A 144,179-nucleotide genomic window follows, 5' to 3' on the forward strand; every position below is an offset into this window, starting at 1 on the left:
GATAAATCATGGAATCAGTTAAACTGATAATAGTATTACTAACAAACTATCTAACAACTTTTTAAAGAAAAATTATATATTTCGTAGAAGAATATCATGAGAAAATGCTTTTAGCCAAAAGTAATCCCGAACACCCTTAACATTAAATATTTAAAATAATCTTTCGGATAATTTTTATCGAAATACACTTTGACACATTAGGATGCGCAGATAGTATTGTTGCTTTAACAGCTTAACGCCTTAGAATAAACGATCTCACACTAGACTGCGAAGCCAGCATTGTAACCCGATTTCTTTTGCAAACCGGATATGACGCTTAAAGCTATGAGCGCCACACATGGTACAAATTGGAGAGCAACAACGGTGGGGTGTCAGTAAAATGGCAACGTTGTATAAGGGGTTGATAGGTGATAGAAATTATTTTGTTTTACTATGTAGACTTGTTTTCGTGTTTTTATGTATGTTTGTGATAAAGAATTGCGCAATATTACTGAATGGTGAGTTATATTGTTTCATTGTCTTTTTGTTTGAATATTACTAGAAACATTTGGAGTTATTACTTTAGTTTTTAAACGTTTACTATATAACTCAGTACGAGAATGACCTGTTTATATATTCGGCTGGTACTAATGGTAGTGTTACTGTTTTAGTGGTAGACCGAATTATACTAAATTTACTTTGTCGAAACTTCATGTTATGTTGTACAATACAATAATGTTACGCTATAAGTTGTGACTTAAGTGGATAACTAGTGTTTAATAGTATTATATTTAATTAAAAAGAAACCTTTCTCAATTAATTCGTTGTATATAACAGTTATTTCCAGGAGTTGTGTAAGTTGTAGTTATTTTATTAACTAAACTTAAAATGTAACAAACGAGAAATGGCTATTAGCTTACCATAATTGTGAATAATCATTCAGGACATATTACATAATCCAAAACATCAATACAGCACATGTACACACACATTGTTATAATTACAGATAAGTTGCTAATGAATTAATATATTATTAATTACTATTTGTAAGTGCACCTCATTAAAACCATTTTTTGAAGGCAATTAACTAATATCTAAATCTTTCTGTGAATATTTGTTTTGGGATTAGTTAAAAAAAACAAAATTTCAAACAAGTTATGTTATTTTGTCTTTCACATTTGCCTAACCAAAGTTCATGATTTTCACACATTTCTAAATAATACAATGGAAGTTGGAAACTGCTTCAGCCATAATTCTGAAATGCAACCTAATTTATCATATGTCAATATGTCTATATAGTAGTAACAATAATAATAAAATGGTAAGTACAGAATGAGAAGTCAGCATTGTAATGTGCAAGTGGGTGAGAGCTGACATTAACCATGTAGCAGTGAAGTAAAATTATCTTAAAATTTAACCTAAAGTTGTAAGTAATTGTATACTGGCATTGAAAATAGTCTCTCTTTAATTATTCACCAACATGGATAAGAATCTGCAATTCAACAATAGGTTAACACATTTGGAATTTTTAAAAGGCCTGGTTCAGGTACTTGAACCTAACTACACGTTCATTGTGTGCAGTCAGCTGTGGAAAAGTTGTTACTTAGTAATAAAATAAGGTTAGAAAAAAATAACAAACATTACCCAACCATAGGTTAACTTGAGTAATTTCCCAACTATACATAATGAAAAGCATTCTATCCTACTCCCTTGAATTTGAAATCAAAATAAAGGCACCATGTAACTTATGGAAAGAAAATTTAGTAAAGCAGTATAAACTTAATGTTTAGTAAGTATGGGCAGGCTGAAGTAACCATCAGTCAACTAGAAGGTGGTCTTTTCTGTCATATTTTTCTTGTATTAAAAAGTAAAGAAAAACATAGAATAAGGCCATACAACTGAATAATGGATCCTAGAGTTAGTCATGCAGTAACATGTCAAAATCATCCTTGAATGTGGCCAGTGCCAGTTAATGTAAGTCAAGCTCAGAAACAACAATATTTTTATAGGTGAATGTTACATTCTTTAGAATGGAGTTGGATCCATGCTGATTTAGTGTAATATTATATTTACTTTAAAGTAATCTAAATTTTCAAAATATTGGAAATGCCATAACCACTAAATATGAGTTATTTTGTAAGAATGTATTATTTCTCTGCTATTAGTATTCAAAATTATTTGGGTTAACCTGTGATTGGGTTGTGTGTCATTTATTTGACTTTTTTTTACTGGGCAACTCCTAACTGCATTGGTGTTTTGATTGGATATATCAACTCTCCTCATTGCTTTTTGAATGTATCACTCTTGATTAAATATTTTTTTTGGTATGTTTTTTATTTATTAGCATTTTAATCATATTACAAATCTTACAAAACAAAAAAAAATTATAAATAATTTCTTTTTGTCTAATTTAACATTGATTTCATACAATCATGTTACAAAGTTGTTTATTTATTTCATATACTATCTTCTTATATTATGTGTATTACCATTTTACTTTTGAAATTTTTTGTACATACATCTAAAATTAATATCGTAAGATATGATGTTACTTCCAGACCCCAGGATTTTGAGAGTCATGCTTTCCAAAAAGAATTTATGTATTACCACCACTTGTAAAGAAAAAAGTTTCAAGGCAAATAAAAATAAACTTAAGTTTATCATATGTGAACTCAAGGGTTTTTTGTTTTTTACCTGTTTATTTGTGAATCTAGAAAAAGTAAAGCAATTGATTTGTTAGAGTAAAAAATTACATATAATTGAAACTGAAACATCTATGTGTGTATTTTTATGTACACTGTAATTATTTTGTTTGTAGTTTTTATTGTTCATTCATGAACTTGGGTAGTAACTGTAAAATAAAATTGCTTAATGTGTTGTTTTTTTTAAATTTGAAAACTGTAATATATTAATTTGGTTGACAGATTTTGAGAACCTTCTGTGAATTTTTTTAACATTTCACCTATGTTGGTAATTTTGGAGGCAGGGGGAGTTGATGATTTCTTTATTAAATGTCAGAATGGGATAAACAGCATTTTCTATAAACTTTTTTTGTAAGTTACACCAGGTCTGCAGTTCATTCAGACATCTCATTATTGTATCAGTGTTGTGGTACTTTTAATTTTACTTGGAAGTACATAATTGAGAGTAAAGTTAATTCTATGAACATTAATTGTATAAGAGGGTGTGTAAGAGCATATGTATAATAATTAAAATCGATACTCTTACTTCCTTATGTGTGGCAAGATTTTTAAGTGCTCACCTTTCCAAGTGATGCACAACAGTAGTGAAATATTTTTATTACTTTCCTTATCGGTTATTTCCGTGGTAACTGATTAATTTATCGCTTGCCACTAAATTCTACGTCTAATAAATATAAAACAAACTATGAAATTTTTTATACACAAGTAAAACCTATTAATTATTGAATATTTCTTTACTTATTTTAAAAATTTAGGAGTGATAGAAAAGCAAAATATTATATGTTAAACATGCTACATTTTCCATATCCAGTGTCAACAGAGCCTTTTGCCCATTATTAAGGCTGATCACGCTGAATGGAAATGACAGTTACAGTAGTAGTTGTAATTATATTCATACAATTATATGAATTATATTGTAATTATTATCAAGTTTAAGGCATTTATTGTTAAGATTTTTAGTTTAAGGTTTGTCTTTATTTTTACTTATAAGGAAAACCAATAAAGCTGGTGACAAAACAAAATGCTGAGATATCTCGAGTAATTTTGCAATAACCTGATATATAGTGTTATGAATAACTACTACTTATGTTTGCTTACAGAAATGCCATTATCTAATCTAGGAAAGAACCTAACACAACATAGGATTATTAGAATTGGTGTACATGCAATCAAAACATATGTGCTCTTCAAAAAATATACAGTAATTCTTTAGAACTTCCAGCAATTATAAATAACAAAAAATTAGTTGTTTTAAAGTTGTTCACAAGTTAATTTCTCAAAGAAATTCTGGTGTTTTTAACTTGAAGGCTTGTAATGTTAAACATTAGGTTTTAACCTATGATGTGCACAATGCAGATAGCTCACTATGCAATTTTATGCTTTAAACAAACAAACATTTGTAAAATTAAAGGCATATTTATTTGTGTTCTGTTAAAAATTTCCTGTCTGTATAGTTATGACAAACACTATAAATTCCAAGATTGAGATACTTACTCAGTGGTTCCCAACCTTTTTATGCCCCACACCCCTAAAAAATTTTAATGTTCTCTCACCCCTCACAGTAATTATTTATTTAAGAATAAAGGTGAAGGTGGCCAAAACAAATGTTATCTCGCACCTCCTGGTTGGGAACCACTGCAGTAGATAAATGATGGATATATCTATATGGTATGCAAAATTTTTAAGGATGTTGTATTTTCCTTTCACCTGAGTTTGATGTATGTTTTTTTTTGTGCTCATAAACTTGTAGATTTCACAAACAAATGCTATACATGTGCTGTATAGTTGCACATATTTTTATTATAATATGGACCTCAGTGTGATTTAATATATTTGCAATTGAATGACATACTAAAACATGAATGTTATTCTAAGAATTACTATCCATCTGTAAGTTTGTGGACAGTTGTCAAAAACAAGCACATTTTAATACTGTTTGTAAACATAAGTAGAAAAATTATTTTCATGGTGTTTGAAAAAAAAAAAAGCCATGGTTTATCTGTATCTTGGTCAAACAAAACTGTAAGGGTGAAAATCCTGGTCTTTCATTATTTGTGTTGTGACAAAAAAGCCCAGAGACAAATAGGATAAGTTTATTTCATTCTCTTGATAAACAGACCAAAGCCTTAGAGAAATGTATTCAGAGTAGAGTATGGTAACATCACAATAAAACTGTAGGTTGGAATGATTTTTTGTAGACACAAGTTAAACTTCTAGAAATTGTCTTATATTTCTCTTATAATAACATTGATTGTGATGGTGTTTTTAAAACTATTTTGTGAAAATATCGGGAAATCCACGTTACGGTAACAAATTGATCTGCTATTTCTTTAATTTACAGTTTGTTCTTTGTGCTCTGTCCTTTACGCACATTTGTAGTTCTAGTTCAAAAATAACGTTTTCATTTTCAACAGGATTTATTTCCTAATGTTACTACGACTAACGTACAAAGAAACGTGTTTAATTTTATGGCTAATTGATAGAGTAAGTAACTGAATATGTCTTCACCAACTGAAGACTGGTACTCAGTCATCAACTACTCGACACTCTTATGCTGTATACTTCACTTTAACAATTTTTAACCCTTCACTCTACTAATCTGTATTCATACGTTTCTATATATTCAGGGATACTATGCCTTTTTGAACGTCGTGCACTTCTAGCTAGCATCTAAGTTATATTTTAAACTTAGGGCATAGTATATACATTGTATGTGTACAATTTCTCATATGTCATTTTCTCTAATATTTGTTTCTTATCAGCTGATCTTTTGTGTGTGTGTGTATATAATTATAATAATATGCCTGTCAATTTATAGCTGAGATTTACCTTCAACTTTCCAAGATAAATGCGAAAACAATTGTAGGAAGTTTTACTTTTGGCATTGAGTCATACAAGTCGTAGTTTCAGATGTGTGTCTCGTTGACACTGGACTGTAAAATACTTTGTCCTTCAAAATTTGTAGTGCATACTGGAGGGATTTACACATTTTTGATAAAAGTTAAGAAAAAATACCTTTGCACTCCAGATAAATGTGAAATGATATATTTTTTTATTTAAACCAACGCTTCACCTTTGCGCCATCTTCAAGTCTAATAATATACGAGTTGTGTATTAGTTATTATTTCGATTCTGTTACATAACTCGTATGTATCAACACTGAAGAAGCTGCAAAGGTGAAACCTTGGTTTAAAAATATATTTTTTATATTTGTCTGGAGTATAAAGGTTATTTTTCTTAATTTATATCAGAATTGGACTGTAATTTTCGCCAGAGAAAAAGCTATATTTTATATTTGAGATAACGATATTGTTAAAAAGTTTAATTTCGAATGTGTAATCCCAACAACTACAATAACGGTTGAGCTACGGTTTTATGGGTCACGTGACCATTACGCACTTTAATTAATTATAAAGTAGATTATGCTATATGGAAACCTTTATAAGGTCACACAGTGAAAATCAGTTATTGCTTTTTATACATAATCCATATTATAAAAAACTTTGAAAGTAGTTAATAATGCCCTATGGGCTTCTGTTGTTTCGCGAGAGAAAAGTTCATGTATGTTTAAAAAATGTGTATATAGTCGTTATAGTAACAGAGCTACCAAAGAGTGATGCATCAACCTATATTACCGTACACTGAACTTGTTAAGAGTGACGTTTTCCCTGGAAAGACACGTCGTCATGCAGAGGTTTCTTTCCAAGCTTAAACCCGTTAGTTTCTGGCTAACGGTGACAAGGTCGTTTTATTAAATTGTTCTATTTTTGTTAGTTCTCTATGAAGAAAACGAAAGCAGGTTTAACAAACTTTGCCAGTGTAAATTAGGTTAGAGGTTAATTTCGAATAAGGGCCAATATTTAACGTACAATACTTGCAATGATATCGTAGTTACTTGGTTGTTTTACTGCCAGGTACAGGTTATCCTTTCTTGTGTTAGAATGATCTTGCTTCTGCGCATGCTCACACGTGTATGTAACATGTAGGAAGATCTATGATTAAACAGTTTGTTTATTTATTTGTTTTTTGAATTGCGCGCAAATCTACCCGAGGGTTATCTGCGCTAGCCGTTTTTAATTTAGGAGTGTAAGACTAGAGGGAAGGCAGCTAGTCATCACCACCCACCGCCAACTCTTGGGATACTCTTTTACCAACGAATAGTGGGATGGGCCGTAACATTATAACACTACCATGTCTAAAAGGACGAGCATGTTTGGTGCTACGGGGATCGAACCCGCGACCCTCAGATTACGAGTCGAGTGCCTTAACCATCTGCACATGCTAGGCCGTTTATTAAACAGTTAAAGGAAGTACTTTATCTGTATAAAGGATTAACGTGTTCACTGTCAGATAATCATAGTATTATTTGTGTACAAATGCATATTTCACCAGGTTAACTTGGCATCAAACCTGATTAAACGTCTAACCATACAAATACCACATTGTTTATTAACGAATAAGCAATAATAGTGATTATATACTTTATATGATGTCTAAATGGCGCCACCAAGAACAGTCGATGCAACATTGAGGAACACTTAATTTTGTCTTTCTGGATGTGTATTTTTAATATTTTTTACAGTATTTTAACTACAAACTTGTGTTTACATAATAAGCTATTATATTCAGGAAACACTTTGAATTCCTCCCAGATAATGTTATTAGTTGCAGTATATTTTTATTCACATGTAAAACATATTTCATGAATAAAATTACCTTGATTTTAAATAAATATGGTTAAGAAACAGTATACAAGTATAATACTATTTTTGAAAACTGCAAGATAACAGACCTCTGGGGCCTGCCATGGCCAGGTGGTTAAGGCATTCGACTCGTAATCCGAGAGTCGCGGGTTTGAACTCTCGTCGTATCAAACATGCTCACCCTTTTATCCGTGGGAGCATTATAATGTGACGGTCAATTCCACTATTTATTGGTAAACGAGTAGTCCGAGAGTTTCCCTCTAGTCTTGCATTGCTTAATTAGGGACGGCTCCCGCAGATAGATCTCGTGTAGTTTTGTGCGAAATTTAAAACAAACCAAACCGACCTCTGGGCTTTATTTTTCTAAAGTACATTATGTGCACATCTTGAGTAATGACGTTTTGGAAGTAACGTATATCTGAAGGAGTGACTTAATGTTTGTAATAAGATGACTTAAATTTTGACATATTGTGGTACATTAATCGTTGCTTTCACTTGCATTCTTAGAATTCAACTTTGGCGTTCACAACTTTTTAAACCTACTAAAGCCAGCTCTAATACATCTTTATTGAGAAACTTCTCCAATATTGAGAGATTTTAACATATTTAACACGTGTTATATTATTACTAAGTTTTAGTATGTTTACTCTAAACGTCTTCTGTTGTTGTTGAGGCACTAGTGGTTAGTTATGGTGTTTAATATGTGAAAATGTATATAATAAGCACACGTGTATACGTTTATGAATATTGAACTATGTTAGTTTAGATGTGTATGTATTGTGTAGATCAAAAGCACGAACAGATACAGATATATGATAACAAAAAAAAAACAAGTCCCGTCTAAAACTCTGTACGTTGGTAGGCTTTGTATGTAGGGTTACGATATACTTTTTATTCGTGGATCCTGGTGAATAACCTGCTCTGATTGTGAATCTGATGTTATATTAGTCCGTGATCCGTTGCCGTAGAGTCTTTCTACCCATTTTGTAAGAGTGATGGTCAAAAGTTGCTCTCCAATAATTACAAAAGTCGCCCAGAGATTGGCAGTGGATGCTGCTGGCCAACTGTATTATATGAATTCTTTCAATTCAAAATTGGAGGCGGCTATGAGCAGTTAGTTCTTGTGAATAGCTTTGAACGAGAATCTTGAAACAAGCTTCATCTTGTGTTTTAAATCAAGCTTAATTATTTTTTTTGTGTAACTACTTGACAGTGATACCATTGGAACACCAGTTATAACAAAGAATATTACAAGGAAATCTCTACACTGTGTGAATGTAACGTACCGAATTCAGTTTTTTATCAAACGGAAGAACTCGTTGGTTTCACCCGACAAGCCGTTTGACAAGATCCATATGTAGGGTCAGTGTATTTGCTCAAAGCGTTCCGCACCCAAGCTTCTCATTTTGTTGTCAACCTCAGGACACATGGTACGTGTGATCCTACTAAGTATATGCGTGATCTGGTATTCTAAGTTTTTTATAACGCGACTATATACTATTACATATGTTTCTGTGAACATACGTAAATAACAATACAGTAGAATATTTCAACTGTGTAACTGGATAATGAATTCACTGTTATATTAATATCTAAACAAAAATAAACAAATTACACAAGAAAACTTGAGGAGAGAAAGGTTCTATTCAGGCACATAAAAATCTGTGATCGATGAATACGCTATCAATAACTTTTAAGAGAAGGAACCTATCACATTTCTCCACCCCAAGAAATAACGATGGGATCCATATGGGCCCTCATTGGGTTCTTAAACTCCCATTTGTAAACAACTCGCCCTCTTTCATTTTACGTAACTCTCAGTTGCTTTTATTCAGATTTCTTGAATGAGAAGCCGATGTAATAAAAATAATTCGGATATTTTCATAAATGCATCCTTATATTTTGTATTCGACAGACTAATGAAATTTTGTGATAAACTATTTAGATACTCATAAAGGAACGTTTGTGTGTTGTACATTACCAGTAGTATTGTTTCCTTCTTTTGATAGCGGAGAATGCAAGTCACTTTTAAGAAGAGAATAGAGAGAAGCCCTCAGTAATGTATTTTAAATATTGTAAAACTAGTATCGAAGCTGAAATAACATACTGAAATAGGTTAAATTAGAGCAATTAAAAACAAAAAATTCAATGTATGATATAACACCAATAACACATTGTATGTATACATACATCCAATTGGTGACGGTATATACTTCCCCAAGAACAAGTTACATGCGTACAAGACACCATCTGAGATTTTGTAAAGTTAACCGCCATGGCCCCACCGAGTTCATAGTACTTATGTTACAGTGATAAGTGATCCAATTTCATAATAGATAAGGCCCTTAAGGCTAATCACTGGGTGTGTGTGTGTGTTTGAATATTTTTGTATGTGTGGTAGCTCATCTAAGTTGCTGTTACATTTGAAACTAATTTGCATATTTTCTATGGGAAATAATTTCTATTGTGTACACTTTGTGGTTTATTAATATTAACTGTATAGTTCCTTCAGTTGCCGAGGTGTGAATTTATTGTAAATTGGAAGTGCAGCAGATATAGTTTATCTCTGAGTTAACATACACGGAACAACTTGACTTTTACTGAGAAGCTTTAAAGGTTAAACGCAGTAAAATGTCGTTATTTGTATATTATTTTACAGTTTAGTTGGATCTAATGTTGCTAAACCTGACTTTACTGATATTTCTAAAATTCTATATCTCATTGTGTTGTATTAAGCCTCACTATTTTAACCATATAACTGCTGGTGGAGAAACTCCAGCAACCTTTAAAACTATATATATACACTGAATTTTTTGTGTTGGGAGTCCACGATTTAGCTATTTACAAAACAAAAGCAAAAAGGTTTACTTCTCAAAATGGCCAGGCTTGGCCAGGTGGTGATGACTAACTGCCTTCCCTCTGGTCTTACATTGCTAAAATAGGGACGGCTGGTGCAGATAGTCCTCGTGTAGGTTTGCGCGAAATTCAAAACAAACTTCTCAAAAAGTATTTCTGTGATCCTAGAGTTAGTAAATTTCAATGTAACTGTGTAAAAAGCAATAATTCTTGTTACAGAAACAATGTTTCTAAGTTATTTTTTGCAACATATTTAGCTAAGTCGAAACGCAACAGAAGTAAATTTTCAATAGCTATCCGTGCTTTGACCCGAATATAGCTAGATAATTTAGGCCACAGTAAACCACTACTACTTTTGATGAATTCCACGAAACCGGTATAAGTCAAATGATATATAGTGAATGAAATGGTAGAATGGGTTTGATATTTATTTTTATAGTTACTAATTGTTTCAAAATTTTCTTACAAAGTTGCACAAGTTATGGATGCGAACCGTTGTGACATTCTGTGTGATGCAGTGCATGAACTATATACTGGTGTGAGCGTTACAAAGAGAAGACGGTAACTTGCGATATTTTTTTTACCATTATGATCGAAAATAATAGTAACAGCAAGAAGATTGTAAAGTTAACGCTTAAATATAGGTCACCTTATGGGGACCTTTATAAATGTGAAATTAGACAGGTCAAGGTCTAGATTAATATAATTTTAAAGCTTGGATATAATAGGATTTTTCGCCGGGTGTATCTCTATAACTCAGGATTTGTAGTTTTTTATTTCTTAAGTTTGCTAAATACTACAGAGCAGGACATTAGTAACATCAGTGCTGCATATTCTACAAAATTTTTCACTTACTCGCCACAGTAAAGATAATATTTATTAGTTATATTTTTTAGATTTGACTTTGTTCAGGGCTACTGTAGTGTTTGGAATTCTCCGAAAATAGGTATAACACGGCTGGCATGTAGTCGAATCATAGATTAGGCTTCAAATTCATTTTTACGGTGGGAATTTGTTTCAAAATTTACGTGCAAAAGTACCAAGAGATATTTTCTCAGACATTTATGACAGAATAACAAATGGAATAAGTTTTATTCAAAATAAGTATGTAGTCTATATAAAAGTTGTGTACAAAACAATCCGTATGGTTGTACAAGGTATTAAATTTGTTTCTTTGCATTAGATATTTTACAATAAACATCATCACATGGAAACGTGTTAACAGCGAATGGGGAGGGGGAACACACGCACAGAAAAACAATAATATTAAAAGTTTGTATTCTGTGATCTTAAGATGAGTAAATTTCCGTGTAACTGTGTAAAAATATTAATTCTTGTTGGAAACAATATTTTCAATGGGGAATACCTGCGTATTTTTTACAACATGCGTAGGTAACTCAAAACACGTGAACATACCGGTCGAAATTTGCAATAATTATCCATGCTTTGATCCAAATGTAGCTAGATAATTTGAGTCATATTAAACAACTACTACTATTAATGAGAAGCATAAATTTATTCCTCTAAACCAGTGTTATTCAGCATTTTTACACAGTGCAGCACTATTGATTTATGGCTATATTTAGGACCATCAGGTATGTACGTGCTTTAAACTAGACGAGTACAACCATCTGCGCTTACCTTGCTCTTCCAAGAATATATTGTCTAGACTCTAAACATGTTTCAGTATGGGATATTTGACCATTTTAAAACTGCTTCTATTATGTGATATAGTTCTAGTAAGGCGAGTTTGAATCCTTGTGATATCACAAAATATCTTTAATCTGTGGATGCGTTTTAAGAGTGTCACTCACTTCCTTAGCGTGAGTGATAGGGTGTTTGTAGATGACCTTACTAAGTGGTATAACGGACGTTATACGTTTCTTTTAATACATACATTTGTATTAGCGTACTTTTTTTTATGCACGTGGCATACATTGTTGGATGTGTGTTGCGCAAGCCCCATATATTCTCTAAATTTGTAAAAGATTCTCGAGAGTAAGAATCAACATTATTTGTTTTACGAAAACGCCAGTGTGTTTTCACACATTTTTGAGTTTTCGATATTTTTTCATGATTGATATATAAAGCCAACGCGTTAAGAGACAGTTGTTATTTGTCAGCTACAGTCAGAATAATATAAGTATTGTGATTAACGCTTATTAATCAGAAAAATACAGAGTTTTACCGGCAATGTTTAGAGAATTCGAACAACTTTCAACTTCAGAGAATTATCAGTTTTATTATCAAATATCACAAGTTTGATACATATCGAAATTTAATTAACTTCTAAATTAAAATTTCTGGCTGTTTTAAATCGTACTACGTAACGTAAGTAACAGCAGTTTGTTTAATTCTCCGTCTTTAATTTTGAAGTAATAAAAGGAAAGGCAGCTAATCAACATTACTCAGACTGAATAATAGAAATTGGCTATTATTCCTATAACGCAGCCATAGCCTTGCTAAAGCTATAAGCGCGATTTTTATTTATTTTTCCTGTAATGGGCTGCCAACCATAGCACCCCGGATCCACAGTGCAGTACGCTACTCACTGGACTGTGTTCGGTCTCGTTTACGTCATTTTGCCATAAATACAAGGCATGCATGCGTACACCAATTCGTTTCACTAATGTAATTTTCATGACCTATATTTAGTATTACTTCTCCACTCCCTCACATGTGTTTAAGGTTTCAATACATTTGTTTGGTTATAATCTGTATGCAAGTCATTCATGTTAAAATATTAACGTCCACGTGCAAGTACATTATAACTCTGAAATAAATGGATAAAAGTTTGTAAATAATTCATCAGAAAAGAATAAGAAAGAATAGAAAACCTGTTGCAATTACAATTTGAAATGAAAACAAAACTTATCACCACTTTCGCATTATCGCATCAACAACGGGTTTGCAGGAATGCATGTAATACACGCTTTTTCTGATATGTTGAATGGATTCCACTGACTTTTTTTTTTAATTTACCCCTTCGGGTTAAAAGATTGGGGGTTCTATGTAAACTCACGTACTGAATCTACGGCGCAACTTACCTTTAAAATGAATTATTATTCAATGACAACTTATCTAAATTAATTCAACTTAAATCTATTTATCAGTATCATGTAAAAATAATTGAATTGACAAGTGGTTATCATCACTTCCACAGCAAATAAGTTACATGTAACAAAGTCGTATCTCATGTACTTCTCTATGAAGTGTCGCGGGTTCGAATTCCCGTCACACCAAACATGCTTGCTCATTCAGCCGTGGGAGCGTTATAATGTGACGATCAATCCTACTATTCGCTGGTAGAAGAGTAGCCCAAGAGTTGGCGGTGGGTGGTGACGACTAGTTGCCTTCCTTTAGTCTTACACTGCTAAATTAGGGACGGCTAGCGCAGATAGTCCTCGTGTAGTTTTGTGCGAAATTCAAACCAAACCAAATAGCTCTATGAAGTGCTTTTTTGTGTTTACAGAAGACATAAGGTGAAACTTTGGAAGACACTAAAAAGTAATGTTAAACGGTTTATTTAAAATTTACAGTGGCAAAAGTTTATATAAATGTGCCACTTAATATTACCACAGAGGTCGGATAAAGAGAGAGATTTTCTGAGCACCTTCACTTAACTCTCTTTCCAAGCAATGAGGATAGGGATATTTAAACCGAAATACTGGTCAGTCTTTTGTTTACTATGGCACAGCTTGCAAAGTTAAAAAAAAGACGTGTTCTTGAACTCTCAATCGTCGTGTTATTATTGTGGAATTTGAACAAATTTCTGTTTTGAGATTGACAGAAATACAGTTAAACTTGTACATAAACAAGATGATTTGCATTTTGCGTACTATCTGAATAAGACAATAAAAAAAAAAAACATTTAATCTCAATAAACGTTGTATACATATTGAATGTATTAGTACTGTAATGGACATTTCTTTTCTATGTGGATTCCTGAACATGAACAGCATACTGTTTATGGTGTCTAATTATCCATGCTTGGACGTTCATGATGATCCGTAGAAAATGGTGGTACTTGACTGATGCAATATATCTTTGGCTTTGAAATCCTGTAGATAGGAAGCCCAGGTGTATTTTTTGCAGGGTCAACTTGATGCCATTATGAGCGTAATACGTAGGTGTCGTGGAGTTTGTCTCATACTGATGTTTGGCGTATGATGCACAAAATCGTGTTGATGTTGCTTTCTTTGAACTTATTAAAAAGACATGTTTGCAATATATAGTCCTATTGTTTTGCGTCATGAAACTTTCTTATCTACTTATGAAATATTGACTGTTTAGCACAGACAGCTAAGTTACTTTTTGCTGAAAATTTTCCCAAACCAACCAATTAACCCGATTCCGGTTCAGGTGGAAACCCTACGTTGTAGATGATGCATGCTGTTTATCATCGGGAGCTTTGGCTTTACCAGGGGTCTTTCCATACTTTTCCAGTCTAGAATTTCTATACCGAATCCTATGAACCTCCATTTCCCCTCATAAATTTGTAACTTTCATTACGATATGTTAAGAAGCTCCAATTCTTATCACAGCTTCCCATCTGCTGTTGTGTCGATGTGTCAGTAGGCTCTGCATTTTTACGAATATACGGACTGCTATTTCTATGTTCAGCCTTCATATCCAGGCATGATTAACTGAATTAGGTCTGTTATTGAATGATGTTACTGACTCCGATGGTTAAGCCCTGCCACCATATCTTTTTATCATTCCCACTTGTCATATGCCTTTGAATCATCTTAAGAGGGTGGTTACTTCTAAACAGCTTTAGAACTATTCTTTTTTTTCTGTTTTTATAGATGTTTTGAACATTTGTAACTGTAGGTTTTGTTATGATTTTCTGTGGACCAGTGGTTACTCGCAGGAACCTCTCTACAGACTGTTCATTACCGAGTTGTATGCAGTTTCACTTGTCTTAGATTATGTTGAAAGTAAGCAGTACATTACCTGTACTAGCTTACTGGCTCTCTTAGTTCTTTAATGCTCCTGAAATCGCTTAATATAAGTTGTCATCTGGTTCTCTTGAGTATTCAGAAACAACTTGCTCAGTTTTCTTTATCGTTCATTTCTGTACAGTTTTCTTGATCCCTAACCCGAATGGTATTCGTGGGAACCAGTCTGCTTACATTGCAACCATACCCGTCACTTTGGGCTTTGCCATAACCTTGCCTTTCTTGTTTGTGGACTTTCGACCTGTAATCAAAAGAAAGATTCATGTCAGTTGGTTGTCAGTTTGGAGTAAGAAACATAACCAACTGTTACAGATCAGTCCTTCTATTGTTCAGTCGTTTAATTTTACGTGGTCATGGAAAAGAGGGATTTGGATTTGTCTTGTCCAGGCCTTGTATTAGCAACAGTTTAATAACTTGGTTTCTTTTGTAAGTGGTTGACTGATCCATCAATTTGTAGTGTTTGTGATATTCGTTTTACGTTTCACTTTCATTCACGTCGTCGTATGACTACAAGCAAGTGCCCCGTCGGTACAGTGTAAGTCTACGGATTTACAACACTAAAATCAGGGGTTCGATTCCCCTCTGTGGACTCAGCAGATAGCCCGATGTGACTTTGCTATAAGAAACACACACACACCCTGCAAGCAGCGGCTTGGCATGTGCAGTTAGTTAAGGCGCTCGACCAGTAATCTGAGGATCGTGGATTTGAATTCCTGTCGCACCAAACATGCTCACTCTTTCAACCGTGGGGGCGTTATAATGGGATGGTCAATCCCACTAGCCTTTGGTAAAAGAGTAGTCCAAGAGTTGAGGGTGAGTGCTGATGACTAGCTGCCTTCGCTCTAGTTTCGCACTGCTAAATTAGGGATGGCTGGCACAGATAGTCTTCGTGTAGCTTTTGGTGAAATACCAACACAAACAAAACAAAGACTGCAAGCGGCGGCTCCATTTTAGACATTTTTCATCTCGAGATTTACCCCTGACGATGGACAGTTTCATTGGCGATGGTGATACTGTCCAGGTCGTGTTTTTAGATTTATAATGTTCATTGGTCTTTTAAACTGTATTTCATTTTTAACGTGAGTTATATGCATTGTTTTGGTGTTAGCAACTTTTCTTTTACTTTTTTCGTATATTATTTATTTCTGACTTGGTAACGGTTGCTTAGCACAGATAGCCTTTTTGCCTTGCGCCATTAAACTCAATTGATGAAACCAATCATGTAAATATTAATACTTAATTCATAAAAAAAATTGTATATTGTGGCTTAAAGGGCTTTAATCGATGTTTATATGGTGATCAATCAATTTCTTTGTTATATCTTGCAAGACTGCTCCATAGATTCATAATTTTAGCACATTTTAACATTTGGCGGAATAGAATTCAAAATGTGTTTATTTGAAATAACACGATATTTAAATACAGCTGAACGTAATCGTGAAATAAGGGTTGTGCAACCTATATTAAAGTAATTACGATTTTTGACTATTACGAAGATGTATAACCTTATAAATGTATAGTGCTATTAAATTGCGCTGATACAACTTCCATCATTTTTTGAATTCCGTTTGTAAGTTAGCTCACGTATAGATGGACTATTGTTTAAATTATAACAAGTAATGGTAAACTTTATTGCTGAGAATAATCGCGTTTGTACTCGAGAGTAAAACATCTCGTATTATATTTTCATTTTGTAAAATCATTCGGATGTCTATAGATGAGTGCGTTGAATAGCACCAGCGGTCTGAAACTAATCCCATCTTCAACGGTCGCGCGCTGATAAAGATTTGTATATAAAGTTCTACTGAAATAAGTCAGTGTTTTACACAAAAAGCAATTGTTTAAAGTCGCGACAATTAATAATGTATTTTGTTTATATATGTAAGAATATGTTTTCGGGTAAGTGGATTAAACAATTCGCATACAGTGACTAGAGTAAACCACGTTTCTTCGTTTGGAGACCTTTTTTCTCTCCCTTTCTACAGTATACCCCCCAACGTATTTACGGTAAGGTTACAAATTTGAAACACTGAAATTCGGGGTTCGATTGCGCATGGTAGACATAACACAGATAGCATACAGTGTAGATTTACTCCGAAAGAAATAAAAGTTATTTCATATTAGAAATGAGTAACAATTTCTGTGAGTTTCAGGAAAACAAAATCCTTAAATAAAAATTAAAACCTTTTACAATGTCTTCATTGTTTTCCCTCTAGTTTAACCAACTGAAGAATAAATTGGAAAAAGTAACGCTATTAGCTCCCAAAGTTACTCCCGTTTTGTATTTCAAAAAATCCAAACGTATTTCTAGAAGTAACAATATTATTTAACTTATTTGAATAATTAAGAATACGAGAATATTTTTTGTCTCGGAGCTTTTAATTTATATATTATTATTCGATAAATTTTTAAACTTTAGTTTTTGTATATTTCTAAATATTTTTGCAAATATAGTGTTTCATATCTACTCAATGTAGCTGGAATGTAAAGTTAAAACTCTTTAGATTTAAATTAGACATAAAATAATAGTTATTAATATTTTGGGAATGTTCGTTATATAATTAGATCATCTCAGTGGTAAGTTGAAGCTCGTTTAAGGCTATTGTACTGATAACTTAGTAATAAAGGTACAATGTTTTCAAAACAGCTTTTTTTGATATTGTGAATTATACCATTCTTTTGTCGTAATGTAAATTTTTCTGAAGGTGTGAAAGCTGAGAAATAGTGGCATTCAAACAAGCAACTGCATTTGCGATAGAATTACTTCAAAGCAATCAAGCTATCGTATATTAAATGCTCGACGTTCAGGGTTACATGTTCGAATTTCAGTCATAAGTCACTATATAAAATATTGCATTGAAATGGGTTGCAACTCTTAACACTGAAAACTTAATCTCGAAACATTACACTGAAATGTTGTTATAAGATTGTGAGGATTAGAAGTTATTTAGATTTGATCAGCTTTGCAGTTTAGTTCACATGAAGGCTAATTTATTTGAATTGTGTGCAATACAGGTGAGATAATTATGGCATTTGGTTAGTAAATGAGAACGTTCACTTTCATCTAGGGGTCCCGGTACCATAACTTCCGTATATTTTTGCTAGTGTGTATATTTTAAAAGATATGCTGGTTAGAGTATTCGACTTACAATCTGAGAGTCGCAGGTTCGAACCCCGTCCACAAACATTTCAGCCTTGCTCAGTGACGGGATTCGGACTCGTTGCTTACAGATTGCGTGTCTAACCATAAGGCCCTAACTTCAGAAGTTATTGGTGTTATGCACAAAAGTATTGAGTAAGGGTGTCTGACTAATGACTTACAGCAGTTTAATCATTATGATTTATCGGTACTTTTGATAGCTTGTTTTGTAAATCGCATTTTAGTCAGATTTTATCTTTCTTTAGTTATGATGAATCTGACATAAACAATAACTTGGACTTGCTTTGACATTTGTTAGTTAATATTACACAGTTGGTTTGACTAGACATATAATATATAAATAGGTAAGTTTATTTTTTAATCTATACTATTTATAACTATTACTACTTATAGAAATTCATTTTTTTTCTTAACTCAGTTCACTAGTTATTTTGTATTTATTCGCATGTATTAATATATTGCAATATTTTTGCTTGGAGAGAGATTGTGTATTTTTAATTTTTCTAGGGTATTTATGAAAATATGTTTAGTCATAAGAGCTTCTTGCATGTTTTGTTTGGATTTGACATTTAGCTCTTCGTTGTTTTCTCGTATTTTTAGATAAAAATTAGTAATTTGAAATTAAAATGCGTTTAAAAATATTTATCTGAAAAAGTAAATCGAATTCGTGTGTTGAACTTTTCTAAATGAAACTCTTAGAAGTCATGTTAATCTGTTTTCCTATTATTTAAATACTACGTAATGAAGAGCTCTTTTGATTTGTTTCATACATTGGGCAATCTTTGGGGTTCGGTTACATCTATATAAGAAAACATATTGCACATCACGTGAGATTTCCAAAACGTACTATCAAATATTGGTACAGCCTTTGGTCTCATGGTATCAAGGGCCTTTGACCATGAACTAAGCACCCTACTTTGAAGGAGGGACCACGTGGTGCCGCGTTCATCACACTTTAACGACCGAAGCGTGACTGCTACGCAGACATAGGAACGAGAGCGGTGACCCACGTGGAAGCATATCTTTGCGCCTATAATAACTTTTGTTGTGCTACACTTTGGTAAAAGAGAAAACTGCTCTAATTTCTCACGCCAGGAAAGGCAGAACAGCTGTAGGTTACCAGTTTGCCTGTTAAATCTAAACAAGAAGTTAACAACAGGATGCTCGGGTCGTTAGGTTGCTTATCAACAGCAATATAGTGCTCTAATCTAAAGCAAAAATTTATCATTATTACACTATTGTATTCCGTATTCGAGCAAGCGCGCCACTTGGTGGTAACGACCCAGTTGAATGCTCCAACGAAATGATAAGTTTCTGCAATTTTACAAATTATGCTTAAAACAGAAAGAAAAAAACAGCCTTGTATACTGACAGTAAAAGATTATATTGTAAAGATTTCTATGATAAAACTTCTTTTTAACCCACCACAGTGATGATGTTACGTAACGTAAGAGACGGTGCACCTTATGAAATGCTTTCGTGACTCATTCTTGAAGGAAATTATAAAGTGTATTTTACATTTTCAATAAAACGTTATCGGTGAAACACAAGCATGCCAAATATATGTAAAGAAAAAATGCATAACTTGTATAACGTTGTGCGCGTGTGATTTTCTATAGCGATTTTTAATATTGTTATCAGTTTGATTAGGTGTAGCTATCAGTGCTAAACTTGTGTGCGTATGTATATACAATATTTTTAAACACAACTTTGTTTGAATATGACAGTATACGTACAAAGCGAATGTGAAAATATCGTATTTTAAAAGTATGTTGTATCATTAATTATGCCGAAGCGTAAAATTTTACAAAGAAAATTAATATATTGTTAGCTGAAATTGTTTTTTGTTATCTAAACGTTATCTGAGATACCATCGAGACGAGCGAGTAGTGTGTTCATGTGTAGTTTTCGATAACATAATTGTATCATAATAGACGCGTGTGTGTGGTACATGGGATTTATACGTACGAGTCCCTTAGGAAAACAAGTAAACAAGACTTGTGTTAACAAGCACACATAGGTATTTATTATGATACATGAGTCAAAGGTAAACCTTATCATAGATATGGTTATCTTTAATTTGTATTATGGTTAAAGAGCGGATAGGATGCTTTCATTTCACATGAAGTTGTTCTCTTTCCGTCATGCGCATGCGCGCGCACACAGAAACAATGTATTTCTACAGTGATGTCGCGAAACCCACTTGTTGAGAAATTTATATGCAAAAACGGCTCGTTTGGGTTGAGAAAATATTTTACATAGAAGAGCGAACAACGTTTCGACCTTCTTCGGTCATCGTCAGGTTCACGAAGAAAGAGGTAACTGACCGGAACTGACCACATGTTTGAAAGGGATTGTGTAACTGAGTGTCGGAATGTAGAGGGCGGTATTAGATGTTTGAATATATAATTTTATTTATTTTATTATATTAATATAGGTATAAAGGCGTTCCTTTATATTGGTTTATTTTGGGTTTAAGTTGTTGTATAAGTAAGGCTTCTTTAATTTTGCATTTGTTTATGTTTGTTTCTTTATTTAGTATTTGAGTGTTTTCTATGGTTATGTTGTATTTATTTGACTTGCAGTGTTCGAAAACGTGTGAAGGTGACTTTTTATGTTCTTTGAATCTGGTTTCCATTTTTCTACTTGTTTCTCTAATATAGAAGTCGTGGCAGTTATCACATTGTATTTTGTAAATAATGTTGGTGTGGTGTTTGTCAGTGTAGCTTTTACATAGTATAGACCTCAGTTTTGTGCCTTGTATTTCTACAGTTGAGGGAGCTTTTTAACTATGAGAGCTAGGGCATTGTTTTCAGGTTTCGGTTCTTCTTTAATGACCTCTGCAGACATTTTTCTATTAAAAGTCTGGGTTTGAGTTTGCTAACGTGAAGTAATGAAATATAATAGGCATAGTAATACTTCATGGATGATAATTGATGTGAGTCTTTCATAATTTAATCTTTGGTTAGGACGAGAATATTCAGAAAATGATTAATTAACCTTCACACGGAGTTCTGAATTTAAGCGTTAATAAGATATCTTTAAAAAATAAACAAAACAAAAATCTTTCGCTCAGGATATTCATATTTTGCTTACAAATTACTTTGTATCACCTCTTTGTATGATGAACAATGGGGAGCCACAAGGCTTAAATGTCACTTGCCAAAGTCTTGATTTTGTTACAGTTTTTACTGTTGATTGTAACCGGCTTTTCTCCTTAACAACTGCGCATAACTCGAGAGATCATTATTGTAGAAGCTTTGTAGTACAATATACTGACATTTATTCTTGGTACATTGATTAAGGCCTTAAATCTTTCGTCTGCAGATTTCTTTTTATATAAGTTGTAAATAATTTATTTAATACTAATGGCGTTTAATGAGCCGCGCTGGTCTTATTTGCTAATAGTAATACGTTATTTACTGTATTGTTACATTGTCGATATGTTGACACTGAGTTGAATCCTGAACGTACAATAAAAGATTACAATAAACTTTCAAGAAAATTTTCGGTAAAAATATAGCTAACGTGCACACAGTACATGAAAAAGACCGGAAATATGGCTTTACCAATAGAGTAAGTGCAAGAAAAAAAAATACACTGTACGAGTTGTTGTTTTTTTTGTTAGAGTGGAGTGCTACTTCGAATTGCATTGGAAACTCCTGTTCATTTCCATTCTCTTATGTTTCATTATCCGTGTCTTTAGTACAAAATTATGGTCTTGTGCGTAAACCATTTTTCGTATTCAGCAGAGAGCTGCTTCTTGACAAAATACGTATCTTACAGGATTTTCGTTTACCTTGCACGTGGTTTTCATCATCGTGATGACAGCGTGATCACGTGACAATCACCAAGTGTAGTTACACATTTCCCGTTATGTCGTCAAGTTGGGGAAAAACAGTGTTGTCTTTGTGTAGTTGAAAGCTAAGAAACATTTTTACTCGCGGAGGTATTGTCTACTTCTTATTAACATGGTTAAACTTTTATATCGCGTGTAAAAGTAATGTCAAACGAGATAAAGTAAAATTGGTAAAAAAAAGCAAAATTTTAAGGATTGTATTAAATTTTCTAAACGTCAAAAACTACGAGTACAAAATTAGTTATAATTGTAAATTGATGTAACATGTCAGTGAAGGATTTTGTATTACCAAATAATGATTTAACGTTTCATTCTTCAGTGTGTATTTAATTTGATTGCATTTCATGGCAAAATGATGAAGAAAGGTCAACCTTTCGATAGCCCTTGTTATAGTTTATTACTTTCGTCTCGGAATTTTGAGATCACGTTTTAAAATAATGCATATAACTAAAGAACCATTAACTAAAGGTTTAACATTTGTTTTAATCAGGAAAATGGATCACACATAATGTCACATTATTTTATCTTTCACGTTAGTACAAACATGTAACTGCGAGTAGTTTTTAATTATTCGTTATCCAAGTAGCAATAACATGCTACGTAATACTGACATATTGTACGTCACATATGCAAATAACGACCTTAGATAAAATTTGTGTGAACTGTAGTGAAAATAACGGGGAATATAACAAAGTCATCTACAATGCATCTACTATATTCAATGTCTAACGTAGTTTGCTTTATATCCCAGTGCTCTTCAGACCAGTTGGGATACGACGGCAGCAGTGATCGAGACGGTAATGAGCCCGGCATGGTCAGATAGTTAGGGGCCTCGACTCGCAATCTGAGTGTCGCTGGTTCGATTCCCTCTTACACCAAACATGCTTATCCTTTCAGCCATGGGGGCGTTATATGGTTATGACCAATTCTACTTTTCGTTGGTAAAAGAGAAGCCCAACAGTTGATGGCGGGTGGTGATTAATAGCTGCCTTCGCTCTAGTTTTTTACTGCTAAATTGGGGACAGCTAGCGCAGATAGCCCTTGTGTAGCTTTGAGCAAAATTCAAAACAAAAACAAGACAGTAAAGGTTTGGCCAAAAAAAGAATTGAAAGTATATTTTGTTTTATGCAACATCATGGTTCAAGTTGAACAAAAAATGTGGCCTGGCTAACTAATAAATGAGTAATTGCCATAAAATTCTTATCAGTATTATAGGCGTAGCTGCCAGTTTTGATTTCATTTCTTTAAGTTGACATGCTTAGTCCTTAACAATCATACAATTTTTAAACCAAATAGAAACCACATATAGAGATGATAGGTATAATTGAAAGAATACTATTCGGAAGACAATACGTGAATACAGTATTTCTACATATTAAAAACAAATTAATTTCCATTGAAATAAAAATTAAATAAGTAAAATTAAACAATTAAAACAAGGGATCTGGGATAGTTGCTGTTCAAAGCTAAATGAATATACTGACTCCAAGAAATTTTGTACACATTGTAAAAGATTCACAAACAGTCAAGACTTGCAAATATCTGACATTATATTACAATAAAAAGTAGATTACAGAAATAAAAAATAGGAACATTTAAAGACCAATTAAACAAATATTTTAAAACACATCAATAAACAGATACAAATAATCATCTCTACAATAAAGTAAATGCACAAAAATCAAGACTTGTACATACCAACATTTCTGGCTACTACAATAATTCAAAATAATAATTATGATCCAGAAAAAAAACAATTATAAACACAGTTGCAAATACCTGAGGTTTTACTATCCATAATGCAAACAAAACACCAAAGCACCAGGAAAACATAAAATACAAATAATACTGTTAAGAAAGATGCTCTGAGAATGTTTGATCACTTTACAATTTTATTTATTCTTTCCCAAAATTCAGGATCCATCACCTCTTTTAAGAAGCAATAAAATGTACTTATATTCTTGAAGGAAGGAAAACCAACAAATAAACAGAAAAAATTATAGGCCGATCCATTTAACTTGTTGTCTAGGTAGAATTTTATAGAAAATAATTAGCAATAGTATCTCAAATGATTTTAAAGATTATATCATAATTACCTGAAGTTCAAAATGGTTTAAGAGAATTTCAGCAAACAACTGATAATTTAGTTAGACTTACTGAAACTGTAATAGATAGCTTTAACCATAAGAAATGCACTGTCATTTACTTTCTCAATATCAAGAAAGCAGTTGACATTGTATGGTACAGTGGTTTAAGTTTCAAATTAAAAGAAATGGAATTATGAACAAGAGATATTTGCTGGTTATCCAAGTTTCTTGACAACAAAAATGTTAAGTAAACATTAAGGGCACCTACTTGGAATACTTTACTCTAGAGGCAGGTAGGTGTTCCTCAGGAAGGGGTACTTAGCACTATTCTGTACATCAAATGCCTTTAATCTCAATAACATAAAACTAAATTCAGTCCACTTTTACTCTTAGGTGAAGCTGTAGTGAAAAATGTCAGACAAATAGCTCACTTATGTTTTTTCCATAAGCTTGTACAAAAAAAATTGTCAAATCTGAGTGGTTTTTGTTTTGATAAGTGTGTACATATGATTTATACTGCAGCCAAATTTGACAATTATAAATTGTAAAGATGTGTCAGAGTTCCAAATTTAAACAAAAATTGTTTACTGCAAATTATAATATAGAGCTTGAAAAACACAAATGGATTATGTAATTGTGGCATATGCTTATTGTAGGTTTATTAACTTAAGTTTTTGTATTGGTAGCTACATGCACATGAAAACTACTGTAAATGATTGTATGCCAGGTGAGAGACTAAACAGTTATTACAATAACATTTTCTCTGTGTTTGTGAACAAAATAAAAGTTTTTTGTAAAGTTGGTTTGCTTCCAGTTGGTACTTCCTTATTCTTTGAGTCAGTTAAATTTGTATAATTAGATTCCATTTTGTTTTGAAACATGGCTTAGAGACAAGCATTTTGTGTGTGTGTGTGTGTGTAATATATTTGTTTATTATATATATATATAATACTGGGTGGGCCCGTAGAACGTAGTGTCGCATATTATGCAGCGAGAATGAGGGACAGCACACGGATACGGATACACTAGATAAATAAGATATGTGGATGGGTAGGGACTTACGGGCCACCCTATATATATATATAATAGAGACAGAGATAAATGTGTATATAGGTGGGAAGTAAGGTTGTGTTAAGTTAAAATGGGTTAATAGTCAGATAACTATATAAAACTTAAGCAAATGCCTAGATGGATGAAACATGGCATACTAATTTTATGTGCACTTTGTTTCAAAGTTAGTTTTATTATTTCAGTACAAAGAATATCTATTGGCACCTTTCTTACTACCCAAAAATAGCCCAGGAGGTGATGAACCTAACAAATATTTTGCTGCATGCCATTGTTTGTTTATATTGGCACCAGTTTCATTGTAATCACATGTATGATGTTGATTCTTTTGTAACAATGTTATTCAGCAGACAGATGGTGGGTGTAACCCTTACTCCCCCTACAAAAAGAGGGGGAGAGAAAGAAAAACTGCATAAATTTCAATTCAGCAGTTACTGAGTGTTTTTTTTTTGTTTAAAGCTTAGTAGTTTGTAGTATACTACAAATAAGCACTATACATGTATGCTTTGTCATACAGTGACTTGTGTAATGCCCATGAACTCAGATTTTTTTTTTTTTTTAAGTGGTGCTGTACAATGTTATCCTGTGTTTCTTGTGTGTGTAACTTAGTGTTGTGTCCAGACTTTCCATAATAATAATAATAGTGTCAATGCCTGTATATATTTGTTCTACATATAATGCTTCAACCCACTTGCATCTGCAGTAAATAACCCAAAATACTATATATATTCTAAGGATGTTTTTAAATTTTGCAAACAGATAAAATACCAGACTGTACCTGGTCTTGAATAGTCTGTAATTTTTTACTCCCAGCAATGGATCTAAATAGCTATCTTTAATATCAAGAGAAGACAGTAACTAACTGTTTCCATTGAAATTTAATAGAGTAATGCAATACTAGAACATACATGGTACCAAAGGCAAAAGTTACTATATGATTGTTACAGTTAGAACCAATGCTGTAACATGTAATACTAAATTAAAATATTTGTAAAACAAATGAAAGCAATTATTGTTTGTTAGTCTGTGTGTATATAGAAGCTATAATCCTATCAAACTATAAACACATTGGTATAACCTGCAAGTGGGCAAAATGTCAGCACCACGAACTAGTACTAGTAAAAATATATAATAAGAAAATAGTCACAACTGCATTCAAATTATGTAGAACAAAAAAAAAAAGGAATTTATGCACTTGTAGAATAGCTTCATTAAATAAGTTTTGAAGACAACCTAAGGCATTGAGAATATCCCGTTTCTTTAGTTAAATGTATATGCTTTACTCTGAAAATGTCTTGATTAGAGAAGAAACATACTGTATGAGATGATGTTAATGAATTAATGTTCTGTTACCTGTTTTAAACTTTTTTGTTATTTTAAAGGTTCTTTACACCAGCTAGATTAATAGACTGTACTAAGTTAATCTTACGAGTTTCAAGGAAATACCTATATACCAAAATGTTGGTTTTATTATGATTATTTTATTTGTTTGTGAACTTTTTTTATGGATGGATGACACTGAATTATCTTTGCATTAAAAATTGTAATAGGTGATAAAATAGAAGCCTAATAGTAAGACTAATATCATATAGTTTGTACAGAGGAATACATGCAGTTATACTTGTTTATATTTTATTTGCAATAGATCCAAAACTTGAATTCTATCATTATGAAATTGCTTATCCACGAGTCTTCTCTACAGATGGCAGGGAAAAGAGAGAGATCAGGAGCAAGGTAAATTTATCATTTCCTTTCCAAATAAAGAAGAAATAATTGAGGATAGAATGAGGAGAAAAGATTTTAAGAGCAATATTCACATTAATTGGTTTACACAAGAGTTTTCACTTATAAAATCAACAAAAAACAAAAATTTAAGACATGCTGATGTTTTAAATAAATCAAAAGTTTAGGTACATAAACTGCAGGTATCTCGGAGTGTCCACAATGTGTTAGCTGTTATATTATTATAAAATCCTACTTGTAATGTTACAGAACTTAATTATAATTCATTCTTGTTGCTGTACATGGCACATCAAAGATATTGAAAAGAGGTCTGAGACTGGAAAAGGTTTGGGAGCTGCTGATGTTGAGTACTTCTTAATTTTATTAAATTAAGAATTCTTAAATGAAAAAGGGTTATTAAGAGTATATAATATTGATGTTTTCACTTAGTTTTTGTTCTTAAATGAAAACATATTTAAAATTTATTTCCATATTCAAATGGTAATTTAAAACGTTTTAGAGGGTATATTCTGCTGCCTTTGTTAATAATTGTTTAAAAAGTATTTTAAAGGATGTATGCTTCTACTTGTATTTAAGATAATCATCTTTTAAGAAAATGCATCTAGGGATGTGCTTGCTTTAACACTGAGATTTGATATGATGTAGGAAGTTTATTGTAAGGTTTGTCTTTGTAAGGATTATAACGAATTTTAGAGGGGAATTAAAAAAAAAAAAGCTTCTAGTGCATGCATTTATGACAAATGTTTGAACTCATAAAGGCTAGGAAGTGTTGTTTTTTTTTTTAACTTATTGTGGCATTTCAAAGGACAGGCAACAATATCGATAATATTCACGTGTGCAAAGAGGTTTTGATATCTGCAATTTCTTCTGTGAAATAAAACAAGTCTCTACTTTCCTGAATGCTTGTGTTTGTGATCATTACTTAAGTGGTTTAGCACAGCTGCAAGACAGTATATACTCCAATACATAAATGCCTTCTCTCATACTACCAGCTGTTACTAGACTGCCAGGGTTTCTTCCTTTGCCTATCTGAGCATTGGTCTGTATTTTTTTCTCACTTGCTCCAGTCTTTTGTACCCCTCTTCATTGCCCTTGATGATATTTACCTCATTACACTACATTTACATCAATATGTTTTTTGTCCTGGTACTGTATATAAGGAGATCATTCAAATAATGTTATTTTTTCTTGACAAGGCATAACTTATCAGTTTCCAAATATTTTGATTGTTTGACTGTTATCTATGTTACGTAGTCAATTTTTGTTATAGTAATTTATAATAAATATATTTTTAAAAATGATGATAATAAAACAACAACAAAAAAAAGAAAACATTTTTATTCTGATTAGCAAACCAATTTATGGCAGGAAGTACATAGGCAAATCAGGTCTCTCCTATCCCTCTTGGTTGAGACTGTTGGCGATCTTATTTGTAGTGAGATGGAGACGTATATTCAGATCCGTAATAGTCTTTCAAGGGGCTCTGATGCTACAATTAAGGGTTATTCTTGACACATTGGAGAGAATTCTGATTTGATTTTTCCTGTGCCTTTTAGTCTGTTAGCTTTTTATAGCCCTCCTTCACTTTGCAAGTTTGTAGCACTGGGGTACAGGGTTTCATTTCTTTGGGTAAATGTGGCAGATGACCCAATTTTGCTTTGCTCTAATTAAACAACCTTATCTTACAAAAGGTTGTTGCAATCAACAGTAATCAATATACTCTTTAAAGAAAAATAAAAATTAAAAATTAGCTTTGTAATTAGCTGCTTTTGACTTGATTTCTTCTTTTGACTCTTCAAATTTATGTGATGCTTTGGGCTTTCTCTACCAGGTTGCTTTTAATCCTACTCCTTACCTAATGGTTGAAAGTAAATTAGTGGCTTTTCTCTCCATCTACAGATATTGTGGCTCATGCTGGAAAGTTTACTTTTTATTTACATGAATGGACAGTTATGCCTTATCTAAGGCATTATCAGAACTTCATGATTTTAGCCTACTACTGCCAGGTGGTAGCATTTTCTGACTCTGAAATAATACTTTTGCTTCTCGAACATTATATATCAAAGTGGTTTGCAGCCTTCAGGCTGCTTTCTCATTCTCTCTACATTCTCAGACCAGTTGTTCTTACCCAAGACACTGTCAGACAGAAAAGGTATTAAAGTATTTTTCACCTTTTCATCTGATCACTATTTCTGATTTGTATGTCCAATCAGCTTTTAATCATGGTCATGTTAAATTAGGGTCTTGATGGTTTTGTTGTCTGCTCTAATGCCTTTAGAGATGCTAGAGTACAACATTTCTTCTGGGCTCTCTTTGAAGGTGAAGATTCTTTGGAAAGTTATGCCTAATTAGATTTGTTACATACTTATGTCATTAATGGCCTGGTCATATTGCCCACTGAAGATCAGTGTGCTGACTAGTATGTTGACCTCCCCAGTACTTTTATCTGACACTGTTTGCCTGATCCAGCAGTCTGTTCATTTGAGTTTTTCCTACTACCTGTAGCTATTTTAAATATTTCAGCTAGATTATATAGAGGGGTGAATATTTTCTTTTATACCTTTCAGGGTTCCTTCTCTGTGGCAAGTGTTGCCCATACAGGTGTGCTTTTACCAAACCAATTTTGCACTTGCAACCACTAATTCAATATGCTTTATACAGATTGCAACAGGTTCATAATACTGGTTCAGATTTGATGCTCCACTATCTGGTTGGAGTGCGCGTGGCCCATTTGTTTGGCCAATATAGATTAAGAACATTGTCCAGGGAGGAGGGTTCATTATTGCCTGAATTTCAAATATGGAATGGTCCCATCCTGGGCCCAGTTATTCCATGTCCTCCCCATAATTCTGAGGGCCATATGAAATGTATCTTTCTCACACAGTTGGGGAGTCAAGATGCTTGCTTATAATTCCAGACCCGATGAGTTATGTTCCCTATGGTTGAGTAAGGCATACATGATCTTGTAATTTTGAGCCTGGGGTATTGCCTTTTAGGTGGAGAACTCTTGTCAACTTCAGTGTTGCTCACTTTCTTTTTCTGATCCCAATAGCTTGGAATGCATCACATTATGGCTACAGGTTGGGATTCACTCATAAGTAAATATAGGTATAATGTTTTTCCAACTACCTTAGCTACGACCCCTTAACCCTGAGTAGTGGTCACTTACATACAGTTTTAACTATGAAATTAAGGAATTAAGTTCAAGATGAAGAGCATACCTGTTCTGGACTTAGTGCAGTTTTTCCATTAGGATGCAAATCATTATTTGATACACCCATAATCTATACAGATGCTTTTTGTATGGATAATGCTCTCACTAGCCTCTTCATCTTCTCAATGTAGGATTCTATCTATAAGTGGAAGTGGAGGTATGAATGTATTGGAAGTTAACAATTTCCTAAATTAAACATATTTCCATTAATACTTACCTTTTGCCCATCCTCTCCACTGAGAGCTGGTGTTCAAGACTGGGATGGAATCAGTCTTTAAAATAACATTATCTGAATGAGGTACCTTTATGCAGTATCAGGATAGAGGGTGCACTTATGTAGGTGGAGAAGGTCATGAGACAAATATCACCAAATGCTATTAATTAATTAATTGGGGTATAAAAGACTGTAGCGAGTAAAACCAAACAAACCAATGTTTAGATGGATAAAGGAAGAAACCCTGGAAGTCTGGTAACAGCTGTAAGTTTGAAAAGAGGAAAGTACTATTAATGTAAAGGTGTAATGAAACCAGGTAGCCCATGAAGCTTTGGCTACATGTTATTACAAGAACAAAATATTTTTATAATTAAATTAAACCTACATAAATATGTTTGACTTTCTTTTTATGTTGGGTTTCTGATAGAAACCAGCACATCTTTTCTTAATGCAGCATTCATATGCTAGATTCCCTAATAATAAAAATAAAAAACTCAGACATGATAACCACATTAAAACTATTATAAACCATGTTTATACAATGTTTGAATATTCACCATGAGGAATTCTAATAATGCATTGAATGTTTATATATGTGATTTATCATAAACAGAAAAATATTCTATTTTGCTACATTCTATATGCTTATATTTTTCTATTACATGTTGAACATACAAGTCTTTTAGCTACTCCTAGATATCAAGTAAAGTTGTACTTAAGTAAAAAAAAACACCTAGGTATTTCTGTAGTGTAGGAAAAAGGGTTAATGAAAGCAAGCTGAAAAGTTACCTTGAGAAACTAGGATAAAATGTATATTTTGAATATGTATTATGAATACAAATTACTTGTTATAAGGTCCAGAAAATGAATATTTGAATTTAAGTCTGGTGTTTAAGTAAAACCCTCTACAAATTCTTGCAGTGCTGTTATTCCACTTATATTTTTACAAGTGCATCTACGTGAACATATATTACAAAATTCTACAAGCTTCATCCAAAATATACCTCTTTTTAGCTGTTGGGCTTGTTAAATTTTCACATATTGCTTTTGTTACTAATATGTTCTTCTTGCAAATTCATAGAATGCATCACACTGTAAATGGTGATGGCTCTTGAACGTTATATAGACTTTATGTAACTTGTATCTTGAGACTAAAATAAATCAAGAGACCTCATATTTGAAAAATGTAATATCTTGTTAACAGTTTTCTATGACTGTTTTCCATATCTTACCCTTTGTATTTTCCAAGTTAATCTCTTTGCATATAATTAGGACATACATTCCAGTCAATTTCTACTAAACCAATTTCACCATATGAAGGCAAACTGTGTCTCATAACAACTGGTTAACCTGAAAATGACTTAGAAAGGTTGAAACATTCTCTGCTTATCAATAAAAGTTAATATCCATACCAGCCATTCTGAGATGCATTTTTATTTCAAGTGGGTTTCTCATCATCAAGTATGAAGGTAAAGTGTCACTTTAATTTTGTTTTTTAAATGAGATTTAAGATACTTTGTAATTTTATGCACTACATATGGTAAAAAATGAAATGCATTTGAAAGAAAAAATACATAAAATTGTTACTTCGTATACAGAATTGGGTGGCTATAAAAGAGTTTGGAGGCCGTAATGTAAAAAAAGCACTTGCACTACTGTAATTCTTTTCTAGAATAAAAACTCGTTTTTATTTGGGGGTTAATATTTTGTACATAAGCTGAAAGAAAATATCAAACTCATATTTTTTTGTTCAAAACCAATACGACTTAGAAAGTAGAGTGTAAGCACATATAATAACTTTGTATACATTATCTATCATCTAGATAGCTTGTCTCTGGAATTGTGCATCACAATTACATTTTTAATGTTTTCTGTTTTATATTCAGTGTATACAAACTCTGTATAATATGGGTTTTCCTTCCAAAGCTGGTAATTTTTAATATACTGTAAAAAAACCTAATAGTAAACTATTAGGTTATTCTAATAATCATTTCTCAAACTATGATAAACAGATTGAAAATATAGTATATTATGATGTTTTCTTAGATCTTTCATCCACCATGCTTAAATAACAATCATCTGAGGTGAGCAAAATATATTAAACAAATCATGGTAATTTTATCTATTTTTAAATTGTATTTTAGTTAAGTAATTAGTAAAGTTTTTTCTTTAATATAGGAATTCTGATAGAAAAAAAACACTTCCTTAATTTTGTAGAAAAACTACATTTTTTTTTTATACAGGGTTTCTACAGTAGAAAATGGCACACCTCTCCTTAATACAGAATTTATAGTAGAAAATAACGTACTTTCTCTGTTACAGAGTTTGTTGTTTCTAACAGTAGTTCACTCATTTATATTTGTTGGGGTTAAGAAATTTTAAGCAAATTAGCTTTCAACCATTCTGGCCTTACACTCATAATTTGTTTAATGTTTATTCATTGGTTTCGTTTTATCGTTTCTTCAAAACATGTTTAATTCATTCCTTGATGAGTAATGTTATAAAGTGGTCTGTTGCTGTGAGGTTTAAAGAGTATAGTATATACACTATATTTTGATATATTTTCTATGATTTTAGTAATCTCATTATTGTTACAAATATGCCTCTTGGTTTTTTAATAGAGCATTATATTATTCATAATTTCTATTAAGTGTTGAAGTAAGTACTATTTGAAAGGGTTTTTGTGGTATTTAGGGTATCTAATTGACTGAGGCTAGTTATAGTGGTTTTATATTAAATGTAATTTAGTTCCGTTCCCTTAAGGTAACCTTTACTTTATATACAAGTCAGATAGGGTTGTCTTATTTCTTCTGTTGTTCTAGTTTGAATTTTATTAATCTTTTGGTTAATATAGTTTTACACTATACTGTCTCTTGAAGCAATACTATTTGTATGCACTTTGTCTATAGTAAATTGTGTATGCATAGTCTGTATCTACAGTTGAAAGCTACTATGACTCATTTTCATAGGCATGCTAGTGTAAGTACTCTGTTTTGACACTGAGCCAAATAAGGCTTGACTAATACTAGAGTAGCCGTCTTACTGTCACAGAAAATAAGGGCTGTATTCTCTATAAAACTTTAATTTGTTTTCTTTGGATTTTGTATTTGCCTGCAAATTTTGGTTATATGTACTAGTATCAAATGGTATTACTTTAAACCTGTTATATATCCTTTAACACTGCAGCATATGGAATGGCTTATAGAATGGCTCTGAATGTTGTTTTTTTATTACAAGCTGGTAGCTCCATCGTCTATTGGCTGATATATCTAATTACAGTTTTGAACTTGGAAAGTGAAACCTTTTCTATTGATGTATTTGACCAAGCCCAAGATCTCGTAGATTAATTTACTCTAATCCTGCCTAAAAGGATTTCAATATGAAGGTAGACTGGTAGAGATTCTGATGAATCGTAAAATTAAATAAGTGAACTCACCCACGTTTGGTATTGCTGGTGCACAATAATATAGTTAATAAAAATAGAAACAAATATTTGGTAGATTAATTTACTCCATTCCTGCCTAAAATAATTTAACGTGCGAAGCAGCACACGAGGTTTCCCTCGTGTGTTTCTTTTCTTGACTTATTCTTCCCTTCCTGGGAGTGCATTTGAGATTTTATACGTTTATAAATAAATTACTGTTGCTGTATTTTATCATATACGTATATTAAAACCATTCTTATAACAGAAAATGGAATTAAAGTAGTGTTGTATTTAAGGTTTTAATTTCATGGCATATTCAAAGATAAACTAATTTTGTTAAATGCTTATGAACTGCATTTTTTTTCTTTTGCTACTTTGTGTTATCGATTCGATTTCATACTTGTAAACTTATTAAAACGTTTATGGAAAATTTTCAGCGAGTTAATATTCAGACAAATGAAAATCTATTAATATTTAAATTTAAAAATGACGATTTTGGAAAATATTATTAATATATCTTACTCCATCATGTTTAAAGTTGAAATGTTACTAAGAGATATCGGTGTATTTTTAGCTTGTATAAATGGTATTTTGTTTCACTCTGCAACGTATCACCTACTTTAGTCTCAGCAATTAAAATGGTTTACTTACACTATTACAGTTACATTACTATTTTTATTATTCTTTGAATATATTAAATGATACTTTGTTAAAAGTTCATTAATATATAAATTAAATATCGATGAATAATACAGTGATGTAACTCCGTTGACCTGAATAACAAACATGGAGTTGACGTTCTGTCACCATTCTCAGTGTAGATTACTATTTAACTGTTTTCTCTTGTAGTGAATTGGCTTGTCAGTGTCGACCTTCGTAATTCACCGTGAATGCTACAAGTAGACGTGGGTGGTAAACGTATACGTGTTATAATATGAATCATCTTGACCACCAGATGTCACAATTATTTTTTACAGTTTTGTTAAGGGACCGTTTAATATACGTTTTGAGTGATTTTGAGATATACAATTTTTGTTGAACTGTACTAATAAACCTAAGTTATGAGATACTAGCAGAAATACTATTCCCTCTAGGCAGTTATAACTGCTAGTTCCTGCGGAAGGCTACTGAGCCTACGGCCTTTTCTGGAATTGTCTGACAGTTTCACAACAATGTACTGATACTTTACATTCAATAATGTTTACCACCCACGAGAAAAAGGATTTTATAGAAATTTTAGTTTAAAAATGAGCTATCACCACAGCAATACATCAGTAGATTTATTGAAGTATTTCTTTGTTATACAAAGTTATCAATGCAAGTGTCTTGCTTTTCTGTTGCAACACTCCATGTGATTTTCAATAACGAACAATAAATAATTTCTTTCAAGTTTTTAAATTTGTTTTATATTTGTAACTTAATCCTTTTTTATAGTTTTTTTATTGGGTAAATCTGAAACTTATTTCGAATTGTTTTATTTATTGCTCAGCTATAAAAATACTGCCTACTTACCCAGTTATGATTGGTAGTTGTCGAGTTTTGGACGTATACATTACGAACTCCGTTAAAATAAGATATAAGTTTTATCCGTTTGTGGCTTCGAAAGTTTTTATTCAGTTATGAGGTTATTTTCTAATATGCCATAAAAGACAAGCCATAAACTTTAACTAAATTTCTTGAGACATGAAGTATGAACAGCAAGTAAGAAACAATTTGATTCAAACCAAATTGATTTGTTCACATTTGTAAACATCTTCCATAGGAAAGTGTCATTAACACTATATGTTTTAATGTATGTCGCAGCGATAATACGGGAATTGCGGAAGACACTTGAACCACTTATTGTTTATATACTATATTTTAATACACTACAGAATATTTTAAATTTTCCCCCAGTGTGTCATTAGTTATGAGTATTAGTACATAAAGGACAATGAACAGAATTAACTGGAATTGAATATAAGGGGGAAGGGGTTGATAATCGCTCGAATTTTCTTGATGTTTCTCAAAATGTATTGCTACAAAAAATTAAGTGAAAAGTGTACGTTTCTGTGAAACTGACAATTTGAAAGTGTATATTCTATATCATGATAATGTTACCATTCGCTGCGCTATGTTATTATTATGCAGCTTAACTCTACTATTTTTCAAGAGATAAGGCTTTAGGAATATTATAGAAAATAAATGTGTTAAACGAATCCTTTGTTTTATATATTTTTCTTTGAAAGCACTTGTTTATCAACATTAGTTTTATAATTAAATTTTTCTAACTTTTTAAAGCAAAGTGTTTTTTTTAAATCTCATGATTTATAATTAATCCTTTGCTTACGTTTGCGAATTATATTTATCAATGTGGATTAGTTAAAACGTGCCCCCTTATTTGAAACAAGACCATGAATCCTAATTTATTTTAATGTATAAATTAGAAGTGTTTGTTGTTCATGACGTCCATTACAAGTAAGAGAATTTGCTAGTTGAAACCTTGTATTCAGCTCAGCCAAGGTCATCCAGACCCATTTTCAACTTCCCTTCATTTGATTCGAAGACTGTTTCAGTTTATTCTCCTACGTATCCGCTCTCACCATAATACTATAGCGGTTGTTAACATAGAACTTTTTTTTGGTTTGTTTTGAATTTCGCGCAAAACTACACGAGGGCTATCTGCGCTAGCCGTCCCTAGTTTAGCAGTGTAAGATTAGAAGAAAGGCAGCTAGTCATTACCACCAACTCTTGGGCTACTCTTTTACCAGCGAATAGGGGGATTGGCCGTAAATTATAATGTCCCTACGGCTGAAAGGGCGAGTATGTGTGATGTGACGGAGATTCGAACCCGCGACCCTCGGATTACGAGTCGAGTGCCTTAACCATCTGGCCGATAAACTACTTTTACTGATCGAATAAACACTAATTTTCGTATTTTCATAGTAAAATTACGCCATTGTCGCCGTTTAAATGAAGCTTCTATTAGTCTATTAATTTGTGCAAATTTTCAGAATGTTTTACATCAAATTATTATGTTATATTGAATATTAATATTTATCATTCTAAATAAAAAAAATCAACCTTTATTGATAATTTTATAAAATATTGTGAGCAGTATTAGAAAATATAATGACGATATTGCAGTTTCTTAAAAACTAAGAAATATATAATAATGTACACACACCTATTGGTGTTTGTTGTTTAAATGTGATTTAATGGTCTTTCATCGTCTAACTGCAATATTACGGTATGTAAAAATGTTTTCTCTGATAATTCAAAGTAACTAGATTGTGTCAAATACAATTTGTAAAGTGGTATTTAGTTAACCGGGACGTGTTGGCTAGATTCCGACGATGAAAATGCGAGGCCATTTTGATAGAAGAATTTTTTAAACTTAGAATTGCGAGAAAAAAAACATTCTTAGAAGGAAGTGAGTGGTTAGATTATTTTTTTTAAAGCATGTGTCCAGTATACAAGATGGTCTTTCTACTTGAAGTCTGAAGTGATAAATGGTTTAAGTATATAACACTGTGACTATCTGTGCAACTGGAATTTGAGATGCCATTGTATTGTTTTGCAGTTGTTGCTGAATTTATCGTTTTTGAAACCATTAGTTATGAGAGAAAGACTTAGTCACATGCATAACGGTTTGTTACATAGCTTTTGTTGAAACTACCAGGTTGAAGTCCTCGCTGCAAAGTTAAAATCATGGGTGATAATGTGACATAAACCATTGTTATGGGCCATCAACGGAGCTCTTTTCTGTTTTCATAATTAATTAGATAAACGTATTTATGTAGATAAGAGGGAAACTGAGCTGTAAAGACGGCGTTATGTACTTAGCACCTCCAGCGTTTTGTTTGCTACGTGTCCTAGAAATAGTTTAAGGTTACTTCAACTTATATAGGTCAAAGCACCCAGTTGTCATCGAAAGAGAGGTCCACAAATTACTAAACTGCTAGAGTTCGATCAAGTTCTCAAAAACTGTCATAACAAAATGAGCATACCCATGATTCGAATACTTGTATTACAGAAACGTTGTAAGTACTACTACGCTGCAATTATATTGCCATTCAAGGTTTTACAATTGTTATCAACAATTACGCATAAAATGAAGTTTTACCCTCTGAGGAAAAATCTGGGAGTTTTTGAATGAGTGAAAATCAAACACTTGCGGAATTAAATACTTTTATAATCTTCATAAAATTATAAACTTTCAATACTTTGGATTAAAGCTTCAAACAATCTTTTTGTTGTGGGGGTAGATGGTTGTAGGATTTTGCAATAACTTTTTGGCGTTGTTTCAAATATATGTGTATTTAATGCCAATTTAGGCATGGAAACTATCTTTAGGTGGTTAAGTCTTCTGTAGAAAAGAATTTCTTCGTAGAATGTGGACAAGCTCAGTGGCGTATTTAGGTAATGGTTAGAAGTGGGCTTCATTGAAAATTTTATTCAATGTAAAATTACAATGGAATGTAGGACCAATGAAAAAAAAAAAAATTAGCCCCTGAGCTCACACAAGCTTAAATCTGCCACTGTACAAACTTAACTATAAAAATATTCTAATCTACAATATAAGTTTATTTAATAGGTGAAAAATATGAGGAAACTTATTATCGTTTAGGAATTCATTTTGTTTAGGAAGTTTATTCATTTGTTCTTAATGTCATAGGTGTGTTTAGATAACGTTTAAATTCGTGAGTCAACCGTCTTAATGCGTAGGTCTTAATCCAAACATTTCCTGTGATCTTAAGATTTTACTGACTCATTAAGAGTTTTTAAGATCATTAAATTGCTACGAGCCTAAGAGTAAATACAAAACTGTGGTTCACATGAATTCCGTCTAAATTTGAAACAGACTGTGGTAGTGCTTTCACTTTTGGAGAATTTTTAATAAAGTTTCAATTATTTGTTACTAAACGACATCTGATGTGAAGTTATCTCTGATTTATTTGACATCATCTTGTCTGTAATTTTTTACATGTTTGAAAGACTTGATCATGTGTTAAACATTGCTCGTGCAACACCAAGGTTTCCTATCAATAAAAATATAAAGGTTATGTATAGAATTACCTATACACTGTCTTGGACACTGTTGATGTGTGGTATGTTTTTACCTCAAGAAAACAACGGAAAACCTCATGATGTGACACCCTTTTTAATTAAATGATAAACGAGCAAATCACAGTTTACCTATGAAGCCAGACAGGAAATAACAATTATATTGAAAATACTTGCTTACAAGATTTCAACACAGCAACATGGGATAATTCGGTTCCAAAAGAAATGCAAATCACGCATTTTAAATAAACTATATTAAATGCATGATGGTTACGTGCTTTAGTATAAGACATTTAAGGATATCTATATATTAAATCTTGAGACTATTAATAGACGGTTTCGCATTGTAGAAAATGTACTTTAATAATTTCCATAAGCTAGAATTATTTATTTAGAAGAAAAGGTCCAAACTTATTTCATTTACTTTTGGTTGGAATGACCTATCAGAATCATTGTTTTGAGCACCTGATCAAGACAAAAGCAAGTTTTCTGAAGCTGGATCTAATAAAGACAAACTCAACTTGAGAGGACTGAAGACAATCTTTATAAAGGCAAACAATGAACTAACAATTCCTCTGATAATCGTAAAAGGACAGAAATATTTCTTTAATTCTTTCTTTGATATATAAAATATAATTACACTGTTTTAGGCTACACTATTTTAGGTCTCGCGCACAAAGAGAAATTACGAGAAAGGAAATAATTTCACATCAGTGCCTGTGATGTTTGGTGTTTTAAAAACGGGGTTGATAAGAATATAATCATGTTGTTGATCGACACTAGCTTTTCAAGGTAGGCAACTTTTTAACACTTGTAAAGTATAATAACTGACTCTTCCTCCCTGAATAAATTAAAAAAAAAAGGAGAAACAGAGGATTCTGGTTTCTACTGATAGCATCTAGAACATTATTAAAGCAAAGTCACAACATGCAAAAAACTGAATGCTTCATTATATTATACCGTTTGTGAGATTAAAAGTTTTTCGTAGTCGTTTACATAACATAAACCAAATTTTTAAAAACTTAAAAACCATTTTCATTTTCAACAAACAAGTGTTTGTTTTTTTTGGCGTGCGAAATTTTCTAGTAAATTACTTTTTGAGGATATGACGAAATATAATTTAGACATAAATTTTTTCTTAATATTAACCTAAATAAATAAATGTATGTAGGTTGGAATTGTTTGTTAATAACACTGCACAACAAAGTTTTTACTTCTTGAACACTGTTGGGTGTTCCTTATAGATTTTTGGGTGCTGCTCACGAAATTTACATCCAAATTTGCTCATCACGTGTTATTTCATCGAAATCTTCAGTTTCACCAGGACATTGCTACAATGGAAAAAAGATATCAGGGCCATTGGAATCCGTCAATGCTTGCTGACTACTGTTGGACATTGAATACAAACGGAAATCAGGAGCAAAACACTTGTAATTATATTGAACTTAATAGCGTAATAGAAACATAACGCAATTAAATATGTTATTGCCGGTAAACAATTAACTGTCTATTTCTCAGAGTTCCTACGTGATGAAGCAAAACCAAAACTATATTTGTGCATACCCACCAGGTATCTGTCACAATCAGCAAAAACTTTTCAAAAACAAATGTTGTGCAGAGTAACTTAGTTTTATATACCATTATGATTCATTGGTGTTTAAATCGTATGTAACTTGCAACGGTAACTTTAGATCACAAGAAATTTTCTCCTTGCATTATACAATTATATCCACAATTGGATCTACAGTTTTCAAAAGATCGATAGACTTGTTACAGATTGTGACGAAATATGTGTTGTATAAGTTTATATTTTAAATATGAACAGATTTAAGTTTATCACATCACAAATTCCTATCGAAATGCCAAAAAATTACAAGTATTAATATAACATGCGGGGATTTTAACATTTACCAGAATCCATATTTATTTTTATAAACTCTCCTGCTTCACTCCTCCCATGTCGTGCTCTTTTCTTGTAACTTTCAGTCTCATGGCCAAACGGACATAAATAGGACAACTCGTGCTCAGGACATTGACTTAACCTAAAATTGAAGTTACAATGATGAGTGTAAGAACCTGAAATAATGTTAGTTTATTTTATAGAAACCCACATTGGTGTGTGACAGAATAGACTGTGGCAAATTTAGTGTAATGTGTAACGCGTTTCAGTAAAATGTGTGCGTATTATATGTTTCATATAATAGTAATCAGTTTGGTAGAAATTCTTTTAAAGTTAGCGATTAGCAAAATATTTATATGCAGAAGACCCATTCCGTCCATGATTTTCCGAACTGCAAAACATAAATGGATATTGCACATATCGCAATATGTCTTACGAAAACGTTTGGCAGGCGCTGCCATTATGGGAGTGTTATCGCGAAGTGAACAGTTACTTATTTGATATGAGTATGTTTTAAAGCTTCTGTTGTTGTTAAACTCAAAGTTGCACAAGGGGCTATCTATGTTGTGTATCTACCAGGATTATATACACTTGATTTTAGCGTTACGAAACCTTGTACTCACCGCTGAGTCACTAGGTTTCGATATACATAAAGACTGATATGAAACGTGTTTAAACTCGCATAAAGTGTGGTTTTCAGTTGTATAAAAACGATTTCTCGACACGTATAAAAAATTATCAGCAATAACAGCAGAGAGTCCGACGAGGAAAATTAACAGAACTTCTTATAATTAACTATTTGAGCAAAATATGAATTTTGCACGAAAGTAAACAGTTTGCCCATACCTTTGAAACAAACACATTTATTCACACAAAAAAGAAAATTCAAAATGCATAGCCACGTGTGATAACAGACCGTTAGGGTTGTCGTCGTCGTTTTCGTTTTTGCAATATAGATTATCTCAGTACTAAATGCTGAATGAAATCTAAAAGGTCTTTTCTTTGCAAAAACTGGGAGTGAACAGAAAAAAAAAAAAACAAACTTGGATATTAAACACGAAGTTGATCTTTTTATTTTCAGTGTATACTGTCAACTTTTGACCTCCGTTTCCTGACAATATTGGTCAACAATCAGATTACGTCATACTTTGGCCAACAAAGATACACCAGTTCTAACTTGAATCAAAATAACATAATGTTTGGAAACAACATAGGATCTTTTGGTGCATCTTGGCTGCTCTATCCTCTAAACTAAAACTATTACTAAATAAATAAAAATCTTAAAGCCAACCATTATCAGTTATGTACTAATTAAACTTTCTTTCAAAATTATGAAAATTATCTGCCTCTACAGTATCTGAAGGCAACTTATTTGAAAGGCTAACCACCCTGTTGGAAAACAAAGTAAAAACTGTCTTAACTGAAACCTGTCGAAGTGGACTCCTGTACGTGGTGAGAGGATCTTCCAGAGAAGGTTCTGTACTTTCAGTTTTCCTCCTCTGAGACCTGAACATCCACCCATGTGTTTGTGGTACGTGGTGATGTGGGAAGGGAAGGAGAGGACCTTGGTGTTTGAGTGGTCCAACCTCTATATGCTACTTTGGCCTTGAATTCCTGTAAACAGACAGCCTTGGGGTGGTTCATCTTGGGGCATTCGGCTGGTTCTATTGGGCCAGGGTCAACTGAGTTACCAATATTCTACATTCACAATGGGTGTTGTCAACATTGTCTGCTGGTGTTTGGGTATAGTGTTCACAAAATCGTGACATTGCTACAGTGTTCTTGTTTAGCATTGTAGTGCATCCCCTTATAGGACACCATGGTGGGTGGGATTAGAGGGCATTGACATTTATTCTATTTTTTATGAATATCCAAATTCTTAAGAAAAAACACAAATAACTGGAAAACGACCATGCATGGACAGCTCTTACACAATAACCATCATAGTCAGATTCTACACTTCAGTTTTTCATTATACATTCATTATCTGAGAAATCCTTAGGGCAGATGTCTCCCTTTGTCATTTAGAATGGATGAGAGGAGCTTGCTTGTTCTTATAAGTCAGTCAGAAAGTTGTATTCTGGAGACATTTTGGTAGAAACATCTATTCCACAACAAATCAAACTCCTGATATCAAAGGTATACCCAATGAGGTCACTCCCAATGTTACTTTGAATTCCTTAACAGGAGTTATTATTGAGAGGGATTTAAAGAACATTCCCAAGTCAGAGATATCTTCCCTGGTTTCTCCAGCCAAAGCATTTCTGCAGTGTGCCATGTCTCCATTTGTAAGGACAGAATAATGCTGCCTAGAAACATTCACATTTCCATCATCACATCCACCTACTACCATCAAGGCAGGTTACTTGAACTGTAAGGTATGGCTATATATTCAAAACTCTCTCTGATTTTACCAGTGCCAGTGGTTTGGTCATTCAAAGGCATCTTGTGGTGGTGGTAAAGATCACAATGCCTATGAGTGCAAACTGGAACTTCTCTGTGTTAACTGTAATGGTTACTACCCCCTCTTACTTTTGTTCTTGTCCTTAGTGGGTCTAGGAGAAAGAGATGCAACTTTTAACGACTGTGAACAATACCTCCTACCCAGGGGTTTGGAATTCCAATTACTGCCTTCCACTCCATTTTGGACATATGCTGCTGCAGTCCATTCCACTGCTAGGAGTGGTAGGGTAGAGAAATCTGAATGTGCCTCTGACAGTCATTCTCCAACCATGTCAAGAGTTTTTTACCCTCATTAAAAAAGTTGATGAGTCAACATTCATTCCTCTCTGTTTCTGTCATTCCTTTCAATGGCTCCTCAGATCCACTACCTTTGGCTATGGCTTCTGGTGCCTGTTTGGGTCTATCTTCTTCTTCAGCCCTGAGATGTAGAATGACTATTTGTTTATGCTCTGTAACTGAAATCTTTATCCACTGATAGAGAATTGCCCACTTGACACAGGGAAGGATCCACAGAGGTCAACAAACCACCTTCTACTAAAGAAAACAACATGGTCAAAAATGAAGGGTTTTCTGTCCAATTCTCCCCCACCTAAATAAAAAATGGCCACTGACACAGTGGAATTGTCAAGGTTTCTATTCTGATTTAGATGACATCAAGGTGCTGATTGATTTTTATCATATTGTGTGTCTTTCCTTACAATAAACATTTTTGAAACTTGCTAATACAGTCATTTTTCAACAGTTTTCTTTATACTAAAAGAACATGTTGTTTGATGGATAAGTGCATGGAGGGATGCTACTGCTGGTTGATTAGCATGTGTCCTCCTTGCTTTTGCCACTTGATACACATTTGGAAGCTATAGCTATCCGTGTTTCCTTGGGTTATACCATCACTATTTGTTTTCTTTACTTGTCTCCTGGATAGACCTATGATCATTCATACCTTGGTGCTCTCATTAAACAGTGCTGTCTCCTTTTTAATTCTACAAGACTTTAATCCTCTCTGGGGTGGTGCTGATATTGTTGGGATGGGTTGTTCCCTAGAGCATGTGCTCTAAGATTACAACCTTCCTGTCTTCAGTACTGGTTCTTATACTTATTTTCATGCACCTGGTCAGGTTGTTACTGCTATGGATCTCTCTATCTGCTCCCCTTCATTTTTTTCTCACTTCTCTTGGAGTGTTGACAGTGACCCACAGGGCAGTGATGACTTTCATATAATTTTAAGGGAGACTGACCATGGTTGATGCTACCTGACCTGCACATCTCGGTGGAAGCTGAACCAGTTCAACTAAACTTCTTTCACTGTTTTTTTTTAACTCGATCCTGCCATAGTCTGTAAGCCATCAGTAGACAACTGCATGGCAGCAGTGACTGATTGTATTGTCCAGGCAGCTCCTCACTCTATTTCTAAAACCTCAGCTGCTTACTTCATAACAAATAATTCTTCTAACATCCCTTTATGTTTTTTGAAAGCTGTAACCAAATTGGCATTATTCTTAATTTCCATGTGTATTAAAGCATTGAAACTAATATAGTAAATATCACTTGCACCCAGATGTTTCTCAATTTCCATCCTCTCGATCATTTCCATATTTGAAGTTAATAAATTTAAAAATGGCATTGTTTCCAGTCAGTTGCTTGACTGACTGGTGAACAGTTCCCAAAATAACCTTTCTTCCTCTTTATTTGACTCTAGCATTTCCAAATCTATATGCCTGAAATTACAATCACTCATAATTATGATTTCATTAACAGCTGAAATTTTGATCTCGTTGTAAAGTTACTCACCAATTTCAGCAGTATCATCTGGTGGTCTTAAGAAATTTCCACTAATAGAAACCCAAGGTGATTCAATCTTCTCGGTGTTATCCTTGATATCCTTAACTTTAATAGGATGTAACTCACATTTTACATATAAAGCCAATCCTTCTCCCTTTCTTCAGTACTCTGTCTATTAAATAACCTGTAACCCAGTATTTCAAATACATTTCTGTCATCAAAATTATCTGTTTAACGTTATCACTATTATATCAAAATTCTCCATTCCTACCAGTACTTTAAAGTTATCTATACTATTTCTTGTATAACTAATATTACAATAGTAACATTTAAACCTGTACTTAGAACTACTTGTATACCAATTTCCTATGCTAAATGTTTCTCTGCCCCTTACGCTTTTTTATATTTAGTTTATGTTGGACTTAGTCCTAGTTTGAAACTTCCCTTACAGTTGAGTTATTAGCCCTAGCAAACAAACTATTCTTTATCCTATTTAAATACAAACCATACATTCCAGAAAGCTCCCTTTTATCATTGACCCTATCCTACAAGTCTAACCAGTCAATCTGCTTATCCTTAAATACTAATCTAAGCCTAGTATATAGCCCTAATGACCTACTTATAATTTCACTCCCACAGTTAATTCTTGGCAGTATCCCTGACAAAATTAAGGCCTTTCCCTTTATATGTCATTATCAACCCTTTTGTACTTATTAATTGGCTTCTCTGATCTACCTTTTACGAACAATATTAGTCTCTACATGCATAACAAAACTTCATCTCTGTTAGTCTCCTTTATTATATCTCCTGCTTTGTCAGTTACATCCTTCATCTGTGTTCTTGGGTAGTATAACCTAATTCTTTTCACCCATGTTTACCCCACAGACTATCTTATCCACATGTTTTATCAAAGAATCAGATATAACTAATAACCTCAATAAATTTATCATCCATATCATTCTCTGGCACTTTTGTTTTTCTTCTTACAAATAGTTCCTCATCTTCTGAAGCTAAGGGCTGCAATCTGCTGCTCCATAGAATAAGTTCATTGCAGTTAAATCCACTATTTCTAGCCCTAATAGTATTCTTTCTAACTTCCCAAAAGTCACTGTTTTGCAGGTGAAATTCCTTATATTTAAAAGTTTGATCTACTCTTTCAGTCTTGCTGCCTTTCCTACAGTCTAAACTTTTCTTACTTCTACATTAATTTGGTTAGCCTCCAATTTCTACCTACCTACCTACAAACTCTGCATGCAAAGTGCACATCTTCACTACTAGCTTTCTTAAAAGTACATCCCACTCTTGAGTTTCCAAATAAAATCTACTTATTGCACCCATTATACTTAAAAACTGTGAATGCTTAATTCATATGCTAGTCTTAACAACTGTTTTATTCTTATTGCCTGGAAATAAATACTCAATACCAAATACCAGTAGCCTATTGTAAACACTGTACCATTAAACTTAATGTTTGGGCAGAAGACATCATCTAACAAAAGGAAAAAGGGCTAAGGTGGTTAAAACAAGATAATGTTAGATTCACTATAAAAGTGTGGAAAGTAAATAATCAATAATTAACAAAACAGTGAAAAATTGGTAAAAGTATTCCTCACCCCTAAGTGTTAATGCATTGTTTCACTGAGGAGTCCCTCATTGAATTTATCTATAAGGATATCCTTTCGTTTTTTTTAAGCCATTGCCAGGTATGCCTTCCCATACAACTAGCACAAGTCACCCACATAGTCACCTTTCAGTGGTGCCTCTCTGTTGAGTCTCAAGCTTTAGTTAATGAGATGTAAGTCATCCATGATGGTTTCTTTAACTGCACTTAATCCAGATGGTTAGTGGCATCAAGGGCTGGGCTGTTGAAGCTTAAGACCAGATATTGGATTGTCCTTCTCAAAGTAAATCTATTTCAGGCTCTTGCCTAATTGAAACAGCTTAAAAATCAGTCCAAATTTTTCTTTGAAAACCCTATGAAGATCAGAGATATAATTTGTTTCATTTCATATACAGGACCTTGTCATTTGAGAAAGATCCTTTCCTTTCAACTTAACCCTGTTAAAAACCAGGAGGATGTGTTGCTAATCTCCTCAGCTTAGTGTGGAAACTATTTACTACCACTCTACCATCCAAATGGGGGATTACTTGATAGTTCATGGTGCAAGATGGTGATCTGCCAGTGCTTACTTATTTTATAGCTCTACTTTGTTCCAGTTGTCAGTGGACTTCCTTTGAGTCAATGGGTATTTTATCCATCCCTGTTCATACCTTGTCCATGGGTCATGGCCTCCACCAATGCATGTCCATTGCCTCAAATATTGAAAAGTTTGACTGGTGGAATGGGTCTTGTCCTTAATGCTGTTGGATTAGGAGCTCAATATAAACATCCCCAGGTAATCCCGAGACATCTCCCTGTTCTGGTAGTTCTTGGTTGTTTATGCTTTTCTGTAACTCGGCTCAATTATCAGGGACATTGTCTGGGTGCACCAGATACTTGTCGGTCATTCTGAGTCTGTGGTTGAATAATGAGACTCTTCCTCAACTAAATGCCCTTCTCACTCAGCCAACTCTGTCCATGGATGAACTTGCTCTCTGGCCTTTGAATACTTGCATTCACAGAAAGTTATTCTTGTGGTGGAATCTTTAGTTTTAAATTTTTATGGCAAAAAGGGTAGTGTTAGGGTGTGTGTACATTCAATATTTTGTTTCAACAGAGAATCTCTCAATAAAACCTGGTCACAGCACCAACTTCTCTAGTTACTTGGGGTATTTTCTGTTAAAAACTAATTTTCCAACAGGTGTCAGACATCTGTAATAATAGCAGAATCTAACTCAAAAAATTACAAGACTTCTTGTGATTAAAGGTATCTCTGCTGAGTCTTCATTTTAAGTGAAAGTAGACAGCCAGACAATTTTTTTTAGTGAAACAAGCATATTTTATTCACAAGAAAAAGCTTACTCAAAATGCATGCTTACATACAATGACAGTCTTTACTTTGAATTATACAATACTTAGTTTGAAGTCTTTCTTCTTGCAAGATAGATTATCTTAATATGAAACAGTGATTGATATCTAAAAGATATTCTACCTGAAATAATACGTATTGTTTCTTCTTTTTAATTCTTATGTAAAAATTGTGAGAAAAATACATGTTCAATTATGAAAAGCATTAATTTTAAAAGAAGAAATAATTAAAGTTGTATTACTGAGAGACTTAGTAAATGGTGTTGATTAGCATATTTGTCTATATGTATATATAATTATCAGTAAAATTTGCAGAAGTTGTTAAAACCAATTATTAATATAGAGAGGAGGTAAATTGTTTTGATATTTGATATTACAAAGAAAGAATAGTTACTGATTGTAGATAGGTATTAATATCATAAAATAATGTATGGTGAAGTTGCATTTGGTACAAAAAAAATCAAAAATAAAAGTGCCATTTTTCACAGACAAAATTATAGGAAGATGTAGATTACAACAACAGTATAAAAGTGGCAATTATGTTAGGGCTCATTTAACAAAATTTCAATTAATGTTTATTTATGTATCAAAAAATGTATGTATGTATCAAAAGATATTTCTTTAGCAACAGCTAGATGGCACATCCAACATTTAACTTCAAATAATTTACTAACCAAGTTGAAAGGGTTATAAAATTGCCTTGAAGAATGTGAATTAGAAAATGGTAATACAGGATGCATATAAAGTATTTTTGTTTATACTATGAGAAATGATTTATATACAAAGATAAAGATAATTAAGAAAGTGAATTAGTGATGTTCCCACGACAACCATGTGACTGTAGTGAAATAACATGAAATGGCTAGCAATTTTCTTAATGATAGTCTTTTATTCACCTAAAAATTTTACCATTTCATTAATAAAAAAAAGAGCCATGAGAATATTTTATAAACATAATTTCAAATTAATTGCTCTGAAACAGGAAAATTCTGTCTTTAGAAAGCAAACTCTTATTGGAAGTACAAATTAAGATTTATTTATTAAACCTTGTTAATAAGATGTGTTAAAAACTAGTAATGGTATATTATTTGGATGTGTTGTGTTACAGAAAGTTTGTTTTTAAATAGATGTAAGATATCTTTGGCATTAGTAGTAATTTCATTAAGTTAGTTTAGAACTTGAAATGAGGTATTCTATATTTAGTTTGTTTGTTATTAAGTGCAAAGCTACACAATGGGCTGTATGTGCAGTGATCAACACAGCAACAGATACTGAATTTTTAGCATCATATGCTCATATGCCATTGGGGAACAGTATTGTATGTAGACATAATAAATCAATATTTTTAAGTAATGTAAAATTTGAATTTTATTTAGGATTCACACCTATGAAAATTTTAAACAAATATATTTTTTTTCCAAACAAAAGTGCTATTATTAGAAATACTTCTGAAACTAACTTGTATAGAAGTAATTAATTCTGCACATTTAGCCTTAAAAAAACCTATTAACTACAATAAAAACTACATTTTGGGACTATATTTTATCAATTTTGTTTCAAAACTTTCAGAAAATTTTTTCTTCAATAAACAAGCTTCCAAGATAGTAAGTTCTTGTCATTTGTAAAATAAGCAGTAGTCAAGGACCAATAATGGAAATTGTAACATCAGTATGGATTTTGCATGATTTTGGATCAAAACAGTTGAATAATTGCTCTTGATTAAGGCTGAGTTAAACTGGATTGTTTAAGTTGAATTTTGTATTGCCTCATTGATATATGAAATAAATTTCATATTAGGGGCAATGTGGTTGTGGAAGTCACACCTATATAATTTCAGTTATCTTAACTGTGTGAAATACATTATGCACTTAACAAAAAAGAATCAAACTTTTGTAACAAAACATTAGTGCAAAGACAGGGAACTAGATGACTCTTTCATGTATCAAAATTAGTTTGCTAGTCTGCACTGATATTTTGTTTCAAATGTTTTTGAATTTTATATTTTTAAAGTCTACTAATGTGAGTAGTATTTATTTAAAATTTTGCAAAATGCTAGATTGTTGATTCTAAAACACCTAAACAACTAAAAAGTTGTTTATATTTTGATAGGATGATCATGAAAAGGTCCTCATGGTCGATTTTCAAACAACAAAGAAACGATTTCTTCTTGAACTTCGAATGAATCAACTTTTACTCCCATCTCATTATTTTGAGAAACATCACAAAAATGGATTTTATGTATTAGAAAAACCAATGAAAGAGGTAAGAAAGCTGGATTTTTTTCATAATCTGATTTTTTAAGTTTAACAAACTTTTTCTTCATGTAAGCATATAAATTACTTTATTTACTATGTATGTATATATGTATGGGAAAACCACCATATTAGTGCAACCAACAGTGTATTAATGAATGTTATGTAATAAGGGTATGAAGGAGTATTGTATCCATCTTAAGAAATTTGATGACATTATATAATAAATACTTGCAGGTTTCAGAACTATTGGTTTGATTTACAACTGCTAAAATGATACTCTTCTGATGCTTCCATAAAAACATTTCAAGCATGCTCTGAAGACTAAAACATAATGTTAAGTTCTATGCATTATTCTTTAATTAGTTTGTTTCATACATAACATGAAAAGAATAGCTATATGACTTCAAGTCATTAAAGAAATGAGGTAATTGTTGTATTGTGTTCTGTAGCAGAAGTCATATTTGTAAATAACAAGAAAGAAATATAAATTAAGATAAATATCCTTATGATTTCATGTTCACCTTCTGTATTTGCATTGCAAATGTATTTTTTCCAGTATCAAGATCTACATTTTATTGATTTAGAATGCATGTAACATTTCAGTAACTGCTTGTATTATTAATGTTGAGTTTTAAGATTCAGTGAAAGTGCTAGTGTTTTTTTGTACAGCTTAAAAATAATGCTTTCATGGTTCTGTTAAAACTGTGCAAATTAAATGTAGAAAACGTGTAAGAAATAATTGAAAAAGTAGTTGTAATTGAGTTCAGGGGAAGTTTCCTTATTGATTTAATGTTAATTATGTTTTAATTAGTGAATTTATTTGTTTTTACACATTCAGCTAAGTTTAACTTTTATCTCTTTTATCTTAACTAGACAGTATGTTTTGTATATTTAATAAGTGAAACATGTTTACAGAAGCAAACACATTGCCATTATCATGGTAATTTAAAAGGAAATTACAAGTCGTGGGCTGCAGTTAGTACATGTCATGGAATAAGGTAAGATAATTCTTTTGTTAATGGGTTAATCAGTTAGTAAAGTCTAATCAGTGTTTATAAGTACATGTAGCAAATCTTAAATTATTTCTTGGTTAAACAGGAAATTAGGATATCAAAAAGGATATATGAGAAAAGATTGGCTGAAAATGTACAAGTTAACAGTAAGGATTTCTTTTAATACATTAAGAGTTAATATAATGTTGGAATAGGAGTAGGACTCATTGAGAGGTGATAAAGGAAGGCTAGTATCTGATGATTATGCAATGGCCGAGTTATTAAATTTTGCTCTTTTAGTTGGTTTTTACTAACATAGATTTAAGCAGCATACACATTTTGAACAGTTGATAAATGGAAATGAGATCAAACAAGATGAAAGCATTAATTCTGAGCTGGTTAAGGAGAAATTGTGAAGCGTAGAAAACAATGACTTCTGGGCCAGACAATATTTTCCCAAGGGTACAGAAGGAAGTTCAAAATTGGACATGTGAGCTACTTTTTAGTACTTTCTTTTTAGCAGTCCTTCAATAGTGGGCAGGTACTAGAGGATTGGAAGTTAGCTAACATAACTCCTCTTTACAAGGAAGGTGGTAAAAATTATCCCAATAATTATAGATCCATTGGTCTTAATATCATTTCAAAGAGTTTTGGAAAGTCTGTTAAATGGTACATTGCAAAGCCACTTAATAAAGTTTATAATTTTATTGGATAGTCAACATCAGGGTAACAGCTTAGAGTTGGTCTATCTGGATTTTCAAAAAGCATTTGACAAGGTGCCACATAAAGGGTTTGTAAAAACAAAATTGTCTGTATATGTGTGGGAAATAAATTGGTAAATTAAACAGAAGAGTGGGTGGATGGAAGAAAGCAGAGTCATTATAAATGGAACTCAGTCAAACTGGATTAATATTTCAAGTGATGTACCTCAGGACTTAAATGTAGGACCATTGTTCTTTTTGATTTATTAATAACATGGATAAAGGAATGGTCAATAAATTACTGAAATTTGCTGATATTAAGGTCTTAGGTGTTGCTGCCTATGAAGAGGATGCTGCTGGTTTACAAAAGGATTTAGATCATATAGTGAACTCATGAAATAAATAGCAGATGGGTTTTAATTATAATAAATGCAAAATAATGCATGTGGGTTATTCTAGTTTGAAATTATAAGTGTAATTTCAATGGATATAGCTCTAACAGTGTCATGAAAGAAAGGGATCTTGGTGTAATAGTTGATCAGTCTCTTAAGCCATCCAAGTAGTGTGCTGTTGCTAGTGGTAAGATGTATAGGATTTTTGGTTGTGTCTATAGAAATACTGAATACCAATCCAAAGAGGTTATTATTTTGTTGTGTAGGTTACTTGGGTTCCTTACTTCAGGAAGGGCATGGAATTGTTGGAAATTATACAGAGGAGGGTTATTGGAATAGTGCGTGGAATGGAGGAGTTGTCATATGAAGAAAAACTGAATCTATCAAATTGTTTTATTTTGAAAAAGAAGAGGCAGGGAGATCTCATTGAAGTGTTTAAGATTCTAAAGGGAATTGGTAGTGTTGATGCATCATCTTTTTTCATAGTTAACAGTGAGAATAATGGTAGAATGGGAACACAAGTATGTTTTGGCAGAGTGGGAGTCATCTTCAGCAAAGGCAGTTTTTGTTTTCTAACAGGGTGTTGGCCTTTTGAATGGGCTGCTTTCAAATGTAGAGGTAGTAAGTTTAAGTGAGCTTAAGAAAAAACTTGATTAGTTTTTGGAATGATAAGGGCTGGTTTCAAGTTTTTTTTGTTTTTTTTTCTAATTCAGTTTAGAGTGTAGAACAGTCAAGATGGACCAGTAGGTTCCAAAATGTTAAGACCATAGAAAAATACATTATTTGTCAAGTCATGAAAGTTGTACAAAATCAGCTGTAAGTGATTCAATAACATTTTTTGTTTGACTTAAGGTGGCATCATAAGAATATTAGCTGTTTCAATATTATTCTCTACTGAGTAATGACATCACAATTAATCTGAAAGAGATCTTGGAAAAAATCCACATTTGGCCATGAAAAGGCTATGAATTTTGTAGGTATCTGAATTGTATGAGCTTTGTGAAGATAATGTACGTTTATAAACAGTTTTATGTAGAAATGTTTGAGATTAAATGAACAGTCTTAAGACATAAAAGATTGATAGAGAAAAATTGAGGTCCTGCAAATATATCTGAAAATTTGTCTGTATTAACAGATGTGTTTATTGACTTCTTACTTCTTAATTACTTGTGCACTTACTCTAAACTTTGGGTTTGTTTCTTGTTTACAATTTGTAAGGAAGATGATACATTAAAATCAGAACTGTAGAAGTTTTTGAATAATTTATTTTGTAATGGGTTTTGTCTTTGCACATAAATATTCATTTGAAATAAGGGCTTAGTAAGGTCCAGGCTGTGGAGTTGAGGTTCTGTGCTTCTTTTTATTTTTGTTCTATTATCATGAAAAAAAGTTGCATTTTAAAAGTAATTGTTAAATTCTACTTATTTTATTTGATAAGATTACCTTTGAATAGCTTCTTGTGAAATTTAACAAACAATTGAAATTGGTGGCTTTCATTTGTGTGTGTGTGTGTGTGTGAAAATAATGGGAATTGGTAAAATATAAGATATACTAATTCAGTTTATATAACTTGTATTTGAAATTGTGTAACATAGTCTTAAAGAGGTTGGTGTTGCATTGAAGTTATTTCAGTGCTTTAGGATGATTTTTGTATTATTGTATTGCTTATAACATTTAGATGAACTGAAATATTATACACTTCAGTAATAGCAGATGAATAAGTATTTATTCTTATACAAATTAGAACTAGCCACTATAACAAAAAATATGAAAATATTTATCACTAGATGTTTGAAAGGTTACCAGCATGAGAAAAATAACAGCTTCTCTCATGGTAAAGTACTGTTTTGAACCTTGGAACAAAGGATTATAAGTATCCTACATTTGTACACATATTACTTATTTTAAAACACATTTCTTGGATATCTATCATCACTTTAATCATTGTTATATCAAAAACAAATTGCCAAGCTTAAAAACTTGAAAAATGTGACTGTATGAAAGATATATAAGGCACAAATATTTCCTTATTTAAAAAATAGAAAAGGCTACTTGTACAAAGCATTTTTTGTATCATTTATTTACTGAGGAAAAAGGTTTAACTGGTAAAACATTTTGATTAGTTTTGTTTCTTATTTATCTGTTTTCAGTGGTGTTGTTCATGATGGAAAAGATCTGTATTATTTACATCCAGAAAGCAATGCAGTCAACAGTAGTCATCTTATTTTAAATGATTCCCATAGAAAGTTTAACAACTTTAAATGTGGTAAGTGATTTCTAAGTTTATCTTTTTTGTGGTACATGTAAATTTTTTTTATTCAAACTGTATAAAAAGGTTGATGATAATTATGTTTAACAAACAATTCATTAGTTTTTTGTCCTTTGGTAAGTCAATTTTTGATTTTATCTTTTCTTGTAATTTTAAAGATGTTAAAGGTTTACCCAACTTTACCTTTAATATGAAGATTATTTAATATTTAATTTAAGCTTTTGTTTTTTATGTTTGTAATCCAGTTTTTTGATAAATTTATTAAGACACACTGGCAATATTTATGTAACAAAATCATAAGGTTCAGATATTGTTTGTTTAACTTTTTGGCTGTAAATATATGAAGGGTTTGCTGAGCATTATATGTTGAAATACATTATTTTTTCACTGTGATGTTTCATTACATTGTTAAGTCTCATTTCTTTGTTAGTTAAGTGTTTCATTGTTTAAAAGTTGAAGTTTTTGTCGATTGCATTATAGATTTTCACTCCTTGGCTTTTGTTACTGTATCAAAAGGTGCTTTGTTGTCGCAGTGTAAACGTAAAAAAGTAATGGTTGTTATTGACAGAAAATTCTGGTCCCATTGTATTCTCTCTCTCTCTGTCTATGACAACATGAAAAAAGAGTACTAAAGAAGGGAATTTATAAGTCTCACTATATTGTTTGTTATGCTGATAGCCTCAATTCTGGTTTTTGAGTAAAACTTTATTTTATTTGTGTAATTTTATTTCTTTTCATGTGTTTATCAAGCGAACCATATTTTGTAATTCGTGGTATTTTTTTATCGTTCATTTTTCTTTGGAAAAAAAAAAAATCATGGTCATTAATACCATATCAAACAATGACAAGTTGTTATATTCCAGAACAAAATTTTGTTTTTTAAGTTAGCTGTTGGAAAAATTGAGAAAAATACACATGAAATTACAGGTGCCAAAGTATGTACTGATTGCATTTATGAACAAGACTTAATATTGCATGAAGTAAATAGTCACATTATAGGTATGTTGTATTGGTGACAGTAAATAACCAATTAATACAATGTATTTTTTTTTTAGAATGTCAGCAAATGAATATGTATTTGAAAGTTGATTAACAAAATATTATATATATATATATATATATAATTTTAAGTTTATCAAAAGTGGAGTTGGTCAAATAATACAAATCTGTGGCATTAATATGGGGAACTTGGTAAGAAAGAGGTGGAATAATAAATGAATTATGTTCCACTTGACTTGTTCCCATCTTGAAACAGTAATATCAACACTTCTTATGTCAACAGACTTTACAGGTTTCTAACACTATTGACATAAACAGATAGCAGTATTTTGCTTTTTGTATATTTTGAATTTATGTTAAATAAATATTTTAGGAAATATGCTGTTGAGTGCCTGGATGTAAATTATTAACTTTGTTCATAAATGCACATTTTAAAGTAGATTCCATATGTATGAATTGCTCAACTAGCATGCTACATAATTGTTTTATAATACTAGTTATTATTTTCAAAGTTTATTTGGATGTTTATGTAATGGACTTAAGCACTACTAGTGTTTTCCATTATTCTCATGGTTTAACTTTGTACAGTTATTTTATATTGTTGATATGCCCTTTCTGTAGGATTCAATGATTCCAAACATCATGATGTCAAGGCAAGAGTTCTTCATAAACTCAATAGAGTATGTATTTGTTTATTTATATTTTACTAATAACTTGTCAGATAGATTCCATTACATAGAAACACGTTAAGTTTAAAAGAATGGTGAATTAAGAAAAGTAAATTTTATTACAGTTCATTTGAAACAAAATACAATTACCAAGTAACGTAAATAATCATACTGAATCGTGATATGGACAGCTTTCATATTGTTAGTGTTGTTCTGTGTTCCATTGTAAGATTTGAAAGTAGTTAAAATATGTTTGCTGTTGTGTGTTCTTAGGTACAATTTTCAAATGTGACAGAATTTTTTGAAGTAGATTTTTGGAATGTTGATGAGGTAGTATATGTAACAATAGTTTATTTTTTCTCCAGCATCGTAGATCAGCTGTACTACATGAGTCATACAAGAGCAACAGTCAGTCTCGATATGTTGAGCTAGTCATTGTGAATGATAACAGAGAAGTAAGAAAAGTTGTTTTTTGTTGCATATTATATATATAATACACACACATGCATGTGTGCTAATAATAATAGTTTAATGCTTCTTACTGGCATATGACTAATTTTTAGTAACTTGTCTAGAGTTATTGAATGTGTTTGGGAGCAAACATGATTTGATATAAACATTTATATCAAAACCCATGTAAAAGAAGTTAAAACATAAATAGTTGTTTTATTCCATTCAGAGGTAATATTTATTTTATCATAGAATTAAGAAATCTTTTAGGCAATGATTGTAATACAAAACTGTCTTAATTTTAACTTTTTTTTCTGGATGGTGTTTTGATAAATCTTGGCTTCTTCATGTCCTTTTATGAAGAATTACTGTTAGCCAGGTATCTATGGCCCAAACGCTATGCAGCTCTATGTCATGCACAACAGCCTTACTTTAAAATATTTTAAATAAATCTTCATATGCAGTCTTGCTCTTTTAGATGGTCTTGCATAATTCCCTGTTACAATATTTTCATGACTGGTTTCTTCTACAGGATTTGCACAGATTCTTGAATTCCTAGAAAGTCATGGGGAAAAGAGATGTAATATTTTGAGTACTGGAAATCCTGAAAAAACAACGAAAAACTTTTTAACCTTTTAGCAATAGGTCATGAGCCATGTCATGGTGTTTGCTGATTTACATTCACAATTTTATTGAACTACTTTTTTATGAATTTATCAGTAAGTTTAAAATTAAATTGTAGATTATAATTCAAACTTTAATATTATATGAGTTAATTTCTTAAGTTAAAAGTAAATATTAAAAGAAAACATCTAAATACAGATTTTTGTGAGTCACTTTTTATGTTGAATGCAGCATTGTTTGTTTCTAAATTTCATGCAACTGTACAAGGGCTATCTGCACTAGCTGTCCCTAATTTAGCAGACTAGAAGGAAGGCAGCTCATCATCACCACCTACTGCTAACTCTTGGGTTACTCTTTCACAAATGAAAAGTGGGAAGGACCGTCGCATTATAATGCCCTTGTGGTTTAAAGGGTGAGCATGTTTGGTGTGACAGGAATTCGAGCCTGTAACTTTTAGATTATCAGTCAAGTGTCCTAACCACCTGGCCATGCTGGGCCTCTTAGAGTTAAAATAAGTCATCAAGGAAAAACATTCTTAGGTCATCTTCAGGTTAACGACCTAAGAAGGTTGAAACGCTCATTGCTTTAATAGTAAAAGTGTGTTAATGCCCATACTAGCCTTTCTGAGATATAATGTATAACTTTGTTGTTAAATATATATATATATATATATATATAGCTGTCGTATAGTATTGTTTTATGGTGCTTCCCAACCTCAAGTGCTTCATTCTGTGCCAGCTTCATCAGTGTATACTAACAGATTAATCTCTGTTGTAGGAATTGAGAAAATATTACAGCTGACTATTCATTATGTTCTTGCCACTTATTGATAGAATGAAATGTTTTAAATGCAAGAAATATACATGTGTATGGGGAAGTAGTAATGATAGAATTTTAAATATCTGTTTGAATTAGAAGTTGTATACTTACAGTGCCAAATGTAGCAGGAAAATTAATCCTTATATACCAACAAATCTAACAAGTGTACTTGTACAACTGGAAATTAAATTACACATTAAGCCTGTTGCAATGGGTCATGGGTCAAAGGCCATGTCATTGCTTGTTCATTTACATTTAAAATTTTAGTAAACTACTATTTTATGAATTAATGCCAATAACTTTGATTTAAATCACAGTCAAATTGTGATTTATAATTCAAATTTTTGTATTATATATTACTAATTCCTTAATTTAAAAGTAAATATTAAAAGAACACTTAAATATCAATTTTATGTGTTGTGGTATATTGAATGCAGCACCGGTTCAGATTAGGTGTTTGTGATGTCAGAATGTTAAATTTATAGTTTTGAATGAATTAGAAACTCAAATTATAAATATTAGCAAACTGGAATATAAAATAAGAACCTCTTATTTTCTGTTTATTGAGATATAGCTTATGCACTGAATCAAACATAGTAGTCTCATTTGCCTATTTCCATTTTGGAAATGGTCCTTGTATACTCTTACTTCCATATATGACATGTGAATAATCAATCAGATGTTTAGAATGTCACACTAGTGGCTTTTTCAGCCACTGTAGAGTGCTTAGAAGTCATTTTATTCTTTTTCACCAAGATTTCAGGCAAATAAGTTGTCTTAATCTTGTTGAAAGTAGATATATTGTTTTATACAAAAAACAGCTTAGTAACTAAACTCAATAAATTATAGTGGAAATTTATAGTATAGGTCTAGTTATATACGACTTTTTTGGTTATTTCAGATGTATAAATGAAACCTAAAAAATTTCTTCACATCATCCATGTGTAGAATTTGAAAAGGCTTAGCAACATATGGCAAGCAGGAAAACGAGTGCAAAGGTTGTTGTAACTAGAAGATATAGTTGTTTGCTATGCTTATTTATTTACTGTTCTGTGTTTTAAGAAAAATAAGTTTAAGAACTTGTTTGTAAATATTAATAATATATATACATATACAGTGTATAATTGAAATGTGACTGTATTTTGCCAAATACTAGTCCAGTAAAGTACAGCCAAGACAGGTCATTTTGTAAAGGCTAAAGGTCAGTTTTGTATTATTGGATACAGTAACATGAATACACATGTTCTGCATCAATGGAATTTCTGTAATGTTAACCAGGTATGAGTGGAAGGTCAATATAATAAAAATGAATATAAATGTATAATGTTTTAAAATTTATTCTGTTTACACTTAACCCCTTTCCAAATTTTTGTTGTAATTTATAATCATACTAGAATTTAAAAAGCATAATTTGTATTTATTTCTTAACTTTTTTATGGTGGTTATGAGGCCAATCAAATTGACAGACCCCATATTGTTAGGGAAGAAAAAATAACAGATAGAATATAAAGTTCTACTGAAAACAAATGTTTGAAATGTATTAAGGAGGTTTTAGAAGTTAAGGAAATAATGTTTGAGAGTTTTGGGACAGAAAACGGTTTTGTTTAATCAAGACGTGAAAAATTATTTCATACTTGAAGTAGTAACAAAAGAGGCTTAATATTTCACAAACAAATGTTTAGTAAAAAAATAATTTATTGAAATATCTGATTTTTAGTTTACAAAAACACTTCCAATCTTTGCTAAAAGTCTATCAGATTTTTTGAAGGTATGCATAATGCGCTATAGTATAAATGTTTAACTAATGTATTATACTGAGCCTGTCATAAAAGGGTTAACAAATAAAAACACATGTATAAATTATATTACTAACTCACACTCATTATAATAATTAATACTGTATTATGAGAATTCAATATGAGTTTTATGTGTACATTTTTCAAACTTGTTATGTTATGCTGGCTGTGAATTTTTGATATTATCATATATATTGTCATACTGACAACATTTATTTCATGTAAAATAAGAATATTAGACTGAGAGAACAAAGAATACTGTATAATATTAAATCAGTGTCCCTGGATAAAAGGCACTGAACAGGTAGTTTGAATATATGCTTTCTATTAACTATGAGCTGGGTTTGAGTTGTGTTCCAAAAAATTAGAATAGTAAAGATTCTGTGAATTATACATTTTTTTAGAAAAACAAATAACTTACAAATTCAAAGCTACTTTGAAATTGTACTGAACGTTTGATTTTTTCTACGTAGTTTAATGAAATGAAAAAAGACAAGGACTTGGTGTTTGAAAGGAGTAAGGAAATTGCAAACATTGTTAGTGGTGTAAGTATGGAAGTTAGTTTTAAGTTAATGTTTTTCAAAAGACATTTTTATAAAATATGCACAAAATTGAGTATGAGACCCATACAGTTGTTTGTGGATAATAACATTTTCGTAATGTCCAAGAGGGAAAAGATATAATCAGTAATGTGATTAATTCTATCAATTACTTATGGGATATTCCATGTATTTTTAAATAACACATGAGTGATTTAATCCAATATTTTGGTAAGGTTTTTACACTGATTGTTATAATGAAACAAAAACATAATGACTTAATATCATGCAATAAGTAGAGCTTGCCAGAGGTGAAAAGTATTAAAAACAAAAAAGTCTGTAGTCAACTTATATTAAACTTTTTTAGTTCTATTGAATATCACATATTTACATCTTGTAACAAGGTATACATTTCTTCAGTTTTTTATTGACTGTTTCTGTTTTAAATAAGTAAAATTAAATGGTTCTCTTTACCTTTTCAGCTTTATTTACCTTTAAATATTTACATTGCTTTGGTTGGAGTTATTGTTTGGTCAGAACATGATGAGATAGCCTTGTCATCTGATGGAGACACCACTCTTACAAATTTTCTTCACTATCGCCGTGAAAGACTTGTTAGAGATCATCCCAACGATAATGCACAACTTGTTACGTGAGCAGCTTTTCTATTTTTTAAATGTGCATAAAATGTTGACATGGAATACTTTTATTAAAAAAAACAACTTTGAACCTGCAAAGTGCAAGCAAACTCGCCATGTATCTGTTGTGACACTGAAATTTTTTATTTGAAGAAAAACTTTTAACTGATGTGTGGTTTTCAAGTAAAATGCTTTGGCTATTTAAATAAATAAATAAAAATATTGTGGGTTTTTTGGAATCCATGTTTTTCAAGTTGAACATGCTAAATTGATAAATTTTAATTTGTTCAAATATGAATAAGCAGTTTTAGTTAGTAAGTTGGTGATAATTTATATATAGTTAATTAGTCACTTTTGTGTTTTCATGATGTTTTTCTTCAAGTAGTTATTTTACAAACATTTAAAAATTTTTTAATTAATAAAATCCCTCTGACATTTGACTAACAATTCATCTTACTTTCCAAAAGTTCTTTATTTAAAATCAAAGATAAATTTAACTACAGAAACGTAAATGCAACTAGCATTTGACAATTACACAGGTTGGTTCATTTTCTGTATATATTATAAAGAAAGTAGAGTAATGCATTAAGTTGATTTAAATAGGTTAAGTAAAAAATTCCAATGGTATTTTAAAGCAATTTATGAACTGTGGTAAATTCAGTTCATTTCAATTCAGTTTTTTATTAAATGGTAAGAATGGGTTTTGTTCTTTAGTTTTTGTATATATTGACTGATTTTAATAAAACTCTTTTTTATTATTATTATTATTATAGAGGAATGGCTTTTGATGGTGGTGTTGTCGGAAAAGCTTTAAAAGGACCAATCTGTACATACCAGTATTCTGGTGGTGTAAACATGGTAAGCTCACCTTTTTTTGATATCTTTTATTAAAATATGAGCAGATTTAGTGTATACACTTATTATTTCTTGAAGTTTGGTCTGCTTTTATAGGATAGTCCTGTAATTTTTCCTTTCACTTTAAACATTTTGATATTTTAAACAAAAATTAGATTTGATTTTGAAGATCATCTTGTTGGATAATAATCATTCAGACATACTTATCTGAACAAAGAACTATATTAATTTATCTTGTTGAATAATCATTCAGACATATTTATCTGAACTATATTAATTTATCATTCTAGTATGTAATGATTAGATGTATCTTTTCTTTTTCTCCCCCTTCCATAAAAATGTTACTTGAGAAAACTTTACTGATATGCATTAATGAAAGTTGATGTATTTTGTGATTTGACTTTGTAGATATTGTTTTCCTCTTTTCCAAGATAGTAAATGGGATTAAACAAAACATTAAAATGTTTATAGATATTTGAATTATATAAAGGGAATTTCTAGCCTGTTGAACGAATGAGCCTTGTTGGCATATTTCATGTTTTTCAAACACTACTTGTTGAAGAAGCACTAAGATGGAAGTGAATTGTTTAGATGTTGGCAGTGACATAAAATAGTCTCATATTTGAAGTATAGAAAAATTAGCTTGGTTATTAAGCATCATATTTTAACTTAATAGATATTAAATTTATTATCCACCTATTTATTGTATTTTATTGGTAATTTTTGGCTGCATTTAAAAAAAGGTTACTATATGAATTAACATAAATCCACTTGTAGGCCTGACTTTCCTATGTGCATTTAACATGTAAATTTTAAACTGGTAGATTTTCTGAAGACTGAACTAAGAATAGAATAACTTGGTCCCACATTTCTGTTAACTGTGCAGGTGTTATTACTAACTGAAGATCACAACCTCAAGCAATGTCAATATAATATTTCACATTTTAAATTTTTTCTGGATGCTAACCAATAGACCTTTTTGAGGTATTAGAATTATTTTTATAAACTTTCCTGATTCTGTTCTTCAGGATCATAGTCAATTGGTTGGTGTAGTTGCTACTACTGTAGCTCATGAGTTGGGACACAACTTTGGAATGGAGCATGATACAAGTGAATGTCAGTGTCCAGATGATAAATGCATTATGGCTTCAGCTTCTAGGTAAGATAATTGAAAATATATTATTCTTTTGCCAGATGATGTTTCTGTTTGATATTTTTCATAGAGGAATGAGAACCATGCTATTGGGGTTCAAAGATAATTGGTTTTAATATAAAGCTAGAAGTACCAATTTGTTTGTATGTAGATATTAAAATAATTTCTGAAAATTAAAAGAAAATAGAAATACAAATTTTCCAGTACATAACATTACTTTCCTAATTCTTGTTGCAACAGGGTGCCTACTAACATATGAGGCACACATACAAACAACAAAAGTGCCATTGGTATTGTAATTAATTTCATTTACTACTGCTGGGATATGTTATGTATTTTACATAATATATGAATTATTTTATTTAATTGTCTTTGGCATTTCTGATGTAGAATGTTTGAAGTAAAATATGGAGTGTCTTAATGTGATTCATTATGTGGATCTCGTCCACATCGAATTTAAAAAGAGTGAAAGGACTTCATCTGCTGATGGGTTGTTCTTTTTCTTCAATAAAGCTAAAACATCTTTGGATGCCATCTATGAAAAATTTAGTATGTTTTTAATATTATGTTGGCAAATGAAAACATTATATGCAACATGCATATATATTTAAACTATTAAGCTTAGACTTAACAATTGTAATAAATAAATTTAATTAGCAGTTACAATTTTATTTGTCACAGTTAAATGTATTAGGACAGGCTGAATAATATGTAGCAGTTGTTACACACCATATGTTAGGTATACGTCTGTTAGGATAGTAGCATATATAGTTAATGCATACTGTCTGAAACATAAATTGTTGTAAGTAATATCTAAACCATAAATATCCATAATATTTTCATGTTTACAGTGTGTAGGAAAATGCAAGTATGACTTTACAAAATATAGGCCAAATTTTTTATATTGCAACTAACATTTCCAACTGTTTCTACATGTACATTTTTGAGATAGATGTGTATAGAACTAAACCATAAATCATAAAACATACTGAAAATTATTTTAATGGAACTGAAACTAATGAATCTTGTCTAAATATTCATAGAAATAAGATAAAAATCTATGAAGATTTATGTTGCACATTATTTGATTATCTGGACAAAAATACATATCTTACCCTGTATTATAAAGGTTTGGAAAGAAGTTTACTCTTATATTTCATTTTTCACACTGCAAAGAAAATTGTTAGTATTATCGCTTCGTAGTTTGCCCCTGAAGAATTGTCCACCTTTCAAAAAACACTTCAAATATAGGATACTTATTCATTGATATTATTGCTATCATTGGCATTTAATATACACAAGAAATTAACATCTTGCATAAGTTTCAAGAAGAACTAGTACATATATACAGTTTCAATTTACACACAAAATTGTAAATGTTTCTCACACTATACTCTCCATGTACATTTGAGATAGGTAGGTATGTATACACCAAAACATAAATAATAAAATATACTGAAAACTACTTCTGTAAAAGGAATATTCTTTAAATATTCATCGTAAACAATGTAGTATCTGTGACTATGAAAAATGTACTATTTTTATTTCTGCATAAAAGCATATTTTACCTTATTTGAGATTTCAAGTGCTCAGATGCATGGATAACATAGAACAACAGGATTTATACTTCTTAAGAGATCCTACTGTTCAACAGACTGTTTTACCAGCAACTAAAGTTTGTTTTATTTCCATGTGAGCTGTGAATATATTTGAAACTTTTACTGCTTGTGAAAAAATAACATATTACTTTCAGTAAAGGAGGGGGAATTATTAAAAGAACTCTAAAAGATATACAGAGAAGTAGTGGGAGGGAAGTAAGTAATAAAACTTGTTTCAAATTCCAGTTTAAATCTTGGCTGAGAACAGTTGTAACAACAAGAATATGGCTTAGATTACTCCTTTAACTGCTGGAGAGGGATTTTTTGTGGTGTCAGTTTCCTTTGGTAAATTTTTGTAAGAGTACCATGTACTAAGGTAGCCAGGGATCAGTCACATGTGATACAAAGTTCCTGTGCTGTAGCTTTTGATAAACATTGACCAGTAGTGGTAGTAAACTTGTACTTTGTATGTGAAGCCATACAACTGTTTGCTAAAATAAACTTCATAGAATGGTCAAATAAAGATGGTTTTCAAGTACTGTAAACAAAATAGTATGCTTTTACTTTCTTATTATCATTTGTACATTGAAGTTGAAATGCACTTGTCTTAGAGTATGCTAGATACCCTGAGCAGGTGTTATGAGTACAGCAACTGAAGCGTTATTGTCTGTTAGTATCATGGTTTTATCAGTACAAACAAAGATAAACTTGAAATAAAGATAAAATACGTTTATGGCACAAGATTAAATGTTTTATGTAGAGACACTGAATCCTATTTAAAAATTTAAAAAATACATGTTTATTGGTTGGCTTTAGGTAAAATTATACTTTGACTGTATATTACTTGAAAGCATTAAAACAGTACATAGTTAAAAAAAAATAGAAATTAAACAATTTATATCTTTGGAATGATAAAACATTATTAGAGTTTTTTTAGAATAATGTACTAAAACATAAAAGTAAGGATATCAAAAACAGAACAAATGTATTCTAAAAACAGCTGGTATGAGAATTAAAACTTTAATTCAATTAAACATCTAATATCCATACCACCTGTGTTTAGAATACATTTTCACTTCAAGTAAGTTTCTCATCATCATGAATACAGAACAGATGAAAGTATTATAATAGTTCCTGTAACTTCCCAATATTTTAAATGTGATAATGTATCAAATATACTACTAAATAGATAAGTTAAATATTTTATTTTTCTGAAACTACATATCTTTAGAAAAGCTCCAGCCAAGTTTTAAACAGTTTTATACATTAGTTTTTGTTTTTGAAATAAAGTTTAACAAGAGTTCTTTAAACTATTTACAATCTAAGTAGATTTCCATCATAGGGGTTAATGTTAAAAACTAATATATACAGAATAATTATGGAAATACTTCTTTTAGACAAACTAGAAGAAATTTAAAATGTAGAACAATGTAATTAAACAATTACATTAGTGGTGAAAACTTAGCATAACCTGCAACATCATTGGTAATATTGTCTGTGAATCTATTAAGATAAAATTATTTGTTATTATATGTGATTAAAATATTAAATAAAGATAAAAGACCAGAAGGAGATGTCATTAATACATGTCACAAAATTCTTTAATTTATACATAAATCTGGTCAAGTTATCTTTGAAAGTGTAAATATAGGTTTCAACTTCTGCAAAATATTATACTAGTAATGATACAGTAAGACATTTAAACAGTCTCACAGTGTTTTATCTTTATACAGTAAATTATTAAGTAAAACTATTTTTTGTTGCAGTTTGAAAGTGGAGGCAGTCACATTTTTAAATATTTATTGTTCTTTATAATTTATAGTAGTAGATGTTTAATTCTTTAATATGTTTTGTGTGAAAACTTACAAAAATTTTGACCTAAACTAAAACTAAATGGTTGTATAAAAGGCCAATTTGTATTAGCAATGATTATCATCTTAACTAAGTGAAAAAAAAATCTGAAATTATACCTATAGAAATAATATGGCTTTTTATGTTTAGTTCCCTGAACCCTCGTCACTGGTCATCCTGTTCTCTGGAATATCTCCATCTGGCTTATGACCAGGGAATGGATTACTGTTTGCAGAATCACCCTACAAAAATTATAGGCCCAGTTTGTGGAAATGGCTACTTAGAGGATGGTGAAGAATGTGACTGTGGGATTGAGCAGGTTATTTAAGATACTTTCTTTAAATTGAGCAAGTTATAAAATTTTTCTGAAGTAATATAAACAACAGTTAATTGTCTGTGTGAGTGTCAGCTAAGCAGTTGTGAAACTGTTTTTGAGCCACACTGGAACCATTGAAAACGTTATATTTTTGAAGAATATTCTTGAGTCAGTTTATAAAAACTCACTGAAAGCAGTTTTGTTATTATGTCTAAAATTATTAATGTAGTGAAATTTCATTAGTTTGGGCATTGGTAGTTTAGATAATTTCTGCACATACAGATATTCATAATGGGGAAATTTAATCTAATTCATATATTTGCATTCCAATTTTGAACAGCTCTTTCTTATAACTAATAAGCATTTTCTATGAATACATTATTCAGTAATTCTTACATGATTCCACAAGTATCAAGTAGGGAATAATCATAACAGAAAAAAGAGGTGTTAATTACTGATCACTGAACTTGTGTGCTTGTAGTGAATGCTGACTTGCAAATATTTTTCTGATATAACTTTCATAGCAGAGATATGCTTTTAAACTTGTAATGTATATCAAGAGGTCATCATGGTAATTTATACTGTAGTCATGTCAAGTTAAAGTTAAAAAAATGAGACTTGTACAAATATTAGCATCATTAAAATGTGATGATTGTTTATGCAATTAAAGCAACTCCAAGTGGAAGCCTTAATATTGTGTGAAAATAATGACACTATGTGCAACTTTGACTATGCACTTTATATAATTATTGATGATGTACAAAATAATAGATGTTTCTGTTGCACATACAATTGCTTGCCCATTCTTACTGGTTTGCACCCTTATAATGTACACTGTTAATAGTGTTTATTATATTGAAAATGTTTAATTTGATTATCCAGATGTTTCAATAATTCAAAAGAAATACTTCATTACAAAGTATATGGATTAATGAGGTTTTGCTGTTTATTTACAATTGTATTAAGTTTGTGCCATTGAAATGTGTTACTTTTATACATATGTTGAGCAGGTGTATATCATCATTTGTTTTAATAACATTCACTAATGTATTTTCTTACTGGAGTTTCACATGCTATAAAATTGAATTTTATAATTCATCCTTTATGGTAATGTATAAAGTTCAAAATATAGCTATTTTTATACCTGTTTAAATCTCAGTCAAATTTAGTTTAAAATTATTTTTTAGGAAACCAAAATATTGAATTTCAAGAATTTTGATCTTCATCAATCATTTCTCTGCAATATATTTGTTTTAAAATAATACACATTTTTTGTTATAAATAACTTTTTAGTTATGATGTGCATTGGTATTATGGATGGTTGCCTATTCAACTAAATTTTAGAATACTTTTGACAGAAATTGTACAAAGCCAAAATAATGACTACTGTATTTAAGTAAATCAAATGAAATATGCAGAGTAACTAGAAATTTTTTGGATGCCTTGCATACAGTTTGAATAAGTTTTGTTTGAAAATATCAGTTAAATTTTTTTTTTAAAATGGTATTTAAAAGTGAGATCACCTTTAAAAATTCAATTGTTTAGGAACACAATGATTTATTGTACTAAATTTTAAATATGAGACTGTTCCCAGCATGAAAATTGCAATAATAAAATTACTTATTGTACAGGTTAAAAAACAAACAAAAAAAACCTCATCCTACTAGAAACAGTTTCATACATTTAATATGTTTTGGTGCAGAAATGTAGTATTTTCCAAGAATCAGACTTCTACACCTTTACAAAAATCATCATAAAAATTAACATATTAAAGAATTTCACACCATCTGCTGACACCAGGTCCATCATCATTGACCATCCATGCAAGAGCCAATGAATTTTAATTTCTCTTTATTTAAATATCAAATAGATAGTTTATGATTAGGTCATAGTTATGTAAATATATTGTTTTTGTTGTAACTTCAGCCGAAAATAAGATAGACGTTAAATTATTTTGACTTGATGTTATAGGTTAAATACTGCCATTGAAAAAGAGGCAGTGTATTTTTTCTTTGCTTAAAACCATTAAGTTAGAAAAAGTTAAATGTTTAATTACAAAAAAAAGGATGATATATTATGAAAATGAAATATCTGACAAACTATTTATATTGTGCACAAAGAACCTGAAGTTTCTTTGTCATGGGATAATTGTGATAAGCATTCATGTATTTTTATTTTTCCATGCATGTTATTTTAATATGTTACATCCTTTTGAAAGGTAACTGATAATTGTATGAATGTTAAGATTGTTTTTGTAACTGGTTATTATCTTCTAGTTTTGTGACAATCCTTGCTGCAATGCAACAACCTGTGAGCTGTTTTCAAATGCCACATGTGCCACAGGTTTCTGCTGTGATACAACCACATGTCAGGTTGGTGTAATTCTGAAATCTTTGCACTTCCAAATTATCTTTTTCTAACTGTCAAACTTTTTGCTTTGTAAATTTGTTTTCTGATAGTCTTAATAATTTTTAATATTTAAAAAATGTAATCATCATCAAGAATTACTTCACCACAACAATTGTAAGAGAAGTGTAAGTCTTTTATGTTTCTTTGTGTACTGTGTTATCTATTTAAACTACATTATGCCTGAACTTACCTACATTATGCTATTGTTAACCAAACATGCTCATGTATTCCTAATGAAACTAAGAAACTTAAACCAAAAAATTATCAGTAGAAGAAGTGATATTTATTTCATCCAACAGTGCAGAAAGGAAAAACTAATCTTTAATTTTATGAAGATAAAACTATCCAAGAAACCTGTATACAAATATTATCTGTAATTTACAGAAAAAAAAAAAGTCATGTTAAACTTGAAATATAAAGAACTAAATGACTTGCATAAATGAAAATGAATCTAGACCATCAACTGGCCTGCTGTATTCAATAAGACATTTATGGACTCATACAATGCAACATCAATCAAGTCAGTAGTAAGAACAACAAGGAACAGAAGATCTGCCATAACAAAAACTAGATAAACGAAGGTGCCAACAATTCTCATAACACTGCACAACAAAATTTTTTGCCTCTTGAACACTGTTGGGTGTTCCTTATGGATTTTTGGCTGATGATCACGAGAATCACATCCAAATTTGCCCATCACATACCATTTCAGAGAAACCTTCAGTTTTGTCATATTTTTTCTTATATTTGTGTCCAAAAATTTTTGTTTCTGTAAGAGACCTATGAACAATGTTTTGTGTGGGCTGGGCATGTCCAGGTTGGAAGCTGTTCTATGGAAGTATGCAGTCCAGGCATGCCTGAGCAGGCTAGAGCCAGCTTGACACTGTCTAAGCAGCCTATAAAAGTGGCTTGCATACACAGATGCTGCTTATTGGATTAATATAGACCTTATAATGTGTACATATTGTTTCAAAACATAACATTGCCTCAGTAGCACTGTAACAAGTAAGTTAGATGTTATAGACGTTTTACAGGACGATTGATGTCAATCAGTATGTCTCGTCAATGTCGTAACAGCCACGATACGTTCTGCTATATTTGTGGTAAGTATACACTTGTTCATCAGAGATGCTCAATGACTGCTCTTGTGAAGAAAGCATATCATCTGTACTTCAGCTGTAAAATTGGTGATCAAGACCAGGAATGGGTGCCTCACATTTGTTGTGTGACATGTGCTGTCTGTCTGAGAGCTTAGCTCAGAGGCACTCGAAGGACAGTCCTGTTTGCTGTCCCAATGATATGGCAAGAACAGAAAGACCATGTGACAGACTGTTACTTCTGTTTGACTATTGTGTCTGGTTTCTCTGCCAAAAACAAGAAGTCAATTGAATACTCTAATCTGCCTTTAGTAATGAGACTCATGCCACATGACGACAGTCTTCCAATTCCGAAACCACCAGAGGAATGGACCTTAGACGAACCAGATGAAGAAACTGCAATGCAGGGAACTGGTAATGACGTTGATTCGGATTTTGAATCATGGTCCTCAAGCGATCCACATCTCATAACACAATCAGAATTAAACGATCTGGTCAGAGATTTGGGTCTGTCAAAAGCAAAAGCCGAATTGCTGGGTTCAAAACTGCAGGAATGGTGTTTGCTGTCATCAGGTACAAAAATTTCTGTTTTTTGAAGCTGCCAAGATGACATAACCAAATTCTTTGCACAAGTTGACAGTCTCTGTTTCTGTGTTGACATCGAAGGATTGTTCTCTGCTTTGGGTTGTCACCATGACCCGCAAGAGTGGCGTCTCTTTATTGATTCATCAATGTTAAGCCTGAAAGCTGCTCTGTTACACAATAACAACTTTCACCCTTCAATATCTGTTGGCTATGCAGCACACATGAAAGAAACCTATGAGAACATGGAAATGTTGCTGAAGCACATCCAGTACAGCAAGTACAATGGGAATATCTGTGGAGATCTGAAAGTCATTGCTCTGTTACTGAGACTGCAGCTCAGCTATACAAAGTACTGTTGTTTCATCTGTGAATGGGACAGTTGTACCAAAGAGTCACATTATTCTAGATAGAGCTGGCCACTTTGTAAAAAGTTAGTTCTAGGACAGAAATATGTGGTGCATGAAATTGGGACTTGTGAAGAATTTTATGAAAGCAATGAACAAAGAAGGTGAAGGTTTTCATTATTTAAGACAAATGTTCCTAAGAATAACTGAGGCTAAGATCAAAGAGGGCATTTTTTGTTGGCCCTCAGATCAGACATGTTATGAGTGACAAGTGGTTCAAAGATCTGTTAGTTGGGCTGGAAAAGATTGCCGGAAAGCCTTCAAAGACGTTGTTGACAATTTTCTTGGCAATTACAGAGCTCCACATTACATTCAGCTGGTAGACAAACTTCTCAAAGCATACAAAACAATGAAGTGCAACATGTCACTCAAAATTCATTTCCTCCACTCACACTTGGACTTCTTCCCCGCAAATCTCGGTGCTGTCAGTGACAAACACGGCGAAGGGTTTCACCAGGACATTGCTGCAATGGAAAAACAAAATCAGGGCAACTGGAGTCTGTCAATGCTTGCTGACTACTGTTGGACATTGCAATGTGATGCACCGGACATTGAATACAAATGAAAATCAGGAGCAAAACACTTTTAATTATGTTTAACTTAATAGCATATTACAAACATAAACGCAATTAAATATGTTATTGCCGGTAAATAGTTAACTGTCTATTTCTCAGAATTCCTACGTGATGAAGCAAAACCAAAACTATATTTGTGCATACCTGCCAGGTATCTGTCACAATCAGCAAAAAACTTTTCAAAAAAATTGTTGTGCAGTGTAAATAACAGATCTGACCGACAGTTAAGCAATGAAGAGATGCATCTACTCAAGAAAGGACTTAACTTCACAGTAACACCTAGAAGTATTCCGTCCATTGAAATAAAGGTCTGCCTGGAAGACTTAGCTAGAAGACTGGCGATCCACTCTACAAAAACTGAAAACAACAACAAAACAATGGAAAACAACCACTAAAAAGAAGACAACTTTGACAACAATTCCACTGACAACTAACAACTCATCTTTCCAGGTAGAACTGAAAACATCTATTTCCCCAAAATGTCTCAAAACAATATCTTAAACAACTTTATCAACGAATTTTCACACAAAACCATCAACATAATTTCACAGAAAAGAAAACTGAAAAACAACCTTACACAAAAAGATATTTTCATAAACAACCTAAAATAAGACAGCATCAAAATTCTAAAAGCAGATAAAGGCAATGCTATAGCTGTAATGAACACAAATGAATACATTCAAAAATGAACATCTTGCCAGATAAACAATTTTAAGCCACTAAAAACAAATCCAACAAAAACACATGAAAACCAGTTAAATAAAATACTACTACAAATGAACAAACAAAAAGAAAACCAACACAATCTTGGAAAACATTTATTCTTACCTACGAAAGACAGACTCCCGCACACTACAACTACATGGCACCCCCAAAACCTCACAAACCTGATTGTCCACTATGACCCATAATGTTGATCTATGAATCATTTAACTGCAACATCCATAAATATATAGCATGGGCATTTTCTAAATATGTAACATCAGTTGTCTCCTTTTTAAAAGTCTCTTTTAACTTTAAATCTATTCTTAACCAACTAAATCATAAAGCCTTATTGGGAAGTTTTGATGTAATCTCCCTCTTCACAGAAGTCCCAACCACTGAAGCCTGCAAGATAGCTTTAGAACTTTATACCCAAGACCCCAATCCATTGATACACATCCCCAGCAACCAATTAGCAACCATTATAGAATTTACAACTACCAACACTAACTTTATGTTCAGTCATCAAAACTGTCTACAAATAAAAGGCCTAAGTATGAGGAATCCTGTAACACCAGTACTAACAAACAATTTTATGACACCAATTAAATCTCAAGAGATCAATTCAGCATTACACCCACCACTGTACTGGTACAGGTATGTTGATGATACAATTGCTGGATTCACATCTACAGAACACACACTTGGTTTCTTCAACCATGTTAACTCTATACACTCCAACATTAAGTTCACCTGTGAACAGAAACAAACTAACCAATTAGCATTCTTTACCTCAAGACCACTAGAATCGATACTCAGTTCAGAACAGAAATCCGTAGAAAAACCACCCATCCTGGATTATGCATTCCCTGGGACTCAGCACATGAAAGAAAACAAAAATTCAACATAATAAGAAACCAAATAAACACAGCCACAAAACTATGCTCATCTGATAAAATTAACAATGAAATTAAAAAAATAAAACACTTCATCAACATCAACAAATTTTCTCTAAAAACCATGGACAAAATTATATGCAAACACCTAGACCAACAACAAACAAGCAATAATAAACCCCAAGATACAACAAACTACAAAACCTTATGCTGCTGCATACCATATGTTCCTGACATCAGCAAAAAAATAACCAACATTTGAAAAAAACTCGTAACAAAACATAACATTTCAGTAAACACCAAATTTATTCAAAAATCAGGTACAAAACTAAAGTCCATATTATGTAAAAACTACTCTGACAAACACAACACCAACATAATTTATAAAATACAATGCCATGACTTTTGTATTGGAGTAACAAGCAGAAAAACAGAAACCAGATTCAAAGAACGCCTTCATACATTTTTGAACACTGAAAATCAAATAAACACAACATAACCATAGAAAGCATCCAGATATTAAGTAGGGAAACAAATATAAACACCTTTATGCCTATACTAATTAATAATCTAACATCCAACTGCAATGCCCCCTACAACCTGTATCTGTTTATACTCTCATCCCTAAGATGTGACAAGCAACTGTCAGCTGCTAACTCTCTTTGTTAACCTGAAGATGACCTAGGAAGGTTGAAACATTGTTCTCTCTTATTAGTAAAAGAGTTAATACCAATACCAACCCTTCTGAGATTTATTTTATTTCTAGTGGGTTTCTCCTCATTAAGAAAAATGTAATTTTTTTCATATTTACCTGCAGGTATCTTTCCTGCTCCAACACTTTTTTCCTGAACTAATAAACAAAATTCTTGTAATATGTTAAAATGTGTGTTTGTGTTTTTCTTGTAGCAAAGCCACATCTGGCTATCTGCTGAGCCCACTGAGGGGAATCGAACCCCTGATTTAAGTGTTGTAAATCCGTAGACTTACCACTGTACTAGCAGGGGGGGCGGCCATGTGTTAAAGTAATTTGAATTTTATGTTGTTCTAGCAGCATTACTTATAACAAATTGATTTATTTTTTTATCAACAATTTTTCCAGACATCTTTGTAGTTTCATGACAATTTTGTAAGTCAGTTTAAGTTATGGCATTGGAGGGCCATTGAAAAGGTAAAAAGAAAAAGATCACTTGTACGTATTGTTCTATTATGGTTATTTTTATATTTAAGTGAGTAATGTAATTATTTTTTCTGCAGATATGATATTTTTCTTCATGATTCAGGGCCTCCTTGCAGCCTGTCATTGTGATGATGTGAAAAAAGTTAAATGTGTTAATTAAACTAAACAGTCATCTTTTACAATACTGGGTGAATGTGATAAGTAAAACACAAATAGTAAAAATCAGAAATTAGTGTTTTGTGCCTTTGATAACATTAAAATAGTGCCCGGTTATTTTAAGCTTTAATGGTGTTTAATTTTGTAACAAGCTAATTGTTTTTGTTTTATTAGATTAAAGTACAAGCAACAATTTGTCGCAATGCCATGTCTGAATGTGACTTACCTGAGTTCTGTGATGGTAAATCGGAGTTCTGTCCAGATGATGTCCAAGTACAGTTTGGCACAGAGTGTGGAGATGGAAAGGTAAGTTTAATTTAAATCTGTTTTGACGAGTTAGTCTATTCAAGGCTAATGTAGCCATTTCTTTACGTCTACCAAGAAAGATTTACTAATTTCTCCTAAATTGTATTTGTAACTTTCTGATTATCAAAATTTACCAGATGTGTAAGATGTATCTTGTGTTGACAAAGAATAAAAAGTTATTGCATGAAGTGATATGTATTAACAACTAATAAATTTGAGCATAAATATTGCTTTATCCTTTAAGTTTGGTACTTGAAGTACAAACTTACAATGCAGTTTGTTAATAAACTAAAAATATCTAGCATTTTTGGTTTTTAGAGACCTTGAATTACAGTTCTAAACTTTATAAATAGCAGGTAAGCAGATAGTACTAGAATGTCATAGAAAAAAAAAACATCATCAAAAGCATGTTGAGACAAAATCAGTTTGTTAAATTAAGCAGAGAGAGAGAGAGATAATCACAATTATCCCATTCTTTCAACTAAATTTTGAAGTTGTTTCTCTATCATGCTTAAAATAGATGAATTTATTGAACATTATTGAATAATAGATATTCTTAGTTGAATGGACATAAAGATATACACAAGGGTATAGAAAAGTAAATTTTTGCTTAAGGTTTGCTACAGTTGACTCAATAGTTAGAGTTTTTCCTTGCATTAGGTTGAGAGTGGCTTGTCATGGTGGATTATAGATCTATGAGGTTTATTGTTTATGTCTGCTTACCCCTCCTCCACCACACATGAAATGTGCTTTGAGGAGATGATCAGGGGAAGATTTGTTGGGAGAAGATCAAGAGGAAGTGTGATGGTCAAATCTCAGTATTTTATCAGACGAGAGTAGTCTAAGTTGATGGAAAATGTGTTGACTAGCTGTCTTACATGTAGCTTATCAGTTCAAAATTAGGGATAACTAGTGTATATAGCTCTTGAGTTATTTTATTTAAATATTTAAAAACAAAACTTCCTTGGTTCCTTTTCTAAAATCACTTTAATTTGATGAATCTCATCATCACATCTTCTGCATTTAGAGGTCTGAATCATATTTCTTCTCTCTGCTTAGCTCTGTCTTCAGCTGCTTTCTTTATCTGTTCACTGGTTCTTCCTTAATAGACATCATTTTGCATCAATTGATCATATTTTTATGAATTATAGGACAAGTTCACATTTTTTCCTATCTGGTCTAGAATCTCTTCATCTTTCCTTTTGTTAGACTGATCTTCATGATTCTTCACCTAAACCACATTTTATAACCTTCCAATCTCTTTGTCTTTCTTATGTATTATTCATGTCTCTCATACATATACTGCCACATTCCAGATGTAACCATAATTGCATTATTTAGTTTTCTCTTGGTGTTTAATCAGAATTGGAATAACTAAAGAAGCCCTAAAAAAAAAACAAAGAAAAACACTTCTCTAAAACACTGATCATCTGATGTGATACTGCTATCTTAAGTAGCAAAACTCTTTCACCACTCAAAAATTTTTAGTTTTCTACCTTTTTTCCTTGATGCTGATCACTTTATCATTTTTAAAGTTTATATTTGTTGCTTCATTTAGTTTCATAAATAAAAGTTGTAGCTCTCCTTCTGTGTTAAACAGTGCCACATTGTTGTCTGCAAGACCTCACTATTGGTCTTTCAATATTTTATTTCATTAGTCAGATTTCTCAATGCTTATTTTATTATTGCCTCTAGATAGACATTGAGAAATGTTGATGGTAATATGCACCCTTGTCTTGCATCATTTTTGATTATTGTATCAACTGGGTCATCTTCAGCTATTCCCACTCTTTCTATCTGGCTTGTGTACAAAGCTGCAATCAACCTTTTATTTTTTCAGTCCACTCTATCTTTCTGTGTATATTGAACAAAGTATTTCAGTTTACTTTCTTAAATGCTTTCTCAAAATAAATGAAACAGATAAATGCACAGATAGTTCTCATTACTCCAATTACCTCTTTTTTTCCACATTCTTTTTGAAACCAGAATTGATCCTTTGTAATGTGAGCCTCTGCTTTGTTTTCAGGTCTTGACTGAATAATGTTTAGCATGATTTTCAACAGGTGTGATATCAGGCTGATTGTTCTGAAATCTGAGAGGTCAGCTGAATTTGGTTTCTTTTGGATTGGGATTACAACTGATTTCATAAAGTCTGTTGATCATTCACCTTTCTAATACATTTTATTGAAGAGTATGATAAATTCATTTAATGTTTTTTCTTCTAATAGTTATCATTTCTGAAGGGATTCCATCAATTCCTTCTGCTTTCATTTTTTTAATACCTTTGACTGCTGTAAAGTGAACTTTTAAGGATGGAATGACCCTTGTCTTCTTTGTTTACACTTTTTTCTTCTGTTTCAATTTTATATGTATTTCCTTACTTTATTTAGAAATTTTCAAGATGTTAGAACAATATATAGGTTTAGTAAATCAATTTAGCACAAAGATATAAAACTGTAACCTGGATGCTTTTCAAAGATGGACTTTTCAATAGTGCTGGAGTTATAGGTTTCATGTATACCCTTTTCTTCGAATTTTTCTGCGTTACCTACTTGTATGGTACCACTTACATTGATTTATCATTTTATTGTGACTTGTTTCACTTTGTACAGTTTCATTTTGTGTATTCTCTTTCTCTGTCTTTGATATTCTTCCATTTCCTTCTCTTCATTTTTTTTTTATCTCCTTAGTTATAGAAGGTTATTCCATTTTCTACCTACCTTTTTATGCTGATACCCTTCATGTTGCATACTGTTTCTGTAACTCTGTTTGAATGTCATGTAATAACAGTTATCTTTGTTACTTTTTCACAAGCATGTTTATTTATAAGAGTTGATATAATAAAATATTTTTCTTTCCTCTTCATCTGTTGAAACAAAATCACATATTATAATTGTGATATGATAAAATTGTACATGTGCATTTCTGTTGTGAAATAAATAAAATTTCCAAAAAATATAAACTATTCTACTACAAGCTTTTAATAAACTCTTTTTTTGTAAACTACCACTAAGGTGACTTGTTAAACACATCTAGCAAGGAATGATATCTTACAAGAATTATATTCATTTAAATTTACTTTAAGCAATATTTCAGTTTTATTATTGGAGATTAAACTTAAACAGGAAACAACACAAGGTACTTCCAATAATGTTCACTTGTTTTAATGTAAATTGTTTTTATTCTTTATTTGGATTTTTTTAACAATATTTTGAATGTTGACAGGCATACTGCTATAATGGGCATTGCCGAAGTCATGCTGACCAATGTAAATTGCTATGGGGACCATCTGGTAAGATGTCCGATAACCGTTGTTTTCAACAAAATGTGAAGGGTAATGTTAATGGCAACTGTGGTTTCCAGCGCATCAATCAGAGCTACACAGCTTGTCAACCTGAGTGAGTTTTTTTTTTTTTTTTATAATAGGTAAATATTTTAAAATAAACATTTATTAAAATTCTAACTGAAGTAGAAATTACCTTATTCCTTTATTTACTTAATTTTAATATTTTTATATTCCCAAATTAACTTATCAAATCCATAAAGTATGTGCTTTTTCTTTTTTTGTAAACATTTTGAATGGATTTAAGCTGAGAACAAAAACATTGTAATTTATATGCAAAAACGGCTCCTTTAGGTTGAGAAAATACTTTACGTAGAAGAGCGAACAACGTTCTAACCTTCTTTGGTCATCATCAGGTTCACAAAGAAAGAAAGAGGTAACTGACCGGAAGCTGACCACATGTTTGTAAGGGGTTGTTTAACTGAGTGTCGGAATGTAGAGGGTGGTGTTAGATGTTTGAATATATAATTTTATTATATTTAATATAGGTATAAAGGCGTTCCTTTATATTGGTTTATTTTGGGTTTAAGTTGTTGTATAAGTAAGGCTTGTTTAATTTTGCATTTGTTTATGTTTGTTTCTTTATTTAGTATTTGAGTGTTTTCTATGGTTATGTTGTGTTTATTTGACTTGCAGTGTTCGAAAACGTGTGAAGGTGACTTTTTATGTTCTTTGAATCTGGTTTCCATTTTTCTACTTGTTTCTCCAATATAGAAGCCGTGGCAGTTATCACATTGTATTTTATAAATAATGTTGGTGTGGTGTTTGTCAGTGTATTTTTTACATAGTATAGACCTCAGTTTTGTGCCTGGTTTTTGAATAAATTTGGTATTAATTGGAATGTTATATTTTGTTACTAGTTTTTGCCAAATGTTTTATTTGTTTGCTGATGTCGGGAATATATGGTATGCAGCAGTATATGGTTTCGTGATTTTTTGATTCGTGAGATATATTTACTTTTGTTGGTTGATTTTGCTTTCTGTCTAGATGTGTGCGTATAATGTTTTCTACAGTTTGTGGAGGAAACTTATTGATGTTGATGAAGTATTGTTTTATTTTGTCTAATTCATTGTTAATTTTATCTGCTGAGCATAGTTTTATGGCTGTGTTTATTTGGTTTCTTAGTATGTTGAGTTTTTGTTTTGTTTCATGTGCTGAGTCCCAAGGAATGTATAGTCCAGTATGGGTGATTTCTCAGTGGATTTCTGTTTGAATTGTGTGTCAGTTCTTATAATTTTGAGGTTAAGAAATGATATTTGATTGCTTTCTTCCTGTTCACATGTGAAGTTAATGTTGGGATGTATATAGTTAACATGGTTAAAGAAACCAAGTGTGTGTTCTGTAGATCTGAATCCTGCAACTGTGTCATCTACATATCTGTACCAGTATAGTGGTGGATGTAATGCTGTGTTAATTGCTTGTGTTTCAACTTGTGTCATAAAAATATTGGCTAGAACTGGTGATACTGGGTTGCCAATGCTTAGGCCATTTGTTTGTATATAGTTGTGGTTGTTGAACATGAAGTTTGTCTTTATCGTGGTGAATTCTATGAGGGTTGCTGATTGGTTGCTGGGAATGTCTATAGTTGAGTTAGGGTCTCGGATATAGAGTTCTAAGGCTATCTTGCAGGCTTCAATGATTGGAACTTCTGTAAAGAGGGATATAACATCAAAATTGGCCATTAAGGCTTTATGATTAAGTTGATTTAGATTAGACTTGAAATTAAAAAAAAGTCTGTGATGAATGAGCTGGCTGATGTTACATATTTGGAGAATGCCCATGCTATGTATTTACCAAGATTGTAATTAAACGATTCATATGTGGACATTATTGGTCGTAATGGACAAAAAACGCAAAATTAAAGAAGCCTTACTTATACAACAACTTAAATCCAAAATAAACCAATATAAAGGAATACCTTTATATTTATATTAAATATAATAAAATAAAGTTATATATTCAAACATCTAACACAACCCTCTACATTCCGACACTCAGTTACACAACCCCTTACAAACATGTGGTCAGCTTCCGGTCAGTTACCTCTTTCTTTCTTTGTGAACCTGACAATGACTGAAGAAGGTTGAAACGTTGTTCGCTCTTCTACGTAAAATATTTTCTAAACGCAAACGAGCCGTTTTTGCAATATATTTCTCTACAAGTGGGTTTTTTTGACATCACTAAATAACATTGTAATTTAATTTAGCAGTAACTTCCATTAGTTTTCCTAAATGTTCAGTAACAGTTTTTATGTTGAACTATGTGAAAACAGATGTGTGTTATGTTAAATTTCTGAATAAAATATCATTTGACTCTTGTTATTTTAGCCAGCTAAAGCTTAAAAAACTCACCTGAAGTGTGTGTTAACATAAAACGTAAGAACGTATGGCAGTTACTGTTTGAAAATTAAAATTCACTTTTGAAGAGATGATATTGAGTCATTTAAAAATATTTTAATGATGTGTTTATTTAAATGAAATTAAACCATATATGAGACTACTGTATGCATTTTAAAATTCGGTATTTTTACAGTATTTTTAAACCAGTACTAGTTTCTTACTACACTTTACAAATCATTTGGATAAAAACATTTTTTTTTCATTATAGGGATATTATGTGTGGCATGCTTCATTGTGTCCACCTGAATGAAAGACTGGAATTTGGAATGGAGTCTGCTGCAGTTTTAGCTCGCTCTTTCTTCAATGTACGAGGGAAAATATTGACTTGTCGCTCTGCTATAGTTGACCTGGGATTGACGAGCACAGATCCAGGTCTTGCTCCTGATGGAGCAAAGTGTGGTGAAAATAAGGTAAGTGATAAACCATGGGTTTACAAAGTATGATTTATTTTTACTAAATATTTGTACATTATGCATGGCTGTTATCAGATTCTCTGCTTAAATATGTACTTATAAGAGTATTTTATCTCACTACTAAAATGAATTATTTGTGTTGTGTCAAAGCCTAGATTTGCATTTGGAATTTTTTAGAACTAATATTAAATTTATTCTTTTGGAAATTAACTTATATATTTTAGGCCTAAAATCTTGTTTTATATGTTATACTTATTGTAGTATATTTTTGTATGCACCAAACGTTTTTGATAAAATAGGTGAAATTAATTCTTAATATATACACTTCATAAATTTATCTGTCTGTATAATGCCATTTTTAAATAGAACAGGTCTGTAATCCTTGTTTACAGCAAGTTGTCTTATTCAGGAAGCAGGTTCAAGCTTATTTCATCTAAGAAAAATACAAATGGAAAGAAATGAAACAGCCCAATGTATTCAGTAAAAGTATTTAAATTTCACTAAATATTTTAAAGCTTTAAAAGAAGCAAAAATAGATATGGCATTTTAAACAATTGTTGAACTGGATATTTTTGAAACTTTTTACTTTCCCATTACTCTTTTTCAGCTTTGTGTGAACCAGAAATGTGTGTCTATTCAAGAAGTGGAAAATGTCCAGTGCCCATATGACTGTAATGGACATGGAGTAAGTAATACAGAAGGTTCCCTAAGTTTGGTAAACTTTGTCATGAATTGTTTAATTGGTAAAAATTTTATTTAAATATAAAAGCCAATTCCAATACAGTACTTACTTCTGTTCACAAATAAGCTATTCTTGTTTAGTGCTGCCCTCTGTATGCAAACTTTTACTGTATGCATGTCACAAGCTGACTGCTACCTTCTCTTGGAATTTAAAGATTCAAACATCTCTCATTGGGGATACTCCTTTCCTTCCTTCCTCCACACTAGCTTGTTTGTGTTTTCAACTCTGGTTTTGTATGTGTAGTTCTCTATTTTTGGAATCTTCAGAGTTGTGATGTGATTTAGGCTCAGGTCTGTTTACCATCAACTTATCTTCAGGATAAATGTTTTGCCACATTTCTGCAGTGGTAGGTTTCTGACCAGATCATGGAAATACTAAATCCACTGGTGGCATCAGTTCAACAACAGTCTGCTCTTACATGTTGCAAGTTTGCCTCAGTCAGAGCTTCAACTGGCACCTATTACCATTTCTCATCCTTCCCAACACTTTCCTGTTCCATCTTCTCAGGGTGCCTCCTCTTGTCGTTTTCTTCAACAATACACCTCACATCACCAACACTGCCAAGTAGGAGCTTGGCTTCTCAATTTTCTTCATCACTGGTGTTTCTTAGTCAAGGACCAATGGGTTCTTCAGGTTTTATCTGAAAAATTTGGGGGTCTCTTTTTTTTTTTTAATCTACTTCCATCATTATCTTTCCCTGTTTCTTTTGCTCCTCCTTGGAATCCAGTGACCAGTTGGCATCTGTTGAAAGCAGTTCAGGAATTGCTATAGTAGCAGGCCATTAAACCTGTTCTCCATCCTTTAACAGGTTTTTATTCCCAACGTTTTATTGTTCCAAAGAAAATCAGAGACTGGAGACCAGTCATATATTTATCTTGTCTCACCACATCATTTACCTAATCCCATTTACTATGAAGTCTTTTCTCACCCTGTGGTGAGTGTTTTCTCCAGACTTATGGATGACCTAAATGAATGTTGCCAATGCTTCTCTTTGTATATCTGCATCAACTCATTCTTGTTTTTATCTTCAGTTTGTCTAACTCAGGGTTGTTCATCAATTTAAAGCTCTGCTATTCTGACTTGTTTCATCCCCTGGTGTTTTCATTTGGGTAGTTTGAGCAGTTGTTCAATGTCTTCATGCTCTGGGGTCACTTTTCACTATTACATGAAGGACTGGCTTATTATGAACTGGAGTCAGCCAGTCATATTTTAAAGCTCCTTTTAGTGACTGCTTGAGTGGGCTGGTTAATCAAGCTGGAGAAGCTCTTCCTCAAACTTACTCAATACCTCATCCATTTTGGGGTCTTTTTTGACACTCGTATCTGTTGTACCCAGCTTTATTCTTTGATACTTTGTTTGCCACACCCTTTCAGTTCTGTCACCTGCTGCTTGCAAGGTTCTATTGCTTTTGAGGGTGTGGTCTTCAATGTCATCACAGGCTCCTTTTGGTTTTGCCTATATGAGATCTATTCAGTAGGCTCTTCACAATCAGTGGAATCTTGTGCAGGATCCTCTTTCTATTCCTATTACCTCTCCTCTTACCCTGCAAAGTGATCTGCTTTGGTGGTTGGACAAGGCACATACTTCAGCAGGTGTGCTACTTTCTCCCCATGCTGGATCTGTATGATGCATTTTATAGATGTATCCCTGGTGAACTGGGGTGCATGGGTAAATAACCAGGAAGCTATGGGGCATGTGTCTGTGGACAAAAGCTCTTTGCATATCAATTTTCTTAAACTTCTAGCTGTACATCAGGCATTGAATCACTTTTTACTTCTTGCCCAATATCGTCTGGTGATAGTTCATTCTGAAAATTTTATGGTGGAGGCACATATCAATTACCAAGGGGGCACTTGGTTGAGAGATCTATGTTTTTGAAGGTTGGATCTTTTATACTTGGCCTGCATGCAACACATCTCATTGCATGTTGTGTTCTAGGTGTTTTCAGTCTGGTTGAGGATCATCTCTCCTGCATCAACATAAATATATCCAATGGAGTGGTTTTTAGATTCCCTTGTTTTCAGGGAACTTTGCAGTTGGTGGGGTTTTTCTCCATAGAGATACATTAGTTACAAGCCTCAGTCTCAAGTTACACCTATTTTTGTTATTGGTCCCTCATCCTCAGGCTCTGATAGTCAATGCCTTCAGCTAAGATTAATACCACAGATATCTTTGTTTTTAATCCTCTTATCAAATTACTTCATTGTCATCTTCCTACCTTCTTTGCCAACCTCGGTCACCAGTCCTACATCTGTTTGAACCACTTTTCTCATGTTCCATGTTGTACCTTTCCCTTAAAACACGTTTCTTTCTTCTCTTAGACTGTGGATGTTAATGGCCAGATTTGTTTGCATCATCTTACCTGTCTTCTTTATTCAAATGGATCTTTCCTCCCAAAGATCTTGGTGGCTCAAGAGGCTAGCTCCTCTTTTTCACCCTCCTTTTTTCTAGTGGAGTATGGGAATCCTTACCACTTTCAAGTTCCAAGACACTAGGTTAGCCCTGAGGCTTATTTTGAAGGCCTAAGTGTAAATGAAAATATTTTAAAAACGTAAAACTAAGAATGAAAATTAATATGCAAGTTTGTGTCCAAACAATTTTGGCAAGGAAGAATTTTCTCATTTGTAACACCTTAATAAAATTGATAAATATTTGTAGTTCATCTACTTAACATAGCTCACATCAATGCAGCTACTATACAAATTATTGATGTAAACAGAATCTTGCCAACTACTGTACCCATTGTGTTCTAGCAAGTCTGATATATCCAAGTACTGAGTAAAAGGCATTATCCATACTTGATATGGTAGGTATAGTGTGGATGCTATATTATCACATATCCTACTTTGTGTTAAGTTGTAAATTACAATGTCAGTCACATTGTTGTGTATATATATTTATTTTTTTCTCAGCAGCCTAAATGATGTGTTTAAAAGTTTAGATGCCAAAAAGTTAATTATAGTTTTCCTGTTATGTTAAACATATCAATAAACCTGTCATAATTTTGTAGGTAATTATTGTGAAGCACATAGCAGTCTGTTTGTTTAAAAGTAGGGTATGCCAAGTTTGTAGATGCTTATGGTTTGTAAGCATATAAAGTCAGGATACTTGGAATAATTAGTTTATAGACAAAACACGAATACCAAGCAATATTTCACTAGTAATAATGAAGTGAAAATTTCTTGAGAGATAGCATGTTATCATTATTAAGCTTCAAATATACACTTTTCCTTTGAGGATCTGGGAAAGTTACTTTATTATTTTTGAACATTAAGTTTGCACTTCAGTGAACCTTGGCTGTTGACTTACAAAATGTTATTGAACTACTATTTCTCGAATTTGTGTTAGTAAGTTTGATATGAAAATGTAGATTTGTGTGTGTGTGTGTGTGTGTTTGTATATATAAGTAAAAAAAGATTGATAATAAATAATGAACTAGGTAATGAAATAGTAAAAAGTAAACATGATAAATACCATTTCTTTACAATCTAAACTATTACAATGACCAATTAAGAATTTCATCTATGGTCTACTTGGCTTTTACTAACCCACAAGCTTATGAATAATAATTATACCTTGAAGTAGAATGGGTAAGAGACCATGAGTAATAGTTTAACAGTTAAGCTAAACAACCTTAAACACTTTTTTGAAATCAAAAAGGCATTAAGGTCGGCATGCAAACAATATTTACTGTTTAACAAACTGTACTATTTGAATTAATATAAAAGTATTCAGTAATACTTGTTAAACCAGTGGTATAGCGAAAAATGGCAAGATCTGATATAAACCAAGTGTTGAATAAGAAAAATATTTCATTTAAGTCATTTGCTACCAAGGACGTTTATGCTATATAATCTACAGTTTAACCTTAAATTTTAATGTTAATTGCATTTTTTTATTGTTTATCTAAAACTTGATTTTTTGTTTTTGTTTTGTTTAGATATGTAACAGTAGACATAATTGCCATTGTGAAGTTGGATATGCCCCACCATTTTGTGATTACCCTGGTGTGGGGGGAAGTGTTGACAGTGGTCCAGCATCTGTTTTGAATAGTAAGTTTATTTAAAGTGTTCCATGCATTAATAGAGACCCAATTCATGTTACTAACAATGATTTTTTTGTAAGTTCTAGTGTTAACAGAGATCCAGCATATAAAAGTAGTAAATGTCTGTCATTTTGTAACTCCTATCAGTAATTCAGTGCCGTTTTCTAACAATAGAGTAGTTTATCTTTTATGTATAAAGAGTATTCTACCTCTCCCCAAATGGCTTAATGTTTAGCTAAAGTATTAATGTTAAAATGATGCTTAACCAATAACAAGCTTATATAACTAATGTATTAACAGTGGTTTTAATATAATCTTTTTTTTTGTAAGTATTGATATTGATCTAGCAGCTACATATTAAGTTACACATGGTTTGCTCTATATGTAAAATATAGAAGTTTGTGCAAATCATTTTATTAAATCCAGCACTTGTTTCTAATGATAACAACTATTTTAGCTATTCTCTGCATTGAAAGATAACAAAGATATGAAGATAAATGTACCTAAAACTAATTCTTTTAATATAAAACTGGCTATATGAAACATTATAAATGGGAAAAGGGCAAAATGTTCTTTAAAAAAGCTGCACTACTTCATCTAATTTCATAGATAATAACAAGACATTGTTCTTTTTCAGGCAACTATGACTTTATGATTGCAATGTATATTATTTTCCTGTGTATTATTCCTATTGGAGCAATTACGGGAATAGCAGTGTTTTATTTTCGTCGACACTTGAACACCTGGTGGATTGCTAAAGCAAGAAAGGCAGCCATTCGGTGAGTTAGCCTGCTCAATAAGACTTCTTATTATAGAATACGCTGACTGTTTTCATTTATATCATGATAAGGTAGTTTATTCTTGTAAGTTATTTAAGAATAAAAGAATTTTGTAAAGTGTCAATAGAGATAAAGAATGAAAACAGTCAAAGAAGATCTTTTAATACTAGAAATAAACTACCTTACAACACAAATTTATTTTTCTTTAAGCAGATACTTGTTTCTTTTTTACACCTTTACCAGGAGTGTTTCACTAAAATACAAACTGTGACTGATATTACAAAGCTGTAAATGGTTTAAATAATAAATTCTATTTGAATCTATAGCATGCATTTGGCACATTAAGTAGTGAAGCTTATTGTTGAAGGAACTTTAGTGTGTTGTTATTTATGTTTTATTATGTTTTGACATGGAATGCTGGAATTTGAAAAGTATAAATTGTGAATTAAAAATGAAATATAGTGTAGTAAGTCACTCAGCTATAAATCAAATGGCTTTGAAATGGCTTTGGGCTATTGAACACTGAATTCTCATAAAATAGCAATAATTAATATTGAATATACCTAACTATTTTAACCTAGAATTAACTTAAGAGTCAAATATGCTATTAGTTAATATGCAGTTGTCATTAAATAGTTTAATAAAAATAAGCATGAAATTAATAAGATCAAATCAAAATCTACTGGCAAACTTAAATCTTAAGATGAAAAAAACATCATACTGTTTCTAACGTCATGAATATTAATAATGTAAGACTAGAACAAAAATTAGGTCATTTATGTATTTACATATTGTTTCTCTGTAGTTCACGTGCCAAGCAGGCAGCAGAGAGAAAAAGTCGTCCACTCTCTAAGTTCACTTTTGATCAGCCAGGTGATATCAGATCTCTAGAAATATCAGCACCAATACCCCAAGAAGGGAAGGCACCAGCAGTTACAACTTTGCCTCGCCGTAAAGATACCCCTCAAAGGAGCAGTTTCCGGGGGATTAGAAATCTCAGCACCCATACCACAAAGCACAACAAGTAACCTTCCAGCACAGGCCGTACCTGTAAGACCTGCTCCTCCTCGTCCTGAAGCATCTACCCATAGATCTCCCTCTTGGGCTCCATCTTCATGTACAGATGCTTTTCATGTTTCTTCTGTAGCTCGTACATCTAGTACCCGATCAAAGGGAAATGCACGACCTATGAGTATCCCTGCAGCTCGACCTAATATTCCACCTCCTCGACCCCCTCCTCCACAAGTGGGAAAAACATGTTCCTCACCACAAGATAAACTCCAGAGAAGTCAGTCTGCTAACAGTCCACCTACAAGCCTTATTAAATCTTCTGGCATCAATATTAATAGTGCAACTTGTAAAACATCTAGTAATTTACAGAATCTAGCACCAGGATCAACTACCATTTCAGATCCTACTCTCATTAGTGCTTCTAATCCAGTAGTAAAAAATAATCTGGAGTCAAATATAAATTTGAAAGTAGTAACTCAACCCAAATCACTCAACAAAACAAATCCTCCTATAACAAAACAACCAGATTTTACTAAACCATCAAACCTTCAAACATCTAGTGGCCAGTCACGACTTGAAAAGTTTTCTGCTCCATTATTTGGACGTTTTCTTGGAGGATCCCAGAAAGCTTCATTAGATACAAATAACTTTGACTCCCCTGGACAGAAGAAATTTCCTGAAACTAAATTAGGAACTTTAAACTCAAATATTTCTGAACAACCAGAGATGGAAAATGTGTATGAAGAACCACCTAGTCCTAATTCACTATATTATGATGATTGTCAGAACACATTAGATTTTTCAGACACACCACTTGCCTTTGTTCACCAATCCTTAGACAGTAATCCTACTACATCACAACCCCAGAGTGTCATGACATCTTCTCCTACTACTACATTTATTCAGTCAAAACCTCAGTTCACTAGCACCACAGCGTCAGTTGGTGATGGAAAATGTAATCTTCCATCACATCCTACAAATACAAAACTCAATACTGCAGAAGTTAGAGGTCCATTTGGAGGATCTGTATTCAATAAAAGAAAAAGTGATACTACAAACACAGATGTTCGTACTCCTTTAGGTAGTAAGATAAGCAATCTTTCTTCTGTAAACCCACAACGAGCATCATCTAACATCACAAATAATTCCATACAGCTAGCAGATAGTGCATCTAAAGCCAAGACCAGTTCTCCAGTAAAATCTGTCAGAAAAGTCAGGAGTAGTGTCGGTGATACTCGACCACAAACATCTTCACATGCTACTCCTATTCGTTCATTTTCAACAACATCAGGTCAACCGTCAAAGGTTGCCTCATTAGCCCAGAAATTTGAAAATAGCACCACAAAAAAACAGGGAAATTCTCCACTTCATGGCCCCCCAAAGTTAAAAAATAGGTTTCAGAATCAAACTAATCCAAAGATTTAAGCAGAAATCACAGCTCTCAATAATAGAAAAGATAGATGGTTTATAAAATCTAGCCATGATAGTTCTAGTGATAATTTATAAGTATGCCCATGCTTTTTTTGTCATAGAATTTTGGTTTTGTTATGAAAACTAAGGGTGTTAAAAAAAAAGTTGATGGAGTTCAAGTTGAAAAGTTAATTTTTAACTTATGTGATATTCATTCCACCCAGTAGAAACACTTGGCTAGCTCAAAGTATTTATTAATTGACAAATCTGGGCTTTTATTTTTTATTGTGTGCAACAGTTTGTGTTTAGTTTGAAGCACAAGTAAATGCAGATGTTATTCATACCTAACCTTGCACTGATATGAGCAGATAAACCTGGAATCGAATAAACAGATACGTCAATTAAAACTAGTCTATATTAGCTTACGCTATGCAAAAAAAAAAATAAAAAAAATATATTTGTGATCAGTATCTGTTCTCTACAGCTTATCTGGGTTGATTATAGAAATTCTCATTTATTGAAGCTCTAGATGTCATTAGGTATAAAGCCTACTTAGATGTACTTTAAACAGTCATCTTTATATTTTGGCTTAGCATTGCCCATTCTTTCCAGTTTTTTAATTACAGGTTAAAATATGACATGTAAATATTATTATTATAACAAAATGGTTATCATTATTCTATCTCTCTGTAAGTTATCCTATTTCACAATTTAGTCAATTTTGATTTAAATTGTAAGTTTTTGCCTAAATACAACTTGCTGTTACCACTTCATTAGTTACTTTTGTACAGTACAAGATTATTATAGTATGACTTAATTCTCTGATAAAGCTGAAGTAAAAATGTGGAAAAAAATACATTAAACTAAAGAGTATGATCCAACACTAAGTTTTTGTTTGTTGTTTGTAAAGTGCAGTTCCTAAGTGCTCCATCACTCATGTTGTGGTTTTTTTCTGTTGCTCTTAGTATAGAAGCAAATCTCAAAGTATTCTGTTAACCAATAGTGTGGTGAAAATGTATATTAAAAGTGTAATCTGATGTTTTTTTGCTTTTTTTTCAGGGTTAATCATGCTTTAACACATACTTGTGTGTAGAATTGTAAGATTTTTTCTAAATAATTTGTAACTAATTTTGTGTATAATTAGAAATGACAAAAAAGGGAAATTGATTCAGGAAAAATGTTCTGTGCACAAATAATAATGTTGTATATAAAACTGCAAGCTAATATCCTTGCTATATGTGCCTATATTTTCAAACAACTGAATTTAGTGTATGTCCAATAATTCCTCTTCTCTTCAGAGTCGGTTTATTACATCCTTGCTAGCCAGTGTATGTCTTATTTAATGAAGCTATTCTATTACCTTGCTTTGTGTTAATAAAAGGGATTATCTTGTTTTTTGTTTGAAATACACACACTTTGTTTATGCAGAAGAAACAAGTTGTGACTGACCCTTTAGTATCAGTTAGCTTTATTACACACTGACAGCTCATTGTCACTAATATATAATTAATGATAAAATAAATGTTTTATTTATGTGCCTAGATTAGAGATATTGAAGTCCTAAATGAAAGTATTTCACTTGCCTCACCTGATTAGCTGGTGCCACTTCCACTTGATTTACCTTTGAAATATATTCTGTCTGTCAGATATACTTTTACAATATATATAGTGTAAGTACCAATTTGTTAAGATCCAGACTGAGGACATGTTTTGCAATTGTAACAATATTGCAAATATATAGTAAGCTATATAAATTTTGTAGGAAGTCATGTAAATGACTAAAAAAGGTTCAGATGTGTTGCCAGACATAATAGTGTATATGCTAGATTGAATAACTTTCAATCCTGTGTCAAAAACATTCAAGGATTCATTATCTTGGCATTATTATTGTAATTCTTAGTCAGTCTGAAGGTATTGCATGTTAATTTGTTTTTAAGAGTTATTTGAACTCTGAATTTGTGCCACTTTCAAATTTGCATTCAACATTTTATTCTTATCAGTAAGTCTATGTTAAGCTAACTTATTGCAGTGTATGTGAAAATTTAATAGTGTTGTAACACTGTGTTTTTCTGTACCTCTACTGTTGTGAATTTATACTCTAATGAGTCAAATCATTGGGAGTATAATATCTAAGGTTATTCTTGTTCTAATGTAGAGAATTTCTCACATGTTGATATACATGAATTTTAATGTCCAATTATACCTGACAAGGAAAGTTAATAAATCTAACAATATTAAAAATTATTAGGTGGATAGGAAGAAACTTTAAAGACCTGGGACCAGATTGCAGCTATGCCTTGAAACATGTCATATTAGAACATAAAATCGTATGAAATTGTGTAATTTTTATCCTAAAGATGTCAAGTAAACTAATAATAAACCTGATTTTCTTTTAGCTTTAGCAAAACAAAAATTGAAGCAGTTGTTCTGAGATCATAGTGCTGCTCTGATACAATATAATGCATTTTACGTAATGGAATAAAACATTTTATGTATTATCATGTGTGGCACAAAAAATATAAATAACTATTTTTCTAATAACACTATACAGGACATTTTCAATAATTTCAATTGCATAGCACTTCATAGAGATGTTGACTCACACCATTAGATTTTTGAAGGATCTTGACTTTTCACACTAACAATCCATATCTTTCTTGTAGAATACTCAGAAAACAATACATATATTTTGTTTGGGAACTATACTCTGAACCACTCTATTTTTTTAATAGTCATATCTTTTCTAAACTCCAAGATAATCTTGCTTCATGATTCAAAATCAGTATTCTTGTGCTTGAAAATTGTATTCTTATCCATTTTCTTTTGATATTGTAATCATATCTTTTTAAACCCCCAATATACATGTGTTATATTTAGAAGGCAGTTCTTGGGTCAAGTTTGGTAACTGTTATGTGGTTCAAGTAGCAGATAAACAGAAAGGTAGCATTAAAATTAATTCTTGGACTTAAATTACTGATATGGCTCAGGATAAGAGTAATTTTGTCACCTGCCCCCCAAGTCACAGTGCTTTCCTTTTCCCTTTATGTAAATTAGTAGTTGTTTTTTTTTATAGACTATTTATAATAATAAATATAAAGTATCAAGTTAGAATGAATCAACAGAAACTAATTATAGTGATCATATCAGTGTATGTCTGTATATAGATGCCTCAGGTAACACATTCATTGTATTCACTTTGGAGAACCTATTTAAACACACTTTCCCAGGAATTCTTCATACACAATGAATAATTTAAATCTGCCTTTGTTGCTACACTCATCTGTGACATCTTTAAAACACATATACTAGCTTACCTCAAGTGCCTGCAAAACATGAACTAAACTTTGAAATAACATGTTAAAAAATTGTAAAATATGAAACAAGTATGAACCTTCTTGATTTATTAAATTTTATGTAAGTGCCAGTCTTTAGCTGTCTAACTTGTATCAGTTACAAATTAAAGAAAAATTTATACCTCTGATTGTATTTGAAACTGCTGCTGACTGTGCTTTATTTTACAAAATATACTATGTAGTTAATATATTATTACTATGTTATAAGTAGTTTGTAGTTCATTAAAAAAGTTCATCTAGTAATTACACAAAATGTTTTTGAAAGTTTCAGATCTTAACTCGTTGAGCTAACTTTAACATCTCATAATCACAGGCATTTTGAGATCAGTTTCATAACTACTGAATTGGTGTTTAATACTGATACTATTCAACTGGAAAATAGACTTTTGAAAAAGTTTGATCCATCTGAGAAGTTTTGTCTGCCTATTCTCAAAGTATCTTATTTTGGAAACTGATCTACAGCCTCAAAAGAAATATGATATCTTCTTGCCCAACCGGATTAATTGTGTAACAGTTATTTTACTTTCATAACTACTTTTAATTGTTAATAAATTACAGATTCTATGAGCACGTGTAGTTTAACAACAGTCTTTTTCAAACAAGTTCATCGTACGTTTTTGGTTCTTCTATGTAAGGAGGTTATGTTAATCTTAGAAGAATAACTTTCTGTGTTTGGTGTTATATGTGCATGAATATTCAGGCTTAAATATATTTCTTATCTGTTAGCCCTATTTTACACATACTTTACTTGATTAATTCAAGATTTGTTAAAATGTCATGGCTTGTTATTTTGAATGATTGAGGGGAATATCATGGTATATTAGTGGCTTACTAAAGTTTTTTAGTTCTAATTTACTGCTATTTACCGATTTTGTATTACTGTTTAATACAAGCTTGTCATAAAGTTATGTATATTTTTATCTTGAGAAGGAACATGTTTTTAACTTCATTGATTCAGCAGCTGTCAATGTATATTATTTCGTTTGTACATTTTTATATATCTTGATATAATGTACTTGTTAGTTATCAATATTTCATTTTAGTTCTTTTTACTCCACTAATTTTTGATGAGGAATATTGTTTATTGAGATAGCTAAAAGGCATTTTAGGGAAAATTTTGATTCATTAATATTTAGAAATGGGCTTATTTTGGTTCATGTCGTATAATTGTATTCATTAAGTGACATACTCAACAAAACTACAAAAATATATAATTACCAGATTTGCAAGGTAGATTTTCCAAGAATCATTATTTAAGCTAAATATGAGAAATTGAAAGTTTTTTTTCTTTAATACTTTTATATGTTTGATGCTGTAACTACATTGAATCATAATTTGTAATAGCCATATTGTGGTTAAACTGAGTGTATATATATATTCTGAATTGGGAAAAAATGGAAAATTATGCTATCGTAGTTTTTTTTTTCTGTTTTTTAAAACTGCACAATGTGGTTTCGTAAAGGAATATTTTCAGTAACTTCCAAAGTGAATAATATTTTTGTATGTATTATTGTATTACCATCATTTCCACATTGTTGTTTCAATTGCATAATGTGCAAATTTTTTTTTTCTGTGAAAAGGAATTCAGGGTTACAAACTAAATGTCCAACAACAATGACAAATCAGTCCAACAGTACATACTAGTTTTTGTTGTTGGATGCCATTTTTACTTCTTTGAACGCTGTCATTTTAAATATTTGAGATGCTTGTAATATCAACCTATATTATATATTAAAAGGTTTTTTTGTTTTTTTTAATACATGTATAAAATACCATGCCTTCTAGTCACCTCTTCTGTAAGGGCTTTTTTCCAGTAGTTTATTGTTTCATTTATTTATGGTTATCAAATGTTACCTGTTTGCTGTCAAAACATTATTTCTCAACTCTCTTATTGCCACATTTATAGATGAACAAATTTTAAGTAGATACACACATAAATACTTGATGTTTGTACTTGCTTGTATTTCACTTGTTACTTGTTGTATAAATGTAAAATTATTTGATATAATTGATTAAAATATTTTGCAGATGATTGTTTTCAGGTTATAACAAGTAATAAGTAAAATAATCATTTTTTTAAATTTATTTCCTAAATTTCGAAATTAATGTACAACATTTAATATTTTTTAACACCTGTCACATGAGCTAGCCCAACATTTGTCATTTCTGTAGTGAATAGTAAATACAATAAAGATGGTACAGTGCCTGTTAGGGTAGCATCATAATATAATTCATACAGATTTAACAATTGCACATTTTCATTGATACACATTTTTTTATATTTATTTTAAGTTTTACTGAGCTTCATTTGTGGGGATCTATCAAAATAACCGTAAATTATCAGTTTTTGGAATTTCTCCATGTTAACCATCCTAGACTCAATACTAAAAGATGCTTCCTTGGCTGGCTCATGTGGCAGGTGTTAAAAGTAATTTTTGATTCTATAGCACATCTGTTTTACCAGAAGTCTACTTAGTACCACGATTTGCAAGACTAAAAAGCAAGTTGTATTTCCTGTACATGTGCCCATGGCAGTGAAAGAGTGAAATATTGAATTCACAAATCTTAGCATCTGTAACTAAACTCCATCTAGTTTATCTTTCACTTATTTCCCTAATTGTTGGAATGGTAGAGAAGTGTTCAAAATCCAATACTAGTTCCCCCTCCTACAATACTTTCACTACTGTTATGACTTTCAGAAGCTTCTTCTGCTAAAAGTAAAAATTATTCATTAAAGTGTTTTAGAATGATTGGAAAATATTAGTTGCTCTACCAAACAATTTTTCTTTTAGACCTTGGAAAATTGTTTTAAGATAATGATAAAATTAACACAAGTGTGAGTGTTAAGTATTAGTGGACTAAAAGAAAAAAAAAAAACCTAGTAATTTGACATGACATGCTACTCTAAACACCAGTGAAACCATTCTGATTAATATGGATAAAATTTTGCTTTCATGTTATTATTTGTTATTAACTTGAAATACTATTTTATCTAACCTTAATATTGCCTGGGGAGCTAATTATGATGTTTTGAAAATAAAAAGCAGGTTGTGTACATACATGTCACCTGCAATATTAGTATTTTGTATGTGAAGTGACTGTAAATAAAATATTTACATTGCATCTGAAATTATGATTTTATCAATAATAAAAATACACCATAATTTATTGGAGGAAACGAATGACAGAATTTGACTTCGATGTTTTAAAGTTATGGATTTGCAATTAATTATAAATCCTTTGTATGAATCACTTAAAAAGATTTATTGTACAAACAAAAATGCATTTGGAACCTTCAAAATAAAATAGATGTAGTTTTGAAGATTTACATAGTTAAAACTGCTATAACATAACTTTTAAATCAAATGATGTGTATTACTGTGGAAGTGGGGAGGTGAAAGTGGCACTCTCCCTGGAAAATAATATAAATCTTTCTTTATTCATTCAGTATGTGAAAATGAATGTACAATACTTTTATTCACTTCAGAATTTCACACTACTTATTACACTTAATTTTCAAATCTAATAAAAGTCACCAGATTTGTTGGCTGCTTTAATTAATATCTCTGCACTGTAACTTGCACTGTAACTAAATAATGACAAATATCACTACTATGGCAGGTTGTTGCACATTGAACATGACAATTCTCACTTAGGTCATCAAATAGACCAACATGGTCTTGCCTACATCCCAGAGCCCATCAAATATGATTGTGGGAGTTTGCCTGTTATCTTGATTGTAATGGCAAAGTTTTGAAGGCAGATCTATTATCCCTTGATTTTGATCCTCCCCTCCTCATGTTAATGATGTTAGAAATTTATGGACAAAGACATTCTATATTAATCATTGTTTATCTTGACGATTAAGACACTACTGATTTTAATCAATCTGTGTTTTTTATATTAAAGAACTGAAAAGACGAATCACAAGATTCAGAAATCATTAGGTCCTTGAGTCATATATGTAGCATTAAACAAAAAATAATTTGAAATTTATCAAATCCACCTGCATGTGTAACATATTCACTTTTTATATGTTCTTGGGAAAAATGGTATAATGTAAACTATAAATACATTTTAATTTAGATAAATTAAATTTTCAATCAACTAAACTGGTCTATATCTCAATATGATACAGACTAGAATTAATAAATGGTGTTGATATTACATTTTCATATGAAACTAATGTAGTTATTAATTGTTTTTTTTTTTTTATCCAATGTGAATTTCTTATTGCATTAAATCTTAGATCCGTTCCATTTTTAGCACCACATTTTGTTTTGTTTCGTTTTCTGTTGTTTGTTGTGAATCCACCTTTCAAGAATAGTCATCTATCTAGGCTAGGAGTTCTAAAATTATTTTTATTTCTAGGACCCCATTTGCTGCAGAAGAACAATCAAAACCTTCCTTTTGTTAACAAACATCAACAGAAAATAACGACCACTATACAAAAGAACAGTAGTACAATAATAAAGTTCTACACATACAGGTTTTTCTCTTAAATTATGGAATGGCTTTTAAACAATCATAATACATGTAAAATACTAAAAAGAATGACTGAGCTATGCATAGTGATTAACATGTCCAAAGTGTGAAGTGAAGGATTTAGTTTGTGTCATATTGTCACTAAAGCATGTACTGTACTTTGGAGCCATAGGTGTTATATAACGTTTACTTTCAGATCGCAATATTTTATAAGGGAGTGAGTATTGTTAATTACACATGCACAGATAATCCTTGATTAGATTTCTGTAGGAATCTGGAATGAATTAAAAAGATGTAAAAGGAAATGCTTTCCCTATACTATATATAATTAAATAACCTATGTTTGAATGAATTATTATTTACAACAAAGAATTTCAGAAATTGGTTGTATTTTTTTTCAAACTGCTCAGTTTGAGGATACCTTGTGTAGACCATTGTTCCTATATATATTCCTAAACATATTTACATTTTTTAAAGTTATGAATCTTTCTTTTTCCATGAACAAAATATTAAAAATAAAATTGTCCTTTGAATAAAATTAAGTGTAAATAAATATTTGTTTTATTCTATTTTTGAAGTGGAACAAATTTAAAACAGCTTCAGACTTTAATAATTTATTCAATTAGTGTATACCTGATAAAAAATTTATGCCTAAGTAACAAATGATTTAATTTGCACACCTTTGGTAGTTTTAGAATAAAACAAGTTCAGGTATACTGTCTAAATGAAGTAAATCTCTGCTTATCCTGATTGTCTAACATCTAAGAAGTTCACATCAATAGCTTAAGACAAGTCATTTACAGGGAGTAAAAACCCTGCTAATTCTGATTGTTAAGTGTCTTAAGAGGTTTCCATTAATAGATTCACACATGTAACCCAAGAGGATAATTGCTTGTTTATTCTGATTAAGTGCCTGAAGGATTTATATAAGTAGAATTATGATACGCCACCTAAAGAAGTAAATCTTGATATTTTCTTTTATTGTGTTACATGTTAAAAGTTTATATCGGACAAGTCTCCGATGTATTTGTTAGATTTTCTTTTATTTTACATCTGTTACGTATTACGATTTCAAATAGCTGGAAATTTTAATTTGAAATTACATGTTGACTGAATATCGATACGTAGTAAATTTATTATATTTGTCACCAAGATTGATACACGTAATTTTCTTCCTTAACACAAATATATTTTAATATACAAACAACATTACAATTTATAATAATAGTCGTTAAGAATAGTTATAACAAATAATGATTGATATACATACGTTTTACAAACTCACAAAAAATATTCAGTCTTCTATGTGATCTGGATCTGAATATTTTATCGACAGTCTGGGTCCACGACGAGCGAATTAATTCTCAGTTGATTTGTTACACTTAACTTGAGAGGAAAGCTTGTTAGCTCTATTCTTGGTTGGCCTCACGCAGTTTATGGGCTCACATTTTACCGAAGAAGATATCTAATGTCCTCGTAGAAATACTAACGTCGGAAGTTAAAACTCTGAAGTTAAGCGTTTTATAACGTTCAAAATCTATAAACTTTCATGGTCAAATTCTGTAGTTTTCCTATTAATAAGCGTTAATACAATTATAGCTTCCAAGGCTTATAGTATACTGACTGTAGTTGAATAACAACATTACATTGTCTGTTGGCGAGTCGATTTATAATCTTTAGGCGAAACTCTCGAAAGTTCAGTAGGCGACAATGTAAAACATATATTGTTGATTCTTACACTTGGGAATCTTCTTCAAGTTTAGAGAAGAGGGGGGACTTGTGCATTTCTAAATATATATTAAACAAAAACATAAATAGTAAATCTGTTACACATGTAATGTAGAAAGTTCGCACCAGAAGCTCCATCTAGTCCACTTACATGGAGTAATTCCCTGCTTATTTTGATTATCAAGCAATCTAGAAAGTTAACATCATCAGCTTTACACAGTTTACCAACAGGATAATAGTCACTTTTTATGCTGCTTGTCTAAAAATTAAAACAAATCTCAAAAAGCTAAAATATTTTTGAAAAACTTTTAACAAAACATATTACTATGCACGTATATAAAACATAAGATGAAGCTAACATAAGCTAAATTATTTTAAGATAACTTATTACTCCCAGTTTATGAAGGGTACCATCAAGTAACCATATGATATCACAGGGCTGATTGACGCAATACTGTGATAACTACAACTGAACAACAACAAAAAAAGATCAAATTGGAGGCAATCCAGAAAGAGTCAAATGAATTTATGCAATTTATAACAGCTTTTAGGGAATAATTCTTTGACATTTTACTATTTAAAAATTAGTTCAATTGCTTCTATTTTCTGACCACTTTTTTGAAAGTAAATGAAATTGGTGAGTAAAATTTTATTTTATTATATGGAATTTTTTCTTTACAAAACAAAAATATTACCATACAAATATTTGAGACATTTGACAAAGATCGAGATTCTTCCTAAGAGTGTTTTTTTAAAAGGAAAAAGCAGGATTATTTTTTACCTGAGGAGTAAAGTTATTTCTTTGCTATTAAAAGATAGAGTATTTTGTTGTCAAAAAAATGAGTCTTAACGGATAGTTGATAGGAAAAGTAATGTACAATTTTTTTCAAATCATGTATATGTCCCAAATGTAAACTGATAAAAAAGATAACTATACTGTAATTAGTGAGTTATTTCAAAAATCATTTTACTCAGTTATATACATTTTCAAGGAAAACTTTTGTATGAATAAACTGATTCTGAATTATTAATTCTTATTGTGAAGCCCCCCAGTGACACAGCGATATGTCTGCGGCCTTACAACGCTAGAAACATAGTTTCGATACCCGATACCCGGCACAGATAGCCAATTGCGTAGCTTTACGTTAAACTTTAAACAAACAAACGTATTATGTATACACCTTTTGTTCACTAAAATCAGTTTTGAAAAATATAAAGAAAAAAGCTTCATAACTCATCCGCTTAGAAGAGGCCAGGCATGGCCAGGTAGGCTAAGGTGTTCGACTCGTAATCTGAGGGTCGCGGATTCGGATCCCCGTCGCACCAAACATGCTCGCCATTTCAGCCGTGAGGGCGTTATAATGTTACGGTCAATCTCACTATTCGTTGGTGAAAGAGTAGCTCAAGAGCTGGCGGTGGGTGGTGATGACCAGCTGCCTTCCTTCTAGTCTTACACTGCTAAATTATGGACGGCTAGCGCAGATAGCCCTCAAGTAGCTTTGCGCGAAATTAAAAAACAAACCGTTTAGAAGAAGTTTATAATTTTTACTGGCCATGGACATGTAACATAAGAACTCTGCGAGCTTTAGTGAAAAAGATCGTATCAATTTGTTACTTGCTGAATCTGAAAAGAAAGATATTAATCAATAATTATATTACAATCAGAGCTATGTTTGAATGTGTGCAGAATAAAACAAAGTTTCAAATTGTATAAATACAAATTTTAATTATTGAAACATTATCTGGCTAAATGTTTTACACCTCAAGCATTCTCCTTTTTGCAAATGACATTATCTAATTATATGTATGTATGTTATACATATACAAGTCAATGTTTTTGCTATACAGATCATATTTTACAATTACTTTGTATGATTCAAGACAATAGTACTTTTGTGAAGGTGTTACTTACAGAAAACTCCGCTACTCAAATTCATACCGACACGTGAAAATAATGTGAAAAAATTGAAACTAGACAGATAAGTATATATTAGTTTCTTCAGTGTATTTCTATGAAATTACATTTTAAAGAAATTTTAAAATCACTCTTGTCAGAATTCTCTAATTGGCGTGGAAAACTCAGATCGAAATTGTTACTCTCTTCCAAACTGGAGTGTAAGAAATAGTAAGGGTATCAGCTCTTCGAACTCTGGGGTTATTCTTATTTTTCCTGGATCCGCAAAAAAAAAATAAAAAAAAATTGCTGAATTAATTTTTGCTCCAAATTAACAAAAATAGCTATTTCGCTATTAAGATTAAATATGAAATGAACAAAGTAGACGAATTTAATAACTAGAGAATCAGTTGTTTACTGTTTAATAACGGGGACGTTACGAGTGACTTTATCCAACAAGTGACATCAAGGATGAAACACAAATAAATGTGCAAGTATTTGAATAAACCAGCCGTAGACAACAAGCACCGTGTCTGGTTCCCAGATAAACACTATTAGTAAATACTTTTACTATTGCTGACTTTGTAAAAAAACAAACAAACAGTATTTCAAATTGACCTACATGACCAGTTGGTACAAATTTACATCAGGTGAGCTTTTCACAGGATGATAATAGTCAATATAAAATGATTTCTACTTATCATTTTCTATATTGTTTATTTATCCAGAATGAAATAAATGTAGCCAAAAGAAATGTGTAATATTAATAATAATTAATTGCCTGATTACAACATTCCTTTTTTAAGATAATAAAATATCCAGAGGTTCTTTTTGCAAAGCAATACTTTTCTATAATTATGGTTGAACTGATAAGTCATATAAAGTGTTAAGAAGGCCGTGAGATTAAAATACTGAACATTGTAAATTAGTATTTTTGTATGTAAAATGTTGGAGTTAAAGGTGTATTTTTCATGAGCAACTTATTTTCAAATCGGCTTTCACCGAAATCTGTTACAAGTAGACATTATTTGTTTCTAAAATATTAATAGTAGCTGTATGCAATGAGTCTGTAACAGCTGTTGAAGTTAGAATAGACTAGTATGTTATCACTGATGGATGTATCTCAGAGAAGGTAGTTAGGTTGTTAACAAGGGGTTTAGAGATATCGGCTTTTCACATCCGTTTCTCCCCGATCTACAATAAAGTATGCCTCACAAGGAAAGAAACACAAAAGTAATACATAAATCAGAAATATTTAATGAAACAAAAGCACAAAAATTGAAAACAACACACTACAATGTAAAACAGAACAAATCAATATCAATGACAAGTGTTCTAGGTATATGTGCGAAAATTTAAGAGCAAATGTGACAGAAACCTACAAAAGACATCAAAGTAGCAGGGGATTATTGACAGAAAAAGAGCATTTTTCAACTGTCGTAAGGCAAGGTTGTTTTTTAAGGGGTTTAAGATGGAGATGTTAAGGAAAACTATGGATTATCTCTGGTAAAAATAGGGTAAGAATCATAAGAAGCAAACAAATATTATGATATTATGAAGGTAAATAATGATTTATAAGCATAACGAAACGTTTCGTTGATGGTAGAACGTCCTGTATGTTTCGATAGAAGGAATTTAAAAGAGTAAAACATAGAAATTTCGGCCGCTTACATGGATAACATGTGTCGGTTGAATAGTAAAGTTTGCCCTACAATAGCCTAGGGAGATATAATCGTTCACTAGTTTGTGAACGGATTATGTAATGAAACAATGATTCATTATCTGGGTATGAGAACCATTTTGCCTTTACCCAGCAGTATCTTTGATAATACAGTATTAAGCAGTATCTTCAAACCAGTTGAGAGAGAGAAAGAAGCCTGTAGTGGCAGCTGTAATGGTTTAACCTCGGACAGACCATCTTCTCCAGACACTCATATTGCATCAAGCTGGAGTACAATTCTTATATCCTGGCACTGTGATAAAACCGCACTAGCATCCAGAGAATAGATGAAACTGTTTTATATTGTTGGATCATTTTTGATTGAACCGCCTATATTCTGCTATGCAGAAAAGTAAACATTGCTAACGATTTCAACGGGCAACCCAGCTGATGAAAGAGAGTCAATAAGAGGTAATAAACAGTGCCAGTACAGTTCCAGAAAGTTAAAGGACTTTCAATATGCTGGAATGTGCAATGAATTGCTTTTACTAAAAGATTTAGTACTCAGTCAAACTATCTCTATGTTAAATTGGTCTTGGTATGTGTATGTCTGGGTACATACCAATACCAATTTGACATAGAGAAAGTTTGACTGAGTAACATATCTTTTAGTAAAAGAAGTCCATTGCACATTCCAGTATATTGAAAGTCCTTTAACTTGCTGGAGCTGTACAATTAGTCTTGTTATGTGTCTTTCAGGGTAAAAAACCAAAAGATAAAGTTGCTAGTAATACAAAAATGACCAGAATACTGGTAAATTTTATGGCATATCCATCACTCTTAATGACATTATATCTGAATCAGTTGAACAAATCTTGATATGACAAATGTAAATAGACGTGAATGTAGAGATGACTCTTTGATTAGGTGTAAAATAAAAGTAGTCATGGCTAACTTTGGTTATGTTATTGATATTCTTGAGATGAATGTAATGCAGAGCTTGTAAGTCAGTTTTGTCTGAGTAAATGTTGAACTTATATTATATGGGATTTATAAAATGTTAGCCATATTGGACCTAGAAATAATGGACTGCACGAGTATATGTAGGGTATGTCATTACAGTATCCTTATGTAAAAAAGCAATGTTTTGTAGTTTGCTACAGACGAAGTCTAGCTTTTCTATGTTGTTTAGTATGGTTTTAGAGCCCATGTATGAAATAAATTGTTCCCTATTCAGTAAGAAAGCAGCAGTAGCTCAAGTAGTTTTCTGTCTAAGGAGGGATAAAGTACCAGTGTCTTTCTGAAGTTATGGAAGATCAGTTACCCAGTTTCACACTGGAATGGCTATCAGCACAGTTGATTCACTGACAGAACACTGGATGGGTTTAGGAAATCTGAAGAAATTCACACCTATCGGAGAACTAGTTTTAACCGCTGACTGTTCACTGAGTTATGTAAAATTTTGGGCCCGGTGCACTTCACCTTATCACGTCCAGTCAGATAGTTTGGTAGATTAGGTAATATAGCCCTATACTTGCATATAGCATATACTTGCTAAATTTATTAACTGCAACTTAGAAATGTAGTTTCTTACATCATGATGGCATGTTACACAACTGAGCAGAGATCATCAGGTTTTTTTATCAGACATCAGTCATATTTATTTACAGAAAGAAAGTTTGCTCACTAAGAACATAATGTGTGATCCTTCCCAGAATTGTACGTCCAATGTCCATAAGAATACGTGCAGTGGTTAAAATATGTTATAATTGATGTGCAATAAGAAAGATTGTTATGCTACAAAAGAGGTGTTATGATAAGATAATGAAGGAATAAATGTACCAGCATAAAAGTTGCTGAAATTCAGTTTTAAAGGCTTATCTGGTGCTACAACGAGTAAGTCCATTAATATATAACTTACAGTAAAGCATAAGTCGACTAGCTGCATTAATACACTACTGATGAACCTCTTGTAAACTGAATTAATTAAGAATCAGATGAGGTAACAAATAAGAACACTAAATATTTAGGAGTTAAGAGCTGAACTTACTTATTTGGCCATCCAGAACCTGCCATGTGATGACGCACCAGATCTAGAGGCAAAAGACAGCTCTGACAGTCAGTTAAACTACTGCCAACGTTCTCCCAATCAGTATGGCTGGGATTAAACTCAGTTATTGCAAATAGAACAGCCGTTTAGTTGAAAGATTAATGACTGAAAATAATTAGCATTTCTTTCTTTCTGAGCTGTTGTATAGTATTGGAAAGTACGACGTATGTACTACATTGTGTAGCTAACACTGGTTCATCACGCAGTCATGAATGATCAAGCGGTTGAAAGATCACTGACTGGAAGGAGGTAGCATTTCGAGATATTGGGTGTATTGAAAGGTATGACGTAGGTACTACACAGTATGATTACCATCCTATTACCCACAGTTAATACAATTTATTGCTCCTAAATTCAGCTGGACTTGCAACCCTTACTTTCCGAGATATTGAGTAGAATTTCATTATCAAAAAAAGGAAAATGGGCAATATTTACTCAATGAACACAGATTAAGATGGTTGTTGCCAGTAGATGTAATGTCTAGTATATTAATGATTTGCCCAATTAAAGGTAATATCTAGGAGTTAAAATATCGAAGTTGCAACGATAAAATATGGGATTAGATTATCGACGGTGAATACGGCACATAACCCAATGCGACTGTGCTCTAAAAGAAAGAAACTAACAAAAATTCACTAGAACCTTTGATTTCTAAGTTACTGAGCGATTTTCTGTTTTGTGAGAAGATTTCCCTTGGACTCGACATCCAGTTTAGGTAACTGTCTCTGATTTTCGGGCAGCAAATTCTTTCCTACGTTCCTGAGCACTTACTTCCACATTAAAAAAAAACATACAACAACATGTAGAATGAAGCTCTTTTTTGTAATGTAAAACAATATATATATATATATATATATATATATACAATAGTACTGTCTGCTGTTTTATTGAATGTCCATGTAACTACTTCTCGGGGTATGAATGGATCTTCACCAAATTTGGCATAGAGGTTCAATGGGTCCATGGGGAAACCCATACAAGTTTTTTTTGTTATTTTTCGTTTTTTACCACTACCTCATCTCCTTTCATTAATCATGAACTTACATAACTTTTGGCCAGGGGACGAGTACTTAAATTAGTTTTACAATTTATATATATATATATATATATATAACACAATATTTCTGTTTGTTCGCGCCGTTCTCACTGCTTTCCCTCAAGCCAAGGTGCACAAAATGACAGTTTTTGTTGGTACCTGTTTCTGTTGTTTGCTATCAAAGCATTAATTTTATCGTTAACATATTCGCTACCCGAATTTTATACAGGCTTAACAATTTTTGGAAAATTTGAGTAAACATTTAATTTAGGATAATACATTATAGCAATATAGATCATTAACTACATATCTGCTGATACATCATATGTTTAACCTCAAACACAAAAGAAACGTATGGAGAATAAGAATGCCCTGTGTGAAAAAGCAAACAGCAAGCTTAGCCTATAAAATAAAATTACGTCAACTGTACGAGTTGAGTGCCTTAATCACATGGCCATGCCATGCCATAGGGTGTACCTAACCAAGACTACAAAAACCGTAATATGTAAAGTTCTTACCTGTTAATTAATTTAAAAAAAATTAATACGTTGTATTACTAGTTATGTTTCTTTCTTTTGTCTTGTCTTGATGAGTGTAAATTATGTTGTTGGATATATTTAAATGTTTTATGGTATAACAAACAACTCAATAAGTTATCGAATAGTGCAGATAAAATATTGCATGGGACTTTGTAGACGTACAACTATATAATTTATAACACAAATCTTTTTAACGTATGGACAAACAGTGACTATATTTAAGGTATGTTATGATACTTGTGAGGAACAGTTAGTTAATTAAATTTCTTACTCATCTTTTTATGTTTTCCATAGTTTAATATGGTTTCTAAAGAAAAAGCTGTTTATCTAACAGTCGAGATTTCTGTTATGCCTTTCGTACACTATACGTCAAGTGCGCAAGCGTGAAGTTAGGAAAATGAAAACGGAACTAATATCTAAATGCTTATAAATCTTTTTTAAAACCATTTTTGTGAGTTTTATAAAATTTGTTGTAGCAGTTGCTAAAAGTAAAATTCTTTTTGACACATGGTAAATAATTCCTTTGCTTACAATTTAGAAAATGAAATGTATTTTAGCTTTTAAAAAAGAGCCAGCGTAGGATAATTTCACGATTACAAGAGACCCACTTGAAGTAACCTGAAGATAACTTAAGGTCGAAACGTTGTTCTGTAATTTATTTTAATTAAAGTTTTAATACCCATACTAGCCGTCTTTAGAATACATACAATGATTTCGTTGATTTTGTTGGAAGGTAATAAGTAAATTGCCTTTCTTTAAAAAACGTATCTATATAAATATTTCTGAGCCAAAAACAATATACTATGTTTAAAAGTTTTATTGTTTCAACTTTTAATTTTAAGAACATATGATTATGGATAATCAAAGTGCTATTCGAAGATATTTAGTTCTTGTCCGTTTGAATAAATATTTTTATCTAACCTAGAAAGAAGACACTGTAGGTCACACCACGTCACGTTTGATTTCTAGAAATAAGAGGAACCATAAAATCCAAAATGAATTTATCCAAAGTGAAGAGTTTGATTACTATTTGCCCATTACGATTTTAGTGACGAGGATGAAAGGGGCCGTGAGGTAGAGCTGCCGTGAAACATTATAAGTGCAGTGAGTGTTAGTATCATAAGCTTAAGGTAAAAGTGCAGTGTGTTATCACCTAGCCTAGAGCTAATTGCATAATATTTATCATGAAAATAAAAAATATCGATTGAATTTTTTTTCTGAATTAAAATATTTTCTGTTATATCACTAATGCTTTTGATAGAAAACAAACCCGAGATTAGATTAAGAAATCAACAAATATTTCTTTCTAGTTTTGCTGTCTATACATTTCATTTTATACTTTCAGTATATAGACAAACAACAATGAGGGTTATACTTTTCTTGCTGAGCAACATGACAGAAAATCTATTGGCTATTTAATATATTTTTACGTATTATAATTTATTTCGGACGATTGTTTGTTTGTTTTTTAATTTTGCGCAAAGCTACACGAGGGCTATCTGCGCTAGCTGTCCCTAATTTAGCAGTGTAAAACTAGAGGGAAGGCAGCTAGTCATTACCACCCACTGCCAACTATTGGGCTACTCTTTTACCAAGAAATAGTGGGATTGACCATCACATATAACGCCTTACGGCTGAAAGGACGAGCATCTTTGGTGTGACGGAGATCCTAACCCGCGACCCTCGGATTATCAGTCGAGTACCCTAATCACTTGGCCATGCCAGGCTTTATTTCGGAAAAGTCTCCGATTTATTACGTTATGTACGTTACGTATTATTATTTCAAATAACCGGAAATTTTAATTCAGAAGTAAATTAGATGTCAATATGCATTAAATTTATGATATTTGCCAACAAAATAGTTACACACAGTTTTCTTTCTTAAAACAAATATATTTTAATATACAGAAAAACGTAAGAGTTAAAGTAAATAGTTATTAGAAATAACTATTTATGTACAAAAAATTTTGAAACTCACAAACAGTAATCCTTCTTTTATTAAGTATGAAACTAAGTATTTTATCGGCGGTCTAGGTCCACGATGCGCAAATTACTTCTATGTTCATACACAGATATAGATCACTTGACCGGAATGCTAGCCATCTTTAATGTTGTTTGGTCTAACGCGATTTTCGAGCCTGGTTTTCACGGACAAAGATAAATATCTAATATCCTCGTAAAAATAGATATTTAATGTTCTTATATAAATACTAACGTCCCAAGTAGATTCTGTCAAGTTGATCAGTTTGTAATGTTTGAAATCTATAAACGTTCCTAGTTAAATTCTCTAGTTTTCCGATTAATAAGCGTTAATCACAATTATATCTTATGAGGCTTATAGTATATTGACTATAGCTGACCAGTAATATTTTATTATTGTTTCTCGGCTAGTTTTTATTCCAAGTAGACGAGATTCTCAAACGTTCAACAATATTTCAAGACATGTACTATTTTGTTAAAACATATTTTGTTGATTCTTGCTCTCGATGCCCCCCAGTGGTACAGTGGTATGTTTGAGGACTCACACAGCTAGAATCCACATTTCGATACCCTTGGTGGGCGGAGCACAGATAGGCCATTGTGTAGATTTGTGCTTAATTACAAACAACAACAACTTACTCTCGAGAATCTTATACAAATTTAGAGAACAGGCGGGACATGCGCTATGCACATCTAACAATATACGTCACATGTATCGCACAGAAACAAACGTAGGTATTAAATTTAAACAAATAACAATAAATCCATTATAGCAGGCCCGGCATGGCCAAGCGTGTTAAGGCTTGAAATCTGAGGGTTACGGGTTCGCATCCCTATCGCGCCGAACATGCTCGCCCTTTCAGCCGTGGGGGCATTATAATGTGACGGTCAATCCTACTATTCGTTGGTAAAAGAGTAGCCCAAGAGTTCAGAACAACCACTACTTCACGTTCACATAGTATTAACATTATAATGGTCCCTGATACCAATTCTCTCTTGAAATTATATTCCATCTTCGTCGTAATTCAAATATTTATATCATAACCGTAAGTTTGATAATTTCTTTCGCATTATGGTGAAAATAAACAGAGTGATGGAAAAGTTGCACACTATGTGCTTAGACGTCTTGAGTCCTGGCTCTTAATGCTGTTCGAAATATGTACTGCAGACATCACTACAGAACTTATCAGGACAGGATCACTTCTTTCGAAATGAATAGAATCCATCACAATCAATTATTTAGAAAAAAATCATAGTAAGGGTGGGACTTAGAAATATTATGGTGGTGCACAATTTTTGCATCACCACGTATATGTCTACCTTTATAAGAAAGAAACTCAAACAGTATTTTTATATACTGCATTAGGACTCCTGCTACCTTAATGATGGCTTTTATTTGAAAACTTGAATATATAAGATCATGTAAACCTTAAACATGAATGACATTAAATGTAATATACGTATCATAAAAACTTTGTTTACATGTTATAAGCCTAAACTGTAATAAAATACTCAAGAAAATTGAATTTGCACCGTATGTTCATTCCTTGGCCGAAAAGATGTGTTTGTGTGTTTCAGTACAAAGCCACGCGATTAGCTATATGTGCTCTGTTTATCTCGTGGAATTAAACCTTGGATTTTAGCGTTGGAACTCCCTAAACATGCCGCTGATACATCAAAGGATTTGACAAGACCGAACATCGACTGTACTTATTTAATGTACAACAGAAATATTTTTAATACTAGCCGATAAGATGCTAATAGAATTGTTCCATAGTTCTGATATGTTGTTTGAAGTTATGAAGAAACATATTATTTGGGAAAATTGCCCCTATAAATACAGATAACCCAGTTTAATAAAAATAATATATATTAATTTTTTACCTTTGAACGAAAAAATTCCAGTTTTGTGGCTTCCAGGTTTTCAGAGAGTGTCGCTATGCGGTAACAGGTGTGGTACTAAGATACCCCGCCTGAAAAGAAATAGTCTCCTTCAAATCAGAACCTCCCATTCACTAGAAGTGTAGCTGTTGATAAATCAGTGCGCAAGTCAGTTCTTCTTGAATTGTGTGCCCCAGCTAGAGGTGTATAGTAAGCTGTGAGAAGGAGTGGCTGTCGACAGCATGGAAACTAGACGAATTATATACCTAGAGTTTTCAACTTCATAACAGAAACTGGTGTTAAAATATAATGAATCAACCATTTATATACAACTATATACATTTTTAGTTTAAGAAGCAAAACAAAGATGTTCGTAAGTAATACATAAACGGCCTAGAATAGATGTTACGATTTAACCACAAAGTTCATGGAGAGGCACTTAATTATAAGATGGGAACCAAATAAATCACATTAGATTTATTTTAACCACCTGATATTTTACCAGATTTCAGTTAATAATTTCGAGATCACATTTCTTATTGAAAGTGAATATGAATGTATATATATATATATATATAAAGGTTTTAGACCCTGCACACTGTCCTTCACATTAAACAATTTACCTTATTTCAAAATAATAAGTAATGTATATCATTAATAATAAATATATAAAAATACAAATATAGTAAATTATTTTTAGGGATACCGCTGTTTCAAGCTTATGATTGGTACTTGAGTGATGTACGAGGCATTTTGTTTCTTGATTGATTGAGAAGCTACAATTGCTTGAGAAAATAGATAGACTCCAAACTAAAGCAAACAAATAAAAAATATAGCTGTTCGTTCAAGATTGTGATATGGATATTTGCATTATGACAAAGAAGAAATACAATTTCAAGAGAGAACTGGTATCAGGGACCATTATAATGTTAATAGAAGTCAGGTATTATTTTATGTTGAGCAAAAGTTGTCCAGTTCGTTCTAAGGCCTATGTTGATGGCTGCAGACAACAGTAAACGAGCACACCTAGAAGACCACCAACTGTCTTCTTGTTAAACCCTGGTTGGCCTGCAGCATTTCAACATTACTGCTACTGTACAGAGAGTACGAGATGAGCGCATGAAGGTAACAAACCGAGGAATTACAGTTCCGGAACTTTCTATTACGTGGATACAAGTTTAGTTTTAGAACAAGTTTCTGTCCTACATTCTTATTATTATTTTACTTAAGTGTATAAACATTCTTAAGTTTACTTGAAATTAATTGGACTTTTAGTAATAAATTCAAGCACAGAAAAAAAGACATTTAATTGAAGACATGGAAAAATAATATCAAATAAAAATGTCATTGACATACTGCACAATTTTAACAATCGTAGAAAGATATTTACTTATACGATATGCCGGGAAACCAGCTTCTCTTACCTAGACATTCCAGGTTAAGTGCTGGAAGTATAAAAAGAAACATAGTAGAACTTTCATTCGTACACAGTTTACGGAAAATATTACACCTACCTTTTAGCGAGCAACAGTATACCAACCTGATAATATCAAATTTTAATATTAAAAAACAGCAACAAAAGTGCTTGTTCTCAAACCAATACTTACTTTGATGCTTTTCATACTTTTGAATAATATTCATATAAATAGAAGGAATAGTAATTTTTGTTATTAACAATAACTGGATTCTGTAGAATTTACTTCCCTTTAAATAAGCCATTGTGAAAACTGTTAGTTGTCATTATTAGGTACTAGTGTTTTGGTTTGGAAGTTTTAACCGTATAATAATATAAATGTGAGTTGCAAGACTACAAGAAAGAAGCGTTTTATGAGAAATTGTTTCATTTGTTATAAGTACACTTACAGTTTCAAGCAATGTTATATTAATGGGCTTCCATGACGCAAGTTTTCGGATAATGAGGTGAAAAAAAGTGTATTAGTTTCTTTGCAGATCTTTCTAAAGAAAGCAGGCTTATGGAACCTGTTTACTGTGCGTCAAAAACGTTAGTAACTTGTTTAGTGTTTTCTGTTGATGCTGACGTTTAGCACGTACTTGTTTCGTTAAACATATGCTCAAGAAGGACTTACAATTTATGTTTTTCTTTCGACATCTTTATACACGACATACAGAGAATACTCGATTATTGTCACAGGGTGTCATGCTGGGGTGGAGCTCGGTGCAAGTCATTTGCTGACTATATTTACCTCAACTCAGCCATTGTAACAAGCATTTCGAATTCTCAAGCGCTTTAAGGTTAGACAAGAAGGTACAAGAGGTACAACAATGATAATAGGCTTGAAATAGTGTGTCGGTAAGAACCAATAGAAGCCGCCGCCTTGTTGATTGTAGGGTCTACTCGTGTTAGTCCTAGCGTCGGTGTCACGGGTCTGTGAGTCCTTTGGAAAAGTAGCCTTATGTTCCCAGCTTCGAAAGTAAAGACACCCAAAAGACTAACGGTGTTGACAACCGTGAACGAAAGGCAACAGTATATATTTTAAACTAAAGAGCTCTCTCTTGTTGAAAAGCCACGATTTTATAGTGAACCGACTTTTCATAGGTATTGTAAAACAAGTCGAGTCAAACTGATTGGCTTAGTAAATGCACACATTAGAAAAAAAAAAAAAAAAGGCATATGCAAGGTTTCTTATGTGTACGTTCAGTATTAAGGAAAAAACATTTCATTGACAAGTGAGAAGGATCCAGCATGTGCTGTATTTTGCTTCTAAACTTACTATACCCCTTCCCATATTTTTCTAAAGACTTAGATTTGAATTAACTTTCACTGTTCAGTCTCGTCATGCTACAAGTTAAATATGCCACTAGAAACGAAAGCTTCAACTGACACCCTTTACGTCCATCCTTTACATTATACATTCTTTAATGTATTTACAGGAATATTGATAATGCTGCAGTTGCGTTTTTTTCTGACAACCAAATTTAATGAATTGAATTTTTTTATTCCATATACATGCACAAAAACAAATATATGTAATAATAAATCCGTAACAAGTTAAAGACAACAATTAACTAGCTAATCAATATGTGTTGTTTTAATATTGATGTTTGTTTGAGTTAAATATATATTTAAGAATTTGCGTAACTCATATTAAATGTGTATTGCGAAATTCCCGTCAATACACTAAAGTTGTAGAAGATTCTCGAGTGTGAGAATTAACAACTTACTATGTTTGTATGTGATCGCCAGTATTTCGTCTTAGCAGACATTTCCAGAAACTCTCCTCTCAAGTTTATAAGCATAGATAACCAATTGTGTAGCTTTGTGCTCAATTTGAAGACAACAACAACCTCAAGTTTATAAAATAAATCACAGTACGTGCCAATAGACAGTATATATTGTTGGTTTCTTATAGCTGGTATACTATAAACCTTGGAAACAACAACTGTGATTAACGCTTATTAATCGGGAAACTTTAGCTATTGACCAAGAAACTTTATAAGTTTCAAACATTACAAATCGTTTAACTTCGGCGGATTAAAATCGGACGTTAGTATTTTTACGAAGACCTTATATAACTTCAGCGGTGAAAAACTCAAGTGTGATCAGCGACGAGCTGGCTAGCTCCTCCTTAAGTCAATTGTGCATGCATCAGAATTAATTCGTTTGTCGTGAACCCCAGATAAGTTGGCGAATAGAAGACTGAATATTATTTGTAAGTTGATAAAACTTTTGTATGTAAACCATTATTTAGAAAAAAACTGTTATTATACATTTTATTTTTGTTTGTACATTGAAATATATTTGTGTTAAGAAAGAATACCGTACGTATCAACGTTGTTGACAAATATAAATTTAATACATGTTGACATGTAATTAACTTATAAATCTAAATTACAATTTAACTCAGTTTCTCGCTATTTTAATTGTAATACGTAACGTAATAAATTGAAGGCTCGTTTGAGATAGATAAATATTACATAAAAAACTGATAATCTTCACAGAAGTTCACTTAGTATTCAATTCTCATGTTCAAGTTATTATTCTGTCCTAAAACATTTTACAGGATACAAAATGAAAAGTGATTTATTTTTCCTCTGTTATACAATATAATGATATACTACATCATAAGCTATATAAATTGTTCCCATCTGAATTTAATTTGGGAAAGAGGGGTTTGTGGAGCAAGTAAGTAACGTAAAATTTAATAAATCAAAATAAGAACATAAATATCACTGTAATATTAATATCAATCACAGACTTACTTTTCTATCTTTCAATGTGTGATGCAAATTCCGTTTCTTCGAAGTACGTAGTGGCAAGTGGCACCAGAAAACGAACTGCTTTGTCTGCAACTTCTGGGTTTTCTCCAGTTATCTGAGTCCAGACTTCTCATAGTAGATTTATTTTCACCTATGGTCTTAATGTTCCATAACAACAGAGTGCTAACAGGTGATCTTCATCTACTGTAGAGAAAGCAAAGTGCTGGCCATTATTTTATATTATCCAAAATTCTGGAGTGAAAAATATATTTTTCTATTCCAACTCAAAAGCCATACAAAGTAGAGTTTCAGACTATTCTACCTAATTCACACACATTCTTTCTGCTTACGTAACTGTATTTTTAGGGCTTCAAGTTTTGGGTTTGCTTCTGAATCTGGAAACTCTTCCTTTCCGTAGTTATTAAACTCTTCTTTTGGAAGACCACCAGTGCTGATCACTGTTCGGCAACCTCTGATTTATAGCACACTAGCATATACTGATTTAATTATCACAATGTTTATTATTTTTGTTAATTCTATCATTATGAGAAAACCTGCCATTATATTGCAATATTCTGAGGTTTAAAAATCATGGCAGAAATCGGGTTCATGTTTCCAAACTTTGAAAATCACGTTATTTCGGTTACTATACACATTGAAATTTATAACTTTTTGGGGAAAGGGATCAAGCTTCGGGTTTTATTATTGAAAATCCATAAATTTACCATTGATCCACTGTTGGATATTAAAGATCGTAATTATATTTCAAATTTTAAATTCACATCACAGATCGAAATAATTTTTCTATTTTAAATCTCAAAATCACATTAGAGACTGTAATTATAATTTAACCCTCAATTACAAACTTATTTTTATACTATTCACTACCATTATTGCATAATATTGGATGATTTTATCGTTTTCCTTGTTAAATACCCAATCAGAAGAAATAGGTGAAACTAATTGATGCAAACTTTCGTTTCTTAGTTAAAATATTTTAGAAAGACTTATCAGTAATTAGTGGGATTGAGTATAATATTGACGGCTTTTTTGTTTTTGTGTGTGTATGTCTCGTATAGTAGACGTCCTGTAACCAATAAAATCATCGAACCACAAGCAACGGTGCTTAAACATTTAGAAAAAAATTTGGTTAAGTCCTTACATTGTAATTTTTATTATTTTTCAAATGTTATCTGAGGTGGGTTTGATTTTTATATGGAGATGTGTTTTATTAAATAATATATTTCTAATTTTACCCACTAATTATTTCTAGTGATTAATTCTTAAAAATCTTTTATTTTCCGAACTTAAATATTGTTTTAAGATCTTTCTGATAAATTCAAGATTTTTTACGACATTGCTGTTTTAAACTTAACCAGCCGATGTATAGATTTAAACAGCATGTCTTATCTGTTAGTTTTTCAAACAAGGGTTTTTACCTAGACTATCCTTCTCTCTGTAAATAAACGTAAGTTTCAGTACGTTCTGAAATGTCGTCAGAAACAACGTGTAGAAAAGTTGAATATGAAATTTACAAAAACATTTAGAGAATTATTCTCAAAATTTCCTCTTTCGCACCGTCCTCGCTTTTGGGCTTATTATTTCCTAAAATTTTAAAAATCAAGACACGAAGTTATAATAACTATTAAAAAAACCTATAAAACCCTTTTAACTAACCAGATTAAGGAAGATAAGTAGACGGTTTCATTATTATTTAACTTTATCTGCCATTTTTGTTCGTCTTTGCTGAATGCATTTTATGTTCAACGTTACGATCCCTATAGGATACTTCTACTGAAAGTAAAGATACTTGTTATTCAACTTGAGTGAGAAGAAGTTATCAAAAGCAGCTATTTGTATGATATTCCCGAGGAAAAATATTGGCTTATATATACAATACAACATACTATAACTGCATAACGGCCATGATTCACACACCAAGCTTCCCCACTCTTCTTTTGTTTACATGATCTACATCTGGCTGTGATGCCGTTTCTTTGTCTCTACCTGATCTCTGATTGGTTCTATTCAAGTCATAAAGTTCCATAGGATTTGTTGATTAATGTTATGAGGTCATTCACAGGGGCGTAGAAACTGGCTGCTATTGGTTATTTTCGAGTTTAGTTTAAATATTTTCAATTTCTTCTCTATGATTATGCACATAAGCTCTTTTGTCTCTATGGCTACAGGCTGAAATTTAGTAATGGAGGATTTTACCGTGTATCGTTACTCTATATTCTTAAGTAATTATATGGGAATAAACAAAAACATTTTTCGAAAATTTATTATTAATTTTATTAAATATTTAAGAAAATAATAAATCATGGTAGCACCATTTCCTCACTTATTTTTACTGTGAATATTTAATTATTTGTCTTGATGCAACATACTGAGAGAAGCCAGATAAGTGATTTTGTTACCTGATAAGTTGTTTTACAGAAGTCGTTCCTTTACGAAGTTTCATGTCTTAAGGTAAACATGTTTTGGATTTCGCCAGCTTGCCTCACAGTTTTCATGACAAGTGAAGAAGAAACGGTGTTAATATTGTTTAAGGACCTTTCTACCTAAAATATGAATATATATGTGTACAATATTCAGTATTATACAGTTATTTTATTATAGTTCCTCATTAAATATTTATAATACAAATTGAAATTACATAATTAAGTGTCTTGTGACTTATGCTATATTCTAAGAAAAGTATAATTTCACTTTTTTATAGGTGTGATATACTCATACAGGTTCTAAACCCCAGATCGTAAAAATTGTCACACTTTTCTTCAGATAAAAAGCGATTTCAAACCTAAACCAAAATTAGGAAACATTAAATAGTAATATTTTAAAAAAACCATACTTTCTACCAGTAAGGTTCATTGTAAATAATAATAATAAATATTTTTTTTAAAGTTCCCTCTCGTAAGAAAGTTATGTTAATAAATTATATAATAATCATAAAATTATTTCAATACAAGTGATTTTCTTAACCATTTTCTAAAGTTCCAAATACCACTTACATGATTTTTTATTCTGTTGATAAATTCACAGGCTTTTCTTACATAACTGGAATGTCGAATTTGTAATTGGTCTAAATTTAAACTTTTAAGGGCGTGAACAACAACAACAAAGAGTCAATGTTTGTTGAAAACACACCTTTTTTAAAATTTATATAGACGATTTTTACTAGTTTGAGGTAAGTAATGTATGCGAATATATGTTTTTAATAATTCCTTTGACACTAGGATTGCTGTTATTTATTTTTAAAAACAAGAAGTCCAATCGGTACGGTGATTAAAATTAAGAGTCCAGTTTTAGTGACCGTTAATAAAAAATTAAAAGACGTACTTGCATCTGGCATTAAAATTCCAAGTATTTTTCAGTTTTTAATCAAATAAATGAAAGTGAAATTATTATAAATATAATATCCAATGTACATAGACTGTGAGGTTAACATTCGAATAGGAATAAAACAAATTAGATTTTATACCATGTGTAGCCATGTTCCTTGTTTTCATTATTTCTTTTTGTCAGCATTCTTTTTCGATTAAAACACTTTCGTATAACTTTTAAGTTGCTTCTTTTCCAACTTACTATTAATTTACCAATTTTTTTGTTCAAGTTTTATGAAAAAATACCAAAGAACAATGAAACATACAATATAAGCCCTAATTTTTTATACTAGTGCTGATGTATAAACAAGTCAACGTTGCACTTGCCTCCTATAGTCGGTGGAGTGTTTTAGTGGCGTTACTTGCTGTAAAACAGGAATAAGTTAAACTAAATAGGACTTAAAAACAGTAAGATTGATAAGGCTTTTCCAAAATTTTACAACGCATTTTACGTGTTCAGTTTAAACTTAACTGTAACCAGTGTCTTTCAAAATCTGGAGTTTACAAAATTCTAGTCGTTAAATTGTTATTATTCTTTCAAATCTGAAATGTACAGTGTTTCTATTATACAGATACTTTTATCAGTGTGGAATTTACAGAATTTCAATCACAAAGGTACTTTTCAAAATCTACATGGAGTTTACAGGGTTTCTTTATTTAAATTTAAAAGCGTTCTAGTCTTTGAAGCGTGTTAACTATTTTAAAATAATTTAATTTAGATTTGCTTCGATTTTCTCGTTACAGGTTTTAATTTGTATATATATATATATATATCTTTTTTTTGGTAAATGATTTCTGGGACACACTTCATTCCAGAGCCATATTTTAATTTTAATTTCAAGTGGTATAGAACGTAACGATCATGTGTAATTTTTAATAGAAGTAATGCAGTTGCCATAGCGAGCTAAAACGATTTTGATATTATATTTCAGCATGTTATTATTTTTAGTTAAACACAAATCTACACAATGAGCTATCTGTGCTATGACCACCAGGCATGTTTCAGACTTTTTTTTTTTAATGTTATAAGTTCTCAGGCTTTCCCCTAACTAATGGGGACTCTGGCATGCTACAGGAACATTTATATTAGTAGTTTGATTAAAAGTAATTGTTAAATACTAAATTATTCCAATTAACTTGCAAGAGCATCTTACTCTTGTGAAAAAGCAGATTCACCGTCTAATTGAAGTCTTTGTTTTTTAACTTGTGTATTGTCAAAAGTTAAATATCCAAGTGCTTTACATGAAGGAAACAAATGTCCGACCATTTCCAAAATAAACTATTTTAATGACAAAATATTTTGATTAAAGAACTTATAAGGCTGTACAACTTATTTGGTATTAATCTATTTCATTATATTCTGAAAGGTTAAAGATTTTAGGTAGTAATTCTTTTATGGTATTTTAAAACGTGTTAGATTTTACTTTTCACGTTTTAAAGAAATAACTTTAAAAATTCTTCTTTTGCTTAGTTTAATGTGAAACAGGAGATGTCTATCTCACTCCGTTCACCGTGGGGGATCGAACCATGAATCTTAGCATTATAAACTTGTCAAGTCTTGGAGAAGAGCATACAAAAATGAACTCATGAGACAGTCTCATGAAGCTTTGCTACAAGAAAAACACACAAAGAAAGGAAACTGAGCTTTTTAGATGAAGTGAACAAATAGCTTCAGCGAAAATAATTCGAGACTGATAAATTGGATTGGAATTGTACAATTATTTTAAGATGGACAGATTTTACAAGTTTTCCCTGATCTATTTCGTAATAAAATTACAGTAATGCAAGCTTTTACGTTTAATATGTTTTGTAAATCGCAAAGAAGCCTCTTCAGAACTGGGTAGCTAGTTAGAAGGTAACAGTATATGAATTAGGCTTGAAGTAAAACATGGTACACTTTATCCACTTGAGCTAGAATCTCGATTCTTTTACAATAGCTAGTAAAACAGTTTCTATAAACTTAGACATTCTGGCAACAGTGCAAACAAGTAAAACAATTTAACTTTTATTTGATTCTTTTATCTCACGTGTTTTAGTCAAGTATAAAGGTTAGCAACAGTAGGACTTAACTTATATGACATCGTCCAAATATCTACAGCCATAGGGTTAACTGTTCAGTTCAGTTACGTATAACGTTATCGTCCAACTGGCTTTTAAGAGTTTTGATTGCTAAATCTGTTGTCTGCAATTTATAATTTTATGAGTCTCATTACTTGTCATGAGAATAAGGTATTTCTTAACTATGAATTTTTTAGCCTTGCAATGATTTATAATATATATATATGACTATATTTAAGCAATTTTAAACGCATATAGTGTTTATATATTAAGACTTTGACATAACTGTAATTCTATTTTGAACTTCACCTGTCTGAGACATCAAAATTACATGTGTACCACCGCTAGCCGTAGAAAACTCGAAACTCCCTTTTATAGCTATTTCCATAATAAAACTTCTGGTCGTAGTAGTTAAAGAGTGTGGAATTGTTTTCTTATTTAAATATATGAGTACTTCATGACTTGTATCTTTCTTTACATATGGTAGTAGAACAAAGTTCACAATTATAGTTAGGAATATGTAAAAACACAATGAAAACATTTTAGAGAACATTTAAGAGTCGTATGCATACATAAATACTTCAAATAAATGATTAACGTGTATTTTCCAAAACAAATTAAATTAAAAAATTAATAAGTGAGTACAGTATTTGTTTCAGTTAGAGCGGAATTGTATCTTTCAACAAAGTTCTGATTGGAGTATTTGTTTCAGTTGGAGCCAAACTATATCTAAGAACAAAGTTTTGTTTACTCTTTGAAGTAGGTAATATGCTACTACAAGAATAACTAATATTTTAATTATATAATTGAACTACCCGGCTTCTACATTTTTTATTTCTCATAATCAAGAAACTCAAAATTATGGTAAAACAACAAAGTTTAAGGTTTTGAAAACTTTGTCCAACCAGCTAAAGAAACATAATATCTTGTACTAAATTACCAAATAAGTACAGTTCTGTTTGTTTGTTGTTAAGCACAAAGATCAGTACAGTTCTGTTTGTTTGTTGTTAAGCACAAAGATCAGTACAGTTCTGTTTGTTTGTTGTTAAGCACAAAGATCAGTACACCTCTGTTTGTTTGTTGTTAAGCACAAAGATCAGTACAGTTCTGTTTGTTTGTTTGTTGTTAAGCACAAAGATCAGTACAGTTCTGTTTGTTTGTTGTTAAGCACAAAGATAAGTACACCTCTGTTTGTTTGTTGTTAAGCACAAAGATCAGTACAGCTCTGTTTGTTTGTTGTTAAGCACAAAGATAGATCATATGAAACCTATGTTTTTCCCACCATCGCGACTATCAAAACCGGATTAATTTTAAGATTTTCAGTCCTCATCCTGCCACTGATTCATTGGAGGAATAATTAATGCTAAGGAACCTTTTCTATCTATTATAAATATGCAACTACTATAATTTGATATTAAAAACACGTTTTATATATTTATATAGGAAAGTCCTTTTGAAGGTGCTTGGAAAAACATTACTTTTGTTGTTATATAATAAATCATAAGGTGTTTATACTTGTTTAAATATCACGTTGCTTTATTCGTGAGATCGTTTCTTTATATAGCAAAAAAGACAATAACATAACTATTTATTGAAATATTTATTCTCTTAAGATATTTACACTAGATTTGATATTACGAAAACTAGTTCACAACATATATATATATAAGATATACATAATTTTATATGTATGTATGTATGTATGTTTTAAATATAGAATAAAGAAATTATATAATCCGCACACAACCACCTATGGAAGTTTCAGTAAACTTTTCTAAAATGGATATGAGACATGCTTCACTGATTCATGTAAGTAATCTGTCTGTTATGGATACTTAAGAGGCACAGGTCTATATGTATCGTTAATTCAAAATTTATTATTTATTTTGAAATAAACTGATTTATGCTTGCTTGCTCTTCTTTTGGCTATAACAAACAAATAAAATATAGTTTTTATAGAAGGTTACGTACCTACTTACCACACAAATAGACAATTTCTATACAAATATATACATATTATTTAAATATAACTAGCTGATTCTTATATAATATACGTAAAGTAAGATAGAATGTTATCAGTAGAAGTGATTTTATATCTTATGTTATAATTTGGTATCTAAACCAACCAGAAATGTTCACGGTTTTTGTTGATGCGCTTATCTTTTTTTTTTGTTGTGTTTTTTTCATGTACTATAAGGTTCTGTATTTCTATAAAATATATTAATGCTAACTTACTGCTTTGGTTGTTTTTCTTTTCAGCGTGTAGTTGATGCACCAGAAGTGAAATAGCTTATTAATTGATGCGATTCGTTATAATGGGGACACACAATCGAGTAAGTCTTGAATTATTTCTCCTGTATTTAGGAAATTCCATAAATTACGTCATTTATATATATATACAAGTTTATTTCCATTTGTAGGCTGTTTCTGTTATTTCTTCGTATTCATTATAAGTTTATAATTTGTGCAAGTCTTAAAGTGCAAATTTTAAAATATTCAAGGACCACTTTTCACAATGTGCAACCACAACTTTATAACATGTGAAATAGTATTAACCAAGTTCTTTGTTAATTTTCAATAACAAACTTTAAGAAACACAATCATCTAAACCTTGCATTTTTATAAATATTTCTGTACATTATGGTTTTAATTTCCAGTAAGATAACTTGTAGCCAAATGATTTTGTTTTAAGCTGCAGTAAGATAACGTGTAGCCAAATGATTTCTTGCTTTAAAAATTTCGATCACCTTCAATGTTGCAGTTTCAATGAATCAGCATAAATAAACAGATGAAATAAGTATTTGTGTAATACCCAAAAATTTAAGTGTACATTTTAAAATATTCTAAAATCACACACGATTTCCATAAAAGTTACTATATTCCCAACCAAGCGCTACCTCAGGGTAAGGATAAACAGGGAAAGACATAAAAAACGCCCTCTGGTGAGTTCTCACGTGCTTCTTTAGATGGTCTTTTCTACCAAAACACTTCCCACACAGTCGACATGGAAATGGCTTGACTCCAGTATGGATCCTTTTGTGACGGGTCAATTCTTCGTTTCTAGTGAACGTTTTACCACAATCATAGTGGTCACAGACAAATGGTCTCTCTCCTAAAAAATATCGAGTAAACAAATATATTTTCATACAAAGTGCAAATGATACTACATTAATAAAAAATGTAATTCTGTTACGTTTTCTGGCAGCTCGTTTCATAAGGACCTGAAAGTTATTACTTTTCACACAAAAGGACATTTTATAGCACGTAATAAAATAACTATTTATATGTGGTAAGGGAATAACTTTCGTAATATTACAAATAGAAGTGCTGCATACAGTATGAAAGTAATCTGCACGGTAATAAAAATTACCATTCTGCTAAACTAACCAAAATATTATGAAAATAATTCTTGAGTTATTTTTAAAACAAACAAATACATAGGTATACAAGTGAGAATAAACGAGTAACTTTTCCATTACATACGGGACTGAAGTAATAAAATATCATTAGAAGTGAAAATTTAACAAAAAGTAAATTAAATTTAAATCAAATATCACAGTTATAAAAGACACACATTTTAAAGTTTAAATAAACTGGAGTATAAAAAATATTATAATTATTTATTACGTAAAGTGTTAATAATTACATTTAATTGGCTTTTTTATCAACTTACCTGTGTGAATTCGGATGTGGCCTTTGAGTTGTCCGTTGTTACCAAAAGATGCATTACAATGTGAACATTGAAATCTCTTTGGTCTTTGTTTTTTCGTCCTATTGATCTCAAAAGAACTATCTGTAATATACCTATTTTGTCCAAATCCAGAACCCATGACGTATTCAAGTAATTCTGGTGAAGTCTGGAGAACACTGATGTCAGATGGTGGAGGATGACTAAGGGTTGTCATTTGTCTTGATGAATTGTAGTCAATATCATAAAGCTGACTGGTGATATCTGGAAGAGATGATCTTCCCAGTAAGCCAATTGAGTCTCGATTTTGTAAAATACTTTCTTGTTTAGGAAGTACAAAGGAACTGGAAGAAGGAATGTATGTTGATAAACTTCCTACTGAGTGTGTAACTTCAGGTACATGGATCATCATAGGTTCAGAGAGACCAAAGTTTAGTGGCTTCTGGAAGTGTGTTAGTGGAGAATGTGATGTGCGAGGTAATTGCGAGTTTGGTTGGGATAGAGAATAGGATCTATCAAAGGCTGACTGTTCGCCTAAGCTTAGAACATCTTCCAGAGTATTCAGAGATTCTAATGCTGATAATCTATTTAAAGATTCATTTTTCGACGTAATGATAGGTAAATGTTTTGTCGAGCAAGAGTCTTTGAGGATATTTTTTGACATCTGAGCAGTTGTCACTTTCTGAGACTTCGATCTTTCTGGGATTATAGTTGAAAAATCAGAAGATAAATTAAAGCTTGATTTTTTAAAAGATACTGAAGATGTTTCTGTTTTATCAGTTGATGATTCTTGCTCTTGTTGAGAATTTAAAATCCAGGGTCGAAACAAATTGCTGATATTTTTAGAACAAGTAGTTGCCATGGCGACTGATAGTAGGAATAATGTCTCTAAAGATCCCTTTGAGGATGAAATAACTACCACTAACCCTGATCTCCTAACAAATGCTATATTTTGACCAGACTCTCTCACATAGTCTGAACAGTTGGACAAAAATGAACACGTTGATTGGAGCAATCGTCCGACGATAGATATGCACGAGCCAGTCATGGGACAATTCCCGCCTTACATTGGTCGCGTGGCTGGGGGCAGCCAGTGGACTACCTTCCTAGACAAAGGACTAACTGGGGGAGAGAGAGGCTTCGGCCCTAACTAATGGTGGGGACAGCTGAGGCGTGAATGGGTCGGGGAAGACGTAAAGGGCGGAGACCTAAATCCACGTGAACTACTAGCATTCCCATTTATAGTAAAACGTGTAATAAATCACATGATTTTTCATAATTATCGACAAGACAGTTTATTATGATACTTGTTAATTGTAAAGCTATACTAGTTCAAGCTATAAACCCCTTCCCGATAGATTAATTAAGAAAGAATAAGGTTTTCACCATGATGGACACTGTTTACCTTCGATGGAAAGTTAACCATTCATCAGGATACGACATAAGACTGTTTTTATATTTTGTACGAACTTATAAAACAGTCTCAGAAGCAAAAACACTTATAATAACAGCAAAGGTATGACAATTGCACTGTTTTAGGAAGATAGCAATAATATAAAATCAAAGAGTTTTCTTTACTGTAGGCCTTTTTAAAATCATACACACTGAATAAAAATCTATAACAACAGTAAAGGTGCAACAGTTTAACTGGCTTAGGTTTGGTTTGGTTTGAATTTCGCACAAAGCTACTCGAGGGCTCTCTGCGCTAGCCGTCCCTAAGTTAGCAGTGTAAGCCTAGAGGGAAAGCAGCTAGTCATCACCACCCACCGCCAATTCATGGACTACTCTTTTACCAATGAATAGTGGGATTGACCGTCACTTATAACGCCCCCACGGCTGAAAGGGCGAGCATGTTTGGTGTGACGGGGAACTGGCTTAGAAAGAAAACAGTGATATAAAACTAAATAGCCCTCTTTACTTTAAGCCTTGTTGAATCACATACACTGAGTAAAATAACAAAAAATATTTTTGTTATTAAGCTCAAACCTACATAATGGGCTACCTGTGCTATGCTTACCGCGACTATGAAAACCCAATTTTTAGCATCAAGAGCCCTTATGTAGCCTGGCATGGCCAGGTGGTTAGAACGCTTGACTCGCAATCCGAAGGTCGCAGATTCGAATCCTCTCCACATCAAACATGTTCGTCCTTTCAGCCGTAGGGGCATTATTGTGTTACGATCAATCCCACTATTCATTGGTAAAAGAGTAGTAGCCCAGGAGTTAGGGTTGGTGGTTATAACTAGCTGGCTTCCTCTAACTTTATACTACCAAATTAGAGATGGCTAGCACACAGATAGACCTTGCGTAGCTTTGCGTGAAATTCAAAAACAAGCCCTTAGACTAACCACTGTGCCACCACGGGGCAAAACGAAAAGAATAATCATAGTCAATGCTGTCTCTTATCATTTTGAACAGGTACAAGACACACAACGGAGTACGAAATTACGTATTTTAATATCTTGGTTGTTTGTCCCACAAAACTTTTAACGTTACGTTTCTTGTAGGTGTATACTTATTTGTTAACTTTACGATGTTCGGCAGCCCCGTATGACATTACTGGTAAACATAAACATATTCAACAATTGTTTGAATTATAAATATTATTTTAATTTCAGTTTTATGAATATTCATTTAAATGAACGTAGCACTAATTCAACAATATATATATACATCCACTAGTGAAATAGGAAAAGCTCAGAACTCAGAAAACGAGACAGACGATCACGTTTGTTAAAATGTTAGTGTTTATTGCATAACGAACTTCACGGTCGTTTCTTTAAATTTTGCTTTTGAAGATGTAGTTACTAGCAGTGTGCTAATATTCTAACTTAGGGGTGATTTTCTTAGCTACTAAACACATCCAAATTATAATAAATATCCGCCAAGTAATGCTAAAGAAAAAAAAAGAGCTCAATCTCAGTACAGCATAGAGAAGTTGAAGTATAAGACCTTCGCTTATTTTAATTAATTAACGAAGTTGACTAAATTATAACATTCCGTGAGTTTCTTAAGATTACAGGATTGTTTGTTCACTCAGTTTCTTTACCGAATTGAAGAAATACGATGAATATATTTGCCTAGAAATTAAAAATGAGGGCATTATAGTGACTGAATAAATATATTGTTTGTTACATATACATAAACTCAAATCAAGAAAATTATATCAAGTGTCACGTTTTGATGTATGTACATATTACCTATCTGAAGCGTACCAGCATGGCCAGGTGGTTGAGGCACTCGACTCCACATCACACCAAACATAATCGCTCTTTCAGCAGTGTGGGCGTTGTATAATTAAGGTCAATCCTACTATTCGTTAGTAAAAGAGTAGCCCGAGTGTAGGCGGTAGGTGGTGATGACTAGCTGCCTTCCCTCTAGTCTTACACTGCTAAATTAGGGACGGCGAGCGTAGATAGCCCTCGAGTAGCTTTGCGCGAAATTAAAAACAAACAAATCTTCTGAAGTAAAAATACACGCGTCAAAATCACGTATTTTATGAGCTCAACCGAGTGCTTAATTAAGTAAATGAAGAATGTCAAATATCACTTTTTGATATTAGGAATGCAAATTAGTTTACTTTTTAAAGTCCAGTATTTTGCATCACGCTCAAAGAAAAATTATATTATTTAGTTGTTATAGGCAGTTCTAAATTCTAGTTTAAAACACTACGTTTCTGACAAACGACGATCTTAACAAAACAGGTTTTAACAGAATGAACCTTAAAATAAGTGTTTTTATTCAAAAGAGTTTTTAAATATACTTTAAAAAGACCTAAAGTGACATAAATACACAATAGACTATTCAATAAGGAATAAATAAGAATGTGAAATATATAGCTTTCTTAAAAGCACGCCCCTGTTGGACGTGGAATGCGATTACTGATCGATCTTTTCTTTGGTGAATGATAAATGATTTTGAAGTAACATCTCGCCCGCTCCTTGCCCTCTTTTTGCATTGTTCATACTGATTGTCGGTAGGTAACACGTGGTAAAACCAACTGTACTTGTTCCGAACAGGTATATATACTGTATATTGCAGTTACAGTGAATACTTTCGAAAAGAGAGAGCTGTGAATGTTAGTGAGATCATTGTTAGTATTATACTGAAGCACACGCAGAAACTATGTTGTATTGTGAACCACGATAGTGATTCATAATAGGGATCGCACAGGAATTTGTACAAAACTCTAATAAAACGTTCATGCAAAACCCACCTTAAAAAGCAGGCTAATTCTTGAAACAACATACAAAACCTTCCTTTTCAATAGTTAAGGCCACCAAAGCATTGATAATAATCAAAATACGTGAGTTCACGTTCGTACACAAAATCATATTGTGCTCATATTATTACTGATATTATTTTTTTAGAAGCCTACAGCCCCCCGCTAGTACAGCGGTAAGTCTACGGATTTACAACGCTACAATCAGGGGTTCGATTCCCGCGGTGGGCTCAACAGATAGCCTGATTTGGCCTTGCTATAAGAAAACACACACACAAGACTACAGCAAAATTTATTTGAAAGTTGACTTACGTTGTTATAAATACGTAATAGATGCTATGTCGTTATGAGAGGTTGCGTTTGTACTCGACGCTTGTTTACATTAAACCTCAGGCTAAGTAAATAATTACTTTAAAAGACATGAACCCTTGTTTCAGACGTACTTGTTTGATATAAAAATATTTTTTTCAACTAGTAAACTTTTATGTGTCTTTAATTGTGTTATGCCTTATTCTAGACATATATTTTCTTATTGCTGTGCATTACAAATACCAACACAGAATATAATTAAGAAATGATAATTTAAAAACTACAAAAAGGGATCGCAAAAAAGTAAGTAAATAAGTTTGGAGATCTACTGTTTAACCTACAAATCCCTATTTAGATTCCACTATAACATTATTTCAAGTGATATAGATTGCACAGAAGTTCTGCAGAAAAACAAAAAACAAAACTGATAAAGTATTTTGAACATAATTAGATCTTCTTAAGTTATTAAGTTTCTGTTATCAGAAATCCAGTGTTTTTCTATCTCACACATTAGTTGAAAACTAGAACTCGTGCATTTTCTAGGGCATTAATTTGCAACTGCTATGTGACCAGTTCCAAATTTTGCCATTACATATCGTTATTGGAGTCGCTATTGTTCATTGTTACTCTGCATGCTGTTTGTAAGTGAATATCTTCGATTGTGTTTCAGCAGGTTTCTAACAATGGACGATTACCATAGTAGAGATCTCTACTCAGACGATGGCGGTAATTCTTTCTGTTAGTACTTATAGTTAGCTAAAATCTTGCGTGAGTATTCAGTATTTATTGCCACTACATGTAAAACTATTTCATATAGCTGGTGCTTTTTTAAGTAGTTGGTGTTAAAGCACAAGTTGTAAATGTTGATAACTGGAAACTCGGGCGAAGTGTGTCGGTGTTGTCTATTTTACATGCATTATTTGTGTCACCTAATTCTATCAAACACTTGTATACAGCAGGTTATTAAAGAACATAAACATGTATCATATACATCTAACAATATAAACACGTTGCAATGTCTGCTACAAAAATAAAAAAACCAAAAGCGGCAATAAAATATTTAAAAAACATATAACCTTCAACTGAACACATATGTAACATAAAACTTAAGGATCAAGATTAGTAAAAGTTGTTAATTCAAAAAGTGGGAATGGGAATCGTAATAAAGGTAAATAAACAAACTGAATCAAAACGTAAATATATTTTCAAGCCCACAACTGTAAAGACTCTTAGAGAAGTGGCTGAAAATAGCTTCTGATTCATTATTTTAAGCCACAAATACCTATTTTCTCTTCACTAAAACTGATAAGTACTATAGACATGGAGTCAAAATAGGTATTTGTATCTTGACCAAAATAATGTATACACTATTTCTAGACTTGTTTGTTTCATTTTCTAAGAGGCCCTAGTAGTAGGCTTAAAAATAGAACCTTTTCATTTTGACTCAACTTGTTTCTGTATTTTTTTGACGATCTCTGTTCTCTTGTTTTAATATTAACAAGTTTTACTAATATCGTATAATTTGCTTCATAGATTATCATAAGAAGCTTATCAAACTTTAATCTCTGCTTTGTTAAATCTCTCATAACTCACCGATTGTTTTATTTCTCTCACAGATGGAAGCCTATAGTTAGGGTTTGGTTTGAATTTCGCGCAAAGCTATACGAGTGCTATCTGCGCTAGCCGTCCCTAATTTAGCAGTGTAAGACTAGAGAGAAGGCAGCTAGTCATTACCACCCATCACCAACTCTTAGGTTACTATTTTACCAACGAATAGTGGAATTGACCGTTACTTTATAACGCTCCCACTGCTGAAAGGGCGAGCATGTTTGGTGTGACGGGGATTTGAACCCGCAACCCTTGGATTACGAGTCGAGCGCCTTAACCATCTGGCCATGCCGGGCCTTATACTTAGGGAATAAATGTTGTTCTATTCTTTTAACCACTGTTGCAGTAACTTTTAGATAGAGTACTATTGTTTCGGAGGATGCGAATCAATATCGTTGAAAAATGTCACATCTTTAATGACCAATCCTGAAAAGGAAATTGAGATAGTGTTGAACAAACACTTTGAAAGCAAAAACAAAACATAAGACTTATACTTTATATTTTGATGTACTGAGAATATAACTTCAGATCACTTTTACCACGATGTTTTAGTTTCTAATAATTTATTAAAAGTAGAAAAAAAGACTTCGCAGTTGATGCTTATACATAACTAATCGGTGCCGTGATCATTTGTAAACGATCGAGATGTGGTGTAGACATTAAGTATTATAGAGTTAGCAATTATATACATAAATATATATCTATATACAGATAGTTACTAATGAATGGTCATGGTCGTTTGTTTGTTGTGCTTAACGGGATTGTGGATGAGTTGTAATTGTATGTATAGAGCAGTATGATAGAATCGGAAATAATTAAAATATTTGCATTTTCAATATCGATGTACTAATTCTAAGAACTTATGAGTAAAAGGAAATGCTAATAAGTAATAATAAATCAACCACAATACATCTACCTTGTCCAGTGACAAAGAGATCTTTTTCCCAAAACTAAAGTTCATCAGGCCAGCTGAGATATAACAGACATAATAGTGATCTATAGGCGCTATTTATTTAATCAATTTCATTGACAACTATAATTGTGGGAACTATATTAAGTAGTTGAAACGTAAATATTATTAATGTTATACAAGTTATTTTATAAACCAAAATTACAGTACAAATGACTAAGCATAATATTAATAATTCATTTTTAACATCAATTATTTATTATTAATACGGTAAGAAATGGAAACTAAGCAACGATGTAAAAAGCAAATTAAAAGTGAGGGTTTCAAGGTTTCTTTCTTCAGGCACAAGGAAGTGACGTGCACCAGAGGCGCATCCATTACTACCTACGTCCATGACTCGTCTTATGGACCTGCATGCTCTTGGATTTTTGGATTAAATAATTTTTTTCGTCATCTTGTTCTTCCCGAGAATACTTTTTCTAATTTCGTAATATTTATTAAGACAAAGTCAAAAATGTAGAGTTTGCTCTCTTGTCTCTTCCCAACTTTCTACACCACTGCTAAGCCTATTTTACGTATAAGCTCTTAGTATGCTAAAGCTCTATATAGCACATGGAAAAAGATACATTAAGCAGCATATGTGTGTGTGTGTGTGTGCGTCTTTATTGCAAAGCTATATCGGGCTATCTGCTTTGTTCACTGAGGGTAACCAAACGCCTGATTTTAACGTTGTAAAGCGGCAGACTTACCATTGATAACATGTTGTTAAGTGCAAAGCCACACAAAGTGCTATGCGTGCTTTGCCTACCACGGGTATCGAAACCATGTTTCTAGCAATATAAATCCGCGGACATACCGCTGTGCAACTGAAGGGCGAGCAGCGTATATAGGCTTGATTAGTTATTACTATTTGTTAGAAATATTTTCTTGTAATGTAAAGATTCTACTTGAATTAAACATTTTAATAGGTTTACAGACATATAGTGCGAGTGTCTCTCTGGCTTACCTTGCAAGAGTTATTTAGAAACTATGTCTAAATAATAATGCACGAAAGATAAAAGAAATAGCTTGCCTAAGTGAACGTGAGTTGAATGTTTGAACTAGCGTTGTTGCAAGTGATTTATGAAAATGGTAACATTTCATTGAAAAACTTTATAAATTATTTTTAAAGTCTATGGCTAAGACTGTTATTATAATTATTAGGGTCAACTATAAATTTGTTTTGATTACAGACGATAAAAAATGGATAAACCAATTGATGATTTTGTATTAAACATTAAAACACAGATATATTGGTAAAGAGAGGTGTACAGGGATGAACATAATTCGTGTAATATATTGTGGGTAACTTAATACTTGTTTTTAAATTGAGTATATGTTTCAAAATTGTGGGTGGACCAATAAAAAAAAAAACACACAACCTTTTAACGAGTTAGTTTGACATTTGCGCAAATCTACACGAGGGTTATCTGCGCTAGCTATCTCTAACTTAGCAGTGTAAGGGTAGAGGTAAGGCAACTAGTCATCACCGCCCATCGCCAACTCTTGGGCCACTCTTTTACCAATGAATAGTGAGATTGACCGTAACATTATAACGCCTCCATAGCTGAAACGGCGAGCATATTTGGTGTGATGTGGAATCTAACCCGTGTCCCTCGGATTACGAGTCGAGTGCCTTAACCACCTAGCCATGACTGGCCCTTTTAACGAAACCTAACATGTAGCAGTACATTAGTCTTTCCTCTTATTTAATATTCGTTTTAATTTTTTACTTCTGTCGATCATGTTATGAACCGGGGTGTATATGATTGACAGAAAATTCATTATTTGTACTGACAAACTGTTTTACAGAAAACAGATTATTTGTAATAATCAACTCTTTATATTTTTACAGTGTTTTTATGTAGCCACTATGTAGGTGGACGATAAAAAAAGTAAACATTAGGTGGTGAGGGAAAGCAAAAGCATTTGGTGATTATTTTAGAGCCACATTGGGCTATTCGATGTTTCCACCGCGCAGAATCGAACAGTGAGTTTTAGAGTCGTAAGTCTGCAAAATTACCTTTGTCCCACCGCGGGTGAAAAGAAAAATCATGCAGTTGAAATATCATTATGTATTATTCTACTGGAAGCCTTCTGGACCTACTATACAAGGCATTATAAGTTATGTGAATATTATTTATAAATGCTATATTTTATAGGTGTGTGTGAATAACATCGACTAAGAACAAAAAAAATTCACAACCCAATTTCTTTAAGTAAAACGTCAATTAAAATTCTGGAAATTGTTCAATACAAAAACTGTTCATGTCTTCTATTTAGGTTGTAAAGCATCTTAGGAAGTGTAGAATTGTAAACTGAGACAGGACACTTAAATACTGAAGACAGGATATCTTGATTTAAAAATAAAATGATAAGTCAGCTTTTATATGAAGGGATCAGCGGGGTTGTATCATTCTGAAGATAGTTTGTTTATGGTTAATCTCAGAGGGCTATTCGTGCTTTGCCCAACACAGGCATCGAAACTCGGTCTCTACCATTGGAAGTTTACAGATATATCGCTGTGCCACTGGGTGGGGGTTGAAGAAAGACTTGGTTTCTACAAAAGTTTGGAAACTTTCTATCTCGAAGTATTCACTCCAAAGTACAAATGCCTACAACCAATCAAATAATTTGAGTTTAAACTTACATGACGTGTTGGACATATTTCCTATTCAAAACTTGTAAGTTAGAAAAGAAAAAGAAGTTCTTAAGGTAGAATAGAAAAAATATCTAGTACCACGAAAATTAGTAGAAATAATTTTATGTCCAGGTGATAAAACTTGTAATAATATATAATCCGTTATTATGGATTTGGTGATACAAGGTTAATAATAATCTTCTGAGGACTTTAGAAGTGGCTTACTCTCGTGTTGCTGGTTTCACTATGAAATGTACTCCTGTTTATTTTAAATGAACAACATGTTAGTTTCTCTTGACTTCAGAGCTACCTATCGGGGAGGGTACACACCTACGTCACGGTCCAATATGAGAAAATTTCTATTAATTCAGCGTGAGTGTACTCAGACGCAGGAAGAAGTCAACTCATGAGTGGTGAAGTAAAGAGGAACCCGCCCCTTGTTCCGCTTGTCATCACACGCCAAGTCTTGATATTGCTAAGAGTATAAATCTTTCTTCGTTGTTTCATGCATCTGCGAGAGTTCCTGAACAGGAATTGTTCTTGTGGTTCGTTCACAGAAGTCTGACGGGGTTTCAACAAGTCAGAGATCTCAATAACGTCTCTATAAAATCGGCTCTACCGCGCCATTTCAAGCTTATTACTTCTGTATAGGCCCATGTTACTCCTTGTTGGCCGTAAGCCGACCGTGAAAACAGTAGTCTCTGGTATCCAGGCTACTATGTTTCGCATCTTTTCAAGATGTCCGCAAGAAAGCCACTGAATTGGACTTTATTCTCTAGCCTAGAGACCATGTACACAATAATTTGGACAAAACCTCTCTAGCCTAATGATCTCCGACGAACTTAAGAACGAGAAAACTTTTTTGTGTGAATAAAAGCTCGTCAACTGAAACTACTTTAAAGGTGAAACGTTAGCCATCAGCCGAAGAATGAAGCAAATGAATTACAGGATCGAGTTTGTGAAGCAGTTTACAACAAATCTCATTAACATGTATGGTGATATAAACTCTTTGAGAAATTTATCAAATATTTATCTCAAGTTTTGGAAATCCGTGATGTCATTACTCAAGACAGATGGAAGGTGGAAAAAAAAAAATTGTTAGGCCTAACTATAGAAGCATAAAGAAGTGTAAAATTATATGCATATATATATAAAGGTTGGTCAGGAACGGTCTCTGAAGTAAGCTGTTTGTTTGTGAAGCAAAACTCGCATGTTTTTAGCCTAACCTAACACTATACAAATTATACTGGGTAAATATGTATTGAGAAACGTATCATCAATACTTTGTTTCTGATCAAGGTACTTGTTTAATCGTCAGTTATTCATCAGTATTATTATGTTTTATTTGTTATCTAATAAAAAAATGATACTAGATGTGTGGCTCAGATTATTGTGAAAGATTGTCATTTGTCAACAGTCTTGAAATACGAATGGCCAGAAAAAATAGGTCATGTGGCGTATTATTACGTTTGTTGATATTCATGTGGAATCCCACAACTCTTCATTATACGTCTAAATGTACTGCAAATTCGAATTTTTTTTTATATTTTTACTCATATCATCAAATGAGTGAGTCTATTTCAATAATTTGTACTTTCTCATGAAAGCAATACTTTGTGTGGTATATAAGTGTAAACAACTTCCTTTGTTCACAGGAAAATGTTACCTAACGCCATATTTATCTCATATTTTTCAACTCCCAGACGAGTATTTCGTGACGCATTATGTATAAACTTTTAAAGTTAAAAGATTATTCAGACGAGCCAGGCATGACCAGGTATTTAGGGCATTCGACTCGTAATCTGAGGGTCGCGGGTTTGAATCTCCGTCACACCAAACATGATCGTCTTTTCAGCCGTGGGGGCGTTATAGTGTGACGTTCAGTTCCTCTATTCGTTGGCAAAAGAGTAGTAGCCCAAGAGTTGGCGTTGGGTGGTAATAACTAGCTGCCTTCCCTCTTGTCTTACATCGTTAAATTAGGGAGTGCTAGCGCATATAGCTCTCGTGTAAGTTTGCGCGAAATTCAAAAACAAACAAACATGCAGTAAGATGATCGTTTTCATGTTCATCTCTTCTGATCTGTTAGAGGTTGGTTATTCGTCTATACAGGTTCCTCAGTGGGACAGCGGTAAGTCTACGAATTTACAACGCTAAAATTAACGTTTCGATTCCCCTCGGTGGACACACCAGATAGCCCGTTGTAGCTTTCCTATAAGAAAGACACACCAACTTATCTATACGGTCAATCCCGAATGACAGCGTTTTACTTGAATGTTGCGATAAGACTCAAGCGAATGTGCTAGTCTCATCTTGTTTACTTCAATATGGTAAGATGAAAGATTGTATTTGTGTGTATTCACCAACGATGGTCAGACCAGAGTGAAACTTGTTTTCCTATAAAAACGCATTAAGATGGGATTTCTTTTTTAACTTATCTTTAAGGAGAATTTCTGGAAAACTTTATGTCAGCACTTAGTTTGTTTTTAGGGCAAATATGTACAAACACCACCTGTGATTTTTAAATATCTTTTATAAATTAACAGCATAGTAACTATAATATATTTGTAACGTGATTAGGTTAAAATTAACGTAGCTTAAATACTTTTCGTGGTGACTCCATGGTAAGGTGTAGGCTTTATATGAGTTGTAGTAAAAATTAAGATCAACTTTTATCAGTTGACTTGGGATAAGTAGGCAAACTTTATTTGTCTACTGCAATCAGACTAAAATAAACTTTGCTCTTAACTATGTTGCCATCAAGTTAAAGTGGAGATTACGTTCGGTTAGACTAAGTCGATTTGCTTCTTTCTGTTAACATTCAGTTATCAGTTTAAGGCGAGGTTTGCTTGTTTTTTCCCAACTGTGATAAGAAATTTTATTTGTATGACTTTTGAATTTCGCGCAAAGCTACAAAAGGTCTATCTGCGCTAGCCGTCCCTAATTCAGCAGTGCAAGAATAGAGGGAAGACAGCTAGTCATTATTACCCACAGCCAACTCTCGGGCTACTCTTTTACTAACGAATAGTGGGATTGACCGTAAGATTATGACGCCCCACGGCTGAAAAGGCAACCATGTTTGGTGTGATGGGGATTCTAACCCGCGACTCTCAGGTTATGAGTGGTGCGCCCTAACCACCTGGCCATGTCGAGTCATTGTGATAAAACGGGCAGCTGTGCTATTTACCAATTGTGATAAGATTAAGGTGATTCTTTTTACAAGTAACTAAGACGTTTGATTCAGAACTTTTGATAAACAATGGTTTAATGCTGACATTGCGAGTGTTTATAACAGTCACCTCAACTAGACCTGTTTCTAGTTATATAAAACACAATTACTGGTAGTAATTTTTAAGATTGGTTTGTTATGTTGCTGTCAAAAAGTAAAAATATCAATTAAATGTAATATTTAGCTTTATAATATTATTATAATATTATTTTAGAAAAAGTGAAAAGCTATAAATACTTTTATTTCCTGTGAAGATGTGACACCCTACTCTCTCTCTCTGTTCCGCACCCTCCTCTCTTTTGTGTACTCTATCCATTCTCTGTTATGTATCTTATACTGTAGTATGAAAAAGCCGAGAGGTACTGCCTCTGTTATGTGCGGGTTTCTACTTTATAGGCCTAGTCCAACCACTAATATGTGGCTATTCATTTATATTCAAACTGTGTGAAACCTTCGAAGTGTCCCACTCCAGCACTGAAAAGGCAGAGACCTCCTGTGGTGCGATCGTTACTCACATTACTCTCCACTCAGTCTGCTGTCAAGTGGCGCTCTTGTATGCTGAAAGGCACCCTACCGCGAGAGGTCGCTACTCGGCTGTGTACAAAATGAAGAACGAGCTAAGTGAAGATGGGATAAGAGCTTGTGGTTTTAGAGGGTTTCATGTGTTAGAGAGTGTAGAACTTCAGACCGAGCTTAAGGCTGAATAAATGTAGACACGTATGCACACACACAAAACGAAAGCAAAAATCGATAAAATTTTATCCTCGTGGTTCATAGATCTATCCCCATGTTTGTACAAAATCAATAAAAATTAAATTGAGTTTTCGAGCGTCAGCAAGTTACAAACACTCAGTTACACAGACAATCAAACGTATTACAGTTAGTTTCTGAATACCCATAAGAATGACGTGACACAATTTCCTTATAACCATCATTGCTTATTTATTATTTATTTTCATTATAAAGTTATATTGCTAAGACTAACATAATTTTTTGTGCTCCTACTAAAACATCTATTAACAGTTACCGTCTGATCAGTTTCTGCTTATATGACTTTTAAATGTAATTGTGAAATTACTGTCTTGAGATAAAATTTCTCTGACTTGACACATATCTTGATGAAATTTTCAAAATAATTTGTAAATATATTCCAAAGAACAATGGCCAAGAAACTAAGAAAGCTTTGAACGTCTTTCAAATTGCTTTTTTTTTTTTTTAGTTCAACTTTAATAATACACAACGGATGAACGAGCAAACAAGTGCGATAAGTTTATTGGATTGTTTGTTTATTTTGAATTTCGCGCAAAGCTACTCAAGGGCTATCTGTGCTAGCCGTCCCTAATTTAGCAGTGTAAGATAGGGGGAAGGCAGCTAGTCATCACCACCCACCGCCAACTCTTGGGCTACTCTTTTACCAACGAATAGTGTGATTGACCATTACAGTGTAACGTCCCCACAGCTGAAAGGGCAAGTATGTTTGGTGCGACGAGGATTCGAACCCGCGAACCTCGGATTACAAGTCGAACGCCTTAACCCACCTGGCCATGCCAGGCCCTTATTGGATTGTTGGAAATACGGCTGAACGCTGCTTGGTTGCCTGTTTATTTAGTGGCTGGTAAAACATGTATCATAAGATCAGTTAGAACTCGATGATCACTATGTTGTATCTCAAAATAAAGAGTTGTGATCATGTACATAGCTTAACAGTATGTTAAGATATTTTGATTTTGATTAATGTTGAGATATTTGGTTCATAATTAATATCAATAGAACAGGATTACGATATCTGTCAGACAAAGTACTGAAGTCTCCCACCGGTGGCTCAGCGGTATGTTCGAAGACTTAGAATGTTAAAAAATCGGTTTCGATACCCGCGATATTCTTTATTGGGTAGCTTTATGCTTGATAACAAGCAAACAGATTTCTGAAGTAAATATTTGTAATTTAGTTTTTAAAAGTTACACAGCACTTTTTTTACTGATAAATGTATCTATTTTTTTCACCAAAAACATTTTGTCTCGTGATAATTATTCATTAGAATAATTGATTAATATTTTAAACATTTTTTATATTCAGTCATCAACAGATTACAAGCGTGTGAATATATAAGGTATGTAGATATATATATATTGAACGTATGTGTTGCTAAGTAATTGGCTTGGATGCAACGGAATTGACATGCAGCTTAATAAACAAATATACACGGTTGGTTTTCCTTACTAGCTTATAAACAATTATGTGTTCTTAAATTGTTTGAATAGAACTTTTTTTTTAAACAGTGCGTTTCAGTTGCTATAGAACTTTTGTATTCTGCTGTAATTATGGAAATAACTATTTTGTGATGCTGTATGAAAATATGGACTCCCAACCTAAAAGGTTATGAAAAGTAGATAAGTGGATATCCGCTGCGAGATAGTATCATGAAGTTAGTTTAGTGTCACTTCGTTTTGTACGGATAGTTCAACTAGTGCAATTTAAGTTGATCTTCGGTAATAAATTTCTTTACTATAACAGCTCAACGGTAGTCAGAGTAATGGAAAATTAAGTTGTGCTTGAGTTGTTTATTTCTTTAACGTAATATCTCAGCGATGACCAGGCTAGAGTGGACAGTTATATTTCAGTTATAACTTTCCTTACTGGAACCACTAGACGGTAGCCATACTATGATAGAAAGTTAAATAGAATTCAGTTAAATATTTCCTTATCGTCAAAGCTCAATGATAGTAAGATGATAATGGAAAGTTGTACATAACTTGTGCAGGTTCTTACCATAAGAATTTAGTGGTATCCAGTCTGAATTGAAAGGTTAAATTGTACATCAGTAATAAATTTCTTTATCACAATTACTCGATGGCAATTAGTCTATGATGGAAAGTTAAGTTGTAATTTGATTTGAAGAAGGCACTAATATAGAAGTCGAAACGTCTCTTTACTCTGTAGAAACAAGCAGGATCACTTCATTTAAGTCAAATATGTACTAAGTTTTATACTTGTTTAGCGTTCTATACTAAGTTTTACATTTGTTTAACGTAGCAATTCATCAGTAACCATTTAATAATGTGGAGTTAAATTATACATTTGCACAAAAATTAATAGTAGCCAGACTATAATGAACAATTAAATTGAACTTAGTTATAAATTTTCTTACTGTAACACCTTAATGGTAGCCAGTAAATATTGGAAAGTTGTGTTTTAGTTACAAGTTTTTTTATCATAATAATTAATAAACACGGTTAGCTAGCATATAGAAGGTTTTGTTTGGTTTGAATTTCGCGCAAAGCTACTCATAGGCAATCTGCGTTAGCAGTATAAGACTAGAGGGAAGGCAGCTAGTCATCACCACCCACCATCAACTCTTGGGCTACTCTTTTAACAACGAATAGTAGGATTGACTGTAACATTATAACGCCCCCACGACCTAAAGGCGAGCATGTTTGGTGTGAGGGGGATTCGAACCCGCGACCCTCGGATTACAAGTCGAGTGCCTCAACCACCTGGCCATGCCGGGCTTCATATTAGAAGGTAAGTCTACTGTTGGATATACCCACCTTATTATTTTATTATTATTTAGTATATATTTTGAGGTGCACGAAAGTGGTGATTATTTATGGTAGTTAGTTGACTGGGCAAAAATTGCAATCATCCTCACAAGAAATATAGGATATCTTAAATTTATAAATAATTATTTACCCCAGAATTTGCATATGTATATACAAATAAGAAATTTGGTAAAATATTGGTTCAATGAATTCGGTGATATTTAGGAAACGAATTAAAAAATTCTTCATTGATTTGTTCTAACAGATTGTAAGTAATAATGGAGTTCTAATCTTTCAAGTAGAAATCAAAGTTTGTATTTTTGTTTAGTGTGTTTTCTTATACCAAAACCACATCAAGCTCTTTGCTAGGGGAATAGGACTGCTGATTTTAACGTTGTAAATCCAAAGACTTACCACTGTTTTTGTGTAAAAATCACGTCAGTAAGATTATGTTGTAATCTATCTTTCCAAGACGTTTCTTTCAGCCATCATAAAGTCGTTGTATCTTAAAAAATAAAAACTTTCTTACATCATATGGAAACTTGGAGTACAAAAGTGCTCAAAATACAATAGATATAAAGCATCATTCCCAATATCTTTGAACAGTGCAAAAAGTTTAATTTTTATTTCAATTATTTTTAGAAGGTTATTAACGTATAGTAAATGATTTTATTTTTCCAATTTTGACTGTAAGTTAATTGAAGTTTCTCCCGTGAAACTCAAATACAATACACATTAGACATATGAAGTGGCAGATTTTGCCATATTATAGATCTGTTATTGGTAATCACTGAACCGTTACGTGTTGGTCAAAGGTTACCTTCTGTGTCTAGTCAAGGTATAACACCAAACCTCATCCATCTCTCAAGTTAACTTGTTCTGACCGCTTCAAACAATGATCACATCTGGCTTCATGTCAGAGGTAAATGCTACAAATAGCTTCTGTAGGATTTGAATCAAATTTGGTTACACATTATTAACTTTAACGGATCCATTACAGATACGAAGATGTGATAGCATCAACAGTAAATGAAAGTATTGAAGATTGATTCTAGTGACATAGAGAAACCAGCTGGATCAAGTCCTTGTTCTTCGATCACTTCTACAGAAAAACTTGACAGTCTGGAGATGTCTTTCTTTGCATCACGTGACAAAATCAGTAAAGTTGTTCTTCATTGTTGTGGTTCATTTCTGTAATTTTTTTTCACTTCACTGTTCACAAACAATATATAGCGATTTGGGTCTAGATAATAATATGGAACCGTTACCTATGACAGAAGCAAACGGTCATATTACAAGTGGGTACTTCTGATTGATTTATTATGTACATTTTTATTATTTTGTATATTTTCAATTATTGTAGTACTATAATTAATCATATTTCTGGTATAATATTGAACAAAGTGGACTTAAAAATCAAATTATAGTGTACAGGTTTTTAAAGAAAAACATATTGTTTTTACAGCAAAAAGACTAGAAAGAGCAAATGTTCACATAATTGTGAAACTGCAGTTTCGGTTCTTCTTGTAACGGTAGAAGTTGTCACAGTTCAAAGTTTGTAACACTGTAGTGAAACCTGGAAACAAGATCTTTGTTTCAGTTACAATAACCTTTCCGGTTATATTCAAATAATAATTAATAAAAGGACGTATAAAGCACTATAGATATATACTAATCAGCGAATTAGTCAGCATGAGACTTCATTGGGTTTTTGTTTATTTGTAGTTTTTTTGTTTAGTTTTTGGATTTCGCACAAAGCTACACGAGAGCTATCTGCGCTAACCGCCCTTAAGTTAGCAGTGTAAGACTAGAGGAAAGACAGCTAGTCATGACCACCCACCGCCAACTCTTGGGCTACTTTTTTACCAACGAATAGTGGGATTGATCATCACATTATAGCACCCCATGGCTGAAAGAGCGAGTATGTTTGGTGTGACGTGGATTCGAATCAGCGACCCTCGTATTACGAGAAGAGTGCCTTAACCACCTGACCATGGCGGGTCATTTGTAGTAAAGGGAAGAATATATGAATGTAATACCAAAAGGCAATTCATTTTTTGTCTCTTTTTAATATTTAAACCAAAAAAAAGTGGTAATGATTTATATTTATTCTGTAAATATGGTGATATATGTGTGCATATATATACATACATATCTGTAAGTGTATATATGTATATATATATATACATATCTGTAAGTGTGTGTGTATGTATATATGCGTATGTACAGGCCATGAACTGTAATGTTTGTTCGTTTGTAGTTAAATATAAAGCCACACAACGAGCTATTTTTGCTCAGCCCACCACGAGTATCAAAACCCAATTTCTAGTATTGTAAATCCGCAGACATACTACTGTATCGCTGGAAATCGAACTGTTATGGCGTGTTAAGTAATGAGATATATAGAACTGTTCTTAGGGCTTTGTAATACTCATCCAGCGTTTGTACGGGCTAATTCATAGCTTGTAAATTTCAACCTCATGTTCATGTCCTTCTTGCTGTATATGGTTTCCCACTTCATTATACAAATGTTGCTGCACTTTTTGCATCTCTTACTTAGCTTTATCTGTTGATGAACGAATAAGTAATGAGCAACCAAAATCTCAAACGACACATTTATTACACGTCCTTGAAATATATTACTTCTAGATTCATGCGACCAAAAACTCGAATTATACACATATTATTTAAAAAATAATCATCAGTTTCTTGTGTTGTTTGAAAGTGAAAATTAGCTTAAATTATATCAACTAGTTTTTTTTTTTTGTAAATTGTATGTACGTGCGAAATATTGTTACATGTTTGTTTCAAGCTATTAGCATGTCTTACTAATAGTTTATCACCATGGTGCGTACTTGTTCATGCCAATCTTAACTTACTGTCGTGCCTTAATAATGATTTATCTCCATGATAACTTTACTGATCAAATGATTACGAGGACCTTGACGTCTGACATCGTATTTTTATTTTTTTTTCAAAAGAAAATAGCAAATACGTAAACATAGAATCATATTAAAATATTGTTCATCTCAAGATGTTCGTTTGATGCCGTTACCTTGATGAATGTTGTATCACAATAGCCCAGGTTATCATTTGGTTATAATCACCCCATTGATAAAGTGAATAAACTTGCAAAATAGTTAGTGTGCCTCAGCGAGAACCACATGGTTGGTGGTTAGCACTCCTTTGCCATCGAAAAGTGCTCAGCAGTTTGGTACCTTAGATGCACTATATGAATAATGGTCAAATCCCATTATTTGGTCAGTCAAGAATTGGGGGTAGATCCTGTTTACTAGGTGCTTTCCAGTAGCTCCCTGTTGTTTCCAAAAAAAACATTTTTTTGGGGAGAAGAGGCAGGGAAATCGACTGACCACATAAGAACAGTATAACAAAAAATAAGCGTTTAACAATTACTATAATACTAATCACAGGCTTACTTTTCTATGTTTCAGTGCTATGGGTGCATCTGTTTTTATGAGCATGATTCTGTAACGTTGATCAACTGGATCATTTTAGCAATCAGATTTAGCATTCATTTATCTTCTGCATTTGCACTTCAGAGTCTCAAATGATATAAATTCTGTCCTTCAGAGGTACTTAGTGGCAAGTAGCATTAGAAAACGAACTGATTTTTAGTGGGAACTCTCCATGCTCTGAAATTCTAATAGTGGAGTTTCTTTAAACTCTGGTTTTAATGTTCTGTCACAAGACAGCTCTAAGAGGTGTTCTTCCTTGGTAAAGAAACCAACAGGCAATGTTTATCAATATGTAAAGACTCCCAAATGAAGAATACATTTTATTATTTTAATTCTAAACTCAAAACCTACGTAACATAAGAGTTCTGTTTAATGTATTCATATTCCTCCTGCTTATAAAACTAAAATGTCTGGTGTACTTCGGGGTCTACAAACTATTTCTTTCCTTAATTATAAAACCTTTCCAGACCATTCAGAGAAAGCTGGCGGACAATCAGTGGTCCGCAAAGTACAGTTTGAGAACTTTGGTGCTAGTCCATCTGTTCAAAATTAGAGACAGTTATGTGCAACTAACAGTCCTTAATTTAGCAGTGTAAGATTAGAGGGAAGGCAGCTAGTCATCACCACTTATTGCCAACTCCTGGGTTACTCTTTTATCAATGGATAGTAAAATTGATCCCGTAACATAATAACGCGCCTAC

The 144,179-nt window shown here is 32.1% G+C and overlaps 1 protein-coding gene across 1 annotated transcript; it reads left to right on the plus strand.

The window, feature by feature from the left end:
- Positions 1 to 339: 339 nt before the first annotated feature.
- On the plus strand, positions 340 to 95,976 carry LOC143255661 (disintegrin and metalloproteinase domain-containing protein 12-like). Its single transcript, XM_076511688.1, has 21 exons — positions 340 to 497; positions 27,021 to 27,109; positions 50,239 to 50,391; positions 51,300 to 51,382; positions 54,620 to 54,735; positions 56,359 to 56,417; positions 56,771 to 56,860; positions 60,568 to 60,639; positions 61,116 to 61,285; positions 62,045 to 62,129; positions 63,155 to 63,285; positions 66,879 to 67,047; positions 69,321 to 69,416; positions 75,220 to 75,351; positions 78,577 to 78,749; positions 81,302 to 81,503; positions 82,114 to 82,191; positions 86,189 to 86,300; positions 86,931 to 87,072; positions 87,878 to 88,023; positions 88,064 to 95,976. The coding sequence occupies exons 1-21, from the start codon at positions 380 to 382 to the stop codon at positions 89,506 to 89,508; spliced, it is 3,861 nt and encodes a 1,286-aa protein (XP_076367803.1). The 5' UTR covers positions 340 to 379; the 3' UTR covers positions 89,509 to 95,976.
- Positions 95,977 to 144,179: the final 48,203 nt, after the last annotated feature.

This window comes from Tachypleus tridentatus, chromosome 7 (genome assembly GCF_004210375.1).
Source record: "Tachypleus tridentatus isolate NWPU-2018 chromosome 7, ASM421037v1, whole genome shotgun sequence".
In the NCBI taxonomy this organism is placed as follows: domain Eukaryota; kingdom Metazoa; phylum Arthropoda; class Merostomata; order Xiphosura; family Limulidae; genus Tachypleus; species Tachypleus tridentatus.

Bases quoted from the DNA above. Each gene is read 5' to 3' on its own strand.
- LOC143255661 (XM_076511688.1), top strand. From the start codon at position 380: ATGGCAACGTTGTATAAGGGGTTGATAGGTGATAGAAATTATTTTGTT. The intron at 51,383-54,619 runs GTAAGATAATTC...ATCTGTTTTCAG, and splicing joins AGTACATGTCATGGAATAAG to TGGTGTTGTTCATGATGGAA. The intron at 86,301-86,930 runs GTAAGTTTATTT...GTTCTTTTTCAG, and splicing joins TCCAGCATCTGTTTTGAATA to GCAACTATGACTTTATGATT.